Source organism: Podarcis melisellensis (genome assembly GCF_964234715.1).
Source record: "Podarcis melisellensis genome assembly, chromosome: 7".
Taxonomy (NCBI): Eukaryota; Metazoa; Chordata; class Lepidosauria; order Squamata; family Lacertidae; genus Podarcis; species Podarcis melisellensis.
This window is the reverse complement of record NC_138539.1, coordinates 51,272,657-51,416,835: the sequence shown is the minus strand read 5'-3', so window position 1 is coordinate 51,416,835 and position 144,179 is coordinate 51,272,657.

Sequence of the window (144,179 nt, the reverse complement as noted above, 5' to 3'; positions counted from 1 at the left end):
ATTGGCCTTTGGCCTGATCCAATCAGGCTCATCTTATATTCTTATGATTATATGCACAGCACTGTACATTCATTGTGCATCTTGATGAATATGCATATGATCTTAGAAACTTCACTCTCAAGTTCTTTATTGTGAAGCATAACTGCTTCAAATCAATACTAGTAGCACATTAAGCCTTTTGAACACCATCACTTCACTCAAACCCAATGTTTGTCTTTTAGAAGTTTGTGAACTTAGAAAACTTCAATGTAATGAAATGTGAATAATAATAATAAAAAAACTAAACTAAACTGAGAAGTGTTGGTATTTGGTGAATTGTTTCATTATCTTCTGATCAGCCAATGATACATTTCCCGTTAATGTGATGCAGCAGATTTGTAACATTCATCATCCAGTGCTTGCTCTGGAGCGACCAAGGATGTGTCTGTATAAATCAGAACAACTTAAGAGGCAGGGAAAGGGCATCCAAGGACAAACCACAAGCTAAATGGAGCCAAAGTGAGTTCTTAAAAGCAAAACTGTTGGTTACCCTTCTTTAATATGAAGCAGTAGCTCATGCAGTCATAACTGTTCCAGCCCACTGAGATCAAATTGGAGTATCACATACGGAGATGTGTGGTCTCGGCAGGACTTCATCAATATATTAAAGATTAAAAAATACTGCAGTCTTCTGTATTTCGCAGGTCAACTTCTTGCATTTATCCTCATGTTCTCTAGTTAGGAGGAGTAGTCTGAGGTTACATGAATGATTTGTGCTCTTGACGCTATTGGGGCAGTCACATGCCATCCAGCTTTTAATAGTGTTTGTGCCTGAAAAGGTTTTGGGGCAGTCCAATCAGTGCAAATCCCAGCTCGTCCTCCTGAAATCCCATTTTTTTTGTTTAAAATATCACAGATGTTCTGGTTTATTTTTTGCCCTTATAGGCACCTCCAGACAGCAATAATGTGGTAGCGCTGGAGAAGCAACGCAGTACAATCTTAAAGCAGTATATATCCACCACTGATGCACTGTTGTTGTGCCAAGACAGTGATGGCCAAACTTGGCCCTCCAGCTGTTTTGGGACTACAACTCCCATCATTCCTAGCTAATAGGACCAGTGGTCAATTATGATTGGAATTGTAGTCCCAAAACAGCTGGAGGGCCAAGTTTGGCCATCACTGTGCTAAGATGTTGCAGAATGCACCTACAATAAAACACCAGTCTGGAAGGGTTGTAACTTCCTGTACAGTAAGTTAATGAAATGGTAAGTATTTGCTTGAAGTTAAGAGAATATAAATAAACATTGCGATGCTGATTCCCCACCCCTGCAGTTGGATTTTGTGTCTTATGCCTCCTGACTGAGCCACACACTCCTCCCCCCCTGGGAAAACCCATGGTTTTGTGCTGAATCAGATTGTCATTTGTTCCATTTTAGCGCTAAAGAGTGTGTTTTTTCTGGGGGAAAGTGGGGAGGCAAAAGCAAAATTGCTCAGTCCTGTGCCTAGAAAGCATAGGACAAATGGAGAACTGTTGTGCTTTCTTGGCATGGGCAAGTCAAAGTGTGGATGAGGCCTCAGTGGAAACAGTGTATTCAGTTCCTGAATTCTGAGTGAGTTCATATAAGCATTTATAACACTGTGCTCCTCAACTGCCACAGATCCTTTGTTATCTACTGCAATAATTCTCAACTGAATATTTTCCTATAAAAAGTATTCTAATATTAGGTCATCTGTGGATGAGCATGCATGTGTGAGCCATTCCTTGAGGCCCTATCTGCATGTGCTCTGCATTGCCAGATAAACTGACAATTGATTGACTCTCATTTTATCTCTGTTTGCAATGCTCCTCTCCCTGTTGGTTTTATTGCTCTGTTTAGCTGAAGTGCTGCTCCTCTGCTCTTCTTTCAAGCAATTTTATTTTTTTTAACTAAGCAGATGGCCAGCTCACTGCCTTTACTGCCAGTGCCTCCTCTCTGCTATTTTTTGGAGAGTTGGCAATGTTTCCTGTATACCATTCTGGAATTTCTCTGTTCCTACCATTCTAGCTGGTGGTGGCCACTAGACTTTTGAAATTCATTAAATAATGGAAGGCATGCGGGGGAGAGACACAGAAAAGCTTTTGGATGCATTAACAGTTCTTCGGGGAGTTTAACTCTTTAGACTATCGAACAGATGCAAGTGGAGAGTAAAATATTTATAGTACTAAAAGTAGTTGGAGAATAAACACAATTTTGGCTGTGTTATCTTTCTTTGGACAGCAAAATGGAGTGGGGGGGGGGTTGAGGAGGTATACAGTCCTTTAAGGAAAGTGAGTGTGTTTTGCTTTGTAATTGTTTGACATCCCTGCAATTGGCAATTATTTGACAGCAAAAAGTGGATCTGGGATGCAGCAGTTTTGTCCCCAAAGACCTCTCACATAAGAAATACTTTTTTCTGTTTGAGAGGGTTTGATATTCATTTGTTTTCTTCCATCAGAGCCAAAGAAGAACTCTCAGTTTGGAATGTAGGTCAATTTTAACCTGACCGAAACCTGGGAAGGACATTGTTCTATATATGTTGTTCACCAGCCCACAACAATGGGGACTTGGGACCGTTGGAACTGGTGGAGTGGAAGGCAGGGAGACCAAGACTAAACGGAGCTAAAGCCAATGACAGGTAGAGTGATGCCCTGACTGGAACATAGGAAACTGCCTTATCCTTAGTCAGACTAGTGGCCTATCTAACTCATTATTGTCTACACTGGCTGGTAGCATCTCTATAGGATTGCAGATCCTCTACCTGGAGGTGCCAGGCATTGAATCTGGGGCCTCTGCATGAAAAGCAAATGATCTACCACTGAGCCATGGCCCATCCCTCACTGGTTGTAACTCAGAAGGCAAGCAGGTTGGGGCTGACTAAGAGCAGGCTGGCGTTGGTGAGACAACCCCCTATTTGCCCTAATGGACCATCCTCCACCGGTTCCCATGCCTGTAGCATCGGCATGTCAGTTGTCAAGTACCTGAGCTTTGCATCTTTTTGATGGGAACATTGGCATGTACTCCACATGATACTACTGTATGTAGAAAACATTTATACCTGATGGTCTATAAATAAGAAACCCCCTTTAAATGAAATAGGCTTTAAGTTTATGAACACTTTCCTGTGAGTTAACTCTGTTGAACACACAGTGGGATTGACTTCAGAGCATAGGATTGCACTTTTATATATCTTTTTAATCAGCCATGAAAGCTTATGGTATAAAACGTGTTCATCTTTAAGGTACTATAAGATTCTGTGTTCTTTTTGCTGCAACAGGCTTAACGTGGACACCCTACTGGAAATAGGATTGCACTGTTACAAATAAATGAATCTGTGGATTGCTCTGTTAGTGATTTTCCAGCTTTCATTACTTTCACTCTCCAGATAAACAAGGAAAGCTATAGGTGGGCTCAGAGGAATTGCTGTCTTTACCTCCTTGTCCTCCTCCTTGCCTTGCGAATAAGGATCTGGCTGTTGGGTTGCTGTAGGGCCTCTGGAAGTTTGTGTTAGAGGCTCCAGGCTTCCTAATGGCAAGCAGCTGTTCTCCTTCTCACCAAGCATTCAACAAGTGCAGAGAAAGATAAAGAAAAGTCTTAGACTTGGGTCTAGGGTGTTTGGATTTAGCTGCTACCATGCCTTCAGAAAATTATTCTGCTGGAAAGAAAGAAAGGAATATTTTGTGATAATAACCAGTTAGCAGGGCCTTCTTGCTGATCTTGCTACTGCCGTTGGCCTAGGGGGAGGGAGAAAATTGGGTTAATAAGAACCTACCTAATTTACACTTCCATAAATGTTGGGGAAACTGAAACACAGGTATGCTTCAAAATTTGCAGCAGATTCTGCGGTGCAGTTTGATAAAAAAGAAATGCGTACAACAATGTATATATTAGGAGAAAGCATGCATCAATAGGTATATATTTGTGACAATTGCATACAAAAATGCACTCTATTAGGGAACATTTCATGCAAAATTACATACAACTGGGGGGGAACTTCTTGCAAAAACATGCCACAATGCTGATAATTTTCCAGGACTGAAAAAATAAAATGCACTGCATTTAAAAGTATGAAATGAAGTCGAGAGAAACCAACATTTACAGATTCATCCAGCCCTACTCTGGACTTGCTGCTGGGGCAACCCCTATATGTGCATGAGTCGACTTGAACAAGTGAATGGAATAAGTCTATGGATGACTCCCCTTTAGGCTTCCATGGGATTTGGACTGCTGATTGCATAGATGTCTGAGGTGTCTGGATGTTTTTGTGTAACCTGTTGCTTACACATAGACTTCCTGAACACAGAAGTAGGAACCCTCATACTAGTTGTAATCCTGTCATCATCTCCTTCAGTACACATGGCCATGCCAATGTGTGAACATCCAGGGAGCATCCTGTGATTCCCCCTTCATAAAATTTGTATGTGAAGGTGTGTGTATATATTTATATGCAGGTGTGCAATCCATGATAGCACTCTTACAGAAGCCAACAAGTAAGCAGAAAGAGAACCAATTTGACAGAAAGGAGCTTTCTGATACATGTAAAGCCTTTTAAAGTTTAAATTCTTAGCCTTTACATGTTCACTTATGGATAAGTGAAAAACCAAATTCTGATAATATCTTCTGTGGTTGATTTTCTCAGTGTTACACCACAAAGTGAAATCAAGGGCAATCCATGATCAACACTAGTTTGCTCAATAGATGTGGCCTAATGAACAATCTTAAAGCGATGCCATCTCTCATAATTCAATTTGCACTGATTTCTGGAGTAAACAACATTGTGGTTCCCTCCTCCACCCCCACATAGGGATAACATCTACAGAAGCCATCGCTAAGAAACAGTAGCCACAGTGACATTTATAAACTTTGTCCCATATCACATTCATTGGCATGTACCGTATTTTTCCTTGTATAAGACTAGTTTTTTTTCCCTAAAAAATGATGCCCAAAATTTGGGGGCATCTTATACACGTGTAGATCTCCCTCCGTTTTCTTAAATCTGAGTCCCCCCAAATAAGGGGCTTCTTATACATAGGGGCGTCTTATACACGTAAAAAAAGGTACACTTTAAATGTGTTTACAAATGTGGGTTAAGAAGATAAATCAGAAAATAATCCTTCTCTTTTGTAAGTGCAAAAGACAATAGCTGCTCCTTAGTACTTAATCAGTGTGTTGGAAACATGGAAGTGTAGGTGACTTCCATGCCTGAAAGAAAAAGGCAAGACACAGGTAACTGGGCAATTACTGCCACAAATTTATTTACCATTACCAAGCAGATTTGCAGCAGTTCTATCTAGTACTGTGTTGAAATCCACCCTGTAGTTTCTTGAAAGTTTTATTTGCAAATTTTAATCTATTTAAGCTCAAAGATGGGTTCTTTCCTGCTTTAAGAGCTCCACAGCAATAATAGAAGCCATGATCCAGGGAATGCATGTCTGTACACATTACTTGCTAGGAAAACTCCATTGCAAAATTCAGAGAAGTGTGACTCTCGAAGGATGGCTGCATTTTGGTTGGCATATTGTTTCAGGAAGGGCAAATTAGGTGAATCCAAATAAGGTTTAATCACCTTTAAATGTGAACTGAATTAAATTTGTCCTCTATCCCTACGGAGGACACTCACCTGTGACTCTCCTGGTGCTCCCCCCCCTGCCCTATGTCACCAACCTATTTAAGCAGACATCACCCCTGTCAAAAAGAAGAAACACCATGGTGCATATGTAGCAGCAAAACTGGATGCCTTCATTTGCCTCATCTGCAATAAAACACGTCTCGACAGCCACAGCAGATGCTGTAACTCTCCAGAGATTTGACTTTATGCCCAATGACACACTCTTCCATTGTCTCTTGATACAGATGTATGCTGACAACCACCCTTGTCAATAGTGCAATCGCCCCTCCAAGTGCAGTATAATGTATATGTAAAATGCCCAGTATTCACAGACAAACAGGAAAATAGACCAAAAAAATCTACCCAATCCCAAAGCGCCCAGTCTTACCTATATTGACACCTGTTGGCAGGAATAGGTGATCCATCATGCCATAAAAAGACAAACCAGAAAGGGGGCATTGTGTGGTCCCACTGTCCAACATATCCACATGATTTTAGCTTATTCCACCTCCCTTCAAGAGCAGACCCAATGCAAACCCTTTGGGCCTTGTGAGAAGGGGAGAATGTTTCTCTCATCAGTGAACACTGCTCCTAAAATTCCTGCAAGCAGAGTTGAGGTCAACACAATTTATGGTGAGCAACATGCTGCTTATCTTAGGTAGCATCCTGTGTCAGCCCTACTCAAAGTAGACACATTGAAAATAATGGGCGTAACTAACTCAAGTCAATTAATTTCCATTGGTTTGCTATTAACTAAAAACAATCTCATTATCCTCAAAACTGCTGACTCTACCTCTTCCTTCCCCAAGTTGAAGAAAGCCACCCTAGGAATCAGATAAAAGGTGAGAAGGAGGTCACAGATGAGAGCACTGCTACATTCCAATGGAGTATCTTCCTACTACCTTCTGCCTCAAAGTACATTCCTCCATCTTAGGTCAAAGGAGGAAGGATGTTGTGGAGGCAGTATTGGGTGCAGACCACCGACTCATTTCAGAGCGTGCATGATGTGGGTGCACACCCAATCAGATGTGTGTATGCATAGATGCACAGCACAAACACTTAGGCAGAGTAAGGCGAAATGGTGCTTCCCGGTAACGTTACATGAATGAATTAGAGAAACAAAGCTCTGAGGGATTGCAGTAATTCAGTGAACAACAAATTGAAATCTGACATTTGTTGACTTTTAAGATTACTGGTAGTCAGCTGCAGAGGGAAAACAATATATAATATGTTTTCCTTTCTGACTTATTTTCTTAATCCCTATAAAATGTCAGATGGAAGGTGACAGAGAGCAACTCTCCCGTGCCACTGTGTAACAAGGAAAATCCTTGCCATGTGACCCAGCAATACAGGCAGAACATAATTTCTGCTGACAGCACAGCAGCAAAGTTGTACTCACGCTGGCAAGACTGCACATAGCACATGAATTTGGGTGACATTTATTGCCCAGCTTTTCTTTCTCTCTTTTTTTATTTATTTTCCTTTGGCTGACTCTGTACGTATTGTTGACCTGTTAATTCCTCCACCAGGCATCAGGTGCACCACACTGACAGAGACCTCTCCGAGGAATGCTTTGTCTTCTTGCGGCATCTGTGGTAAAAGCAGAGCAGGTTTTCGGGTTCTGATCTTCGCCACACCCATTCATAAATAATACACATTGTGGGACCCAGTGTTCTCAGCCAGCACAAGGAGAAGATAAATCATGCATAACAGACCTGCAAATACCTTATTTACTTCTGCTTTTTAACTGGTCATGGCAAAAACATCCGTCATTGCAGGCTTGACAACTCTGTTGACTCTGAAGTATGAAGCAGCTTTGATGGGAGTCAAGTGATCTATTGGTCAAAAAACCAATCCCCCACAAACCAGTGCAGGTTGTTTGGTTCTTTTGGTCTTTGGGGAGCTGTTGTGCTTTGAGAAAGGAAGGAAAAGGCTAATTCAGCTAGTGCTTTTCCCTTCCGTACTTTCCCCCCTTGTATTTCTGTTGTTTTAACAGTAAACTTCTTTTCTTAGGGTTGACAGATAACAATCATGTGATTCATGGATAATGGTAGTTTTCAGGCCATAGACTCAGTCTCTGAAGATGTCATGAATGCTGTTCATGTGTGGCCCCCTGCCCTAATCTGGGCTGTAGGGATGAACCTGCTAGATCTACCTCTCATCCCTGTTACTGTCTGAAGCGGGGAGCCTGCTTCTACTCATATAGGCTCCTAACATGGTGCAGAACCCCAGTTTTCCAGAGGTTTACATTGCACAAGAAGGCCCAATACTACAGAAGCTGCACCACAGAGAAGGCAATGGGAATGGAGGGGTGGAACTAACAGGCAGCTCCTTTTCATATTACATAGCAGACAGGCATCATATTCTGTGTTTCCCCCCAGTACTTATTGAAGGCCACCCTTTTCTAATAAGCCTTTTAACTGGATATTTTTATCCAAGTCCGTACTTGTACTGGATTTGAAGTTGTTTTAAAATATGCTTTTAGTGTTGATGTTTTTATTGTCAGTTTGGGATGTTTTCTAGAAAATGATTCTTAAATGAAATAATGTGTGTGTGTGTGTGCGTGTGCGCGCGCGCGTGCACACACACAGAGTTATTTTCTTTCTGCTTGTCAGGAAAACATATCCACCAGGGGTTGAAATTTTAACAGAAAATATAACAGTGTGAAAATGGGCAGCACAACATACTTGTTTTGAAGATTTGGAGGTACGGTACAGTAGGGCTGTATCTACATTTCAAATGTATATCAGCTCAAATGACAGCTAATATCTGATTCTAGTCTTACTGTTCATATCATGAACAGAACAGAACAGACACAGCAGGATTTTTCAGAAAGCAGGTTGAGCCTGTAGTGCTGACAATTGGAAAAACACTGTTTTGACTTGTAAAGCAAGTAAAATTTGCACAGAATCACTGGGGGAGAATAAATATTGGAATACAAGCAGGAGAGAAGGCTGTGAATTGATATTTCCATTTTGTGATGAGGAAAGCAGCCTGGAATATTGCAGCTGTCAGTTTAATTGTCTATTCACCCACAGAATCCTACGTGACCATGAAAGAACATTATTCGGGCTGCAAGTGACTTGATGCTGAGCAGTTTCTGTAAGTGGGTGGGGATATTTGCAAATAATTTCAGAACACAACTGTGGTCCTTAACTGTGTTTGCACACAGTAGTCCTTAACATGTTTACACACATGTAAATCCTATTGAGTTCCATGGATCTTACTCCCTTCCTGGTGGTCCAACTATATATGATATGAGAGATCAATTATCAGGACCACCTGCAATTTTAACATATAAGAGTGAATATTTGTGGGAGATACACCGGATTGGAAGCATAGCACAGTGGGAGGGAGAGCTTACACTTCTCAAACCCTTTTCCAAATTATCCCTCAGTGTAAGCTGGTGTTTGCTTTGAGTGAATTATTTGCTGGAGCTATTTCAACTACTAAGTAATTATGGTAGGAGAAGGAAATAATTCAGCAAAGAGAAATCCCACCTTCTGTCCAGGGTATTTCCAGTGCCTATTTGCCACACCAACACATGTCAGAACAACTGAAGAAGGGGTATAGCTCAGCAGAAGAGCATCAAGTACAGTATGCATGCAGATGCACCCAGGTTCAGTTCCTGGCATCAACTAGTTGGCCTGGGAATGTCCCTTTCCTGAAACCTATTGCACCTGCTATTACACTGTCCTGCCAGTAAGAGACATTGTTCCAGTCTGTTTCCCCTTCCTTGCACTGAACCAGACCCAAACAGGGCAGTGGCAGACTTTGGGCTCTCACATTTCAGCAGTGCCATGTGTGGTGTTAAAATTTGGTGCCCCATGCTTCTCTTCCTCTGTTCTACAGCACTATTGTGGCGCCCCCTACAGCTCAGCACTTGGTGACGCTGCACTGGTTGCACCACCCTAAAACTGCCTCTAAACAGGATATCACCATAGTGCTTATCCCACACAAGTGAAATCTGAGTATTTCTCTTACTATTCGCATCTCTGTAAGAATTCTATTGTCAGTCCCTTACCAAGCCAGATGTGTCCAGGCCTTCACTTGATATATGCAAATAAATTTTTAGGAACTGTCATCCAATTCACCTTTTGACATGCAAAGTCTTGCTGACATCTACACTATAGGTGACATGGAGAAAACCAGATTAACCTAGATTCCTATTGAATTGAGATGATCTACTTTACAATTGAAGTTTGGGGGTGAGAGGCACAAACATGGGAACCCAGAGACACAGTAAGACAGGTATGGGGGAACCACCTATTACTATAACTCCAACTCCCATCAGCACCAGTTGTCATGGCCAATGGTATGCGAATAAAGGAGTTTATTCACCCCCCCAAAAAAAAAAATCCCAACCACTTAACAGTAAAAAACACCAAAATGATGCACACAAAAAATGGATGACACATATTATCATAAAATAAATATGAAATATAATAATTTCTGCATATCCACTGTAACTAGCAGTATTTTGACCCAACAAAAAACTAATCTAGGACCGCCTGGGTGAAAATAAGTTTTTAGCATGTGCCAGAAACAATAATCTTTTGCTCCTGCCTCGCATCTAGGGGAAGAGTGGACCAAGCAGCAGGTGCTACCACACTGAAGGCCCTTGACTGTAGTCCAATGACATCGGGAGGGCCACAGGTCATCCAGTCTTGCTGTAAGGAATGAAGAGATCGCATGAACTTTTGAAGCAGTGGTACTCAATGAATGCAAGCACCTCTTCCTAAATCACAGGGAGCAAAACCAAGAAAGGCACACCTCACCACAAGCAGCCTCCCATCTCAGTTGCACTCTCCCCTTATCCTACCATCTGCCAACCCTTCCCCAAAGGGGAAAAAGGAAAACCTCACTTTTGAGAAGGGGGACAGAACTACAGGTGGTAGAAGTGGTGTAAGTGTTCTGACCAACCATCTTTTCCCAATGGTGTCACCATCTCCAAAGAATATTTTTTTCAATAATGATGATGTAAAGTCCCCATGACTAGGGTCATTTTACATTTCCTTCTACAGTGAGAATGGAAGAGCTCAGGCCCTATCTGTCTAAACCACACTCCCAGCCCAGGTCTGCTCTCCTCAGTGTGTACCAAGGGAGAGAGAGAGTGAGAGCGAGAGAGAGCGCTTTGTCCAGTTTGTCATCTGACTGCACTGAAGTGTGGCCTCTGAAAGGTTGCCCAGAAGGAAAGATATTCCTCAAACACGAGAAAAAAAGTTTCCCTAACACCGTTCTACAGTATCTGTATTATTTAGAATTTACTATATGGTTTTAGGGTGGGTCCCTACTCTCATGACTTCATGAGTGTTCTCTAAATTATTTGCTTTGATGTCTTGACACCAGCCATGACAGTTGATTTCCAACAAAGGCACCTGACAATAGTAACTCCCATACTGCATAAGTACTTTATTTTATCACACAGGATTGTTGATAAAAGAAGAAGAAAATTCACGAAGTGGCAATATTTCAAATGAAAATTACTATGCAGACTCAGTAATATATCTACTAGATATGATAGAATATTTCCTTTACTCTTATTTTTCTTTATGGAAATAATCTTTCATGAGGAATATTTATAACTATTGCCTCGCCCGATCATTTCTAGTGGTGATTTAAAAGAGGATTTTTATGCCACCCTGTGAAATTGCATGGAAGTTTTATCTCGTCACTGTAGTGAATTGCATCCCTTTCTAAGAGAACAGCTGTGGATTCAGATATGAAAAGGTGTCTGCTTGTGCCTCAAGTCTGGTTGATGATCTGTGATGCGGAGCTGTTAGCATAATTGAGTTACCTCTATTACCACAGTGCTTGAGAGCCTGTCAATGTATCGCCCATAAACCCATCTTCCCAGGGGCTTATCTGACAGCTGCATAAGCAGTTCCCAATGGGAAGCACGATACAAATTGCAAAGCTATAGAGGAAACTATATTGAGGAGTGCACTGTTATGATGGATCCATTTCCCAAATGCAAGCCAGGACCCCAAAGAGCTTGATTGAAATGACTTCTGGACTTCTAGTGAAAAGAACACTCTGGGGAAAAGGAGGAGGAAATATTTAATCTGGAGACATTTAAGCAGGGGTGGAGAACATGTGGACCTCCAGATGGGTTGGGACTCCCAACTCCCATCAGCCCCAGTAGGCATGCCCAATGATCACAGATGAAAGGAGATGAGGTCTGGCAACACCTCACAGGTTCCCCATCCCTGTGTTAAAACCACTCAGTGCTTGTTGTAAGCTCTTTAAAGCATGAAGGGGAGTCTTCTATTATTTTCAAGTCCCAGTGCATTGAAACACAAAAGGGATAGCTTCCAAGGAAGTAGCTATGTTAGCCAGTTTCAGCAAAAACTAAGAGACAAATGTAAAACCTAACAAGTTCAGGAGTCATCATGGTGTCTCAAGATTCTGTCGTAAAAATTGAGAATTTCTTTTTCCTGTCTCTTTGATTAACATTATTATTTTTTTTAAAAAAAGAGATAAATAAAGCAAACACTTGGGCAATCTGATATTTTGAACTGGATCTAGCTGTGTTGGCAAGGCACACGCAAATCTACTTTCCCTTCCTTGTCACCACTACCATCTTGATATCCCTTTAAGAAGCCTTGTTAATTCGAAAGGGAAAAAAAAACCCAGGCACAGGGAAGTAGCAGGATGGAGCCCCATGCTAGGACAAAGAAAAGCAAGGAGAGAATTTGGGCAAAAGCAAGACCATAATCAACCACGTGCATATTGTGAAATTGACATATGATTACTTATTCTAGGAAAAAAATATTGTATGTGCAAGGATGTTCAATTACCTCTCCTCTCCCATTAGAATAGGTCATAACAACTGAGCATATGAGGATCTTGTACTGCAAGGGACAGAGATTGACCTTGTCTGTGTTCATTCTTCTCCTAGCAAAGGAGATCCATTTAAGCCTCTTTGTATTCAGTTTCATCGTTAGCTTATATAATATTTTTGTTTATGACAGAAATTGTGGTCTAGTGCTGGCTAGATTTTCTAAAATCTACTGTTCTCTCTCTCTCTCTCTCTCTCTCTCTCTCTCTCTCTCTCTCTCTTGGATACTGCTTTTAAGTTGCCTTAAGCTATTCTTGTTTTATGATGGGTTTTAGCCTGACGCTACTTTGAGAGGCTAAAGTGAGCCGAAAATGCAACATTTTTATAAATAAATAAAGCATATCTCTGGCTCTCCACATCCCACCCCCAGCCGCCAAAACAGCCTGTAAAAATAGCTCCTCACACCACCAAATGTACTTTAGTGGGGATGAGGGATTGCTGCTGCGCGGCTGGGGTGTGGTTAGATTGCTACAGTGGCACAAAGAGAGCAAGTTATGTCCTTGTCACCAGAAGTATGTTTTCACCCCCTCCCTGCTTTTGACTGCAAAATCTTCTAAGTCCATCCAAGTTTCCCAAATTTCTCTACTCCATCTTCATAGCAGCTCCTAGGAAAAGGAAGCTGGAAGAGGCAGCTCATAGGCTAGCCAACAAATTCAGGTTTTGGATAGGCTCTCAGAACTGTCTCTCCTCTTTTGGTCACCAGCTCAACACTTCCCCTTCATTTCCCTAAATCATGTATGGTCTATTTGCACATTTTATTTCCTTCTTTTATTTTATTTTTATCCTGCATTTCCAGGAAGTTTGCCTACTAACAACGAATGCAATAACCACTGGAAAATGGTGGAATCTCCTTCATTGGAGGTTATTAAACACAGGCTGGGTGGCTATCTCTCAAGGATTATTTAGCTGTGGTTCCTGCATTGCAGAGATTGAATTAGATGACCTTTGGGGTCCCTTCCAACTCTACATTTCAATGATTCTATGAGCATCATTACCGTTGTTGTTGTCATCATCATCAGTAGACCAATCAAAACAACGGCAAATAGCAAAGACCATCACATCCAATAATTAAAAACCCATAAACTATATGGCTGCTCCTGGCCCCACCCTTGGTATCAGGCACCCTGACTGGCCCCACTTCTAGATGCCCACAGGTTAGTATGTTCCTCTTCAAAGAAAAAACTCCACTATGTGCCAGCACTAGCTCATTCATAAACTTCCACATGACTGGGAGAAAGAGACATCAGGTGGAATGTGTAGACTTATCTCTTTGACAGCATGTCTGGCAACAGAGCCAAGAGTACAACCCCACTCCCTAAATAGTGGTGAGAGGAACGTGTCAGTGTCAAACAGCATCAAAACTGATGATATTATAGGCCAAGGCCTTTCTACAGGAAAAAGTTGTCACCTAGTAGGCAGAGACAGATTTATGGAAGTGAGCGGTTACACTGCGCACAAAATCTCGGGGGTGCCACAGGGGATACTACAGCTATTATTTAGAAAGGAGTGTGAGAGGCGAGAGTGCACCAAATTTTGGCGTTGCACAGGGCATCACTGAAATTTGAGACCCCCAAGGTCTCAAATGGTCTCCCTCACTGCGGTAGGGAGAAGAAGTTGGACTTCCTGTGGCACTTACACATAAGCCACTTATCATCAACAGTTCTGTGTGAAGAATTACAGAAAAAGAGAGACAAAGGCTACCTCAGAGTTTGCCATCACAGGTCCCATTGCATTCTGGGAAGGCTCTTGATCACTTTTTATATGTAGATATTGTTTATTGTGGATTTGCACCTTAAAAGGCAGGATATAAATAGTTCTAGTACAGTGGTACCTTGGGTTACATACGCTTCAGGTTACATACATTTCAGGTTACAAACTCCACTAACCCAGAAATAGTACCTCGGGTTAAGAACTTTGTTTCAGAATGAGAACAGAAATCGTGCTCCGGCGGCACGGTGGCAGCAGGAGGCCCCATTAGCTAAAGTGGTGCTTCAGGTTAAGAACAGTTTTGGGTTAAGAACAGACATCCTGAAAGAATTAAGTACTTAACCTGAGGTACCACTGTACATAAATTTTATTATTTCGTTATTTAGAAAATTTTGAAATCCCTTTGATGAAAAGTTTGTCCTAGCAGTGTGCCTCCACTATTACTGTGCTTCCAACCCACCAAGTGAGCCATTGTTGGAGGAAGGGAAGCCGCTCCAGGAAGAATATTTCATCTGAGGGAAGCCTCTCACCCCCCACAGTCAGCTTAGCAGGATTTCTTTTAGAGAGCTATGATACAATTTTGTTGCTGTTTTGTCTTGAATATGCCCTGAGTTGTAGCTAATAATTGATAATACTGCTGCTATTGAGAGGTATAGATTGTGCTGTGATCTTTTAAGATGCTTTGGGTGAGCTATGTTTCCCAAACAGCTTGCGTACATGATTTTATAAACCAGTAAGTATTTGACTCCCTGCCACCCCCTTGTTTGCTGTTAACTTCCACCCTTATCCTACTGTGCCACTGTGATCCTGGCTTGCCCTTTAACACTACTTACATTGTCCAAGAGGCGAGACTCCTGGGAGCTGTATGTCCAGTGTTATGAAGAGAATGACTTATAGACAAGATTTAGACTCTCTTTTGGAACAGTCCAAGTGAGTTCAGGAGTCTCCATTCAAATGCTTTGGGAATAGAATTGATTTTTCATAAAGGTTTTTTTTCTTTCTCCCGAAATTCAAAGCTGACTCTTGTTTCTTACTAAAAGCAAGGAAGCTCTTCCACAAATCAAGAGGATTAATTAACTTGGATTACAAAACCAGAAAAGCTCCTTCCCACCATCCCATTTCTTTTTTTATCAGCCCAATCATTCCTCAGTAAATATTTAATTGGGGTCTTTGCAAAGCTGGGAAGGTTTCTGTGGAATAGTGTAATTGAAGCTGCCAAGTATAAAACATTTCATTCACTCTGTCTCTCTCCCCCCCCTCCTCGACAAGATGAACTCAAATGCCCCAAGCTGTGATTACTGAAACTCCATCCTGGGGAATTTTTCTCCCCTCCCCACCTTACAAAGATGGATATATGGGGAAGTAAAGGAACCTAAAGCTATTTGTGGGCTATATTTATAATCTTGTTTCTTGACTTCAGCACACATGTCTCCACCTTCCTCAGATACACTAGCTACTTGTGAAGGAGTGTGAATTAGAGGAGCTTGAGGGGGAGAGTGGAATATGCAAGCCTGCCTCAAGAATGCGGAAAAGGCTTCAGTACACTTGAATTTGATTAGGACAGTTGCATTTGTTGCTGTGGTGTATGTATGGGGGGACATAGGGATGGGAGAGATTTTTGACTCAGTTCACTTTCATGGGTGAAACTGTTTAGTTCACACTTTCTTATACAATACCAAAACAAATCCACCCTCTCAAATTCGCACTTCTCTGAATTTTCAGTGCAGTTCTCCAGGCAAGTAATGTGTACAAAAACACATATACTAGGATAGTGTGTGCACAAAAATGTGTATGGTAATGAATATAGCATACAAAAATGGACTATATAAGGGGAAACTGTCCAAGGGTCACATGGCAATAGTGGGCGGAACCAAAGACAAAAATGCAATGAAAGTAAATTTAGCTTTGTATAGTAGGGTATGTTTACACACACCTGCACATTTATCTCTGTCTTCTATCTAGACAAGCAAAATGCATTATCAAAGGATACATTGCATGGCAAAAACACTTGTTTGAAACAGGGCCAGTGGTATGGATAGAGTTCTGATGGCCAGATAGAAAGGCCTAAAGAGCTGTATTTGGCCCCTAGGAATATGGTTCATGACCACTGCATTACAGGGACATTGTGCAGAAAAAAGATGGTGGACCCCACAGGTACTAGGGACTGCCATCTTTTTATGTGTATGATTAGCATCATATAACATTCCACCCCTTCTGATGGCTTTGAACTCAAAAGTTTTAAACAGGTGCAATGCAAGCAGCTTGAAATGGTTTTAAAATCATGAAGAAGACGTTCCAGCTTAATTGAAGGAATTTGAAAGTGAGCAGAATGTTTAGGATTATTTAGGTGTTGTGTTTTTCTTTTTTAAAAATCTGCACAGATTTGGGATGGAATTTGCTGTTTTATTCATGTGCCCTGAATATAGGGTTGGTTAGTTAGTTAGTTAGTTAGTTAGTTAGTTAGCTAGTTAGCTAGTTAGCTAGTTAGCTAGTTAGCTAGTTAGCTAGTTAGCTAGTTAGCTAGTTAGCTAGTTTCTGTACTGCTTTTCTACAATTATCTCTAGGCAATGTACAAAAAATACTGTATGGGGCCAAGACACTTTCACTTACCCCTACTGAAAAGCACAGTGGAAGCAGATATGTGTATGGCAGGGAAATTAAGGGAAGGAGAGTTAAAATATATTCAGAAAGCTGGTGCTTCAAAAGAAAAGTATCAGTGGAATTTAAGGCCAAATCCAATGTCGTCAACCAAAGTTCAGGTTATAGCCAAGAAACAAAAACAAAACAAATGAGGGGGAAAATTGTATTTGTATTGTATTTCCTAATTGTGCCTCACTTTGATTTTCTGTGAATTTTGTTCTCTACAGCTTGTGAGACTTGAAAGATCTGTCAGTCCCCCAGGAACAGTGATTAGTCTTTTCTACTGAGCCTGTGAATTGCATCAGAGTCTGAAGAAGAATGGACCTTCCTTCTATTAATGAGAAGAGCCAGTGATAAAAGCAGGAAGCCACAAGGCTAAATATTATTAGTCCAAGCCAAGAAACATAGAATTGTAGAGTTGGAAGGGATACTGTGGATCATTTAGTCCAACTCCCTGCAAGGTAGGAATATGCAGCTGTCCAATACAGGGTTTGAACTTGCAACCTTGGCATTATCAGCATTATGCTCTAATGAACTGAGCTATCTAGGCTGACATGTCCCAAGTCTTTTGGTACAACTTAGAGATCGATGAATCTATCAATTTGGGATTTTCTAGGTTTCTCACTTCTCCCATATTAAATTCAGTTCTCGACATCTCTGCAGCTATTCTGAAAAAAAAAATCCTCATGAAAGATTATCAGCTTTTTGAGATGCAGTTTTGAATAATATGAACATTTTGCAAGCAATTTTCTGAAATATTGCATTTTTTGTATGTTATTTTCGCTAATAGGTGCATTTTTGCACATATTGTTTGGTTGGAAAACTTAATGGTAAAATTTGGAGAGGTGAAATTTTTGAAGGAAAGCTGTGTTTCAACTTGCATATTGATTTTAGAAGTGTGAACTGGGTAGTTTCTCATCTAAATGCAAACAAAACTGAATTTCTCCCTCCATCCTTATCTATCAAATTTCCTCAAATATTTTTTTTGGGATAATTATGCATGAGCCATTGTTATAACAATATCATAAAATGAGCCCTTCTGTTGAAGAACTCTGAATTTGCAAAGCTGGATATCTGTGGACGTTTCTTGAGACCTAGAGTACCTTCATTCCATCTATAATTTAATTTTCATTTAGAAATTCTCTTTTTCTGGACACAATAATCCTGTTATGCAGTATCTTACAGTACTATCTAAGCCCAGAGATTTCTGCCAGAGCTGCAGTTGGTTTGATCCTGCAGCTTTCTCAAATCTTGATCTGTCCCTTCTTGCATCAAATGGTGCAGCACTATCTTGGGTGGATGACTGATGTCTGCAAGTTTCTAACTGGAAAGGACAGTTTCTTTGACACAAAAAACAATGCAGTTAAAGTGCTCATTCCAATTAACTGTGAATGAATGCACTTTTACTGTACACTAATTGAAAACACCTTATGGAACAAGCTTTTGTTGTGGAACTGCTTAATTGCTCACAGTGGGTAGGATCAGCATGTTATCTGAATCATGCTCATGAACTGAACATTTTCATTTAAGTGAAACAAATATGGCCATTATTAGGACCATCAGTACACAATTAATAATGTTGATGAAGTATTTACATAAAAATAAATATTTTGAACAGGATAGTTGATTATACTGATTGTTTTCAATGCCTCTGATGTCCGGCATGATTTTGGGAATTTGCACTCTGATGTCTTGCTCCATGTAATTTTAAAAATAGTTGTATTTCATCCCTTGACTTTGAACAGAGCTGATGTTAGCACCTGACATAGCCTGGTAGCACAGGACAGGATGTTTTGCCCAGGACATCTTCAAATCTGGAAGCTAGCCCCTATCTCAGAATATAAACTTCAGTTAAGTTTCTGATTCCCATCTGCTTACTACAAGTAGATCATATTTGACTATGTAAGGCTTGCTGAAGTGGATGAGCCTCAGACTCAAGAAACAGGAGACAGCCATCAATACAGACAGCTGAATGACATTTTAAAAAACAACAACCATGGAGTCTGATTGATTAATTAATGTACTAACCTCCTCTTTCAGAAATAAATACCCATATATCCATCTCAAGAAGAAAAAGACAAACATAAAACATTAATCTATTGCAGGAAGTTTCATTTAGGCTCCAAGAAGTAATCACATTTACTTTATTTAACCATATTTGCATTCTACTTTGCTGCAGTTTCTGGGGATCCTGCAGTTGTGTAGATGGGACTAGAGCTCTAGAAGGGCTGAAAAGACCCCTGTGTTTGGACTCTGTATCCCTTGTGGCAAAGAAAGGAATCCGGCGGTCATGGATCCTGTCCGACGCCCTTGCTGGTGGCTAGGGCCATGGCACGACCCCCGGTGACATCAGGGGGAGCTTTCAGTTGTATTTGCATCAACAGACTCCTCCCACTGGTGGTTAACCCTTGCTAGACTCACCCCTCCCTAAGGGGGTGGAGTCACACTCTGTTGTTTTATCCAATGCCTAAGCCAATACCTCTCACATGCTGTAATCAATAAAGTTGTGGCCTTTTTTAGCCCATTAACCTAATATACGGTGTCCATGTGTCATTCTTATCCCCAAGCGTGTGGCGCTTTGAATCACAAAGCATGAGCTGACATGAAACAAGCCCCCTGCTCCCTGGGCAACCATACTGAAAATGTTCATTTTGAAGTGATGTAGTTGGTTTATATTAGCAGGGTAGCCCAAAGGCTATTTGGGTACAGAACTGGAATAGCAGTGTTTAATGAATCTTACAGTACAGGCACAGATGATCTAGTAAGGAAAATGGCCAACCCATGTTCATCCCAGTATGATTTATGTGACCCTTTGATAAATCAAAGTGAACAACCTGGTGTCACATATTGCATTAGATGACATATAAATGGGTGATTGCTTTTTGGTACCTGTTTATAAATAACAAATCTACCCCTGAATGCTGATTTCAAGGAATAATATTTTGTAAAAATGGGAGGGAGGGAAGCATCAAATATATCTAACTATACTAGTTCTTGCTTTTCCCTAAGCAAGTTAGAAAGCTTTTTATGTTGCCTCTAATTATGTTGCATCTGACAAACTGAAAGCAGGGAGGAAGCACTTCCAGAGTAGGCAGGTGCTGACAAGTACGTTTGTCTATGGTGATCTAAATATTTATCATAGCTAGCCCTCAACATCCATCAGTGCCATGCTCTGAACTGTCACTGGTTTAGGGGAGGAGAAATAGGACCCCACTGCCTATTCGTCCTAGCTGTAGAAGAGCCAGTGGTCTCAGGTTCTAGTGTACCCAGTCTGCCATAGAAAATAATGCTGAATAATTCCCAGGTTACATCACAAGCTAAATATACACAGCTTTAAGTTAATGTTGTTAAGTCACCTCATGGTAGCTCAGGGTAACTGAGCTTAAAACAGTTGGTGTGTTCGTGGGGGGATCTAATCCCAAAGAAATCTCAATTGAATTAGGTAGTATTGCTAGGGATTTGCTAGAAATAGCATTGTGTGTCGAAGTCCCCAAGCCACCCCTCAAATAACTCACAACGCACACTTAATTTTTGTTTAAGATTTTTGGCATAATTTTGGCCACAACTTTATTTATATACAAAACCATGAGTGGTTATTTAGGCATTGGTAAAGACTATCTGTCCCCCCGCCTGGGGACAGAACTGATTTCCGGGCACCACCGAAAGACAGTGCGGGGGAAAGCAAGTCGGGGAGAAATGGAGCTGAGTCACAGACCCTCAATTCTCATCCGCATGCTCCCCGAAGGCTTGCCGGCCCTAGTCCCATTACAGGGATTGAACGAAAAGATGGCAAGCCCCAGGATTCCTTTAACGGAATTCCCTTTCCGCAGCAACCATGGAGGGGCAGGCCCAGCCTATCCTAACCCCTCCTCCACCAATTTATAACCAATGCCTAACTGCAACCTTACAAGTTGTGACGATTTGCTACGCAGTAGGCAAAAACCAAATGGCCCAGCCAATCAGCCAGATGGACAAAACTCCTACCAGGCCCCTGCCCCAACGGCAGACGACCCCATGACAGGCATAGCAAGGTCAATGAAACAACCCCTTACTCAAGGGTGGGTGGGCGGGTAATCCGTTGCACGCAGCAAAGAGAAAGCTCCAGGCTGCGTGCAGAGTATTTAAACATTTTACCCCTCCCACCAAAATTGCAACATAACTTTTACCCCAGCAACCCAGTGAACCAATTGCTGCCCCAGGCCATCTTTAGAGACCCTGCCTGGTAACAGAGGGGTGGCTCGGCAGACCCTACCGCAACACGTGCTCTCCATGAAGGAGAACACGCTTTATTGATGTTGAAAATGGGAAATGTTTGCAAAGCCAATGCATCGCATAACAAAAGGTGGCATATAGCTGAATGAGCAAAGTTATACTCCTATAATTTGCATCTATCATTGTACAGTGCCACATTTGGTTAGTCATAACACTGTTCCTTACGAACATCTCTTAACCAGTATTCAGAAAAGAGATGATTTTTTATTTTTATTTTTTTTAAAAAAACTGCCTAATTCATATTCTGTGTCAAGAGTAAGAAGATTGTTCGTGTTCATACAAGCAGAATGGGTGGCAGGGGAGACTTGCAGTGATAGTAAAAAGAACATTGATGTAATATTCTGGTTTATACAATATTCTCAAGTGACACATTTCACTTATTTTTACACTCACAAAACATTAATATTCCATCTGATATTGAAGCTGTCAAAGGGAAGCATGGAAATGTCTGCAGCTGAGCTGGGCAATCCTATAAAATTTAACCTTGCAGGAATTTTGAATTTTCAAGTTCTTCCAGGATGCTTTTAACTACTCAAGTACCTGTCTGGAGCAGAGTGGGAGTGAATGAAATCGAGCGAACAGTTCTCAGTGCACTGGGTTTCAAAATGGCCGCTTCACCTGGCAGTAGTCATATACAATGGGAAGCCACATGATAACGGCATAAGGGAGAGGACAGCTAGCAAAAGAGATGGCTTTTATTCTTGCTCTGTTAATTAAAGGCAGGGCAAATTCTCCCATTTCACAGGACCATTTGTCCTGGGTCAAAATTTGTTGACTTGGAAGGGGTGGTGGTATTTCTTTAAAAAAAAAAGTCTTGCCTTACATGTGAAATGTCTGAGGGTTTTTTTTTTTTGGTTGTTGTTTCTTTAGTTTTGCTGACACTTCAGACAGTGGTTTGACTGATCTGAAAGCATTCCTGGGACAAAGTGTTCCTGACCATGATGACATAGCATTCCCAGAGGAATCATTGAGGGGTAAAACAGTTCTCCCCATTGGCTAAAGAAAATTAAATTTCAGGACTGTTTTATACCATGTCTATCTAGTCTATCTAGCTCTTTAAGGACTCCTTTGAAGTCCTGCCCAGAGATAGCAAGGACCTGAGACCTCCTGCATGCTAAGCATGTGTTCTGTTACTGATCAGTGACACCTCCACTAACATTCCTCTCTACATGCATACTTTAGCATGTGAGCCTGTTCATGAAGATGACCATGGATGACCAGCACAAGATTATCTGGAAAAGGTACTTTGGATCTCATTAAAGATGCAGCTAAGAAAGCCATTCTAGCCAGTGGGGCTGGCGCACTGAGGAGCACTCAGAATGTACATGGCAAGTCCAGCACTGATTTCATCATACAGCATTGATGAACACTTCATCCTAGGGAATGCATACCATGATCAAGTGTATATAAAGAAGAATTTTTTCAGACTGACAAGTAACACTGCTCCATTGAAAGCAAAGCATTTTCTCTGGAAATGAACATGCAGTTTTTTAAAAAAACAAACGATCTGTGCTTTTCAGTGCTACTAAATACATTGAGTTTGACCCAGGGGGAGGGTCAAATTATGCAATGGAGGTGATGCCAATTGAGTTTGAAAATAAATAGGTGAAACTAGTATGACTCAGTAGGTTACTTCTCTGTTTTGGCAAGGATATATTACTCTGCAGCTTGTATATAAGCACTAATGAGAAAGAGGGAGGTACTTGCACAGAACATTTTCCCTTGCATTGCAAATTTGACCTTGTACAATGTGCCAAAATGAGCAGAGCACTACTTGGGGGAATCAACTGATCATGATGTATAGCCATAAGGTCTCCAGTGGAGTTGTTGGTATGCTGTGTCAGGGCCCACCTGGGGAGAGAGATTTGAAGCCTGACTAGAAAAGGGAGGGGGGAGTCGAATACCTTCCAATCGATTTGTCTGTCTGGTCAAGACCTATTTAGAAACCTTGTGTTTGCAAATCACTGAAGCAATAGGTTTTAATGGCTTCAGAGGAGCCATTAAGATTTTTCGCATTGAGGGAAGTGTTGCTGTAACACCAAACACTTGAGGAGGTTTTGTAGAAAGCCTCACAGAAACAACTTTTCAAATTGATTGACTCTCACTAAACGCACTGCCATAGCAGACATAATTAAGCTGAGCTGGTTGCTGTCAGGGTTTCTGAGACTTAAAATGCCACAGGCAGCAAAACAGGCCATTAGAGGAGAGTGTAGATATCAATGTATTTGCACCATTGACTATTTATCAGTGTTGGTTGCTGCCTGCTCTTTCCCTTCTCAGATATCAGAACCAGCAAAGTGTAGTGATTAGACTGTTCAATTAGAACAGGAGTGGGGGAACTTTTGCAGCTCCAGGGCAATCTTCCTTTCTGGATGATATTGGGTCAGCAGTTGCCTTTAGACAGAAGGCTGGTTTCTGTCAGAGTTCAAGGAAATATTCCAGCCAGGCAAAAGCTGTGCAGGTTCAAAGCAGAGCCAGCAAGAGGTAAGATTTTGCACCTCAGAATTCAGTAAAATCCAAAAGCATGCCTCTGAAGATCAGGGGAGAGCACTGTTGCACTCAGATCCAGCAAGTGAACTTCCTGTGGGCATCTGGTTGACACAGTGAGAACAGGATGTTTCTGGTATTATTGCCACTCCAGTGCTGAATAGATTTGTAACTGCTTTTCTCAACATCTCGCTGCATAAGGTAAATTCCTACCTCCCCTGTTTTTAAAATAATTACATCCTCCAAAATCTGTGCTTACAATTTTCAAGGACAATCAAAAGGAAATGGCATTTAGGATGCAACATAAGCTCAGCCGAAGGGATATGGCACTCTTTGCAAAGTTTATTTTAGATCTTTAACCCAGGGTTTGTTTGTTTTTTCCTAACCCCTTCCCCAGCGCAACACAACTGAATCTGCCTCATTTATTTTAAGTCCATGTTATGGTACCAAGAGTGTGTACCAGTTGTGTTATTATACACTAGAACTGCAGGGGTTTCATAGCAAGTAACTCTAAGTATGGTTAAAAACACTTTGAATGAATGTTCAGGTGAAGCAAAATTGAGGAAAGTCAATTTGGCACCCTCCAGATGTTTTAGGCTTCAATTCCCATCAGCCCCAACTAGCAGGGCCAATGATCAGGGATTATGGGAGTTGTAGTCTACAGCATCTGGAAGGTAAATGATACAACCTTAAAATAAATATTTTGGGAAATAGAAAATATTGAGCAGGCTCTGTATATTTGTAGAATTGCAAGAAAGGACCTCAATGAACTTAGGCTCTCAGGTGCTACTTTCTCCTCTTCCCTTCTGTAGATTCTATTTTTAATGAACTACAGTTTTTTGTGTCAGCATAAGCTAGACAAACCATGGTTAATCTTACCTATACCATGGTGTCTCTGGTTATGTATTTAATTCATTTCAGAGGTCCATTCTTAACCTGAAACTGTTCTTAACCTGAAGACCACTTTAGTTAATGGGGCCTCCTGCTGCCACTGCACCCCCGGAGCACAATTTCTGTTCTCATCCTGAGGTAAAGTTCTTAACCCGAGGTACTACTTCTGGGTTAGTGGAGTCTGTAACCCGAAGTGTTTGTAACCCAAGGTGTTTGTAATCCGAGGTACCACTGTAGTTAATAGAAACAAGCCAACTTCAAACCATAGTTTATGAAACGTGACAGGGTAAAAGGTTGTTTGGTTGGACTCTGACTTCTTCACAGAAGGTTTCTGGCATCCCACAGAAGAATCCCATTGATATGGGGGAGGTGACTTTTGATCATTCTCTTGCAGTGCAACCAGTGCCACCTACTATACTATGGGGGGCATGGAATGATGTGCAAGATTGCAGGGAAAGTGGGGAGTTGGCAAACATGATGCTATCCTCTACCCCCAGGATCTTCACACAGGAGAGATTTCTACCCATGCAGGTGGAGTCCATATCCAACCCACTATGTGGAGAATTTCTCCCAAGATCTGCAATGACAGGGGGAAGAAGAAAAGTTTGATTTTTTGACCATTCATGCATTTGCCACAGTTCAGGATGCTCTGTCAAGAATGGTATAGACCACCTCATATAATCTTCTAGATATAGCCATCCACTTCTTTAACTATTACCACAACCAACCAATCAACCAAGGTCAATATGACTCTATGTGTCTCCATGACAGATGAGACTGATGCTAAGTTTAACTTCAAATGAGTGAAGAAAAAATGACCAGGCTTATGGTTTACTATTTATTTACTGGTTTATTTATTCCATCTGTAATCTGGGTGGTTTCCAATAAATAAGTAAAAATAGCCCCAACAACAATTTAAATAGATATATTGGTTGTAGTACTTACTCATCTTGCTGAAAGGGGATGTGGCATACATTAGATCATTTTAAAAATGTATAAATCATGCAACTGAAAATGGTCAGTTTGAAATGCAAAAACCATATTACAGGGCAACATAAATGAAAGTCAAATAGCACACCAATCAACTGTTTTAAAATGACAAACACATACGAACATGAAAAGCAACAAATGATGCCTGGGTTATCTGTATCAGCTGTAGCATTACTTTATTTGTTCTGACTTCTTCTTTTTTAAAAAGCTAAGCAGAGAGTATATTGAATTATGATACTATCTGGAGACAGGAAGTCTCCAAATAAAAGGCTGCTTAGCAGCACAAATCTTAGCAGAGGCTAGCATGGATCCCATAATTGCAGTTTCAGTTGCACATAATGCAACTGCCAGTATAGTACATGGATTTCAGAAACATTGCTCAGAATAAGTCCATTTGTTTGGGGTATGAATCCTTTGAACTGAATCTGCCACTATCCTAAACTCAGAGCTTGAAGCGGGAGACTTGACTGACTTTTCTTCCTCAAATAGCAGAGGTGTTAGGGCAAGATGCTGGTGGTGTGGCACATTGCTTATTTTAGAGGACTGTTGCATATCAGATTCCTGCCATCCATAGAAAACATGTTTCAGTTCACATTGGCCCACTGCGTATGCACACAGCTTATAGGAGGGCATGCACGTGTGCAGTATAGAGATGTCCCAGGTGTATCTCCTGCCTCCATTTCTGGTTCCTAGCCAGGAATATGGTCTGCTACCATGCAAACATGCTCTGGGTGAAATAATAGATAAGAAGGAGTCATGTTACTTGAATTCCCTCTGAAGATATATAATTGCCTTACATTTCTACAATCCATGGTAAAAAAGAAGAAGAATGCATTAAGCCTCATTATTCTAGAAAGAATTCAGCAAGAGTCCAAAGCTCCCCTTGGATAGTTCTCCAAAATTTTCTGAGCCAATCCAAGGGCCCATTGTTCCTCTCCTCCTTTACTGGGACAGTAAGAGAACGTCATATACATGGATTGGAACACACCATAGGTAACAAAACATAGGGGGTACTTTAGGATAAAACTGCCCAGACACCATAAGCTACAACGGTGGCTATCTCCATTTCTTATGTTTCCAATATTTAATCCAGGCTCTGGTTTATTTATTTATTTAAAAACCACAATGAAGATTCAGCAACATTTCATTGCCGATTTCTCCTAATACACACATTTCTATGCAACCCCCCCCCCAATATATATATATATAGAGAGAGAGAGAAGCACAGGTTTCAAAGTGGTTCGAATCCCTGCAGTGGGGTGCACTCCCGTCATTCGGTCCCAGCGCCTGCCAACCTAGCAGTTTGAAAGCCCCCCCCCCGGGTGCAAGTAGATAAATAGGGACCGCTTACCAGCGGGAAGGTAAACGGTGTTCCATGTGCTGTGCTGGCTCGCCAGATGCAGCTTGTCATGCTGGCCTCGTGACCCGGAAGTGTCTGCGGACAGCGCTGGCTCCCGGCCTATAGAGTGAGATGAGAGTCTGGCAACCCTAGAGTCTGGCAAGACTGGCCCATACGGGCAGGGGTACCTTTACCTTACCTATGGTTCTGGAAAGTGTGAATTTATCAGTTGCACCTTTAAATGTCAATTAGATCAAATTTATCCCCACATCCTTAGTTGAGGAGAAAGCACAGAGACAGAAATGGGTTGGGACCCCAACCCAAATGGACTGGACTCAGGACTAGTAGAAGCAAATTGAAAGACAGGAACCAATACCACCACCCCCATGGGGGATTGTCTTCAGCCTTTTGAGGACAATTTGGTGACAGGTTTTGAAGCTCACTTCAGTTCTGAGGTGAGCTTTGGTGAACCACTGACATTTATTCCCAAGCCTGGTTTGGGGAACTTAGCCAACATTCAGACCAACAAGCAACATGCTGTTCTTTCTAAATCCAAAGTTAGAGGAATCCCAATAATATTAGCAAGTGGGTTGAGCTCCTGATAGCCAAATACTTCTTATTCCTTTCACAAAGTTCAGCTGAAAGTTTTCTGTCCTGTGTTTACTCAGAAATACTTGAAAGCAGTGAGAACTCAAAGGGATGTGGTATCCATTTTGTTTTTGGGGGAAAACACTCCCCCTGTGGAGTTCCTAGAACAAAAGGCTTCCCTTTGCCTTGTGTCCTACTGCTTTAGTTTGCCTATAAGATACTGGCACATACACTAAGCCTATGAAGTGCATATTTTCATTGGCAAGTGTCTTGCAAGATTGGCATGAATAATTCCCTCCTGTGTTGGCTGAGCTCAGAAAGCAAAACACGTTTAATGTGGAATCGACTGATGTTTCTTAGAACAGCTGTTCTTGAAAACAAAAATGACATCAAAATTGATGAAAGTGTGTCATTTTCCCCACTGGTCTTATAAACATCCTTTCCAAACAAATGACAACAGATAAGTTATCTGCAGGCTATTTTCTTCTTCCATGGGTAGAAGTCTGCCTCTGCTAATTGAGCTAAAAGAAATTTGAAATGTAAGAAAAGTGATCAAATGTGATTGAGTTAATGCACAGAAGTGCAGCATTTGGACAGAGGAGGAAAAGGAAATCTTTTTGGTTTTCACTGTGGGAAGGAGATGACTATTTCAGTCTCTGGCTGCGTTCAACTGACTGAAATGTGACTTGGAAGAAACAGGGCAAAGGACATAGATTGTGGATTGAGCAGAACAATGCAAAGCCTACACACATTCATTGGCTCTCTACTCACTAGGGTGAGAAATTCAATTCATATTTAAAAGTGAAACTACCGAAGTCACACTGTCTGAAACAATGCACAAAATGAAACACAGCCATTCAAAACTGACACAGACATGCACATAGCAGTGTAAAGTGTGCATACAATGCATACATTCAAAAATACATTACATTAGGGGAAGTTGCTTTGCAAAAATATGTATTTTAAGAGAAATTTGCTGCTGAATCTTCAAGAGCACTTCAAAGGAAAGAAAATATAAGCTGATATGGGAATATGGAGAACTGAATTTAAGACTGAAAAATGAGGGGGGAAGAGAAATTGTAACGCTTCCCATTTCCTTTCAACTGCCATATGCTTAATTTGTGTGTGTGCATGTGTGCACGTGCATGGTGTGTGTGTGTTTATGTGTGTGTGTGTGTGTGTATGTATGTATTTAAAGCCCCAGAACTAATTTGGAACTGGATCCAGGGCGAGTGATCCCCAGGTAGAGCATAAGACTCTTAATCTCAGGGTCACAGGCTAAAGCCCTATGCTGGGCAAAAGAGTCCTGCATTGCAGCTGATTGGACCAAATTACCCTTGTGTTTCCTTCCAGCTCTACAATTCTATGATTCTATGATTTTAAGCCCAGGGAGTGTCAGCTATGAGCAACCCCTGCATCATGGTCATGTGACAGATGGGGTGCAGCCCTAGTATCAAAGGTACCATTTTGGCTATATAAGGACTAAGAGAACTGAATTCTCTGTTAGCATGTCAACAACTGAGTGCAATAAAAAGTTGCAGCGCAGAGTGTTTCAGAATAGGATTCAATACATTTCATGTCCTCCCTCCAACAGTCAGTCAGTTTTCTATGATCATGCTCAGACCACTATGAGCTGCTTTTGGGGGTGGGTGGGGGGAATTGGTTCCTCCTGCTTACTATCTTTTTCCAAAGTTTCTTCTTCTTCTTTTACTTCTACAAACCTCAGGGGTTACCACTAGCCTAGTGATACCTTCTCCTTTGTTATTAGTGGTGTAGTTTTGGTTACATAAACATGTGCACTGGAAGACTTGGGGTCAGTATTGGTGTATAGATTATGATTATGATAGCGTACTTTTCCACTGCTTTCGCATGGCAAGGAAACAGATACGGAAAAGTGGTCCCACTGCTTCAGGAAGTGGAATGACCCCTTTTCAAGGGCTGCTAATTTATGTAGAAAGAATGTACTTCATCCATGGTGCTGTTTACATTTCTTGTTCAGTGTCCTTTGAGCTAGGAGAGACAAACGCGCAACTGTCTTGCCAGCTCCCTTTGTATTTCAAAGTGACTGGAACAATGCACAAGATAAAATAATTTGTCTGATCTACTGGTGCTGAGCATCTTGCCATTTTGAAAGAGCAGGGAGCCTCATGCATATTTGATTGTTCCTCTGAAGCAGCAGGACTCTGAGGTAAATGTTGGAGCTTTTGTTTCACCTCAGCCTTGGCAGTTCCTTCCAACCACTAAACTGGTCGCTTGGAGTGAGACCCTCTCTAAGGATATAAACAGGAAATAACTTTGTGTAATGGGATATGCAAAAAGTTGGGTTTTTTTAAAAAAGAGCTAGCTTTGTATTGACATTTCTCTTCCTGCCGTGTCATGCAAGAAAGGTCACTCATTCTTCTATTGATGATTCAAATTACACTTACTGTTGTGGGAAGCAGAGCACTTTTACCAACCCCCTGCAAGGCTGACCTTTTATTTGAATGAAACATTTATTCCAAAAGAAATGGGCAGTGGACAGATAAAATCAGGGCCTGATTTGTTGTTGTTGTTGTTGATAACAACTGATTATTGATCAAGAATTTACTATATTTTTGTTATGGTCTTCATTGGCACATGGGAGAAGTCTGGAAATTTGAGACACTGAACAGCAAGATCTTTCCTAATTCTTATATATTTGTAGCTAGGTGAATTAAAAAACAAGAACAAAAATACAGAATTGCTCTAAATGTTTGACTGCATTCCAGCTGGTTCTGGTTCCATGTGGGACTGGAGTAAAGCTTGCCCTGTCCTGGTCCAGAATGTTTTTTTTGCAATTGAAATCTACACAACTCCCCAAAAAGTTGGGAAATATTTTCTTTTCTATTTTAACATGGGCTGCCTTTCTGTCTTCTCTACATTGCTTTTAAAAAGACATTACAGACTCTGGTGTCTAATATTCTGAGCTCCTGGCAATGTACATGTTGAAAATAAAACAAGTCCCCCTGGAAGCCATGGATCCTTATGATGCACCACCATTCTTGGAGAAAACTATGTTGGAAAAATAAACATATGTGCATTTACGTTGGTGTGGATAAATGTCTCAGTTGAGGAGCAGAATCCACACTAGGATTTGGCAAATTGCTGCCACATCACTACCACAGATTTCTGTATTCTTTGCACCTATGAAAAATTACCCCACATAGTGGTTTAGGAAGCAGAAATCTATTTTGCCATACAAAAATGCTTCCTTATGAGAAACCAGCTTTCAGGATGATAAAACAATAAGGGCTTCCCATTTATGTAGGTTAGCATTTTGAAAGGCTGTCTAGTATGCTCCCTTCTCCTCTATGCATAGTGGAAACAAGCCAAATCCAAATTATATTTTGCAAAGCTGGCTTGTTTTCACTAACTGTAGTTAAGCTAAACCATAGTTTAGGGTCATAATGAACTGCAGCTATTCTAAAAGAGAAGTAGATACTTACAATCTCATGATTGTTGCCATGCCAGAAGAAAGTGACTAGGAGGCATGTGGGAGCCCAAGGCTTACCAAGGTCCAATCTAGAGTTTAGCATTATACTTACATGCATTTAATGTGTGCATTTATATTATTGAAGATATGTTACATGCACATGTGATTGTAAATTACAGAAGGAGATCAGCAATATATTGGCAAGCTGACTTCCAGAGAAGATTGTTCTTTGCAACTTATTGATAAGTTCAGAGAAGTCAAGGGTTCCCCAGAGCACAATTTGAAAACTTGTAGCATGAACAGTGTTAACGTGTAGCAGAAGCAAATTACATTATCTCTGACATCTTGATGTATGGGAAAGATTGTACAATTTATCACGGCATAGATCATTATCTATTAGTTCACACATTACATTGATCACAAGAATGAGTGACTCCCATGACTGGAAAAAGGACAAGAGCCAAGGAGCCCTTATCCCTGATGTTTCATATGACTATAAAGCCATTTTTACCAATATAACACAAAGGCCTATTCACTCAATACGTTTATTAACAGCAAGCAATGGTCATACCCTTTATGTACCTATTCATCATGAGCACAAAATGTAGAAGCATACTGCATCTATATTTGTATTGCTGTTCCTAGGTTCACATGAAGATTTCAAAACACTTTGCTGAATGACAAATGAAGTCTCCTCCAGTTGTCTATGTAAGTATTATTCACTATGCCGTGATTTTTAAGTTGTAGTTCCTTATGAAAACAGTACTGGGAAGAAATGCTTTGTGTTCTGTAATGTGACATTACAATGACATTTAAGAGAGGCCTTAATTCACTTTGTATATTAAAAACTGACATGCTGTCTATTTAAAATGATGAATTGCATAATATCTTGATCTCTAGTGAGCTACAACTGATGAAATTTCATTAACTTGTCCTGTCTGCATTTGTGACACCCCATAAAGGTGCAAAACACTTCCTGGCCTTTCCCATTATTGCTGTAGGCACAAACCAGCCAGAGTCAAGTATTTTCAGGTCCAAATGATTTCAATATGTGAGTTGAGCAAATGCTGAAATTTCTCTTGTTGAGACTAGTGGGATTTAAATTAGGGGTGCTTAACTATGGCTGGCATGTACCCTTCAACAAATATTGCTGTGACACTACGTTTACAGTGTTAATAATGATTGACAGAATACTGTAATCTAGACATGCTGATCTGAAAGATAAAAATGTCCCTCCACCTGAATAGCAGCAGCTTCACAGTCTGCTGACTTAAGGAAAAGTGATGAAAACTAAGCTTAAAATTTCATGTATCTTCTGTAAGTCCTATTGTTGAAATATCTTTGTAATGATTGTGCTGTTGATCGTAGAATCATAGAAGTGAGAACTTGGGAGGGACCTGGTGGGTCATCTAGTCCAACCTCCTGCAATGCAGGAATCTCAACTAAAGCAGTTAGTGCAGAATGTTGCAGCGACTATGGAGTGTGGTGCTCTGAAAAACTGCTTTGAGGTTTTCTACAATCAAGCAGTATATAAATTTCAAATCAACACAAAAATGTGTCATTTTATTTTTAAACTGCCTGGCAAACTTGCCATAGCAGGCCTTCAATGGCTCCAACACTCTGCTCCCATAAGATATTGGCATAATATGTTGGAACTTAACCCCACTTGCATTCTAGCCTTCATCCAATCTATTTCACAGCTCTGGGCTCTACAATATGAGAGAGGATACTCAACACCAATCCTAGCAGGCTGGCAGATCTTGCTATTCCATAGTGAGACCAAGACCTCAACTGGATTGCTGGCTCTGACTTCTGGAATATTCCCCAGAGCATTCATAAATCCCTCAGATTCCATAAGTCTCTGAGGGTCAGCCATCTCATCTCTGCAGAAGGAGATTTGCACTGCAAGACTAAACTTCACCAGATAATGGTCTAACCATGACAATGGCATTAATTCAACCCCCTCTCTAATATTGGGAGGGGGAAAACCACATGCTAAGCCATTGACTGATTGGACCAGGTAATTGTTGATATTGCTCTTTTAATGCTGATGTCTCATTGATTTCAATAAGATTTAATCAGGCTCAGCTTTAAACAAATTTGAACTACTACATTTTGTGCAAGATATCTAATGCAATGTTTATTATTTCTTAGTATGCACAAAATATCCAACTGGCCTTCTAAATGTGCATTGTAATAGCAAAATCTAAGGAAATAGCTTGCAATCTATACTGGATAATGTGCATAGTAGTCAAATAATGTCATTGATTTTGGACATTTTCCAACTTTAACAAAGATAGCTTAAAACCTGGTGGAACATTATCTAAGTCGGACCGAGTAATGTGTACATTGGCTGTATAATTTAGTTGACTTTGGAATTTTTCCAGCTTTGCTTGGATGACATAGATTCAGACGAAACTGTAGAGAGAAAATCAAATCCTCTGGAAGCAGCCAGGACCACCACAAACAATATTGGAAATTGCTTTAATACCATTTGCAGTTCTCTGACTTAGGTATGCTATTAATAACTTAGATGAGGTTTGTTTTAATTCTTATTTGTAGAATGCTTATATACACTGTGCAAAGGGTTCTAAAGTGAAAAACCCAGCTGCTACCACTAAAAGACAGGTGATAGGAGAGAAGAGCCTAGTAGACTTTTCAATGACCATGATGAGAAGCCAGAAAGGAATGATAAGGCCCAGAGTTGCATGGGTATTCTCCACAGTGTCAAGCATAGTCCATTGATTGCACCAGGAACTTTCTAGACACCATATTTCATCCTTTGCACCATCTACGCACTGATGAGTCACTTCCTTTCTTTTGTTGCCCCCCAACAGCACATGTTAGTAAACACTCCTCTCCACGACTCTCCTGAATTAATAAGCATAAATGAATATGTGAACACATGTTGTTGGCAACAGTATCATAACACCAGGAAAAAAATGTATTGTTGGCATTGTATTAGTGTCCAACAAATTTGTATTGATGTATGTGGATACCTGCACCAGCACAAAATATTGGTATGTTAATAACCCACTTGGGCACTAATCTGGAGTAGTATAGGGACTGAGAACGAGGACTGAAGACCAGTTGGGGGAAACCAGAATACAAGAGCATCTCAGGGCTGAAGGAGAAACCTTGAGACAGGAGCAAAAAGCAAGTCAGAAGCCCAGGACTGAAGAGCAACCAAAGAACATAAGAAGAGCTCTGCTGGATCAGACCAGTGGACCATCTAGTTGAGCATTCCTCTTAACACAGTGGACAACCAAATGTCTATGGGAAGCCAGCATGCACAATCTGATCAAAACAGCATTCTCCCTACTGTGATTCTCAGTCTAATCCTCTTTTAAAGCCATCCAAGTTGGTGACAATCACTGCCTCCTGAGAGAGTGAGTTCCATAGTTTATCTATGTGTTGTGTAAAGAAGCGGTTTCTTTTATCTATCCTGAATTTTCCAAGGTTCAGCTTCATGAGATGCTCCAATATTCTATTGTGAGAGAGGGACAAAAACTTTTATCTATCCACTTTCTCCATACCAAGCATAATTTTAGACACTTCTGTCATGTTGGCTCTTACTCACCTTTCCTCTACCTGAAAAAGCCACAAATGTTGAAACCGTTCCTCATAGGCAACCATCCCCTTGATCATTTTAGTGTGCTAGAGGTCAGGAAGACTTTTCTGTTTGAGCAAGGCTTAGCTCTTTTGTAGTCTTCCTGTCAATGAGAATTCAATGACAAGCCTTGATGATGGGGTCCGTCTGGATTCTGAAGAAACTACAGCTGCAAACCCCACTTACCTGGCAGTAAGTCCCATTAAATTCAATAGTACGTCTGGTTTTGCTGTAAGCTGCATAGACAAATGCTGCAACTTGAGAAACTCAATTTGGGATGCTTGAGAAAGTCAGTCACTGTTAATTCTGATGCAAACTGAGCTGTTCCTCATCTCCTGGGCTAAAAAGCATATAAAAGCACAACTATCATTTGGATTTTGTACTTTTGTAATTCTTAGCTTAAAAATGCAGCAAAATATATTAAAAATCGTATAGGATAATATCTGTTTGGAAAGGTAGATACCTAATTAACTATATATTTTGTACAATGTATAAATGCAAGTGTGTGTGTCTGTCAGAGAGAGAGAGAGAGAGAGGGGATGGAATGGACTTAGAAATAATGGTAAAATTTATATGGACTACAAATTATATCAGTCTGCCCAACCCTAGCTGCAACACACAGTTCAGTACCCTGCTGTACTGAGAAGCTGTACACAGGTCAAGCAAACTTCCACTGAGACAATACATCTGCCATTGGCCAGACAAGGTGGAGTTAGTCCTAGGTTCTTCTCTAAGTAGCTCTAGTGATGCGGCTTGCCACATGGGAAGAAGTTTCTGGCACCACCTTTCACAACTCAGCTCAGGTGTTTTGCTTAGTTATGAAACTGAGTTAGAGATATTTTATAGCAGTTTAACAGTCAAAACCATCTGTCAGACAGGTCTACATTTACTTTTTCTCAAACACATGTTTGATGGAGTTTGGCCACATTAATTAGTGAACTGATGATTGTGAATTACAGTGGTACCTCGGATTACATACGCTTCAGGTTACAGACTCAGAAATAGTACCTCGGGTTAAGAACTTTGCTTCAGGATGAGAACAGAAATTGTGCTCCGGCGGTGCAGCAGCAGCAGCAGGAGGCCCCATTAGTTAAAATGGTGCTTCAGGTTAAGAACAGTTTCAGGTTAAGAACGCACCTCCAGAACGAATTAAGTACTTAACCCAAGGTACCACTGTATTTCTCCCACAAGATGAAGGGATTTCCTCATAATTTCTTTAAGAACTTGTAAGATGGCAGTAAAGTTTTCAGAATGTCTCCTGAACTTCAAAACCATTGCTATTTTATATATTCTTGTAAATTAAATAATTGGGATTTATTTTGTTTACCTTGTAAATTTTGCACTGCAGTCATCCAGGAATATGCTATTCTTCCCCTGATTTAAATGATGTGCTGTCTTTGACTTTATGACCACAGAAGTAATGTACTAGGGTTTGGGGACGAAATTAGGCTGTGAGGCTCATCTACCAACTGTCCATCTACCTGTCCATTTAGCATTTTGTCTTTATTTTTACCTCCTAATTGCTTGTAGTACCACACATTAATTACCCTCTGCGTGAAGAGATTTAGTCTCAAGTCTCCTGCTACCAGGTCTTTTCTTAGCTTCAGTTCATGCCCTCTTATTTTTCAGCCCATTACCCTGCCTAATTTTAAGGCTTCCACCTTCCCGTTGCCCTTCAGAAATTCTATATGTTAATCATTGTCCATCTTAATTATAGCTGGAATAAATATTATATGTTGCTTTTTTCTTATATGTGTGGCTTGATCCTTCATTATTCTTTATTACCTTTGTCCCCATCCTTCTAGGGTTCAACCTGGTACATTAATTTTTTTGAGAGAGAGAGCTTCAATAAAGATCTTAATGCTCAACTGAGCAGTTCTGCTGTGCTTTCTTCTGTTTCTCCCCCATCTCTTTACAAACCCAGTGTTTTGTTTATTTTACTAATTGCTGTCAGCCTCAACAGCGGGCTGGTGGCTTTAATTTCTTTGCCAATTATCCGTTAAGCTTTTCATTGTGGGCAAAGCACAACGTCTCTGGGTTAAAAGTGCTGTTTGAAGCTGTGGTAAAACATCAAACAATGAAGATCAGGGTTAAAATTGTATTGGCAGCATTTAAAATGCAAAAGTGTGTGTCTTCAAAAGCATAAGGAGAGTGTTGTTAGCCAGCTCTCGTCAAAAACATAGCTGGATCAGAGCAAAGGCCTATCCAGTCCAGTGAAATTTCCCCACAATGGCCCACAAGATTGCCTTGGAAAAGTCACCAGCAGGACATGATATCTCTGCCAAAGGATGTTTTGTGTCTTCAATAACTGTTTTGTGAATAACTGCAGTTTGTGTAGCTATTCTGCATTTTGATTTCCCCTGGCCTCAGTGTTTACAATTCAGTTCTCATCCCAAACTTGGGGAGTTTTATCTTCTATTCCTTTCCTAAATATCATTAACATGGGATCCCTCTTTTTCACAGCTTCTGTGCACTGGGTTGACATATTCCTTTGGCTATCTTCTACAGCTTCAAGATACCATTCTTGAAGAGCAACAGCTAGCTCAATTTCCCATCCATGTATATGGGAAACTAGATTTATTATTATTATTATTATTATTATTATTATTATTATTATTATTATTATTATGCATCACTTTACACTTACTTTATATTGAATCTCATTTGAACACTGAACTCTCATAGTAGGTCCACAGTGCTATTTAAGATTAAGTCCAGAGGTTTTTTGTTGTTGTTTTTGTTTTATTTATACCCCGCCCTCCCCAGCCAGAGTAAAATTACAGTAAAAACATAATAGGTAAAAAAAACCCAATTTAAAATACAGGTTAAAATGCAATTTAAAATGCAGCCTCATTTTAAAAGTAGCCCATAGATCAAAACCATAAGGGGAGGGAAACATAAGGGTCAGACTGAGTCCAAACCAAAGTCCAGGCAGAACAGCTCTGTCTTGCAGGCCCTGCGGAAAGATGTCAAGTCCCGCAGGGCCTTAGTCTCTTGTGACAGAGCATTTCACCAAGTCGGGGCCAGTACTGCAAAGGCCCTGGCCCTAGTTGAGACCAGTCTAACCACCTTGTGACCTGAGACCTCCAAAATGTTGTCATTTATGGACCTTAAAGTCCTCCACGGGGCATACCAGGAGAGGCGGTCCCATAGGTACGTGGGTCCTAGGCTACATAGGGCTTTAAAGGTCAAAACCAGCACCTTAAACCTGACCCTGCTCTCTATGACTGCCACTCAAGGGCACAGCTGTTTAGGGTATCAAAATTTTTTACTCCTGTTTGTGTGCCTGTGGACTTTTCCACACTTACCATTTACAGTGATACAGTTGCTGATTGACCCTACATATTTTCAATAGTAAATTTGTAGCTGATTGTCTGCACTTTTGGTCACGTCTCTATTATCATAGAGAGTGTGTAGGTGAGCTTTCCCTTTCCCACTAATGGCCCAAACTGTGAAAAGTTCTGTGGTTGCAGTGATATCAGTTACACACCCTCATGTTCCTCCAGCTAATACATATTGGTGTTATGAATATGAATAGGGGGATAGCCCTTCTGCTTGCCCCCTCCCCTTATAATGTTTAATCTTCTGGAAGTCTAACCTTATAGGAGCAGAGGAGATCAGAGGAGGTCATACAAGAGAAACTATGTCTGTTTCAGCTGTTGCTCATCCTAGAACTCCCAGAGCTACCTGCCATTCTCTCCTCAGATATTGTTGTGGGGAAATTAATTTGGGGAGGGAAGGAGAAAAAAAAGAAAAGGTGGACTTTTGGCCACAGAAGCCCTCAGAGGAAGCCATTGCTGAGATTACAAACCTCCTGACTATAACCGCAGAATGGTAAGCATAAAAAAAACAAAACAAAGGAATGACACTGCATATTTATGTAAGTACTGACACCAGCTTACCTCTGAAACTTAGCTCTTGAAGTCTCCATGAAACCCCATGGTCATTGTGGCTGGTCCCTGAACTCCCACCGCGATCTGCCACATCTCTCATCTTTTCTGAGGACCTTGCAAACTGACAGCTCACCCCTGGTATGAAACAGATGTCTCCAAACTCACACCCACCAACCCTTACCCCTTACACACAGAAAGTTTGATGGTGCTTGTATGCATGCCACACACATGAAAATATTGAGGATCCATTCCAGATCTTTCACAAATTCTGGATTTTTAAAAATATCTTTTTGCAGTAGACAAAAGAAAGGGGGCTTGAATAAATTATCCAGAATTCTAGCTGAAAAGTTCCATTAACAAAAAATGAGGGGGGGGGGGAGACACAGCAATTATAGCACCGTAAAAGGAAAGTGCAGAAAAGCCTTGAAACTTACTTTTAGCCAGTTTATGTGAGGGCAGTTGAAGTCATCCATTATTGCAACCCTTTCTCAGTTGGATGCCACTCTTCATTGCATTTGCATATGAACGCATACACACGATAACCCTCTCCAAGTGTCTCTGGCATGTACACTTTCCCTTGCAAACTCTTTGACTTGCCATTTTAATAGGGAGAGGTAAGCTGTGGCAGAGGTCAGGGACATTCTAAGATGGCCATTGACTTCCAGGCACAATGTGGGAGCATCACCTTTATCTTTCTTTTTGAGGGTATATGTACAATGTAAGGAGATGTCTGCCATCTATATTGTGTTCTTAATGACTCCTGGAAGTAACATTGCATTGAGGTCTATGGCTTCATACAGGTCTATAGTTACATCCAAGGCCTTTCCCTTTAACTCTGTCTTTCGTTCTCTCTTCCCCAAATCACTTCTGAGTTATATATCTTGTTCAGCGATCTGACACACTATAACGCTTTTAAGACAAAGCTAACTGTCTCTCTGCCAAGTCTCAGATTGTAAAGATTTAACAAGAAGTGCTTACTTTTTGTCAACTATCATTGAAAGCACCTGCAGAGGCTGTTACTGAAACTCAGCTTTGTTTGAAGAATTATTTCACCACAACCATGCTTCACAAGCCTTGACCAAGTACCACCCCTGGATGTGAATTTACGGAACTGGCATCTTGACCATGAATCTCCACATGCTCATCTAAGGCTATGGGTGTAAACTATGTAAACTATGTGAGAACAATGTAGATTATTCAGGGTCCTTGTTCACAAATGGTTTGTACACATATAAGGTGGCGCTGTGGTCTAAACCACTGAGCTTCTTGGGCTTGCTGATCAGAAGGTCGGCAGTTTGAATCTCAACAGGGTGAGCTCCAGTTGCTCTGTCCCTGGTTCTGCCAACCTAACAGTTTGAAAGCATGCCAGTGCAAGTAGATAAACAGGTACTGCTATGGTGGGATGGTAAACAGCATTTGCATGCACTCTGGCACTCCTCATATTGTCCTGTTGCACCAGAAGTGGTTTAGTCATGCTGGCCATATGACCTGGAAAGCTGTCTGTGGACAAATCGGGTCCTCCCTTAAAGAGGGCATGTATTGCGGTGAGACCTGGACAACCGACACCCTGTGTTGTTGGTGGGCACAATTGGTTAGCCACAACACCCCACTGGTAGGTCCCTCATTGCAGGGTTTAATCTGGCCAATGGGGTGCAGTCTAAATGGGTCGAGGAACCTATGTATACCTTTGCACATGACCCAGAGCTTTCAACCCAGGCAGACAGCAAATTACAGCCTTGCATATGAATTAGTTTATCACTTCCCTTTATTTGCTGATGAAAAGATCACACACTCACATTGTGTTGTAGAATTTTTATTTTCCAACTGAACAAAGTCTTACAAGTGTAAAAGTTGGGAGCATTTCAAAGAACAATAGCATGTTGCCTTATCAGCTCTACAGTAGAAGCACTGAGACTTGGAGGGAGAATCGAGTGCCAAATATTCCTCCTTAAAATTGTATTTTTTTCACTTGGAAGAGCATTACTGTAGCAATGTGTCTGCTAAGTATTAAAAATCAATATAATGGAAAGGCAGTTCAAATTTAATTGCACATTTTATGGAAAGAGAAGTGCAAAGTTTATACCTAAGCTCTTGAAAAGTGAGCACCCAGTCTGGTTGTATAATTAAGATAGAATCGCAGGAAAGTGAGCAGATGGATTCATTAATTGCTTCAATTATGGGGACATATTGATGCAATAAAAGTTATACAGCCATGAATCATCTCAGTAGTATCCACACCCTGTGGATATTTCTTCATCACCTCCTAAAGAGTCTGCAAATATTTTGTTGTTGATTTAGATACCATTATACCATATCAAAAGTAAACTAAGTATGGAGTATTAATTTCTGATACAGAACTTGGGCTTTGTTTTTGGCACACGTCTTTACCCAGTAGAGAAGCTGAGAAGTGGGTATGGTGAATACTGATGTAGCAAGACCACAGCCAGCAAGCTATCCTTTTAAAAAGATTCTAGCCCTCCTAGAAAGAAAGCTATGAAGCAAAATGTGCAGGTACCCTTCTAAGCAATTTCTATGAGATAAGCCAGCCTAGCTGCTCTCGACTTTCACTGTTTTAGGCAATGACTGAAGCCCTTCTTTCCCTAGGGTGCATCTTTCCTGTTCAGGGTTTCCCTAGGTAGTTCCCCAGCGTAGTTCCCATAAGTTATTCTGAAAATGCTACTACAAAATAAGAGCAGGTGGATATTAAAGAATCCCCTCCCCTGAAAAGGAAATGCAAAATGTAAAAACTCTGCATATCGTCATAGGCATGTCTCCTGTTGTGCAGGACCTAGACCAGACATTCATTGAGAATTCATTGTATAGTTAACCTAAAGTACAGTTCTATACATATTGTTGCACACCACCCCAATCTCTGAACAGTTTGAGACTCCAGGGCAGCAGTTCTCAACCTGCGGGTCCCCAGATGTTGTTGGACTACAACTCCCATCATCCCTAGCTAGCAAGGCCAGAGCTCAGGGATGATGGGAGTTGTAGTCCAACAACATCTGGGAACCCACAGGTTGAGAACCGCTGCTCCAGGGCTTCCTCAGGGTTTGGTTTCCTTGGAATGAGAGACAGCAGAGACTGTGGTGTCTTTAGGCTATAGGGTTTATTTACACATATATACAAGCTGAGCCTGTGATGGAGGCGCTCACAGCATTAACACCCCAAGAGGCTCTTGCTTCTCCCATAGCCTTGGATCATAGCAGAGGAATCAGATACAGCTCTGTCTCCAAGCTGCCCAGACTGCAGCCTGCATCTTCTAGCTTCTAGCTTCTATACACAACTCAAGTCTGTGTCCTAATAATTTGTTTTCTGTCACAGAGTTGCTTCCTTTGTTACCTTAGTGACCCATACTTAGGTGGCCATTACCAATAAGCTGTCCTGGCTATTCCAGCAAATTGAATCCCTGCTTGTTCCAGAAATCTGAGGTAACCCAGAAATACAGTCTATGTCTCTCCCCCCCCCATTAAGTCTGTTCGCGTTTAATGGAGCACACTCCCAGGTGAGTGAGTGCAGGATTGCAGCCTAGGCTTTGCTTTAGGGTTGGCTAAACAGAGTTCTTCTGCCTTTAACAACTGTGTTCAATAAATTAAGTCTTTTCATGTATAAGAATACAGCTACGTGGAAAGCTTCACCTGCTCACATTATGTCTGTCAGACATTTTATTATGTGCTTGTACTTATTCAGTGCTGGATTTACTTATAAGCTAAACAAGCTATAGCTTAGGGCCCCACTCTGTTGCCCCCCCAAAAAAAAAATTAAAGAAAAAAACTTGGATGTACATTTCCAGAATATAAGATCAAAAACAAATAAAATAAAAGCTACATAAAGTTAGAGCTTAATAATTATTTCACTATTAATATACTTCTTAATTGTATTTCACTGTTAATATACTTCTTCTTAATTGTATTTCACTTCAACAATTACTTTGATAAAATACATATTTTGTTATGTGTAAATGGCTTTAGATAACCATTAGGTCCATAAATTACCATATAGCATATATTCAACACAAAAAACAATGTCTATTTGTTGTTGACAAAGGACAGCTGGACATATAAAGGGCGCCATTACCTTCAGTAGTTTAAGGCTTCATCAAACCTAAATCTGGCCCTGTACATATTACAGAAATACCAAATGTTTCTGGGATCACTTCCTCCAAAGGAAATCAAACCTGGGTAAGCACTGCATCTGTAGAACTTCTCAGGGAGGTGGGGTGCAGGTAACAAACCATCAAATCAAGGACGTAGGTAAGTTGAGAGGTGGCTCTTTTCAAAAATATTTTATGTGAGTAAGTCCAGCCGGCTCAGCATCATCAGTGCTACGTGACAACTTAGCCAATTGATTGCTTTGAGGCTGTCCTGGCAGACTACGTGGAAGCTATTAGCTACTGTGAAATTCTGCTGACTGATTCCTAGCTATAGCTAGGGTAAAATTCCAGCTCTGGGCTTTTCAGTGCTTGCTCTGATCTCCCAGTTTGCATCTGTTGTTGGTTTTTCTCCCTTTCCTTCAGCACTGCTTTAGGGCAGAACGCTTCATTAAGTTCAAGCAGTTTACTGAAGTTTTGCAATACTTTGACAGACAAACACACACACACTGCTGTCAAGCAGCACTCAATCCCTGCATCATCAGTTCAAGGACAAGGAGCATGAGCTAGTCTCAAGCATGAGACATGTAGCCAAAGATCCATTGATTGTAGGTTTCTACCTGGATCCTTTAGTGCAGGGGTTGGCAAGGTTTTCCTCGCCAGGGCTGGTTCACTCCAGCAGTGATTTCCGGCATCTGTGTCTGTGCAGATGCAATTTCTGGCATCTGAGCATGCGCAGACATGATTTCTGGCATCGGAGAAGTAAGTCCCCGCGTTGCGCTGTGCTGGTTTAGCACAGCGCACAGGGACTCACCAAGCGGGCGGCTCGTGGGCCACTTAACCCCCCCCCCCCCGTGGTCCGCTTGTGGCCCATGGGCCTTAGGTTGCCTCCCCCTGCTTTAGTGACTTTTAAAATATAGCTTCTGTTATTGTTGAATTATTGTAGGCATAATTCAAGGTTCTGGCTGTGAGCTTTGAAGTTTTAAATGTTCAGAGACCTGCATTGCTTCCGAAAGGTCTTTTCCAGGAAGTAGCTCTTGTTTACTTGAGATCTACTGGCCAGAGTTGATTCCTCCTTTGTAAAGGCATTTGTTTGCTTTTGGAACAGACTCTTCGGTCTGGTAGTTCAAAGCTGGAATTGTCTCCCAAGTGACAACACTAGCTGGGTTTTTGTTTGCTTGTTTTATGTGAGAGAAAAACTGTTCTTCTCCTTTTGTGTCTTTTAAGAGTATTTCCTCCCTTCTCATATAAATCATTTCAAACATTGAAAAATTTCCCCCTGTGGGCACTGTAGCCTTTATTTTAGAAACAAGAATATGTGACTTCCTTGGGGAATCTCGTTTGTTCTGAGCTAGAGGTTTCCACTTCCCTTAACTGGATGCTATAGCGTTAGGAAAGTTATTCTTGCCCATTGGGAGGGAGTAGCTGAGATGAAGCCATTCTGTACCTTTAGCATGAGCTCTGGCCTGGTGTACAATGTGCCTTTGGGCGCACGTACTGGATGGTGGCACTGTGGTCTAAACCACTGAGCCTAGGGCTTGCCGATCAGAAGGTCGGCGGTTCGAATCCCCACGACAGGGTGAGCTCCTGCTGCTCGGTCCCTGCTCCTGCCCACCTAGCAGTTCGAAAGCATGTCATAGTGCAAGTAGATAAATAGGTACTGCTCCGGCGGGAAGGTAAACGGCTTTTCTGTGCGCTGCTCTGGTTCGCCAGAAGTGGCTTAGTCATGATTGCCACATGACCCAGAAGCTGTACGCCAGCTCCCTCAGCCAATAAAGCAAGATGAGCGTCGCAACCCCAGAGTCGGCCACGACTGGACCTAATGGTCAGTGGTCCCTTTACCTTTACCTTTACTGGATGAGGTACATCAAGAATGGAGAACCTTTGGCCCTCCAGGTGTTGTTGGTCTTCAATGTCCATTAACCTCAGCTAGCATAACCAATGGTAAGGAATGATGGGCTTTGTAGTCCAGCAACATTGGGGTTTCATAGGTTTCCTACTGATGAGCTACACATATGCACATTCAGTTGTTATAAGAATTGTTTCACAGTCTTAGCCTACTTTGTGATTCCTTGTCCCCTTTGTTAGCTCAGTTTTTAGAAGTCTCCCATCACGCCCCCCCCCAATTATTACAAATCTCTAGTCATTGTATGACCCCAAACTAGAAGTTCCTTCACACAATCCTGGAACATGGAAAAAACATTACCAGGTGTTTTAAGAACTGGAGGAGCCTGTTGTGGTCTGTTCAGACTGGGGGTGGGGTTGTAACTTGTTAAATGAATATATTTATAATATTTTAGACCCTATTAAAAAATCTGAGAAAATGGTAGAGTTGAAGCCAAATTTTACATTTTAAAACCCTATTTCTAAACCCCATTGTACTAATGAATTCAAGGAAATGAGTTAAAGCCTTCTATATGGATTTATTCCAGACATAAATTGAAATAATTTATAAGCAGTAAGACACAGTTCACACTAGGATGCAACATTTGCAAGTTAATTTATTTGGAGTTTTTTTTAAAAAAAAAAGAGAACGAAACTGAATGGGTCAGTAGTTTCATATTTACTAAAGATGACTAGTTATTAAAATATGCTCAGTCCTTTACTGAGCCTCTAGAGACTCATTACAGTTTAAAACTTTTATAATTGAATTCATAGTTATGTCTGAAGTTAGTCTAGGGAATGTGCTAAACCTTTTTTAAAAAAATAATAATAATTTCTGAATAATGTATGAACTTTAATTGGAAAATTTAAAGTGAAGATTGTCTCTTTGTGTCTACTATGGTCCTGAAATTCACAGGATTGAAATATATGTATCTCTCTTGATAACGGAGTGATTACATTGGCTTCCTGCAAATGGTGATATGCTATCCTCAAAGGTTCAGAGTTTGAATTGAGATAATTGTCATGAATTCACAGGCTGTTAAGTCCTTCCATTCTGCCCAACTTCTTGGCCTATATTTTGTTTAATTTTTATCCTGCTGAGGTATAAGTGCAAGGAAATAATGTTACCTTGGTGTCTGATGCCCAAGGAAAGGCAAGATATGGATTAGGGCTTTCCAGTCACAGAAGGCTTGTAATGACTGTCAGAATTATTTCCTCAACTATGCTTAGTTTTGTTTGTTTATATTGATTTGGGAATCTGCTACATTTTCCCACTGTACTAGAATATTGGAACCATTATGAAATTCTGAGCTGCTAACTATACCTTCTGAGTTTTCCCATAAACATCTCTCAGCTCTCTTAAGAAGTCGTGTTTCCCACAATGTCACTTCACCCTTGCTCCCACTTAAATAAATTATAGGCCGTTACCCTGTAAAGACATTTTCTAATCCCAACTGTGCTCAAGGAACATTTGACCTCTTTGTTCTTAACAAAATATTGGACACATTGTATGCACAGGGTTGACCCCTTCTGTGTGCTAGAAGTATTTAGACATCAGCTACTCCTGACTATTATAAAAGAAGACTTTTGTGTAGCAAATTCATCTGAGATGTAGAGAGAACTATTTCAGGGTGACAATGTACTATGCATACATTTGAAGGAGTTGGACTAAAATGATAGTTTAAAATGTTTTTTCGGATAGGTTTCACAGATCAGCTCAGTAAAGCATTACAGCCATAAGTGCAAAACTCATGAGGACTTGACACAAAAGCAAAATACCTCAAAGTTTTATTTCTGAGACGGATCTCCAGGCACAAGCATCAGACAGCAATGCTTAATCAGGCTTTTGTTCAATAGAGTCTGAATCAAGGGAAGTTCACAGAACATTTTTGGAGGGGGGGAGGACCAACAATTGGTCAACCATGAGAGAAAACAGGGGAAAGTCATAATACAATGACCTTGTTCTGCTGGAAAAAAATATGAAAACTGTTAACAAGTATGCATTCTCCACAGTTGTATTGTTTTTATTTATTTATGGTTATATTTATTTCCTGCCAGTGGCATAGCGTGGGGGGTGCAGGGGGGGGCGGCCGCACCGGGCACAACATCTGGGGGTTAGGGTTAGGGGGTGCAAATCCACGGGTTAGGGGGCACAGATTACTTGCCTTGCCCCGGGTGCTGACAACCCACACTACGCCACTGTTTCCTGCCCTTCATATAAATATTGAGGGGAAACAATGAGGTTAAAACAAACAGAAATAAAATACAATAGAAGAAATAAGCATGTAATAAAACCAATAAAACAATTGGCAACAAGAACAGAAAATTAAAAGCAGATCATTACATACTCATTACAACAGTATGTGAGCAGAGTCTTGCACAGTGTCGTAGGATCATTTAATGGCAGACCTGGTGTGCCTTTCTCACTCGAGCAGTTTCCTCAAGTCCAGTATCATTAAAGGGAACAGGTCCTATTGTCTAGATAGCACTAAGGCATACCTCATAACATTAGCCCCTAGAATTAACTGCTAGCAAATACTGTTTCCACAGGGACCACATTCTCCTTACTAGGCTTGCCATTAAAGGCAAACTGAATCAAATTGTTGCCTAACCTGACCCCTCACAGGCTTACAATTCCCAGCACCCTTAACAAACTACAGTTCCCAGGAGTTTTTGTAGGAAATCATGGGGTTTCAATATGTTATAAATGTTCTTTGTGGATATGACCTTGCTTTTCCTGTGCTCCAGGGAGGAAAAGGTACCAGCTCCTGTGAGGTGAAAATGTCTTCCTGTGCTCACAACCTGGCATCTACTACTGACTTTGAATAAAAAAAAGTCCTCACTCATAGCCCATGGCAATTATTATTGAAGAGAATACTTAGCACCACAGTGTAGATGAAACCTATTGGATAGAATTGTTCTCTTGGCAGAGCATGCCATGTTCATAATTATATCTTTTATTATATTTTTATTGGATTGTATACTTGAAGGCATTAGCACAACAGAAACCATGGGACTGTAATGACTTTGCTTCCTGCTGCAATGAATATACTTCATCAGAAAATGGCTTAATGAAAATCTAAAATTGCAAACAATGGTGGTTGTTTGCTCTTTTTTTAAACCTGGATGGAGGTGCCAGTTCTAGTGCAACTGTCTAGTGTGCTGCAGTTATCAGATCTGGCTCCAGGCACCCAGACAATATGATTATCACAGATCTTTATCCGGTTTCAAATCTGCTTGAGAATGAAACTCTGTGTCTTATCCCCCCACCCCGCTTTTCTTTCCTCCCACCCACTGACTAATAGCTTGTGTTGCAAAGCTTTAATTAAGAGAAAGAAGGAGTGATTCTCATCTGCAATTTTCTCATTTGTTATCACTTTGTAGACAAAAGGATTTTGCCACCGTCAATCATTAGCTTTGTGATACCAAAAAGGGATTTTTATCGCCTATTATCTGAGCGACAAAAATGCTCCTTTCCTCTTTTATCTTTGAGGAGAGCGAAAAGAGGATGCGGAGGGGGGGTGGGAAAGAGCATGATGCATTTGTTTTCTCTTTTGCCAAGTAGGGGACAAAATGCTATGGAAAAGACAGGTGGTTGCGTTGTAAGGTCATCTGGGCTGATCTCTCTTCCGCAGGGTGTCCAGCCCGAGAGACTCATTATGAACAGATTTTTCTGCTGGTTTGACACAGGTGCTTTGTTGTGAAGATCTATGCAGCTTCCCTTTCTCTACGCCTCCAAATAAGAGACCATAACAAATGCGTGTAACAAAAGCATAAAAAGTGGGATAAAATCATGAATTTTTAATCATATCGGCTGGCATTTGTCTTTGTGATAACATATATCAATTCTCTGTCTCGCTTACCCTGAGAGATTTAACTCACCATTTCCATTTGTTTTCCTTTTGCTCATTTTTGTTATCTATAAATGTGAGGCTTCTCCAGCTGGAGGATTTGCTTAGGGTTTTGTGGCTGTCCGGTGCAACAGAGGGCATTAAAGCACAACAGACCAAGGTTGACCCACTGAATGCAAGCAGATTACTCAGAGAGGCTTTGTCCTTTGGTGTAAGTAAGTGAGAGAAACATGTGTGTTACAGACTTTCTGGATCATGTTGCAATTTAATAACGCAACACTGTTAATTTATTATGGCAAGGCTTGGGACCCATTGCAACATTTGCAAACCAAAGAGACTGTCATGGCCAACACACACACACTGTTCTCTTGGTTACAAAAGAATGCTTCTTTTATGCTTACTTTCAGTGGGAGACGGGGACTCTAAGGGCAACTGGGAATGCCTGTGGGCACATGTTTAACTATAAGTGTCACACAGTTAGTCATTCGCAGGGTGGTGAATGCTTCTCTCTGTGAGGGAGCCTTCCCAGACCCAGCGAAAGAGACGTTATCAACCCGCTTCTTAAAAAAACATCTTTAGATGCGGCTAATATAGCCAGCTATCGCCCAGTCTCAAATCTTCCATATTTGGGCAAGGTGATTGAGCGAGTAGTTTCTGAACAACTCCAGGTACGCCTGGAAGAAGTGTTGTCATGTTCTATCTCTTGCTGCCATGCAGTCATTTTGTTGTCTTAATCTAAATTTGCTGTCTGCTGGCTCTATGAGATGAAGTCATCCCTATGAGATGAACTCAGTTTGTTGTGTAACCACTAAGCAAAGCCTGCTTTTCAAGGATCAAATTGTGAACTGAAATGTGAGTAAACTTTTTGTTGCTTTACCCAAAGACTCCTGTGTCTTTATTCTTTTAAGAGGGATTAAAGGGGACACCAGGAAATAATATTAACTAAGAGATTCAAACAAATCTGCAAACTAGCTTCCAGCTATATTGAGGGGAATCTGCTCTGCTACATCACTTACTAGTTTGAGTGAAGGAAGGATAATACTTATTTAATATATCCTTTCCTTCTTTCCTTAACATTTATTTATTTATTTATTTATTTATTTATTTACGGCTATTAGCCCATAAAATATGTACAAACATAAAAGCACAGAAGCATAAACACCGGTACATCTAACAACAGAAGGGGAACACCACGATGCAAGGGTGGTCATTGAACAGTGACAGTAACGGCTTGGGGCCCGGAAAGATCCAAGGGACGGTTCACAGAAAAAGGAGAACTGGAGACGAGATCCGTCATGCACTCTCATCATAACTGTCCGATTAGTTTTTGTTGTTGTTGTAATTTTTTGGTGGTTTTTGTGTGTGAGATAACCGCATTCAGGAATCTCGCTACCTGCAGAGTTACAGAAGGATCTGTATCCTGCAAGAGCAGTGCGGCATGTGACTCAACAGGCCTGCCAACCAAGCGCAGTAAAGCAGGACCCAGGAATTTAGTCCTAGCTATGCTATGTAAGGAACAGTTGAACATTATATGAGGAAGAGATTCAACTGTTTTCCCGTCACACTCGCATAGTGGAGACACCAAACCCTTGGAAAATCTGTAGCTCAACAGGTTCGATGGAAAAACATTGAACCTTGCACGAATAAATGCAAGTCGGTGTGGTGCAGATGAAAGAGATGACATGTATGATGGAAGGCCACGTGGTGGGGTTATTCCGTGATACCTGGGAGAGCAGACACCCCCACCCCTGGAGAGGTTGTGTTGATTTTCAATGTCTACTAATCTTTGCTCGATAAGGCTTTTGGCTGAGCGTAGGTTCATCTTTAAGGAGTCCGCTGGGGAAATTCTGATGCTCAAAAGTTTGGCATGGATTTTTCCTACCCACGGGTTAACAAAGTCATCACGCCAGAGGCACTGAAAGAGGTAATGGTCGGGAAGCCTTTCCTTAACATTCCCACAGCAAGACCCTCTTGGAGTGATTATGCTGTGAACCCCTCCTTCACAGGCTCAGGTTGAATATATGTGCAAATATATACAGTGGTACCCTCTAGTTAAGAACTTAATTCATTACAGAGGTCCATTCTTAACCTGAAACTGTTCTTAACTAGAGGCATGCTTTCGCTAATGGAGCCTCTTGCTGCCGCTGCACCACTGGTACACAATTTCTGTTCTCATCTTGGGGCAAAGTTCTCAACTCGAGGTATCTCTTCCAGGTTAGCAGAGTTTGTAACCTGAGGCGTTTGTAACCTGAGGCGTTTGTAACTCGAGGTACCACTGTATATCCTAAAGGCAATACAGTCTCTGCTGTGCCTCATTTCCCAAAGGAAACGGAAACCCTTGGTAAGCAAGCCTGGAACCCCTGGAATTTCACACTGCTTGGAGATTAGGGTGGCATCCATTAGTACGATACTGGAGATACCCTGGCAGTGGCAACTGACAGAGCTAAGTGGAGGGTCATTTCCACTGGATCAAAAAAACCCCTACAGCCTAGCACAATAAGTTTTTGGACTGCTCTTCCAGTTTCGGTGGGAATTCGTAAGCATTATTTTAACAATGCTGAAACCAAAATAGCTGAACATTATATAAAAATAAGGGAGAGAGAATATCTTACTCCACATTAATGAACTTAGAAGACTCATTAACATCCTGCACTCTAACCTTTTCAGATGTGTTGTAAAACTATTTGGGGTGGCTTTCAGGGTTTTCTCTTTGGGAACTGGGAATAAATGCACCTAGGATGATGTCTTTTTATGATGAGATTTTATATTCTCGCTCAGGGGTTCTGTTGCTTTTGCTACAGTCCAGCAATGGCTGCAACTTAATTAATATTCATTGATTTATTTGCATGCATAGAAACATATTTATATTAATGGATATGGTTCTTAGTACTGCCAATATTCATAATTGTATTCTAAATTGCATGATAGCCTGGTGATATGGTGAGTTTGTCAAACATGGGGAGTCATAAATTACTCACTTGCCAGCACTTGTTTATGATTTTTTGGAAGCTGTCTAATTAGACATCACTAGGCTAAATTAGCCTATTTCTCCAACGCTGTTGTATCTGGTTGATGGAAGGAAAGAAGGGATGTTTCATGCAGGTGTTTGTCTTCAAACCTTGATATTTGTAATGATTTCATTCCTAAAGAGGGCACCTTTCATATTTCACGCCTTGCTGCAAAACGTAGATGAAGCACACCTGGAAATCTCTCAAGATAAAATGCTCTCAAATTAATATGCCATTCACTAAAGAAATAGAGTAGGAAAAGATTGTTCATGATTAACATTTTGTCGCATTTCACTTCTCTCTTTTGTTAAAGATGTCAGTTGGAGCTTTTAGCCAAGAAAACATTTACTGAAAGACTTAACCTTTTAGTTTCAAAGTATTTCATGAAGCATATTCTAGGTCTACTGAAACTTTTCAATTTTTATTTATTTTTTATTTAATTAATTTATCTCTGAAATTTCTATACCGCCCTTCATCTGAGGATCACAGGGTGGCTTGCAGTATAAAAACACAAAAGTACATAACATAACAACAAACGAAGCACGCTCAGACCTATTGAAATAAATGGACTCAAAAAAGACAACCCCATAGATTTCAATGAAAGCTGAAAACAAAATAATATTAATATGCAATTTCCTACAGTTACCTTGTCCCCTGTAGTCCACTTCTGGTATTATCCCCTATGAAGCACTATACCTATTCCAAAGCACTAGGATGTTTTCTGTCCCACAAACTTCCTCTTGTCTCATTTCTCTTTTCCTCAAGCCTACTTCTTTTAGTCATATATATTCAATAAATTAATAATAATAATAATAATAATAATAATAATAATAATAATAATGAATAATCTTGACTGTATGCCACCAGCACTTCAGATTCTGTACCCCTCCAACTTTTTCAATTCCTCAGCATTCCCTTTTCCTCCAAAAACCTTACTATTGCTACTAATACTCCTTTGCAAACATTCTGATATTTGTAGTCTTTACACAGTTTAAATGATCATGTTGTGAATGTTCCAGTGTCATCACAGCCAATCACAGCAGAGGCATTAGCATGCCATATCGTTTATGGTACTGTATAGAGAAAGCCAAGCTAGGTTTAATGGAGGAAGAATGGGAGAATAATCCAAGCTGCTGGAAAGAGAAATATATCTCAAGTATTACAATAATTTTTACAGGCTCATCTCTTTAAACTTGGATGAGGATTTATCTCTAAAAGATGCACATATTTTTGCCAGCAAATACATATTCATATATTCTTGAGGCTCTTCAATTGCTTGCTAATCACCATATTAACTTTACATACTAAAGAGGGGAAAAAACAAGTCTAGGGAGATCTAGCAAATAATAACATTCAATTAGGGAAAAAGGTTACTCTTGTTTAAAAGAGCAATTATGCAAATATGCCATAAATATGCTGGAAACATCAAGCAGCATGTGATAGTTAAATTGGCTTTAGCAATTTGTGTATTGAAGTTTGCATTTCATCTATGCATCATTGAGTCCCACATCATAAGGAATAATTGCAATATTAATAACACAGACGGTCTTAGCTCTGTTTAAGAAGTACACACACACAGCCGTGACCTTGCCTGCTCCAACTCTCCTCCTCTTGTGTCCACAGCAACTCACTGAACTGTACCCTTTCTACCTCATTCTGCTGCACATCCCAAGACTAACTTTCCTTCCATCTCATGGAAGGAAAGAAGGAAAGGCTGATAGGGCCACCTTAGTTTCAATATCATCTTTGCTGCTGCTACTGAGGCTTTGTCAGTGGTCTTCCCCACCACCATCAGGCTGAACTGGGTTTGAGGTGACTCCAGGGCTGCAAAGAAGTAGTGGTATCTGTCTCTCCTTCATGTCTCCCATACTTTTCCTTCTTAACTAGAGGGAGGGAAAGGCTTGGAGACATGAAGGAGAAGTTGCCAGGGCTACTCAGCTGCAATGGTGTCTTCACTGCTCCTGCTCCTGATTCATTAATGGTTTCCTTCCCTAAATCCATTCAGTTCTGCTTGGTTTGGGGACTCCTATTGGTAACTTGCAGCAGCCCTGGAAAGGTTCACAAAGCAGGGCTGAACTCCCCGTGCATCAATTGATCTGTGCACAGTATCTTGCTTTGTGCAGTATCTCCCCACCCCAGTGGACCAACTTTGACAGGTGACATGAGATGATGCACAGGTATGTGGTGGCATCAGCCTGTCCCATCAAGGTGAGGGAGATAAAGATTGGGCCCACCAGGCCAAAAAAGAAGAAGAAGAGTAAAAACGGTAGTGTTTTTACAGAGAATATTATGTTGGGGAATATAGATGTGATTCCCAACATGATGTGTTGGTCTTTAGTGGTTATAACGGCGATCTGAAAAATGGGAATTTCATTGCTCAACTCTCATGCTATGAAGTTGCAAGAATTCTCAGCCACAATTCCAGGCAATTACTTAATATCCCTGAATAAAGGGATTTAAAAGATCATATTAATCAGGAGGATAAGGAGCAAAAGGGGAAGTTCAAGTGTTAATCCCTGGCATCTACAGGTACGGCTGAGAAAAAGTCATAGTCTGAAATCCTGAGAGCTACCAATCAGTGAAGACAAAACTGAGCTAGATGGATCTACTGATCTACAGTGGATCCTAAAAATAAAACAAATAAACATACTCTGAATCCAGTATATATACTCAAGAAAATATAATAAAATTCCTGTTCTTCTTTTTGTTGGAAACTGAATTAGTATATCAAGACATGCTGGATCTATGCCAGAAATGCTTTTCCAAAAATAAGCCAAATGTATCAACCCTGGCTGGTTATTTATCAGCCAAATTCAAAATAAGGCTTTCCCTCTGGAGTAAATGCTAAATATGCTAAGGTCTTTTACATGACACTTAATTCATTGAAGGGCAGGATATAAATACCCAAATAATAAAAACTGCAAAACATAGAGGCAAAATATTTGTGCCATATGTTTACAGTAAATTTTCCCGACTCTCTTCAAAAGCCCAGACAGTGGAACTAAATCCTTTCAACTTCAGTCAGATCACAATGATAAACGTGTATATTGTATGGCTGCTGCCTGATAAGCGCTCAACCTTTTATGCTTTGTTTGAAGAAAAAAGGATTGTTATCTGATCTTTTTATAGGCTGGCTGGCTCTGTGGACTGTGACTAAACCTTTGGACCTTAAGTTTCAGCGAAGAGTTCGTTGTATCGCTATGCCATTAAGGTATCCTAGCATTATTTTTTAATCACGCTGCAGGTACTGTCATCCTTGGGAGCCAAATCTTTTGTCTGGCTCTACGTGAAAGCTAATACGCATCTGCTGAATATATGTGGAAAGATTCCAGTTGGCCATTAATATCAAGGCTGCATATATTCAAAGACCAAGGACACATTAATTCCAAGTGAGGGCTATGAAAATCAATGTTAATGAGCCTTGTGGTGATTATAAATCTTCCTAGAAGTAAATAAACTGAGCTCAGTTAAACATGAACTTATGTATCCTCTACTGTAAGCGTTTTGATTTACTATAGTCTATTTAGGGAGACCTAATGCAATGCTTTTTGCCCATATGTTCTTTAAACAAATCCCCAATGGTTTCACTTGCTATGTGAGCTTTCTTTTCTCATTCCTTGTTCTTCATTCCTAAGCACCAGGTTCAGCTTCCACAGCAAATGCTATTTTTCGGGTGTGATGTCTGTATGTACTCCAAAGGCACCTTGCTTTATGCATGTCTTGCAGAGAAGTCTATGAATGGGCATCTTGTGTTCATTTCAGTTCACATGGACGTATAATTGAGCTGGTTCAATGGGGGCCCAGCTGAGCTTTGTGATACATTGGCTTTGCATACAGAAGCCAGCTTCCACATCTAGATCTCCCTTGCTTGGTTGAAGTAACCGAATGTATATGCTTTGAAAATAATGTATAGAAATTCAGTCTGTTGGGGGGAAATTGCTTGCAAAAATGTATATATTAGACAAAATAAGGGGAGGGAACTCAGCTATACAGCTGCAAATATAATGTTTTAAGTCTGTTTTAAGTGCTTTATACAATTGTGACACTAGATGGTGATGGTGAGCTTAATGGCAAATGCAAAACCCTTTTTGAAAAGGATTTTCACAGAGTTTTAAAAATATTTATTTTCTATATAATTTTACATACATGCCAAAAAAAGAGTACAGTTATACAAATAATACAAGTTACTGAATACCAAAAAGCTACTAATAAGAAGAAAAAATAAGAAAATTATACATATTGAAAAGAAAAAAAGGAAAAAAGAGAGAAATGGTGTGTTTTTTAAAAAAAAATTGTCAAAAGGAAAATAGAAAAAGTTGACTTCCTTCGACCACTATACAGCTTATATGATCTCATATCTTTAGTTCTCTGTAATCATTTTGATGGGATGTCTTTACAAATTATATGAAGAAAGTCAGTTCCCCAAATTATAATTGGCTTAGTCTAGTCTAGACTAAAAATTTGACTGGTAAACAAATAGTGCCTCCATTCACAGTGTATTTTATATGTGTCTAGATTCCACCTGGGTCAAGATTTGGTCATGTTCAGTTCCCTACCCCTGGTATAAAGGATCAATATACTGTATTTGTAACTTTGTTGTTGGTATTAATGTTGTTCCATATTCCATAGCGAATATTTCAATAGTCATTAATTATACACTGAGAAAAATCACCACAAAAGCATAAGGGGGTCGGTGCATTAATTGTCCAGTTTTTTAAGATACCTTATAGTTAGCTGTGTATGTAAGAGAATCTAAATGTGTATGCAAAGGCTTTATTTTGTTGTTATTTTTTGTGGCGGAGAGAAATGAAGGGTGTTTTTTAAAAATATATATATATATAATCATTAGTAGCTTCATTCATTTTAGGACATCAGTGGAAACACATTGTAGAAACATGTATTCCAATGTAAATGGAAAGCAAAATGATAGTTATTTAATTTTATCTTCATTTAATTGACTGGTTCAAGCCAGTGTGGTATCATTAAGAACGGATCATGAAAATGCCTGCTGAGAAATATTTGCAAAGCACTTTGAGGGAAAACTTGCACAGTCTATGTTGAACATGATGCCACAATTAGTGTGGGTCTATCTGAAGTTCCTGGAGCACTGTCTAGTTACAGCCTCTGAGCTTTTATAGCACATTTTTAAAATGATAAAAATTGACTGTGTTTCCAAGGAAACTTATAGCTGAATCTAGAGCTTCCTGTCTGCAAATGTAAGGGTGGGGGGAAGAATCTGCGAAAATTGCTTCCCACCCCTTTCTATCCTGAAAACAAAACTCTGTTGAGCACAAATTTGGATACAACCCCATTATATGATGTTTGTGTTCTTGCAGATCGATGGATATTGTGTGCAGGGCTCAGACACAAAATTATGTTTGGTGAGGGCTGGGGCAGTCGGAGACTGTTCACGCTAACGCCAAACCTAGTCAGGTCACTTCCTATGAATGAGCTGATCAGACAAAGAAGGCTGGATTGCCAAGAGACGGAGATAGGTTTGTGTGGACTGCCATTACTTGCTTATGAGCTTCCTGCCTTCAACCAGGATTCTAGTGCATCCCTAATGGTAAGGGACAATTTTCTCCTGATTTCTTTTTCAAATCTTCCTCAGTTGTTTGTTTGTTTTGCTACCTTTATTGAACAGTATGTGTATCTCCCTTCGCTCAAGCATGGATGGTATTTATGAAGGGAGTCCATTACAGTGATGACCACATGGCAATACATTTCCTGGCCTCAGAATCAACTGGTGCAGTGCAGAGTGGGAACATATTCTCAGTTCTTTGGTTTGTCCTTTACACCCTTGACAATAAAGTCCTCTTGATCCATTTCAAAATGCCCTTGTTTGACTTCAGCTTTCCCGGAGCCATTATTTGATGAGCTTTCTTCTGTTTTTGTTACTCTTCTGTTCTCTTCCATTTTTGTCCATTCTCCATGAGGAGAATGAAATCATTAACTAATGTGTTGCTATCACTAGTCCCCTAGTCCCCCCCCCCCCAACTGGATAGTCCTGGCTGTCAGAGTGCCTGCTGGATGTTTCTTCAGACCACAGGCGTGTCTGATTGTGGACCTGAAATATATTAGTATCAGGAGAGTCATTTTTCCAACTGCTCAAGAAGCACTAATTTTGTACAACCATATGATCTTGCTCTATCCTTTCTCCCTAAAATCAGAGAGGCAAACCACAATACATTTGGATAGCAGCTCAGCAAAGGAAGATCCTTTGCAGAACAAACAAACAAAACACCAGAACATAATCCTGAGCTTTTGGCAATGATAAAAATGCACTCCTGGTTTAACTGTTGAACATTAGGTGGCATATGTGAATGACACCTCGGAACCCTGGCAGAAAAAAGGAAGTCATCTTTTCTTATGTATTGCACATGCACCCACAGAGAACACCTTGAAGGTGCTGTATGAAGTTACTCAATAACTTTTATATGCTGGTCTTTGCTGTGACCTACAAGAAAGAGATGAGCCCCTTTCATGTTTCAGTTCAGATCACCATATGTATGTTTGCTGAGATGTAGCACCACCTATATTAACCATGTAAATATTTCACCATGGTAGAAATCTAATAGCAGATGGCATGACGGGGATGCACTGGTTATCTGACTTCCATGCTGCCCAGTTGATGCTACATACCAGGAAAGAGATGAGTGAGGTAACACCAATTTTGGTATGGTTCAAACATACCAGCAGAACCAATCCGGTGCTCCTGCCATTGCTTTTGAACTGTGCCAACTTCATGACCATCTTGCCCCGTCCACCTTTCTGTCCTGGTATGCAGTTGTGACTCCGTCAGAGAGTTATCAGGTATCTGGCACAGCCCTATAATGTCATCTGCTAGGATGCAGTAGCCCTGATATTTCCTGTAGCACAACATGTTGGACAATAAGCACTGGATTTCATGTTGTGCAATTATTGTCACCCTTATGTTAGTGCAACAGCCCTTATGCTGGTGGTTGAAGGATGTTAAATCTGGGTCAAACTCATATTCCATTGTATATAACAGGGGAAGATCTCTGGTTTACGCTTTAATCCGAGGTGGAGGGAAATGTGAGGGTCTTCATGTTCTATTTGGAACCTAAACTTGGAGTTTACTGGAATCCCATACACCATGTGGACCAGTTCATGTTGTCAGTTTTGTGCCCGTGATTACATGAAAAATGTACCACATATGAACCAGGTTTTTGGTGGATAGAGTAGTTGATTCTTGGTGGCGACTTCTGTAATCGCACTGGCACATTTGTCATTGACAGCATTTCCTGCGATTGCTATGGCACATTTTTCAGTAGCACATTTTTCATGCAGAGACATTCTCTGCAAGAATATGTCCTCAGGGAGTACTGCGCAAAGACAAAATTGACTCTGTAAACCAGGCCTATTTCTCTGCAGAATCTATGCTGTATTCACTCATAACAACTCTGTGATTGGTCACTTGGTGGTGTTTGTATTTTTTTTTTTTTTGAGTTGGACAAATGTACCTTGAATAACATTGGGAGGTGGAAAAGGGGAAGAGAGTTGAAAAGAAAAACATTTAGCAACAGTTTGTGTTAGTATATTGCATTTTCTGGGTGGTTGAACCATACATTTCTCAAACAACTGTATGCACATTTTGTCCCATTGTTTCACTTTTCAGTTTTGCAGAGAGTAATTATTGCATTTTAGAAATGACAGTTACATCTGTGTTGAAACACCTTGGGCTAATTGACCTATTAAGGATTTAATAGTAGAATGTTCATCTATAAGAGATCTGTATTAAATTGTAGCAAATGATATATCTATATCCTTAACTTAGTTGCTTCGTTATTTCATTAGTTACTTCTGTCATTCATCATTCCTCGGCAGAGAACTGGCAAAGTACAAAGAAGTCCCAAAGAAATCCCTTGCCTCGCTTGAACCTTGATTAAAAATATCAAAAGCTGTTAGGCAAAGGGAAATGATTTTATTTCTCTCATTAATTTCAATTTCTACCAGGATGATGTGACATATTAATCTACAGAGGTGTGACAAATGCCCTGAAGATCACTCGGTGTTAATCAAATTAACAGTTGTCATACTTTGTTTATCTTTTAAGGTTATTGATGAGGCAAGCTCTCCGTGGTTTGGTTTCTATAATCCACTGCTACATAGAAATTTCCAGTTATGAAAAGTTTTTGGGAATAACAAGGAACAGCTTAAACAAAGCCCAGATTCTGAAGTATTCAGTTTAACTCTTCAGTTGCTCATCACTCATGGCAAAAAAACCAGCTACAGCATGCATAAGGATCTAATTACTCATTAGGTTAAGCAGCACTTTTAAAAAAAGTGCTTAGCAGTGACTGTCTAGAAACCTGTTTTCTCTGTTCATATCTGTCAGAGCTGCCCCTCGGTCCCAGCTCACAGAGGACCAACGCCAGGCTGTGTTTATGTACAAAGGTCTTTATTGAAGTTCAGTTTCCATTTCAACGCCGCAGCGCGCAGCTCTACGTCCTAAACCCTAGACCGGCGAAGTCCCGTCTGAGTCTCCTCCCCTCTGACACCAGTTTAATATCCTAGCCCTGCTCCACCTTTTCCGCTGCTCTCTCCTTCTCTGGGTCCTTCTGCCCGTTGGTGCATTCCCCTTTCTAGACTCCTCTGACGCTGAGTCGCTTAGCTCCTCCCCCTGCCTCCGGCGAGCTTTGGGACCCGGCTCCCAACCCTCATCCTCTGAGTTCCCGCGCTCCTGTACATTTGAACTTGCTTCTCGCGCCAAACCAGTGACCTTCCTCCTAACCGTTACACTACTCCTGTCACTGCTTCCCTCTTCCGGAATACTGGCCAGATCTGACCTCCCCTCCGTTGTCCGACTCTCCGATGGAGGCGTGGTCAGCCCTGCCTCGTCTTCTCTCCCTGGTGGGGAATCCACTGGCCCTGATACTTGGGACTTTTCCCCCTCAATATGCTCTGGTGGGGAAGCTGGTCCTGATTTCCAACTGCTGCTCTGGGAGTCCCTGCTCCCCCCTTGCTCCTGGGGCGTTCCCCTTGGGAACCCTCTACCCCTGGCCACTGGCGCCCCCTTCTGCGAATCTTCCGATTCGCTGGAGAGACTCATGGAATCCCTTGGGCCACTGTCATATTCTCCTACGCTCCCCTCAGATTCTTCCCCTTCGCTCTCCATCTCCTCTCTTCCCTGTGCCTCTCCTCCTGAGCCTCTGACAATATCCTATCCAGAAATGTGTTTTCTTTTACTCAGACCTCTGAGCAAAGTTGTTTCCTTAGAAGCAGCTCTTTCCCTTTAATTGGAAGGTGATATCATGACTTACCTTTGTGCTGCCAGACTGTTTTAGGTCTTCAAGACCACAATGGCTGTTCACTAACTGGAAGAGATTTGTAATGTTCTCTAAAGTTCTGGGAGTTGTAGCCTCTGAGTCTTCCAACTGGCTTGGAAGACTTAAGGGGCAATCCTTGTTAAAGGTATAACCTCTTGGTCAAACTGCTACTAAGTAATTTTTATGGACTTGAGGCTCAAGGGCATAGAGTTTGATTTTTAGCTCTTGTCCCTGTGACTCCCAAGTAACATCCAGTAAGGTTCTGGGAGTCTCCAGGTCCAGACTGGTTGGACTGCAGAGTGGTTGCAGGGATAGTAAACCCCCCCCCCGGGCATTTGGCACCATCTCAACCAACATGAACTGTGACCTTACTTTTACAGGGCAAGTTCTGGATAATGGCTTTTCCTTGTTCATCAGAAATAGAAGCCACATGGGACTCTGATTTGTATGAGGGCCAAAGCACACAGAGAGGAATTTTGAACCCTATCCTCTCCACTCAGATGGATGATTGGGGAAAAATTATGGCAAAAAGACTTAAAATTCATGGCTTCCTACACAATAAAGGAAATTTTTTATGAAAATGCTATATAGATGGTACATGACCCCCGGCAAATTGGCCAATATATATATAACAAACTCAAATGCATGCTGGAGGTGTAAGCAAATGGAAGGAACAATGTACCATATGTGGTGGGGTTGTGACAAAATTAAAACAAAAATTGGGACATTGTCTATGAAATTTTTTAAAAAAGATGTTTAGACAAACATTTGTGAAGATGCCAGAAGCCTTTCATCTGGGTATTCTGACAATTGATTTCTCAAATGATAAAAGGAGGGTATTCCCATATGCTACAACTGCAGCAAGAATGTTGATCACTAAAAATTGAAAAGGGGATAGGACACCTATGAAGGAAGAATAACAAATCAAATTGTGTGAATATTTGGAATTAGCAAAAATGGCAGAAGTAATTAGTAATCAACCAAACTTAAGGTTTAAAAAGGAGTGGGACTGTTTTAAATGGTATCTAGAAAAACATTGTTCTCAAACAAAATCTTGGATTTGTTTCGACTAAAGCTTGCAAAGTAAATAACAGATAGATAATATATATTATGTAAGAGAAGTGAAATAAGGAAAACAACACAGTTAAAAAGACAAGGAAGAAGTAAGAAGCCGCAATAAGGTGGAGGGAAGTCACTTATGAAGAAGTATTGATTTATTTTGGTTTACATTCATGTATAAGTTAACATATTTTGATGAACGAATGGAAAATGTGTATAATTAATCAATGTAAAAATCAATAAAGAATATTAGATAGATAGATAGATAGATGATAGATAGATGATGATAGATAGATAGATAGATAGATATAGATAGATAGATGATAGATGATAGATAGATAGATGATAGATAGATAGATAGATGATAGATTGATAGATGATAGATAGATGATAGATGATAGATGATAGATAGATAGATGATAGATAGATAGATAGATAGATAGATAGATAGATAGATAGATAGATAGATAGCACACAGGGAGGAATTTTGAACCCTATCCTCTCCACACAGTACTGCCACAGAAATTCACTACTATACTATTTCCCCCTGAGGAAAATAGTTTTCTGCAAGCTGCACCCTTGGAGGTGGTGGTGATTTGTTGTAGGGAGAAAGGGGTTAACACTTCTTGTTCCCAATCTGCTGTCATTTCTGAAACAATGAAATTATTCATTGCTAAGCACAGTTGTTTACTGCTGCTGCTAATAATAATAATAAAAATAAATTTTTACATAATATGTAGTTATGCTCAAACTCCATTTTGTGATTATTATTCTTATTTTTTAGAGAAGCTATCATTAAGCAAAATGAAGGGAGCAAATATTGGAATATAAATTGTGCACAACCAATCTGAAATGTCTGCTCAGTTGTAACAGATGCCCAGACTAGTAAAAAATACTTTAAAATGTACACCAGATGACTGCTGTCTTTGCTGCATATAAATCTCATCCAATCTCTGTATTTAATGCTCTTGTGTCATTTTCTCAGCATTGCTTTGGCTTGCAGCATGACTGGGTATAAAACAATGTGACACATAATAATTCAGCTTAATTAAACACATGTGGGGGGGACCTCCATTCATATTTTGTTTGTCAATGCCTTGCCAAAACATTATAACTTCAATAGAAACAAAAGGAAAAAAATATATTTTAAAGACACGGTCTTTCACTTGGATTTTGAATATCTGGAAATCACTACAAAGTGAGACTTTAGGCATGCAGCAATCACTGAAAAATAAATTTTGATTTTTCTATGGGAAGAATCTTAAACTTCAAAAATTTTAGTGACTGGTTTTGTTTGGTGAGGGTTTTGGACTCTTGGTGTGGTACCCACATAACATGTCCCATCAGCACAAGAATTTGTGCTTATACAATGGAATTTCCCTACTCTTGTTTGCTCAGCATGCCCCATACACTCCCCAAATCTGCTCCACAGGGTTGGAGGAATCCCCAAAACATATTTAGGTGGTCCTCAGAGGAGGAAAGACATAAAAGTTCTTCTGTACAAGCACAAATTATTGCACTGATGAAACAAGTTACTCAGGGTTATATTGGATACAACCTTGATTTTCAGCTCATGTCACAGGTATAACCCACCTTCCCAAATATAACAATTTAGGGAAAGATCAGTCCTTGCTTTGTGAATGGTACACATTGCAAAAGTACCTACAAATAGAATTCCTGTGGCAAATGTACCCTCTTGCGTATATAAGAATAATACTTCTTTAGCTTACTTTATAGATTATAGATGTGAAGCATTTGCATAGTAGAGGATTCAAAAATTGTATCGCTCTACCAATAGTCTGAAGTGGTACCTCATTCAGCAGATGCCATCACAATGGATAAAAAAAGGAAAAAAAACTGTATCTCTCTTCAGTCTGCTTCATGTATAAATTAGGCCTTAGATGTTTGTCAGCAAGTGTGCAAAAAACAAGCATTGTATACAAATGTGTGAACTAGGCCATATAATTGTGAATGAATTGATAAGAATGATCATAAGAATAAAAATCAGAGCACACTTTATTTTATTTTTTCATTTGAAATATTTTTGTACCCTCCTTCATCATATCACATTACAGGGTGGTGGGCAACAGAAGTGTATTGTTTTGCCTCTGTTGTGTTTCCCATCCTGGGCTCTTTGGGGAGGAAGGATAGGATATAAATAACAGAAAATAAAACCATTCCAGAGAAAAGAGCAGACAAAACCTTAAAATCAGCTTAATTAAATCAGTAAAATGCCCGAGCAGAAATAAAATAAGTTTTTGTCTGATGGCTAAATGACAGAAGGACAGATCATGAAGCTGAGGCTCCAATACTTTGGCCACCTCATGAGAAGAGAAGACTCCCTGGAAAAGACCCTGATGTTGGGAAAGATTGAGGGCACAAGGAGAAGGGGACAGCAGAGGATGAAATGGTTGGACAGTGTTCTCGAAGCTACAAACATGAGTCTGACCAAACTGCAGGAGGTAGTGGAAGTCAGGAAAGCCTGGCATGCTCTGGTCCATGGGGTCATGAAGAGTCAGACACGACTAAACAACTAAACAACAAAAATGATAGAATATGGTTTTTTTTACTATCAAAATTATTGTATTGTGTTGTGTTGTATTGTATTCTATTGTACATGTCCTTCACGCTAAGGTCCCAGGCAGGTTACAACATTAATACACAACATTAAAAACAGCTGAAAACAACTTATAATCACAAAGGAGGGACCATAAGATTAATGTGTGTGTATGTGTATGTGTGTATCTGATCATTTTGTATCAGAAATTTTGTGGCAATTTTTAAATAGCGGCAATAAAAGAAAGGAGGTTAACAGAAGAAGCTGAGGCATCCTAGAAAAGACAGCAATGAGTTAAACTTTCCCCCCTTTTTCTTTAAGGAAACTTTCTGTCATGACATGGTTTGTTGATAACCCAAAGAGGAAAATAAGTACTTCCATTTTTTTTTTACTTCAGATGTGTGAGGTCATAGGCATGATTGCTCTGAAAGTTCAGATACAAATAAGACAAATGTTCTTTGCAATTTTGATGAAATTGTGAATTGCCTCCATTAAGATACAAAGAAAGGGTTTTAAACTGTCACCACCAGCACTCTTACTGCTGTTTGATAAGTCACTTGAGGGTACTGAAATTTTATTTTAATAACAGCAAATTTTGTATGTCAGCTATAACACTACTTAACGTCACTGTCACATACATGATGTCTATAGCTGTGGTTTGATTTGCGGAGGCAATGGAAATGGCTGCTGTCAGGCTCGGAATGGACGAGGAACAAAATCTGTCATGAACCTTGAGAACTTAATATATCACTAACGACAGTTAATTTAGCAGCCATGACCCATGTAGGCAAGAGAATGAATAGCAATTCTGCTCAGCAACAATATTTTCCCTGCACTAGGCCCAAACAGATTCAAGCTTTGTCTTCACTGTAGCTTAGAAAAAATTTGATCACTGTAGTAGGAGCTGGAGTTCTCAAATTGCATCATTGTGGGTACGCCAAAGAACAAAAGAAAATTGTTTCAGCTACTCAAAGGTAGCAAAAGACTAAAGGAGTAAGGATCAAATGGCAATTTTCACTTGTGTCCTAGGAACAGGGTGAACCAATGTAATGTGTGGCCTATGAATGACAGCGCTGCCAAATTTTTTGAGCAAGGTCTCCTTAGGAAATCCATCCATCACAGTAAGCTGGCTGAAAGTGACTAGTGATGAATTGCGAGAGATAGAGGAGGTTCACAGGGAGATCTATCCAGTCAAGAAAATGGGAGAAACTGATCATGCTTCCCTTAGCAACTGCTTTTGGCACATTAAATGGTCCTCTACATTACGCCATGAGAACCTTGACCTTTTTTCGGTGGTGCTGTTGCAGGTTACTCTATTCTAGCTGAGCAACATCCTGAGGTTACACTCAGCAATGTAAATTCTCCTTCAATCTCCATCCCATAAACAGAGAAAGGCAGGCTAACATCTGAGGTTTCTCCCTTTAAAGCCTTCTTTACAAAGAATGTTATTTTTGCAACCCCTCTTTCATCATACCTCCTCCTCTTCTTTTTCCTCTCACTTTCCTTTTGTTTCTCTTTGGGCTCTTTCCCCCATTCCCTGTGTCTCCCTTTCATTTCCCCTTTACAGAGCTTCTTCATTAGTTCTTCAAATAGCCACTTGAAAAGGCAGGGAGTAGCATCTTGTCATTATATCATGGATACAATGGAAGAAGGTGTTGATCTCTGAAGTGTCGATTCAATGAAGTATGTGTGTGAGAAGGAAGGTACAAGAAAGGATAGGAGGCAGAAAGTAGATTGAGACACTTTTTTAAAGGTGGAAAATGGCAAAAGAAAATGTGAGGACCAGAAGGGAACATTTTGATGCATTATAAAATAATGGATCCTTGGTCTTCTTTACAGATGCTAAAGCTAGATTTAATGATACCATACAAAGAAACCTATTTCTTTCTAGGATAAAAAAAAGAACAAGTGAAACAATTACAAGAAAACCTGAAAAGGCAGAGACCATAATGAAGTAGACCACATATTCCATTGTAGATTGAAATGTTTTTATTCATTGCTATTGTTATTCTACTCTAGCTAAAAATGACAACAACTCCCTGAGTGGGCTGTGTAAAAAGCAATTTGCAAGGAAATAATGCAAATCTGAGCAACCACAATAAACATAAAAAAGGCAAAACCTTCTTAAAAACAGAATAAAAAACAATAGAATGGGCTAGAATCATGTATTAAATGCCTGGGAAAACAGAAAGATCGTTGTCCAGTGCCAAAAGGAAAACACAAAGTGCCAGGCAGACCTCTCTGGAGAGAACATTCCATAATTGGGTTGCCACAACTAAGAAGACTCTCTTCGAGGTAGCCACCTCTCTCACCTTAAATGACACCCACATAAGGACATTTACTAATGATCTTAACATATAGCTTGGCTCATACTAAGGACATATTCTTGTACTAAGTCGTAAGAACAGTGTAAAGTCAAAACCAGCACTTTGAGTTTGCCCCCCAAGTTCTAGGAACCACTACAGTTGGCATAGCATGTAATGATAAGCCTATCAAATTCATACTTTCCAAAACAGTACACAAGCCAAACCTTTGAAATTTGCATTCCTCTGAATTTTGCAATGCGGTCCTCAAGCCCTGGATTCCAGATGCAGAAATTCCATGCTGCTGTGGGAGATGTGCCTGATCACACCTTTTCTTCCCAGCCCTGCTGTTTATCCCCATCCCACGCCCGCAGTGGCAACGAGGTCTCTAAGTGTGCCAGACAGTAGCTGTGTGATAGGAGGTAATAATAGAACAAGGAATCAAGTGGGTGGACCAAGGTATGTATTGTATCCCACTCCATTGAGAGATGTAAAGATCTTCATTTGGTGTTCAGGGAAAGATATGGTGACCCTACAACATTCATATCTATTGAATTTATTAAATTTCTATTCTGCTCTTCTTCTCAAAGGAGGCAAGGGTGGCACCATCTCAATTTTAGCGAATGATAACAAGCATCATTGCAACTTTCTAAATCAACTGTTGTTTTAATCTGTGCATTGAAATAGAGTTGGGCTACCAAAACTTTAAGAATAACAGACTCAAACAGCAGTTCATCTATCACCATCGCCATCATCAGATGCTTCATTGTAACCAAGTTGGCCAAACCATCCTAATCATAGTCAAAGTCCTACTCTTCTTTGCATTTCGGTAACATGAACAATTGACCTATTACTGTATACTGGAGTAGCCAATCTGATGCCCTCCAAGTAATGTTGGGCTACATATCCCATTATTCCTGGCTTTTAGCCATTTTGGCTAGTACTGATAGGAAATAAAAGTGCCACGTTGACCGTCCCTGCTTTAAACATTCTTTATACCCTTTTCTACCTTTTGTCCTGTGAATCTTTTGTATTTTGGGCACCTTGTAAACCATTATATTGGCATTGCTGCAAAAATTGCTGTTTTGCAGAATTGGAATTAGAATGTTTTAAAGGTCCTGTATGTGAACAAGAGCAACAAATCAGAAATCTTTATTTTCATAGATTTAAAAAATGCAGTTTTAAATGGAATGTAATCTGATTTCTGATTACTCTGCATTTCTAAAAGCCATGTGGAGGAAAGTACCAGCAGCTTGTTATTCTGAAACCTTTGCAGATGGACCTGCAGTAGCCAGCACAGTATAGCTGAGCACAGCTAATGTCATCCATCTCAACTTTGATGCTATTGATAGCACAGAGAACATCTCGGCAGTTTTTCTTCTTGTGGTTCATTTTGCAGCAACAACTTATGATACCTGAAAGATCATCTCACCTCTTATGTACATGGTCGATCACTGCGCTTGGCAGGTGAGGGCCTCCTGCAGATGCCGTCTCAACAGGAGGTCCATAGTGCACAATTTAGAAGTCAGGCTTTTAACGTTGTGGAACCTGCCCTTTTCAGTTTTCTCCCATTAAATATTAGGCAAGTGACATTTCTGTTACCCTTTTCACTCCTGCTGAAGACCTTCCTTTTCCAACCAGCTTTAAAGATGATATACAGTATTTCCCAGTCTGTATCTCTATTGGAATAGTTTTAAAGAAGTTTTTTTGTTTTGTTTTATTACTTGTTGATTGCCAGCCCAGGCTCCTTTTGGGAGCAAGTGTGGGGTATAAAAGTAATAAATAATAAAAATTATTCACCTGCCAAGGCAGAGTGGAAGTCTCTCTTCTTTCTGACTACTGTACTTCCTTTCAAGTCTCGCTTATTTTGTAGACTACACCTGCTCATCAGTATTTCTAATAATTTACCGGGTTCATCACAGACCAAGAAGTCAAACTCTCAGAAGAACTGGTCTACTTAAAAGGGGTGTTCCTAATACAGAGTCACTATTTTTTTGAATCTAAATGACTTCCCCCTCTTTTCCTGCATTTCAGTGTAAATGGAAGTGAGTGTAATAATTTGTATTTTAAACCTTTGTGTGGGGCAGTAAAGCTGACAATTTTACATTTTAATTCATTATCTCTGTTCTGTTTGGAGGAGTAGGCAGGATAAATATTAGTTCACAAGCCCACATTTCTATAAAGATCTGATCTGCATCTTTCAAGACTGCCTGAATCTTTAGATTGTCTTTCTGTGAACTGAATTCAAGGTTGGAAAAATGAGAAATGAGAAGGCAAGCTGCACAACAGTGGCCGGGACAGAGGAGCAAGAAAGGAAAGACTCTGAGAAGTGGGGGGAAAGTAGAGGTCTGAATAGGTTGGTGAAAGAGGAACACTGAGGGTTTTGTTTTATTTTTTAAAAGAGTGAGATATAGCTGATTCCCCTCACAGGGAGTCGACGTTGCGGGCGGATCATGAACCTGACCCATGCACATGGGGCTTAGGTAGCTACACATCACAGGGAGTTCCTGGCTGCATCATTTCATATCGGCCAGTCCAATCGGCTGAAGGGGGCATGGCTTAGCCCATTTAAACAATTCCAGGCTCGTGCCCTCTTTTACCTCGCTCCCGCTTGCACAGCTCTCCCTCCCTCCCTAAGGTTAGGTCCTTATCCTTTGAACTTGCTATGGACTTCGGTTGGTCACCTTGGTTGTCCAGGGGGCCTGGTAGGAGTTTTTTCCACTTGGAAAATTGGCACCAGCCACCTGATTTTTCGCCTATCTTGTAACAAATTGTCACAACTTTGTAAGGTTTGGCAGTTAGGCATTGGAGTATTTGGTTGGAGGTGAGGGGAGCTGGCGCCCATCACCTATCCCTCCAGTTTCTAGGGTATTCCGTTAAAACAGCCTTTCTCAACCTTGAGTCCCCAGATGTTTTTGGCCTACAACTCCCATCATCCCTGACCATTGGTCCTGTGAGCTAGGGATCATGGGAGTTATAGGCCAAAAACATCTGGGGACCCAAGGTTGAGAACCACCATGTTAAAGGAATCCAGGGGGCGTGTCCTCTGTCCGAAGCTCAGACGGGGGCCAGGGCCATAGCACGACCCCTATCGGTGACCCTGGGGAGAATTCCTAGTTGATGTGCATCAACAGGGCTCCCCCATATCGGTGGTTAATCCTTACTAGACTCCTGGCAGGTGGGCAGGAGTCAGATATAGTCATTGGTTCCAATGCCTAAGCCAATACCACTCACATTCTGTAATCAATAAAGTTGTGTCCTTTTTCAGCCCATTAACCTAAATTCTGGTGTCAAGTGTCTTTATTCTACAATGGGGGAGGGTTCAGGACCTCGCCACGCAAAGTGGAGATTTGTGAATAAAGAAGCTAACAACTAAAAGCTATCAGTGGTACAGCAGAACCTCTCCCAGTTCCCTTCTCACTGCAATCAAACCTTTCCCATTGATTAAAACTGTCTTTTCCCCCTCTCAGTGTCCTTTGATCTCTGTCTTACTCAAATCTTTATTGTAGTTTGAAAGCACCATTTCCCTCTGTGTTCCTCCATCCCTGCTTTACATAAACTTCTGCTGTGTTTTAACCCCCCCACTTTAATCTCAGTGTCCCTTCACCCTGCTTTTCTCAAACTTCTTCCTTTTTTAAAACCACCAATTTCCCCTCTCAGTGCCCATCCCTTCTCACATGCCATGACCACTTAGATTGTGCAAGCTGTCTTCTTTTTCTCTTCCACCTTGCCCTGACTTCAAGCAAACCTAGCAATGTGATGCAGTATTACAGAGCTTGCGGTGGGGACTGTGCATGATCATCACGGCACTCTAAATCTGATTCTTTGTTGTCTCTCCTTTTACAGAAAACTTTTTTTCCAGTTCACTGAGTTCCAAAAGCTGGAATATGAGTGTGAATGCTTTCCCCCTCGGGACATGCCCTCAACTGCTACTGCACTCAGCAGAATTGCCAGGCTGTTCCAACTGCTTACATACAACTGATACTTCTCAGATCACCGTTAAAGGTCATCTTTACAAATATATTTCAAAGTCATCCTTATAAGATTCACCAAATGCACCGGGGGCAGGAGGGAAGAGAAATAAATGCCTTTCATTTATACCTTCAATCCTGAAGTACTGTGTTTCCCCGTTCCAAGATCCTAGATTGTAATATGCATTTTTCCTCCTTAAGCAAATGAATGATGGAGATACATAGGGATAAATAGCACAGAGAGTGGCTTCCAAATATGTATTGTTTTCCAAAATAGCAGCTCCTATTCCCAATACTGTCAACACCATTTATAGCTGATGGTTGATCATAGGATGAACAAAATGAAAGGGAAATGAGAAAAGGTCTCAGTATGTACTGGATTGGTTACATTTCAGGAGCAATATTAGAAGCAGTGTCAAGGTTGTCAACATATTGTGCCTGCTGCAGGAATATAGGCACTAAATCCTTTTTTCCATCTTATCAGGACACAGAAAGGGACAAGATTAGACATGGGCACACAAAGTTGTTGTTTTTTGAAAGAAAGACTCCTTGCGCTCTGCTCCTCCTTTCTTCCCAGCCACAGCGGCCCTACCCTGTGCCTGCCCCTCACAGACAGCCCATTATGCTAGGCTGGACTTTAGCAGTGGCAGCCTCTCCTTCCCCCTTCCCCACTCTCCAGCAGCTGCAATGAACCTTTCAAGGAAGAAGGCTGGCAGTGGCGGCCGTGGAGAGGCAAGGGGGCTGTCCCTTGAAAATCAGGACACTTGAAGGGTATCATATGCACATGTAGTATGAGTGTGTGAGGGGAACCACATCTCTCAGGAGCCAGTGTGGTGTAGTGGTTAAGAGTGGTAGTCTCGTAATCCGGGGAACCGGGTTCGCGTCTCTGCTCCTCCACATGCAGCTGCTGGGTGACCTTGGGCCAGTCACACTTCTTTGAAGTCTCTCAGCCCCACTCACCTCACAGAGTGTTTGTTGTGGGGGAGGAAGGGAAAGGAGAATGTTAGCCGCTTTGAGACTCCTTAAAGGGAGTGAAAGGCGGGATATCAAATCCAAACTCCTCTTCTTCTTCTTCTTCTTCTTCTTCTTCTTCTTCTTCTTCTTCTTCTTCTTCTTCTTCCCTAACAATTAATCAGAGCAGCTCTGGCTGTTAGAACCACTTGATATGAAAGGTTGGACAGTTGCAACAGAACTTAATGTTTTGTTCTTCCCATTCTTCTTCTGCTGATTGACCTAGAATTGTTAAGAAAGACCTTGGGTGATATCCAGCTGGTACCCCCATATCCAAGACCAATACAGGTCATAGCTGTCAACGTTTTCCCTTTTTTAAGGGAAATTCCCTTATTCTGAATAGGATTCCTTGCAAGAAAAGGGAAAGGTTGACAGCTATGATACAGATATGAACTGGGATAATATACCTGTTGCATTTTTCATTTGCAAAGCATATTTATATAATTGTATAATATTGATCAAACACACTTATATATGTTTGGTTAGCCGGATATATTCTTTGTTATGGAGAAGGTACATTTCAAAATTGAGAGAAGAAGAAAAAATGTTGAGTCAGAAAAAAAAGTTACCCTGGATAAAGGATCTGTTTATTGAATCCATCTGGTATATTTAAGCTACTAAAACACTTGAAACGGCTTAGGAGCTTAGCAATCAAATTTGTTCTGGCAATAGAAATGCAAAACCTTTTAAATACATTTTTTTGTTTGTTTCGTTTCGTATTGGAGATCTATTTCTGTTCCATTCATGGTTTATTGCAATTCAGCCCCTTGGCATTGCCTTATCCTGAAGCTTTACAAAAACCATTGCAAAACCTCTGGGGAAGAACATCAAGATGTTTTCCCTTTCATTTAATCTTAAAATATGGGTTAAAGGTCTTTCCTTTGAGTTTTGCAGCTTCATTTTACAGTGTGAGATCTTCACCATTGTCCCTACTTATATCTGCAATAGAAATACATTGCCCCAAAAACTCATGTGAGTCTATAAAAATATTGCATAGGAAAAAGGTCACCGGTTCCTGCTGGGAAACATGAGAAAAGCAATCAAAAACCTTTGCATTTTCTCATATTTCTCTCTCACACTTGTAGGGAAAAAATGTTTGCATATTATTAACAAATTGTTGTCTTTAAAAGATATATAACTGGGGGAGTAGTTATATACTCCCCCAGTTATATATCTTTTAAAGACAACGATTTGTCTCAGGCTAAGAGTCACATTGCCTTATAGACAATGGTTCACATACCATTGATGGGTGAGACCAGAAGCAAAAATGAATGGCGTAATGGATTATATTTGTTCAGTAGGCTATATTCCAGTTATGCCAAAGTCAGAGGTTTCTACAAGGACATATCTCTTTATTCTCCATTCAGATTAGCTAGAAACATTGTCACAATTCAACAACACATTCCAGCCAGGCTAAAGCACTTAAGGAGGTCACAGAGCAGGGCTGGCTGTGAGAGGGGGCACAGGCTATATGCCAAGAGCCTCCTAACCCCAGGATCCAGCATGTGTTTACAGTGGATGCTCCGGTTGCGAACATGATATGTGCGGAATGCACGTTCACGACCCACAGTGTTCGCAACCCGCATCTGCTCGTCTGTGCACACGCGGGTTGCAATTCGGCACTTCTGCACATGCGCAACCACCGAAACCCGGAAGTAACCCATTCCAGTATTTCCGGGTTTTGGCGGTCCATAACACGAAAAAACGCAACCTGAAGCAGCTGTAACTCGAGGTATGAATGTAATATGAAAAAGGATTCAAATTCCTGGTGAGGTGATAGTCTAGGCAATAGACCATTAAGACAACAAAGTAAGTGGATCTGTACAGGATAGCAAATCGGTAGGCCCCCTCCCTCAACTTGCTGGTACAATGGTACCTCTGGTTACATACTTAATTTGTTCCGGAGGTCCGTTCTTAACCTGAAACTGTTCTTAACCTGAAGCACCACTTTAGCTAATGGGGCCTCCCGCTACTGCCGCACCACCGCTGCGTGATTTCTGTTCTCATCCTGAAGCAAAGTTCTTAACCCAAGGTACTATTTCTGGGTTAGCAGAGTCTGTAACCTGAAGCATATGTAACCCGAGGTACCACTGTAGTTAGAAGAACAAAGGCCAGAGTGAATAGTTGAGAGTTGAGTGATGTGAGCTAGAAGCTAGAAGAAAATCTGCAGACTGGGGACTGACTCAAAGGATAGAGGGGGCTTTGCCCTGCCGGACTTAAGACTTTATTATGAGGCAGCAGCTTTTTGCTGGCTGAAGCAATGGCTACTTCTTGAGAATACAGATGTCTTAGATTTGGAGGGATATGATAACAACTTCGGCTGGCATGCATATTTGTGGTATGACAAGGTAAAGATTCATAGAGGCTTTAAAAACCATATTGTCAGAAAAGCACTATATAATGTGTGGAACCGTTATAAAGACTTGTTGGAAAATAAAACCCCCAGGTGGCTGTCACCTATGGAAGCCAAGGCGGTAAAAAAACTTAATATGGACTCAGATTGGCCAAAATATTATGAAATTATAGAATATGATGGTGAAAAGCCCAAATTACAGAGTTTTGAGAAATTAAAACCTAAAGTTTGAGATTGGTTACATTATTATCAGATCAACGAGACGTTTAAGCAAGACAGGAAACTAGGATTTCAGAAGGAGAGGTCAAAATTAGAAACAGAGCTATTGGAACCCAATACTAAGAACCTGTCTAGAATGTATAATTTGCTGCTGAAATGGAACACCCAAGATGAAACAGTAAAGTCAGCAATGATTAAGTGGGCACAAGATATCGGACATGATATTATGTTTGCGGACTGGGAATGGTTATGGACCACAGGTATTAAATTTACGGCATGTAGTGCCTTAAAAGAGAATATAATGAAAATGATCTATAGGTGGTACATGACCCCAGTCAAGCTTGCAAAGATATATCATCTGCCCAATAACAAGTGCTGGAAATGTAATGAATGTGAAGGAACTTTCTATCATCTTTGGTGGACCTGCCCAAGAATTAAGGCCTACTGGGAAATGATCTATAATGAAATTAAGAAAGTCCTTAAGTGGACATTTGTAAAGAAGCCGGAGGCCTTTCTTCTGGGCATGGTCGACCAAACGATTCCAAAGAAAGATAGAACCTTTTTTATGTATGCAACCACGGCAGCAAGAATTCTTCTAGCAAAGTATTGGAAGACTCAAGAATTACCTACTCTGGAAGAATGGCAGACTAAGGTGATTGAATTTATGGGACTAGCAGAGATGACCGGCAGAATCCGCGACCAGAGGAGAGAGACGGTGGAAGAGGACTGGAAAAAATTTAAAGCTTATCTTAAGAACTTTTGTAAAATTTCGGAATGTTAAGATGTCAAGGGTTATGAAATTAGAGAATTATAGCTCTTAAAGTTTTAACTTAAGAAAACTTAAAGAAAGTTGTTTTATTAAAATTGAAAGAAGGATTGCTAAAAGCTATTTTAAAAATAAGGGTGCAGTGAAGGGAAGGTTTGGGGAAGTCGTGTATGTTTGTTTGTATGTTTTTTCTTTGTCTTTTTTTGGTTATGTTGTTATTCTTTATGTTGTCAAAAGTAATAAAAATTTATTTTAAAAAAAGAAGAAAATCTGCAGACTGGGAAGCCAGAGAGAGTCAAAGTGATGTTTGCTTTCTTTCTGAATCCAAGGCTGCAGTTATGGGGAAAGCAAGTCCCTCTTGGGGTGTTAATGCTGTGAACATCTCAGCCATGGACTCAGATTGTATATATGTGTAAATAAACCATCCATCAAAAAGACACCACTGTGTCCACTGTGCCTCCCTGCCGGAAAGAAAGCATGGTCTCTGGGCAAGTGTCTGGAACACCTTGTCTCTTGCACTGCTCAGAGATTGGGAGGTCGTGCAACAATATCATCAGCGACCAGATAGTCAAGTCAAGTTTATTAAATTTGTGAGGTCCATGCCTTTACACAAAATACCATAAAACATTATTAAAAGATAAACAATAAAATTATAAAAAAGCTAAAATTCAAGCCATGCTGTCCCAGCAAGGACCAGTGACCAGATAAAATTTCTGAGATCTTCTAAATTCAAAATGATTCAGCATGAGATCAGCTATCGGAATAGACTACATGGTATTCTTAAAGATTCCACAGCGGAACATGCAGCAGTTGTGCTTGAGGAGACATCAACAGAAGTGTAGTGACCAGATAAGTAGGAATTCTGCTTTGGTCAAACTTGACTAGGAATACTGTGTCCAGTTCAGGGCTCCAACAAACTGCAGCATGTTCAGAGGAAGGCAACAACAATAATGGGGGTTTGAAGATCAAGTGTTGAAGGTGTTGGGTATTATTAACCTGAGAAAATATTATTAAGTTGTGACATGTTAGCCATCATCAAACATGTTAAGGGCTGCCACAAATATGCATCAAAATTGTTTTCTGTTGCTCCAGACTCCAGAGGGTAGGACTAATGGATTGAACCAATGGATTGAAATGTCAAGAGAAAAGGATTTAGGTTAAACATTAGGAATTTTCTGATGGTATGAGCTGTTTGACAGTAAAACAGACTTCTTCAGAAATAGTGAGGAAATTCAAAGCTCTCTTGTCTTCCCAGGCCTGTGCATCACTGCCACTTACTGGAGAGGCAGGGGGATGAGCAAGACAATGGGAGCTCAGGTCAGTGTGGACTCAGTGTGGGGCTGTCAGATTGGCTCTGCCATTCCATTCACACCAAACTGAGTTCCTATAAATGTGTTGGTTCATGTTAATGAGACCAATTAAAGGTTGCAACACTAATTGTAGATCAGTTTCTTTGGACAAGCCATGCTGACTATGGCTTGTCCCTTATTTAAACCAGCTTTTGTTTCTCTTGTTCCTAAGGTCGACAGAGTTAGAATCCTTGCAGACATGACTTCCAGAGTGTTAGGCTGTGTTAGTCACTTTCAACAAAAACAATGGCATATTATGGCATCTTATTTATACTCTAAACAAATAAGCTCCAAGATGAGGAAATCCTTATCTACTTTTTAAAAAAGGAATAAATAACACGATTTAATGAGATCTGACTTTAATGCATAAATTTTGGAAATTGAGTTTATAATCTCTTAAAAGTGAATGAATGAACCCAATAAACAGTAAACATGTTGACTAAAGCTTGCTTTTCTTTTTAAATGTCTGGACTAGACTGGAAAAAATGACTTTAGGTTAAGTATTATAAATCTGACACAACAGCTCATGTATTGCATTTATCGTTATGACAAATTATGAATATTTATGACTGTACTGGTTGCTAGATGGCCTGGCAATAACTTTCCATTTCAGAAGAAAGATACTTTCCCCTTCCCCTTGTACCTACTAGCCTTTGCTTTGGAAATTTCTGGGCATATAGGCAGGGAATAAAAGAAATGCTTAGACTTCCATGAGGAACTTATGCTTGCCCAGTGGAATAGAATTCAGCCACAGATCTCAAACAGGGAAACATAAGGTGGCAGAGATCACCCATGTTATTATTGAGGGAGGCCTATACTGCAATGTAAAGGTAAATGACCCCTGGATGGTTAGGTCCAATCAAAGGTGGCTATGGGGTGCAGTGCTCATCTTGTTTCAAGGGCCAAAGGAGCTGGCGCTTATCCACAGACAGCTTTCTGGGTCATGTGGCCAGCATGACTAAACCACTTCAGGTGCAATGGAACACCGTGATGGAAACCAGAGCACATAGAAATGTCATTTATGTTCCCGCCGCAGTGGTACCTATTTATTTACTTGCACTGGAGTGCTTTCAAACTGCTAGGTTGACAGAAGCTAGGACAGAGCAACATGAGCTCACCCCGTTGCATGGATTCAAACTGCTGATCTTCCAATCAGCGAGCTCAAGAGGCTCAGTGGTTGAGACCACAGCACCACCCACGTACCTAGTCATACTGCAATGCTTATTGAAATATTATCTTCCTCTCCAGGTGTTCCATTCCATTTGGTGTATATACTGGAAGGTTGTGACCAGGACAATTATGTATTCTACTGACGTCCACCCTGCTGTCTAATAGTCTTGCTTCTTGAGCTAACTGGGGCAGTGGCGGAGCTTCATGCTCCAGCACTGGGAGGCAGGGCTGACACACATCCTGGGGGCGTGATGCATGTCCTGTGGTGTGGCACGCCGCCTGTGGGGACATGGCACCCGGCGCAGGTAGGGGGCAGCCACGATGGCACCCCACCGGGGTCGCATTGCCAGGGGCGGTGCACTCCCTCCACACTCCTCTTCTTCCACCACTGAACTGGGGTGGTCTCTGGTATTGCATCAGAGACCATAATACCTAGTTTTATTGTCTCCAATGTTTATTCTAGGCCCTCCTTCTTAGGAGTTACCAATATACTTTGTGTATAAAAATGCTGGTTTTTATTCTGACTTTGTGTCTGGTTGTTGTTGTTATATTGTTTTCCGCTTGCATTGCCTGAGGATATGGTCACATTTTTTGACCTGTGCTTTAGATGTTTTCCCATCCTGGCTAATATAATGCTACCAGAAAGGGTAATGTTATGGCTAATGTAGCTTTTCAGAAACTATTAGGTCTCAAGGATGTGGTGGTAAAGTGACTTCTAAAGAAATCCCTAATTGGACCTATTGGTGTTGGATAATTATGAACCAATCTTAAATACCCCCCCCCCTCTTTTTGGCAAGGTGTTGGAGCAGCGGGTGCCATCCCAGCTACAGATTTTCCTGGATTAAACTGATTTCCTATACACATCACAATCTGGCTTCTAGCTTGGTCAGGGAACTGAAATGATCTTTGTCACTTCAAGTAAACCTTTGCCAGGACCTTCACCATCTGTTCCTCTTGATTGTGCTGGACCTTTTGGTATTGTTCAGTACCATTGACTGTGGTCTCCTTATGAATCATCTCTCTGGGATGGGCATTAGATGAGCCAGTTTGTGTTAGTTCTGGTCCTTTCTTAAGAATATGTCTGGAAGATCATGACTGAGGATTTTTCTTCAGTATTCAGCAGATTGGATCCTAACATCCAAGCAAACTACTTGAGCTAGGTGGAAATGTGAGTTGGCTGGTCAGATAACCTTCACTAAAGGGTGCCTCAGGGTGGTTACCTTAGAGCTAAATTCTTTCTCTGTCCATCCTAAATGCAAGCTGTGACAAATAGGAAGCCAATTAAAACCAAAGTAGCCCATCAGATGTGCAAAATAATAATAATAATAAATCCTACTTATATATCAAAGGTAACTGGCTACTCTTGCACTGTTCAAAGGATGGGCAGATGCTGCTAACACTGAAAAGAGGCCAAATAAGTTGATATTTCCTTTTTAAAGGGTGCAGCCACTGCCTCCCACCAGCCACTTCAGTGGTATAATTCCCTCTCCTGCATCTCCTCCCATCCATTGGGAGTAATCCTTGCGAGACTTCTTCTGTGTATAGGAGGGAGGCAAAGTTAGCCATCAAGTTTAATGGTACCTACTCCTATGTAAGTGTGTAGTTTGGATTGCATCTTGGGGGGGGGGACTGCTTTAATTAAAAGTAATTCATCCCATGTACTATGTCAAGAGCACATCAACAACTGTGCACCCTGTTGAGTTATAACCCCCTCTAATCCACAAAACACATTTGCCTCAATTCATTCAGAAAGCTGGACATGTTGCCATGCAGCCTTCACAGACAGTCGCTTTAATGAGAAATGCAATCCCTGACATTTTTGGCATGTGTTTGATTGATGGTGTTTGCATAGCAATACACTTTCTTGTTTACTGTTTCTAAGAAAAGAACCTGCAGTTCTATCTTAGTTTTAGACTGATTAAAGTGAAAACCTTTCAGCATTTGATAAAGAACAGAAAATATTAGATATATTTCATGAGCTGCAAGATCAAAAAGTGTGTGTTTTTATAGCAATTAGAAAGTAGAATAATAATGATAATCGTAGGAGGTATATGCGTGGATGATGAGCATTTACATGAAAGAATGTCAAATTTTGACAATCCAAGATGGAGATTTAAGGTTTCACTATTGACTTTGACATTTATGCCACATCTTCATTACTTGATTAAAGTAAAGCTAAGAAGGCAAAGGTAAACATTTTAATATTAATTAAATATTCATATTTTAATTTAACATCAGGTTATTAGATGTAAAACAAGTCAACATTAAGATGTTTCATATATTGATGATTTAATTCTAAGTAGTAGATTAAATCATTAATCAACTCCAGTTATCTAATGCAGTCATTTGCTGCTCAGTTTACCGGCAGCTACTTTTGAAACTTTTACTAAAACTGAACCATTATCACATTATAGAAGAGAGATGGGAGTCATCTAATAGCTCAGATTTAGCCATCTGAAGATACAAATGTACCAAGTTATTTCAGAAAGCTTGCAGAGAAGCTAAACTATCTCTCATGATGTGCTGTTCTTAGAAAGCTGACGTTTATTTTTAACATATGTCATGGCCCTTGGGGCTCCCCCCCCCCCAGCAGATGGGGGTGAGAGCAAAAGCTCACCAAGTCCTTTTCAGTAACATTCCCAACAATGCCATGAAAACTAGAGACTGTCTGAATTCTGATAATGAATTGGAACTTGAGGCCCTTGATCCAGGATGCCCAGAGACAGTTCTTCTTGAGACCAACTCCCCTGATACGCCAAACACATCCCATTCCCCAATTCATGTTCAGAGGCACAGGTGGGAAATAAAGGAAGGATGCCAGTGGGTTAGGTTTAAAACTCAAGGGCTGCCATTTTAACTATCTCCAGTTGTCAGCAATGCAGATTGATGAAGGTCAATCAGAACCTAGAGCAGGAATGACTAATCCATGACTCTCCAGATGCTGGTGGCCTACAGCTCCCATAATCCCATCCATGCTGGTGGGGGCTAATGGGAGTTTGAGTCCAAAAACAACTATTGTTGTTATCCCACCTTTTACTTAGAACTAGGGCTCAGGGCGGCTCACAAAAATTAAAACAAACATGGATGAAACATAGAAAACTAAAAAGATAATAGTGAAAGAGTAGTTAAGCTTTAAGAGAAGTAAAATGATATAAAAACAAATTATAAAATATAGAAACAAATCTTGACAACATAGTATCATCATCATCATCAGTGTCTATCCTTGCCTTCTCCCAAAAGAGCCCAGGGCTGAAAACATATGTTTTAAAATTCCTCCTGAAAGTCAATAGCACTTCATAGATTACTTGTGTGCAGAAGGCAAGCATGATGAAAGGGGCTGTGGCCTTGTACCTTAAGTCGGGCAGCAAGGAGCCTTCTATGTTCCTGGAGGTTCCTTGTATGGTTTGGAACTTTCTTCTTCTTCTTTAATGTTTCTTAATAATGCCAAGACCCTCTACAAGCAGAGAAGGCTCCATGTTTTTAGTGTTATAGTGACAGTGGGGGAAAGAAACAGCAGCTTGACACTGGAGAAAGGAGCTAAACACATAACCCCATAGCTCCTTTCATCTGCCTTCTGCAGGGGGACACTGCTTATGCTGGAGCAATTCCTTGCCCTCACCATCTGTCCATGATCCTGAAACCTTGCATCCAAACTTCTTGCTTCTTCTGAATCCCACATTTGTATCTGCTGCCACTCTATGCCTAGGGGCAGCATACTGCCCTCCTCCTCAGTTATCATCATACTTTCCAGAGTGCTCTCTGGACCTCCTGCCTCCCAGGCCATCCTTCAAACAGGTCAACAACATCATTCAGTGAACAAATGAAGGAATCAGGGCCAAACAGTGTCACTAAAACAGATTCCAAAGCTGGCGAGAGGAAAGAGAGTGTCTTGGTGAGCAGGACAGCATGGGAAAGAGTGAAGTACTACTGAACATCTACCGTAGGTTTCACTGAAACGTAACTACTTTCTTTTTCAGAACTAGAGAAAGGTATACTATTTTGAATTGAAGACAACTGGGGGAAAGTGCTTTGCTTCTTTGTCTCACAATGTTTTGTAAGGAGAAAAGAAATAGTTTTCATAATTTGCACAAGCTGATTTAGTAAGTATTTGAGGTGGGGCGCATACATGTGAGCAGTAAGAGTGTAAATGGAAACATTAAGGCTTCTTCCACTCCAGACTGACAAGTTCCCTAGCTACACAATTCGATGTAGATATTTTTGGAATCTTTTGGAGTTAAACTACTTAAGTAGTATAATTTGTCAAGGGAAAATTGGGCTACTTATGAATACGCTGGGTGTATTAAAAAGCAAGAGGGATGTGAAATTTTGAAATACAATATATTCCATAAAGGGAGTAAAGCAGAGTTGAAACAGCTACAAACTGCAGTCAGTGAAATTTATGCACCCTTTGTGCACAGGACTGCAGCCTGGTTGATCCTTCAGAATAAAAATGGTGATTTAGTATTTTGTATTGGACCAGTTTGTATTTAAAATGCTAGAATTTAGTAAGATTTCAAATTACTGGATATAAAGTATGCATGGACCCAAAGATTTGCCATGTACATGTACTCTTGAAACTGTGTTGATGTGGGCTTCTTGTCCTCAGCCGTCAAGAAATTGGAATATATATTTCAACCACAATCACACTCTAGGTCAGAATTGGTGACATTTATGGGGAATGCAGCTTCAGGTTCTGGGAATCGTCCTGCTTTAAACCTTGTTACCGTTAAGCTAAGTGTTGAAACAGAGGGCTTTTTCTTAACTTCCCTGACTTTCCCTTTTCAAGTTGAACCTTCATGGCTGCTGGGGATATGATAAACTCTTTGGTATTGTCCACCATCTTGCTATCCTCCTGGAGCACTTATTCTGCAGCATGTTCAGGTTCCTTCTCCACTTATTAGCTGGGAGTTTCAAAACCTCCATCTATCGGTCCACAGTGGTGTGTCAACATCATAGAAAGGTCACATGCCCCCTAAAACCAATCAGATACCCTGCTTTGACTTGTCTCCAGTTTTCCCCTACTCTTGTTGGCTAGGTGTTTAAAACTTCATCCTATTGGTCCACAGTGGTGTGCCATCTTCACCATGTCATGGGGGCCCTCAGAGGTGGGATTTCAGGAGTGGCACTGCAGGGGCAGAATGTGTTGCATCATCAATCAAACTCTAGAGGGCTCAATTAAACAGTAGGGGACAGGGGCATAAACATTTGACAGAAGGTAGTATTCTTATAGTACTGGGGTACAAAGGGATAGGAGGGGGGGATCCATTGCACTAGCAGAAGTTATTTAATGGGCTTTAACTAAAGGGATTAGTTTGTTGAATCTCACCCTAATAATTTGAATTTTCTGAAACTTTGCTGATAAAAAGCAAATTATGAGGAAAAAATGCAGGGTGTGAATATATTACCCCTTCTGTTTTGTAATATCAACACTTACTGCAACCACACAGAATTCTTGTAAGGAGGAACAAAGATGAGGTAGTACAATATAGACTTGGCTTTGGAAAGAAAAAAGTATGATTAAATAGTCCTATTTTAACCAGCAATTTGAACAATTCTTATTGACATTAAAAGGAATAAATTTAAATATCCTTAGGATAGAATACATATCAATATTATTGAAGATGCAATCGTTTTACCAACCAGTGCTGCTGCACAATTACCATTCATTTCAGCTGATTTGAGCATAGCACTCCTCCCATCACAGAAATGAATACATTGTCCAGTCTTGCATGAGCAGCAGAAACAATGTTCTGTGCCTTTTCTTATTACATCATCATGCCATTTCATAGAAGCATAGTCCAAGTCATTTAGGACTTTCAAGATCAATGCCTTCACCTTTTGCCACAGACAGCTACAAGATATATGACTGGTGTTACAACAGAAGATGTACACCAATCCAAGAAGTTCTGAACCAACAAGGCTGCTTCTGCTTAGCCTTTCCTCTTTCTAAGCCTACTCAGCAAGTACCAACACTCCTTCTTTGCTCACAGCTGTGTATGGCATCTGGAGGAGGGAGAGGGGAGCCTCTCTCCTATACCAGGTGAATGGGCAGGTGCAGGAGCAATGGGAATAATGGGAACAATTGCAGCACTTTAAGGGCTAATCAGTCAGCTTCAATTGCTCCCATTAGGCAGGCTCTCCCATTGTGTTTTACTGTCCATTACAGTATTTTAAGAAGACATAATTTGACAAAGCTAGTGCGGAGTCAAAATTGCCCGCAAAGATGTCTATACAGAAAGTAAGTAATTTAGCAGGCAGATTACACAAGAAACATATCACAGCCATCATTATACAAAGAGACAGGAACTAATAGGAGACCGTTAGAATTTATTGTTCAGAAATTACAAAATGCCCTGCATTTCTCAATTGAAATGCCCTTTCTTTCTTTGCTTCTTTCAGTTGTTGACTATTCAGAAAACCCATATATTCTCTGGTGGCATTTGCTCTATTCTGTGGCGTTAACGTCACAAAGAGAAAAACTGCACCCAGCAAGCTAGTGTTCAAAGCATAGGCTCCCTCTGTTTGTGCTTGTAAAAATTGCTAACGAAAAGAAAAATGCCCAAACCCTGCGAATTAAATCCTAACAATTCTCTCTTTTCCCCTCTTACACAATTGTAGTCAATGTTCACTCTATTTTCACCAACGTGCTTAGGTTTCTAACTTTATTATTTGCCAAATCCCTCCAAATAAAGAAAAAATGCTGGTATATATTTAAAATAAACAGCTGCAGAAATTAAAACCATATGCTCTGTACTGTTTCCCTTTTCATTCATGCATGGCATGAAAATGAGCAGATATAATCATTAGAAGCAACAGGTGCTTGTTGATATTAGTTTTTTTTCTGTTTGCTCGAAGCCATACAATTATATTGTCTCAGCAGAATTTCCAATGACCCTGCAATGCAGCACATAATTAGACTATGGAACTCACTCCCACAGGAGGCAGGGATGGCGACAAACCTGGATGGGTTTATTTTTTATTTATTTATTTATACAACAAGAAAAACACACAAAAAAAACCACAAATACCAAATTACACACAAATTACAAAAATAACCATAGACACATAATTTTCTTGGCAAACAATAAAGCATCAATTGGTCTTAACACTAAAGACCCAACTTCCCATCTATTCCATATTTCAAATTCATATTACTTATTGCCAATACACATTTTTTTCATAATTAAACTTATTCTCAATAAATCTAATTTCTTCTATCTACCTAGCAACTATTACCGAAGTTCCTCGAATGCTGCAACAGAATTTAAACTACTATATTTATTTTTCAGATATTCTTTGAAAACCTCCCATTTAGAAACAAATTCCTGTTTTGATTTATTCTTTATTTTTTCTGATAAACCATCTAATTCGGCATATTCTGTCAGCTTTTGGATCCAATCTTGTATAGAGGGGATTTCATTACTCTTCCATTTTGCTGCGATCAAAACTCTTGCTGCCACCGTCGCATATAAAAAGATACCCTTCCTCTTTTGTGGAATATCCAAATCTGTTATTCAACCTGGATGGGTTTAAAAGAGGATTAGACCAATTAATGGAGATTGATACTGTCAATTGCTGTATGCTCTCCCTCGGTGATTGGAGGCTGTATGCTTTTAAACACCAGTTGCTGGAAACCACAAAAGGCAGAGGCGGATTGAGGGGAATGTGACTGGTCCAGTCGCACTGGGTGCAGAGCCTCGGAGATACCACAAAGATGATGTAGAATGGAAGGCGAGAGGCAGGGGGCACATAGGATGCTGCTGAAAGTTGGGACCCCAAGGTCCACCATTGCAGAAGGGGACAGTGCTCTTGTGTGCAGCTTCTGCCGGTGGGTTTCCTACAAGCATCTAGTTGGCCACTGGGAGAACAAGATGCTGGTCTAGATGGGCCACTGACCTAGTCCAGCAGACTGTTATGTTCTTATGAAACTCTCTCCCTACCAAAAAATTGTCTTATTCCTCCTTTATTGGCTTTCAGATATCAGACCAAATTGACCTTCTTGGAGAAAGTTGTTTGGGTTACCCTTCTGGTAAGAATTCACATCTACACAACCTTGTCATTACCCAGGTGAGGACCAACCATCTTTTGAATGAACCACAGAACCAAGGAAACTATTTTCAAGTTCAGCATCCAGATTTAGGGACCCAGTGTTTATTATAGCTATTGCAATAGGACAGAACTCACTCAACTCAACATGCCAGTTGAGAAGGTCTGCCCCAAGGCACTTCAGAACAATAGCTTATATAGTAGTTCAAACACAGCAAACGAAGAATCATAAAACATCTTCACACACACCATGAAAGGTTACAGGTCATGAGAAGTAAAACACACATGGCTCCATACTGTTATCTTCACCCCCGCAATCACCTTGGAGTGGCCCCAATGTGCCCAGACCACTTGACCATTTTAGGTCTTGGATGTCTGATGTTACCTTGGCAACCTAGCCTTCAGTGAGGGAAGAAGGTCATAAAATCCTCTTCCTGGGTCTCAGATAGCTTCAAGGAGAGCTGATTTACACTGGTGCTAAAACAACCTGCCATTTGTACCACTTTCAGTGGTAGATAAGGAGAGATGGAATGCAACATAGGAGGGGGAAACTTGCAAATGCAGAACACACAAAAATCAAGCCTAATACATTCTAAAAGGTTAAATGCAATTAAAGTGAAGCATTGGATCATTATTAAAATAATAAAAATATACACTTGGGGTCTCTAATTCTTTTATTACAATGATTATCTCCTTTTCTTATTTCTGCTGCTCTGATCAGCTGCTTCTAAATTAGTATTTACAGGGTTGTTTTTAAAAATGTGATATGATTTCAGATGTTTTATTATTAAATTTAATATAACTTGAGAGGTGCCTTGGATACTTAGCAGATAAACAAATGAAACAATTGGTCTTAACACTAAAGACCCAACTTCCCGTCTAAAAGCTTTCAGTAGCATCTGATTTTATCCTTTTGAGATTGAAGGAATGTCTAATAAAGTCCTCTTTTGGCAAATATTTTTTAATCATTCTTTTTTAATTGTACAGGTATTGTACAAGTAGCCCTCATTTCAGTTACTTAAGAGTGAGATCCCATTCTAACAAGCTACCACAATTTCATGATTTCATTCCTGATGACTAAGTCAATGCCGTGTGCCACTGAGATATGTGCCTGCTACCTACTGTCACTTTTGTATTGCATTAATCCATCTCAGCCAATTCCAGGCATTGTTGTATACCCTTTGCTGAATGTGACAGTGGGGTGACTTTTCTCCTGGAAACCAATTAATTGGCCTCCCCCCTTTGCCTTCTGGCCTTTTAGTTTCCTTTGATGGCACATTATTAATCTCTGTCGCATTTTAAGGGTTGTTTACAGACTTTCAGTGATTATCCTCGGAAACTCAGTGTCTTGTTTGTTTTTATAGCATTTGCGTGGCGAGGCCCCGTGACCACCCTATTCCCTAAGATGCAAATAACTAGACAACATACAGCATATTGGGTTTTTGGCATCAAATAAGAACACAATTTCATTGGTTACAGGCCATAGGCATTGAGGTAAGCAACAGCGCATATCACTCCCGTCCATGTGTTAAATCGGGGCGTCCCCCAAGCGGTCCCCATTGGAGGAGTACTATGGCCCTAGCCCCTTTCTGGGCATCAGACAGGAACCCTTCTCCTGGATCCTTTTAACAAGATACCCTTACAACCTCCCCTCCAACCAAGACTAGGCTTACCCAATGCCTATCCGCCTTACAAAGTTGTGACGATTGCTGTGAGGTAGGCGAAAACCAAAATGGCAGAGCCAGTTTGCCAGATGGAAAAAATCCCTTTCTGGCCCCTGAATCCAGTGACTGACACTGTCCATAGCAAGGTTGTACCATCCCCCCAAAACCCTAAACTGAGAGAGGGTGGTTGGAAGAACCGGCGTGGTGAGAGAGAGCCAAAACGCTGTCAGTCCAGTATTTATCCTTTCCCTGGGTGTGGTGCCAAGGGCCACTACTGGTCAGTTGACACTATGCCCAGGTGAACGCCCCCTAGATTCCGGCTGCCATTGGCCAATTTGGTGGCAGGGTACGATCCAACTGGCAATAGACCAGTGCACAGGAGAGATGCAGTGCCTGCCTGCAAGCTGCCTGCCCAAGGAGGGTAAATGGACTTCTCCACCAAATTTCCACCAATTTCCCCTCTGTTTGAATGCTAACAACAGCCTACTATATGTGTAGGAGGTTTTTTATTTGGCTTCTAACAGTATGCTTTCCCCACACTTCAGGATTTAAGAGCTTCAGGCTGCAATCTTCTATTCAATTACCTAGGAGTAAGCTCTGCTGAACACAATAAAACTTACTTCTAAGTAGACATGTGTAAGATTGCACACTTTGAAGCAATTGGGTGTGTGCATAAAATTCTTCTAAAGACCATACACTCTTATTATTTATTTATTTTTAGTAAGGAGCACTACATTTTCAAGATTGCTTCATATAATGGATGCAATTGTTTCAAGTATTCTACAGAAGAAAATGGAAATTTGATAGAATCTCATTTTTGCACAGGCCTGGGACATAAAAAGCTACCTTATATTGAGTCAAACCAGTCTTCCATATAATTTCTGTTTAAAGTGTCAGACTGCAGATCTCTACAGATTCAAGACAGGGATCCTAATTGAGTATTGAACCTGGGACTTTTAGCACCCAAGGCATGTGCTCTACCCCTAAGTCACAAAATTGCACAATGCCCCATTTCATCAAATCCCACAATTTGATGGAATATTAGATACTTCTTAAATTAGGAAATGAAAGCATGGCAGATTTGGTTATTGTTGGGGATTTTTTCAGCTCGAACTCAGAAGAACTCAGTTCTGATACCTCTTAGGCAGTTACCATTTCTATTCTAAGAAACAGGTAGGTAGCTGTGTTGGCCTGCCATAGTCGAAACTAAATAAAAAAACTGCATGCACACGAAAGCTCATACCAATAACTAACTTAGTTGGTCTCTAAGGTGCTAAAGGAAGGATTTTTTTTTACTTATTTTTTGTTATTCTAAGAAAATGAGGGAGCTGTCCATGGTGAATTCTGACACCTCTTTTTCTAGAAAAATAGCACTGCTAACACCTTGTTATGTGGGTATATTGGGTTTAGTTATCATTGCCGATTTCCAGATACAACCATTGAACTTTTCCAATGCAATCACTCCTGTAATCTAAACTACAGGGGGAAAACATGCAATAGCAGTGCATAAAATTTGCCTTCCAAATTATTCTTAGCTTTAAGCTTTGGTGCTGTATCCTTAATGTTCATATATTAGACATAGACATCAATATTCATGAACTACACTCTTAAACAAAAATGATATGCATGGATCATCAGTACAAATGGCAGAGCTAACATATATAGCATAGATAAGTAATAGAAGTAAAAAGCAAATTACAGCTTCCAACATTAATTGCAGCATACCCATATGTAGAAACCATATGCCAGTATATGGATCATTTATAGAGTGCATTCTAATGAGGTTTAACACAATCACCAAACAGTATTTAATGACCAGATCTTAAACAAGAACCCAAAAAGCACTGCTGTCAATTTCCAGAAACCAAATATTTATTCTGAGTTGACTCTCTCCTGGGTTTTGCTTAAAGGTATTTGCTGAACATTAAAATGACCTCCATATATCTTCTGTGTGTGTGGAATAAATGAGAGTTCTTTGATTGATTAGCCAATTAACAAAATGTTCTCTAGCTTATACATGTGCATATTAATGAGTATTTAGATGACAAAAAGAATTAAAGGACTACAAATAAATCAAATAGGGTAAGCAGGCATATAGGATATAGATATATAGATATGTCTCATATCTTTAACCTGTTTATAAATCTTTGGTTTTTATGACAAATGATCATTTAATGCAAGTTAGTATTGTTCCTAGCATAGCTGTCAAAGTTTATATGTACTTTCACCCTACAAGTTTTCCTCAAGGAAGCAGGAGGTTGGAAGCCAGGGAGGAACAACCTACATCAGCAGTGCAAGAAGTGGAATATCAGAGAACATTTGTGGGCAGGAGCTAGGTAGAGAGACTCAAGGCAGGGACCTGGAAGACCGGGGTAAAGTGGAGAGGCCCCCACTCTATAAGTGGCAGGAGGCTCTGAAGGACAATGGCAATGTCCCTCATGGAAATGCTCCCCTGCCGCACACAATCTGGCTTAGCTAATCTGTGCAGTATCAAACTACAGTCAATGAAGCTTTGTTTTTGACTGTTCCCCCATATGGGAAAAAACCCACACAGCTTCAATCCCATGCAACAGTCTTGGAAGAAAGGTTGTATACTATTGTTCTTCCTGATTCTATGTGCATGCAATGCCATTTTCTTTCTATCAGGGAGGGGGATAATTCTCCCACCTAAAGTCTGTAATTGTAGAGTCTAACAGCAAGATTGCATTATGTGATTCTGCTGTCTACATAGATTGGCTCCCAGGCCAGGCCAGGTGCTTATAGGTGAAAAGAAAGATTGAAGATGGGTCTCAAAGATAAGTGAGAATTTTTCACTAGATGAAGGAACATAATTCATTGGGGAGGTTTGACATGGTCAGCAATGTGAAAAAATAGACAATCTTAGTTACAAAGTTTGAGCAGGAGTGAGAAGATGAAGGTTCAATAAATGAACTGGACAGTAACAAGTTGCGGCAATCAGGAGGACAAAAATACAGAATCTGTAGGGCAGATCAATGCTTTGATAATGATGAGGATGACTAGCTACAAAAGGTTGCAGAAATCAGAGACGGGGAAACTGAATCAAGGAAGGCAACAATTGTCAAGAAATGACAAATACTGTGTTTCAAGATGTGATGTTGGGGAGTTGAATAGGTTTGATAAGGGTCTTTAGGTACACATCTCTTTTACACCATTGTGAGTTTTCAGCTTTGTGCCAAGCACAGGACCCGCATCTTTGAAAGTAGCTCTTGTGACATCTGCAACCTTTGTTCTTCAAAAATTTGTTCAATGATCTCATATGGGAGATCGGATAGTCTCTGTCCCCAAACTACATTAATTCATTCATTGCATAGGGGTTCTCCATGCTTGTAAGTACTTTTCCAGGGTTCCTGAGAGCAGGGGGAACACTCTATCCATATACCATTAAATGAATACACCTTGACTTGGGGAAGAACCCTTTTTGAAAGCATTAGTTCAAAGTTAAAACAATTTTCAAATGCATTTTCCCAAGAGTTTTTCCTAGGGCCAATTCCTACGATTCTACAATCATAGGCAGTATTTACTTATTAAAATCCCAAGACTTTTTGCCTGAGATGCAAAGAGTTATGTGACTTCTTATGAAATGTGTTTCTTCTCGAGAACCACAAGTTTCAGAGTTCATGCTGGCATTTTCTGTTTAATGAAGTCAACAGGGTAGCCAATAGATTACAGGAGATGGAACAAGCCCAGGCAAGATTGACCCCAGAAAGATTCAAAGTCATTTCACAAGCTATATTTGCAGGCCTCGGAAGTTATGTGACTAAAGAAGCTCTTCTTAATTTACAAGTTTATAAGCTTCACAGAGATACCAGTGGGATGGGGGGGGGGGATTTCCTCCCTCTGAGAATTTTGGACATTTTTAGAGCAGTGCTAAGTTTCCTGAAGGGATGCGGGTGACGCTGTGGGTTAAACTACAGAGCCTAGGACTTGCCGATTAGAAGGTCAGTGGTTTGAATGCCCGTGATGAGGTGAGCTCCCGTTGCTCGGTCCCTGCTCCTGCCAACCTAGCAGTTCAAAAGCACATCAAAGTGCAAGTAGATAAATAGGTACCGCTCCGGCGGGAAGGTAGGCGGCATTTCCATGCACTGCTCTGGTTCGCTAGAAGTGGCTTAGTCATGCTGGCCACATGACTCGGAAGCTGCACGCCGGCTCCCTCGGCCAATAAAGCGAGATGAGTGCCGCAACCCCAGAGTTGGTCACGACTGGACCTAATAGTCAGGGGTCCCTTTACCTTTTTAAGTTTCCTGAAATAACAATAATGATTTCATATTTAAAAACATGCGTCATTACATTTATTTATTGAAATAAATGTGTTTCTCTTTTTAAAAAAATGTGTCAAAAAGCATGACATAAACATGCTCTTTTCAGTTCACTCTCCACTGAAGACTGATTCTGAAAAAAGGGCCTGTGTTGATTTCCAGTTCAGACATCCTACTTCTCAAACCACCTGTCAGAGCCACCCGGGGTCCCAGCTCACAAGAGACCCAAGTCCAATCCGGCTTATATGCAAAAGCTTTTATTGAAGAACATTCTTGGCTTTACATCCGGCCTCCGTGGCTCTACGTCTGTTACGCTTAGACCGCCGAAGTCCCCTCTGAATCAGTACCGCCCCTGCACCAGTTTAAGAGGCTTGTGCTGGACCACCTCTTCCTCTCCTTCCTTTTCCGCAGGGTCTTTCTGCCCCCCTGGGTTCCCTCCCGCCGGGACTCCCCAGAGGCTGAATCCTCTGATGCCTGTTCCCCCCTCCTTCGCGCTTTGGGACCAGGCTCCTCCCCAGGGCTTCCCTCACTTCCGCGCGCCTCCACATTTGAACTTGGCGCGCGTACGTTGCTTCTGACCTTCCTCTCGACCGCTACACTGCTCCCGGTACTACTCTCTGCCCCTTCTGGCAGGACGTCTTGCCCCGATCTCCTTCCCCTCTTTGCTTCCTGTTCTGCTCCCCCTGACACACTGGTAGCTCCACCCCCTTCACTCCGTTCCGGCGGGGAAGCCGGCCCCGATCTCCAACTCCCACTGGGGGTTCTCCCTTCGCTCCCCTGCTCCTGACTGCTTCCCCCTTTGGCTCCCCTTGGCCTGACCAGGGGGGCTCCCTTTTGGGAATCCTCCGATTCACTGGACAGACTCATGGACGAGCTTTGGTCATTGTCATCCTCTTCCTCGTCGCTCTGGGATTCTTCCCCCTCGCTCTCTGTCTCCTCCCTCATCTGCGCTTCTCTCCCTGAACCCCTGACACCACCCTTCCCCTATTCCATTCTGCAAAGCTCCCCAGCACATGTGTAGCATCATTTTTTTTCATTATTACTTCAAAATAGTCCACACATCTTTTTTTTTTTAAAAAAGATAACATAGTGAGTCCTAGCCAATTATGGCCTAATATAAATACCCTCCCCCAATAGATAGAAGTAAATTGGACATTGGGTGAAAACATCCCTGCCCACTCTCTGGGAGACAGCTTGAAATGCAGAGGGTGAGAAATGGTCTCACTGATTTTCAAGCCACTAATGTGTAATGGTGGTATAGATAGTCCACAAATAAATAAATAAATAAATAAATAAAATAATGTGAGCACTTATGAATGACAGCATACGATTGCTGGGTTGACATGCTGGAAGTCATCTTGCACCCTCTGTTATATGCTGAGAGCCGCTTTATTCCCTAGCCCATTTCCTGTTTGCCTTCATATCACTTAGCTTGCATTTATCCATTGTTAGAATGGACTGACCTTAACATCATTCCTGTTGAAAAGCCATGTTAGGGTTGGCTGGGATGATGAGACTTAATAGAATGAAAGCTTTTTAAAAGTAGGAAAGTGATATGTTGAGTTCATCCAGTCATGGTTTGTTATACACACACACACACACACACACACACTGAAACCAAGTTTTTAAAGTATTCTTGGCTGCAGAAAGAGGCAACTTTAGACAAAACTTTTTAAATATCTGACTTCAAGGACTCTTTGACTTCACCTTTTCTTGAAGTACTCGTTTCATTGCTTGGTATAACTAGATGGTGCTTTCCCACAACAAACTGTTTGATGAGTATAGCAGTATTTTCAGATAAAGCCAGGTGTGTACCAAGCCAATCATTGTGTTTCCATGAGCTTATAGGAAAGAAACCCATGCATTGTATTTGAAAATGAAAAAAAATATTAATAATGCTAACAGGCAATTCACAGTGTTTCACTCTTTTCTTATGACTCAATTTTACCTTGTTGCCTTATTTTTAACTTATCTATTAGTTGTTACTGACAAGTTAATTTTAAAGGTTTTCTAACTTTTAACATTTTTGTGTTTCCTATGACTGTTAGTAGTCAGTTTCAATCTGTTCGATTTTTTTAGCTTCAGAAATGAAGGCTTGGGATTTTACTCCAAATATTAAACAAGCACAATACATCAAGTAAAACCAACAAATCCTTAGCTTCCATATACTTTTAAATTTTAATTTGATTTAATTTTTAACTGGACCAGCTCTTGTGTTTTTGAAGCAAGGCTCTGCTGCTTTATCTCCTTACAGTGAAGAGTGGACACTTGGCAGGCCTGATTTGTTACTTGAGCATTCAGTTGATTTCAGACCCACAGTCAAAACAGTGGCCAGATTTCATGGGAGCTCTCCAAGGTGCTGAACAACAGTCTCTGCATCTGCTTTGTTTATCACTGCTGGAGAATTTCCTCTGGGCTTGCTGAGAAACACTCAAAACAAATGCTCTTTCTTTATTTCCTGATTTTTAAAAGCATCATTTAATTTTTTAAAACTAAAATTCAAATTGGAATCAGTCACTGCCACTCACCAGGAGGAAAGAGTCAGCAGGGAGCTCAGCACTGTATGGGCACACCAGCAAAACAAATTTGCTGCTCTTGACCGTGTGCTCCCACAGCACCAATCTTCTCACTGACTCATCCCTTCCTTTTTCCAACCTGGGGAGCTGCAGTGATACTGCTAAAAGGAGGCCAGATGTGTCTGTATGCTACTGACTGGAATCCAAGTGTTCCCATGTAAGCTGCAAATTGTATACACTGCTCTTTATTTCTTCATCTAAGTAGTTTAAAGCAAGATGACAGTGCTGGCCCCAGGGTTAATCGATGCTCCTCCTCCTTCTGCAGACAAACAGATGAGATTCATTTGTCTCCATCATTATTAACTTTCAGGAGCAATGTCAAAACATTCCTGTTTACCCGGGCATTTGGTGGCTGACCAGTACTGCTCCTGACAACCTTGTAATCACTGGATGAAGGAAAGCTTTAACTATCACTGTTCCCAGAATGTTTTTACTGTAATTGTTTTTACAATAATGTATTAGCTGTTTTATGATGCTTAAAAAACATACACACACACAAGCGCCCCCCCTCCCAATGTAGATATGTTTGCTGTCTGTCCTGGGGTCTTTTGTGAGGAAGTGAAGGATATAAATTAAATGAATAATGGATCTAATAATTATCACCCTTTGACTGTGTATTTCCAACTGCTAGCTGTGTATCCATTGTGTAGTAGCTTGAACTGGCTTACACTATTTCAGTTTGTTTATAACATAGTAGTAGATGGAACTTTCCCCATCCCTTATCTCCATGCCAGGAAAAGCTTCAGCTGGTCAATGTGTAGGAAACAAGTTGTAGAAGAAAAAGGGGGCAAACTCCAATGCTTTTCATCAAAGTAAGGAAACCCAAGGGAGAAAATGCATCCAAGTTGGTCAGTATTTGTTGGGACGTCTATAGAAAACACAAAACATTACTTTCTTATTTGGTAGCTCTCCTGTGCCACCTAGTGCCTTCAGTTTGCAGTTCCAGGCTATAGTCTTATATTTAAAAGGGGTTCTGTACTCATCTTCCATCCCTAAAACACGAATTAAATATCATTAATGGCTTGTTAAAGTTCATTAGTGTTAACACAGCTTTTAAATGAATATAGTCTCATTAAATAATTGAAGTACAGAGGGAACAGTGGTATGCATGATATACTCACAAGCTTCAGAATGTGAATGTTAGTAGGATCAGACCTGCTTCACCCTGCAACAGAGCCCAGTGCCTCTAGGATAATAAATGGCATTGGTCTTGAAGTTCCAGAAATTTTACCTTTATTTTCAGGCAGTTAAAAAAAAATCACAGAAACAAGATTGAATTGATTTATAGGTGAACATATGTAAAAGTGACCCTGAGTGTAAATAGATATATTTGCCCATCCCTATGCAAGATGAGGATATAGGGTTTTTTGAATAGTATATTTAATAAACTCTTTTTTAATAAAAAATGTATGCCATCTGTGAACATTTGCTAGTTTCTTTTGCATGAAATTTAGACTAGATGAATTATGGTTTCCACCACTGATGTTAATGACGGCTTAATCTAATATCAGTGCAGTGCATTGTTGGCAGCAATGTCTAATCTCATTTGCTACAGTACATCTGAGTTCATTGCTGTCATGTTTTAGTGGCTAATTGTTTGCATGGGCATATCCAGGAAGCACCTCAAGTTACTTATTGCTACACTATATAGTCCTTACATTCACATCTCTATTAATTCTCCTTTATAATGATTTCTGAACAATGAAACTTGAGTTAGGAAGATAAAAATATAATCTTTAATGGCTTCCTTGGAAGAGAATCCTGCTTTGCTGTAATTTGTTATTAGCAAGGGCATCTTTTATTACTCTCTCAATCTTAGGTCATTTGATCATAAATCCATATTTAAAAAACTTTAGCCTGAATGAAAACTAAAATGGATTATGTAAGATCTAAGAATTCAGATATGAGACAAAAAGCATATGCACTCTTCAACTTTTTTAAAAAAATAAATAAATAAGGAAAATGAAAATAGTTAAAGTATATTTTCTGCTTGCAGCACAGATAACTGGGATTAATTTTTAGATGTTGTAGAAAGACTGATAATTGCTGCAGGTTACAGTTAACGTGTGTTTTAATTCAGATAAGGCATACTAGCAAAAGGATAGAGCTAGTAGAAATGTAGGTTTCCTTACTGGCTCAGATGAGGATTAATGCAATATTATGTTTGCAGATTTTCAGAACCCATGAAATGAATTGATGCTTACATATGTAGGGATGGAATAAAATTTTAGTTCATATTTTAATGTGAACTGACCTACTTCCCAGTTCCCAGATCTATATGTAGCTCACATCACAATCAAGAGCTGTATCTCACCCTTGCCTGAATTCTGTGATTGTGATCTAAGTCTGCAAGGACTTCATAACCAAGACCCAAATTTTGACCTTACTGTAGCAATGTTCTCAAATATAATACTTGACTTTTCTGCATTGTACAACACAAGTGCATAACATTAAGACTCTGGGGAAATTTTTGACTGGCGCTTCTGTCCAAGCCCTGGGCTGTTGTCACAATTGTGGCTGGGTGCCCTCTTCCACTTTATGGAGCCTGGCTGGCTCCAGGTGCTGTGGAGGCTCTTGTAGTAGCTCACTGTGACTTGTTTGCAGAGCATTTTGAGGATAAAATCACTTGCATCCACTGGGATCTTGACTCCACTGTAACAACAAAGGGGTTGTCCAGAGCAATGTCTAGTCCTGTTGTGTTGGATGAGGATGTGGACAAGGTGCTTGGATAGATCAGGGTAACCACTTGCACTCTGGACACTTACCCATCATGGCTGATAAAAACTAGCAGGGAAGGGACAGCTGGCTTGGCCAAGGAGGGGATTAATCAGGTCTGCTGAGAGGGAGTGGTTCCTCCCTGCTTGAAGGAGGCAGTGGGAAAACCACTCCTCAAGAATCGCTCCAGCTGCCAATCTCCCAGAGTTCTTGAAGAAAACTGATTTTCTAGATCCATTTCACTTGAGGTTTAGGCCCAGGTTTTGCACAGAAACTGCTTTGGTCACCTCTGTCAGGAGAGAGACAGGGGAAATGTGTCCTTGTTAATTCACCTCGACCTCTCAGCAGCTTTCAATCCCATCAACCATGGCATCCCTCTGGAGCATCTGTCTGAGTTAGGGGTTGGTGGCACCACTTTGTGGTGGTACTGGCCCTACTTGGATGGTCATTTCCAGAAGGTGATGCTTGGTGAGTGCCCTTCAGCCATGTGGAGTCTTCAATTTGGGCTTTCACAGGATTCAATTTTTATCTCCTATACTGTTTAGCATCTACATCAAACCACTGAGTGGGGTAATCTGCAGTTTTGGAGTTTTAGCTTTATGTGTTCATTGTCCTCCACACAGGTTTAAATATATCTTGTTCTGGTGAGAGTTTATTTATTGAGGAGCATTTGAATTTCCAGGTATCTCTTCACCATAGCTGATCCTATGGGGTGGATGTGGGGCAAGTGAAATAAAGTGTAACAGATGTGCTATGCCAGCAGTCACGTGCACGTATGAGCCCACAGTATGAACTGGCAGATAGCTTTTGGGAAGCAGATAATTTCTCCTTGCCCAAACACAAAAACAAACTAAAAAGGTTTATGAATACCAAGCTAGTTCCATATTAAGCTCAGGAGAACTGGCTCAATGACTTGTGTCTACTAGTTCAGTAGAATATTGTTTTAATATTAGACTCAATTTTATCAGTCATTGCTGATCTTCCAAGTAAAGGTATCTCTGCACATGTGGGAATCTACACTAGAGGAATAAGCAGAACAGAGGATAAGCCAATCTTCTGGTTTTAAAAATAGAAGAACAGTATTATGATTTAATTTCCATGACAAGTGTTTTTATTTCCCCGAAAAATCCAGTTTCACCTGTGAACAGAACAGTTATCAATAATATAACTTTAGCAAATTAATGATCTTTCAGAACCAGGGAATTAGATAAATCACATAATCCTGTGGTCTTTCTTTTTTCACTTTTTGCTCCATTTCCCCACTCCTGCTTCCCTTGATTATTTTTTAGAAAAGGTGTAAGTCAATGTTATTCAGTTAAGTCATTGGCCTGTTCTACTATCTATCTGGCTCCTTTTCCAGTCCCAGGGATCTCTTTTTGGTATTAGGAGAGAATGTGAGCATGTCTGTGCATGAACAGTGTGAATTAAAGGATCACCATACATGTAAATCAGGGGTGGGAAACGTATGGCCCCCAGATGTTATTGGGCTCTGTCTCTGTTTAGCTGTTGCCAGCATGGGCAATGATCAGGAATGATAAGATCTGTGCTCCAACATTGTCTGGAGGACTATAAACTAGATTGTTATATAAATGAAAATAGCCAAAAAAACCCAGTGAAAAGTAGGAGAGTGGTGGTCAGAGGTGAGACAAGAAAAAGGAAGGGTTTTGCAGATTTTGCAAATTTAAAGAGGAACAAAATCATGTTAACATATGTGTGTGTGCATTTTAACTAAAGTTATCTTTTTCCTAAAAGATAAAATAAGTACTCCTTCTAGTCACTGTACGTGTCAAAAGTTTACATAGCTCATGTAATAAACTTTGGAACAGGGAGGAGGAGCAGATAACATGTAATAATACTAGATTTGTGTGTGCCTTTTATTATTCTAAGCCCTAGGTAATGGTTGGATGAATTTTACAGACCTGATTCATACAGAGGAGATTCCCCTTCTGAATTACCAAGGTCAGATAATTAAGTGAGAAAATCCTTTCCTAATTCTTGCCCTCCAAAGTATTGTAATCCATTCAAGACATTAAACATTACTGGATTAATGGCTGTTAATGTCAGCCTGCTCCTGCACCATGTCTGCGTTGGTCGATGATATAAAAGAGAAAACACTGAGAGGTCAAAAGAGGGCAATTGGGAAGAATCTTTCTTCAGAGTGCATTAAAGAGTAGAGCATTACAAGAGGCCTTAGCTCTTCCCTCAGAGAATTACTGGAACTGCCGCAGTGGATCTGTCTTCATCATCACACATGACATGTTTTGGCTCAGAAATGGAGGAATCATGTCAGAAAACAGCAGCTACTAACTTTGGTCCACAGCAGAAAACAGCATTAAAAGAGCCTGATACAGAAGATCAGTTGTTATAAGGGCAGGAGACAGTGTCCTTTCTATATTACAAAGGATGCAAGAGGGTGTTAGGCTATTTCTGTTTGTTAAAATCATTAATATTAGAAGTATTTTTTAATGTTTTTGGCAATTTATCTTATATTTTGTTTGCACTAAATAGTTTGAATGGGGTGAAGCTGAGAGCACACTTGGTTCTTCTGCTTAGGAATGGCTTCCTTAATACTTCTCATTGTTTGTTCAGGTTTCCATATCCTACATGTGTGGGATGTATAAAGTTTGTTTCTGGTCATCCTATTTTGAGATTCTGATGTCTTATGTCATTTTGATTGATTTTGTGGCATTTTGTTGTACTTTGCCATACACGTTGTTCAATGTGCTGTTTGCTGTCTTGGTGGCCTTTGGGCTGAAAAGTGGTATATAAATAAATAAATAGCAACAATCCCCTCTAAGCAAGCAAGCAGTGATTAAAGCAAAAAGATAAAAAGTTCAGCAGCCTTCACTTGCCTTGTCATCTGCTGGGATGATAGCAGTAAGGAGGCTATAGGACTTCTTGCTCAAAGACTGCCTAGAGCTACTGAGTGTGGTAGAGGGGAGAACAGATATTTCAGAGGTCACTCTTTAAGAGCTATTCTAGCTCTAACCATTTTAGTAGATAGAAATTAGCTGCAAGCGTACTGCCCATTTTTTGATTCCATCATCATCATCATGTTTCATTGTCATTGGTTCACGTTATCACAAATGGCACTTAAGTAAAGGGAAGTTAAAACATACCAGGTCCAGCCACTAGCAAATTGTTCTCAAGGGAACAATAATGATCATAATTAATTAAGAATGATGATTTAATTTTTGTGAAATCAATGTGCAGTAACACAGAGGTCAATGGGAAATTGATCATCAAGCCCACACAAAGGCTGTACAAATGGCAAGTCCATAATTTTATGTTTTGCTTTCAAAGCTTCCCTGCACGTTCCCTCATTAGAACTATTTGTATGAGTATAGAAGTGGTAATCAATGAATACACTTCAATGAAATGCCATCCAAAAAAGATTCATTCATGTTACCTGAGTAAGCTTGATTAGATAGCTTCTTGTTGATGTTTCGGTGCATTTTCTAATTATTACTTGGAATGTTTTCTGTTTCAGTATTACCTTTTCACCTATGGATTTTGTTTAAATCATTTCAAATTAATTTCCTTCCCCCTTCCTTCCTTCCTTATCTGATCTACTTACCGTATTTTTTGCTCTATAAGACTCACCTTTTCCCTCCTAAAAAGTTAGGGGAAATATGTGTGCATCTTATGGAGCTAATGCAGGCTGTGCAGCTATCACAGAAGCCAGAACAGCAAGAGGGACTGCTGCTTTCACTGTGCAGCGATCCCTCTTGCTGTTCTGGCTTCTGAGATTCAGAATATTTTTTTCCTTGTTTTCCTCCTCCAAAAACTAGGTGCGTCTTGTTGTCTGGTGCATCTTGTGGTCTGGTGCATCTTATAGAGTGAAAAATACGGTATATTAAAGCCAGTAGGAGGTAGGAAAAATAAGACGTTGACACAAACACACGTTTTGCATATGACACAAAGGTGCAAAATAGTAAACACACACAATGTCTATATGGTCTAGTAATGGTCCAGTCAAATGGCCCATCATGGTATTCTACACAAAGTTCTTCTGTGTCCCAAGCTATTTCTTTTGAATTTCAATTGTTAAACCTTTGTACAACCTCTTGCTCTTGCATATGACTTCAGCTGAGGGGCTTGTTTTGAGAAAATGGCATTGTAGGGCGAACAGGGGCCCATGCTGGGCCAAATATCGCCCATGATTTAGAGGCTGACCACCTCTGTCCTAAAACATAGAGTAGCATATTTTTATACTTTCTGTATTGCCCTTTCTTCAGAAAATCCCTAATTTAGCTCTCTTTCTTTGTGTCTTTTGACTCGTGTAGCAAGTTGGTAAGTGAAATAAGATCCTTTGCTAGTAATGGAAACCAGCAAAGTTCTGGAAACTATAATATGAAGATATTCAAAGAAATGTGCTATGTTTGTTTTCTCTCTATTAACTATGATTGGTCATGGCTGATCAGATGATGTTATATAAAACTGTATGGTATTCTGTTTTGTTTTTTGGCTGGTCTGTGGTTTTAATTATAATTAAAATTGTGTTGATTTTATAGTGGTCTATCCTGATTTTAATTCGGATATTTTCATAACTTGTCCTGGGACCATTAAACAAAGATGTCATGAGTCCTGAGGTGTCACCAGGTTCAGGCATGGAGTAGCAGGCTGAGAAAAATGAGGAGTGGAACAGGAGTATGATATGGGGGCTGAGACAGGGGAACAGAGGCTGGAGAAGGTAAGCACTTTCTCAGAATACTTCTGCTCTGGATAGGGACTCCCACCTACCCTCTTTACTTCCAGGGAGAGGAGCACAGCAGTTGAATATGAGAGACAACCAACCAACCATTAGGGGTTAAGGAACCAGTGGAAGATCACCCAAGACCAGGTGGTCCTCCCATTGCTGGGAACAGGCCTATCCCATTGAGTCATCTCTGCTGCTTTGATGCAGTTCTGAACTCCTTGACCTCACTGTGGAATCCCTAAACTTGAACCACTCTTCTAGCACAGCTAGTCTTGCCTTCCCTGTCACCTAATCTGAGAGTAAAGAGTGTTGTGATTCACTACATGTTGCAGAACTTATACCTCTGGTTTTCCTCCTTATTCTCAAGTAACAGCCTTTGTCATCATGGTCTGAGTGGTTATCAGGACAGCAGGTTGTCATGATGGTGGTGTGATGGTGGTGAAAGTCTGATGTAGTTCTTTCTGGAAAGATTGACCTCTTCCTATCCTTATGGAGTAATCTAAAAATTGATATTGGTTTTTCATTCATACCCTCTCTCATTGGTCCAGTTTCCAATCCCACCCTCCTCTCCAAAAACCATCCACTATGCTTCTAGGTTTTGTATGACACACCCTAATTTTGTTGTTGTTGTTGTTGTTGTTGTTGTTGTTGTTGTTGTTCTTCTTCTTCTTCTTCTTCTTCTTCTTCTTCTTCTTCTTCTTCTTCTTCTTCTTCTTTCACTCTTTTGTCCCTCTTTCTTGAATGTCATGTTAAAGATTCACAATCCTGAATTTCATTTAATGTAATATTTCTGAACCAACATGTCTCTTGATTAGCCATTCAAAAGATAATAGCATATATCCCAGCGATGATATGAAATCAGCATTCTCTTCAGCTGTTTTCTTTTTCAACTCAGTACGGACAAAAAAACCCCCAACCAAATGCATTTCAATAGCTTTACCATTCTGATTCAAGTGAGAGTTTTCACGATGCAAAGCCAGTTTTCTCAGTCAATCAAGACTCTGTTTCCAGGTAATACAAGAAAAAATAATCACTTGTCCCAGGAATGCAACACACATCATTTTTGAACACTCTGTCAGGATGTGCTTTCACATCCCCAGATATGAGCATGAATACAGAAGTAACAAATGTCACTGCCAAAAAGCATCCTCCATATTATTAAAGATGAAATCTCCCACAACAACTGGCAGTCTGCGTAACTCCAGAAATGTGTTGTGCTGACTCTTTGTCACGAACCTCCAATTTGTGTCTTTTATTTTTTAGATCAAAAACAAAGTGGCATGTTGTACATTCTGCAGAAGAAACACCAATTTAATCCCTTCCATTTTACTGGCAAATTGAGGTAAAAGTTTCTGGTTTTATACTGTCAGGTGAAAACTATCAAATGCAGAAAAATGCAGGAACAAAGTTTCCTGCTAAAACTTACAGTTTTTTTGTTTGTTTGTTTCTCATAACCCACTCTTTGTCACAAGATCCTAGAGTAGGTTACAACAAATTCATGCTTAAAACTTAAATCCCAGTAGAAGAATGTTAAAATGGCAATATATTACTAAACTGCAGTTCTCCATAGAGCTGCCATTCATACAAACTTTAAAAGTCTGTGAATAATAATAATAATAATAATAATAATAATAATAATAATAGTCTTCAGCAGGTGCCTTAATCTGTATAATGTTGGCACCAGCCTGAGATCCTGATGTTGTATCCCTATGACTACTTAGTGGGTTTGTGGCAGTAGAAAGAATTGAACTAGAAGCTAGAGTTTTCAAGGTCAGCAAGTGTCATGAGGAATATCCATAGAGAGAAATTAACTCTTTATTGTCAAAAGTGCACTTGCAAGTTAGGAAAGGGCAATGTCCACCAGTCCTACATCTCTCAGCTACTCCTAGGTGTGCACCAGATGGAGGCAGTTGTCACAACAGAGAAGTCCCTCCCCCAACTGAGCTGCACGCAATCAGGAGAAGACCATGCCTGTGTGTCAACTGCTTCTGCTCCCCCCTCTTCAATCCTTGTCTGGTCCTGGGAGGCAGTGGAGCAGGAAGGGTGGGGACAGGAGGCGGCGGCATGGAAGCCCTTGAATCTACACCAGCCTGACTTGTCTCTTCCTCCTCCTGCACCTGTTCTTCACTCTCCAGTCCTGCAACTTTTATTGCCTCTGACTCTCATATTATTATTATTATTATTATTATTATTATTATTATTATTACCACCACCACCACTACTACAGGCTGCCCAGGCCACCTATTCAGGCAAGCAGCACTACGTAACATATTAAGAGACCATAATGGGAGAAAGACCAGGGGAGATGTAGGTCTGATCTTTCCAGCAAGTGCCCATATGTCTCATGTAACATCTAGTTTTTAACCCCAGGAATTCTGAAACAATTCATGAAATACCTTTTGTGATGTGCTAATTTGTCTGCTCTGCTCATCATGTTCCTACAATTTTGCTGCAGCCTTTTCTGAATGTGATGTCTACATCACCCACTCCGTTCAGTCTGAACTCTCCAAGCAACATGCAGTAAAAGCCTTTACTACCTGCTGGGTACATAGCCTCAAATGTAATAATAATTTATAATAATAATTTATTATTTATACCCTGCCCATCTGGCTGGGTTTCCCCAGCCACTCTGGGCGGCTTCCAACAAAATATTAAAATACAGTGGTCTGTTAAACATTAAAAGCTTACCTAAACATGGCTGCCTTCAGATGTCTTCTAAAAGTCTGGTAGTTGTTCTTCTCTTTGACATCTGGTGGGAGTGCGTTCCACAGAGTGGGTGCCACTACCGAGAAGGCCCTCTGCCTGGTTCCCTGTAACTTGGCTTCTCACAGTGAGGGAACCACCAGAAGGCCCTCAGTGCTGGACCTCAGTGTCCGGGCAGAACGATGGGGATGGAGACGCTCCTTCAGGTATACTGGACCGAGGCTGTTTAGGGCTTTAAAGGTCAACACCAACACTTTGAATTGTGCTCGGAAATGTACTGGGAGCCAATGTAGATCTTTCAAGACCGGTGTTATGTAGCACTGCTGACAGATAAAAGCAACCCTTTTGAATATGGGGCTGCTTTCTTCCCTTAATCTCAGGCTGTAGCAGTCAAGCTGAGCCACATGATCTGGTTATATCTGCTATGTGTTGGATAATGACAGTATGGGCTAGAAAAATGAAGAGTTTCAATAGAAAAGAAGGAAGATGCCTTACACTGAGTCAGATCATTGGTTTGTATAGCTCAGTATTGTCTACACTGATGGCAGGGTTTCAGAAAAGGGTGTTCCCCAGTGTTCCTCTGCAGCCCTGCCTGAACATTCAATGATCTGATGTCATATAAGGTCAGGTGATTGGCAAGTGGGCAGTTCACCGTCTTATCAAAGTGGTTTGTGGATAGTTGCCCATTTCCATGTCTGGATCCAGTTTGTCCTCCCTGTATAAGATTTGTAAATATTTTCCTTGCACCATAAGGACCACTGTGTGTATATTATTCTTGCTGCTCTATCTTGCACATGCTTTTTGAGACATCTTTTTTAGTAGTTATGATGTTGGACCCTTTATGCTTTTGCCCTGAGGTTATTCCCTTTTGTCCTCTATGGAAACAGCTCCTGTAAAATTCATAACTCCCTGTTCAATCAGCATTGTACATAAAGTCCCTATTTTGCACAAATCGCTCTTGCTATTTTTATCTCACCTTTTCTTAGACAACAAACAAACAAACAAACATGATGACACTGTCAATATTTCCAAGCAAAAGAAAATAATTAGAAAATAATTAGGAATTCTCAACACGAGACAGGTGGTTGCTCAAACATCCCCCCCCCACTCAGAAAAGTGAAACAAACAATGTACTGAGCAGTTGAAGTCCATAATATACACTAGGATACTTTGTCAGTGAGAATGCTGGAAGTAAAAGATGAGCCATCTGCTGTCTTCAGCCTTCCCTCCTGCCAGTTTCCATCTTTATTTACCTTTGCAATGTAAGTTTAGGAAAAGAGGGGAGGAGGGAAACTGGTGGCAGAAATGCCTGGGGTTTGGCAGATGCTGAGGTAACTCAATTGTGAGCTGAGCTGGAAAAAAACAACAACTGGAAAACAATTTGGATCAGCTGGTTATTTGGCTACCATTTCCAATTGAGCAATTCATTGCTCATACTTTTATTGAAATTCTGAAGATTCATTTCGAAGGAAGGCTAGGAAACTCCTCTTGAATGCTGTTAACAGTCAGCATATACTAGACTAGACTAGACTTGTCCTCAAATGGGAAACTGGCATGGCAGTTAAGAGCAGAAATACTCAGCACACGTTTATTTCTATGCAATAAATGCAGCTGTTCTTGAACATGGATTTCACACCCACCATTTGCATTCTAGCCATCTCTGGAATGATGCTTTGGGTTGACAGGATATGCTTTACACTAAAATACTAAAACAGTCTTGACCTCTTTCTCCTTAAATGTTGATATTTTTATTTTTATTGTTTTGTCTATTGTTGCTAAGAAACTATTTTTTTTAAAAATGAATGAATCATGGACTAAATTGGACATGATTCCAGTTGCTGGAAATCTCAAGGGGCTGGGAGTTCTCTTGTGCTCAAATCCTGATTGAATTCTGTTTACTAGTTCCCCAGAGGCAACTGTACAGTCACTGTGAGAACAAGGATGCTGAACCAGATGAAACATTGGCTTGATCCAGCAGGCTCTTCTTATATTCTTACTTTCTTAAATAAGACAAGAATGACGAGGCCAATGAGTGAGTTGAGATGAAGGCAACTTGTGAGAATCAGCCTTATTCTGAAGGTTATGAAACACCATTTGATTTATATTTTTAAAGTCTTATTCTGGAAACTGCCTTGTGAGTTCTCTGCCCTGAAAGGTGCAATTATGATGATCATGATGATACCCAAGAAGGATTTTATGAAAATTCTGGGGTGAGAGATGATTATAAACCTGTTCGGCTTCCAGTGTTTAGGAATCATTGCTAAGGATCCAGCTCTAAGCAGTTTACATTCTAAATTTTGACAGTGGAGGAGACAATAAAAACAGAGACTTGAAAGAGTAAACGAAGAGAACAAGGTAACAGAAGATGAATGTGAGCGACATAATCTGTTAATAAGATGTAGCTCTTTGTATTTAAACATGGATACAGGTAGATGAAGAAATACTGTTTGTACCTAAGAGGGATGCAACAATATTAAGAGTGTAATCTTTAGAAGCTTATAGTTCTCAGCTAAAAGAAATAATGTTCTCTGTGCCATCCATTTTCCTCTCTCTTCTTTTTCTGTAATTATTTTTTTATTGATTTGGTTCCCAGTGGCCAATTGCATCATCTCCTGAGTCACTAGCTTTGAGGTGTTGAATACTTGCTTTATTTTTCTACTCAGCTATCACAGTCAGCAGTAAACAGCTCTGTGGATTCCCCTCTAGGCTATGTGCCTTTGGTCATATTGTTGCTTGCAATCCAGCTTGGATCAGAGGCTTATACCTGCAGGTTTAGAAATATATGTTCCTTTCACAATCTCTTGCTTAATCCACATCTGCAACAGCAGGAATCTATTATATTTGTGATTATTCTCATTTCATTTTTCTTTTTCCATGGTGTCTCTTGTCATTTAATACATTGACATTCTTAACATTATCTGTTGATTCAGGATAGGCAAAAGGAAGTATTTGTTCATGTAACATTTTATTAAATTGTGGAATTTATTGTCGTGAGATATGGAGATGGTCACCAGCACATATGGTTTTAAAAGGTAATAGGACAATGTAATGGACAATGCATTCATCAATGGACATTTGCCATAGACGATTTTAAAAAATCACAAAAGCAGTATGACACTGAATAACAGTTGAAGAATGGGCAACAATGAGGAAGACATATTGCCTGCATTCCCTACTTGTGTGTTTCCAAGATACATCTGGTTGGCCACAGATTGGCTGCTTGGACATTAGGGCTGATTGACTGAATAACAGTTGAAGAACGGGCAACAATGAGGAAGACATATTGCCTGCATTCCCTACTTGTGTGTTTCCAAGATACATCTGGTTGGCCACAGATTAGCTGCTTGGACTTTAGGGCTGATTGAGAATGGCTCCTCTTTTTATTTTCTTTCAACTAGCCTGATTACAGCCTAAGCAAGCCGAAGCGCTTATAAGATGATAAACCTACCAGTAAGTATCCTACCTTACTTTAACCAGAGTGCAGATCACTCAGCTTGTAACATACAGACTCTAAGACAAGGGTGAATCATCCATGGCCAACCAAATGATCCCCTGCCATTGGCCATGTTGGCTGGAGCTGATGGGAATCCAACAACATCTGGTGAGATCTAGGGTTAAAAATGGTTCAATGTTTTTTATCTAAAAATGCTAGCACTTCCAAGCAAATTTCTCTGTAATATATATTTTTGCACCGTTCTTTATCCATATAATTTAACATCAAATTTCTGGGACAATAACAGAATTCTCTCTGTGTTGTTTTTTTTAAAGTCCGCCTTGAATATTTTGCTAAGGTGTGAACTGAGCTGGTGGATACTAGAGAACAAGAACAAACCTAACTGTTGTTGTTTTTAAAGTCAATAATGCCTCTGTAATGCCAATTACAGAGTGTGCTGCTAAATTGGCATCCCATTCCCAATCTAATTTGAACTGTACTCTGAAGTCCTCCTTATCATGTGCAGGGTTGTGTGATTATGCAGGCTTTGTTTCTTGGAGAGTAATCTTTTATTATTATTATTTTCAAGGGCTTACCAGACTAAGCAGTGAAAGCTCAGCATAGAGTTCATTTAAAATATAATATACTGTTTGCATTATGAATCAGAATAATAGAAACTCAACTGGGGCTTATTATGAACCATTGTGTGCATGAGAAACTCTGTTTTTACTTAATAGTTCCATGTTCAATGGCCTCAGGGAACAATAGTATTGTGATATCCTTGATGATGCAGGGAATTAACCCACTTCCAAAGCAGTTGAAATCTATCTATCTTTATCTATTTATCTCTCTGTCTACACACAAACACAGATCCATGCACACACCTACCCTCATAGCCTATGTGCAGATGATGGGAGAGGCTATAGAAAACTTTAAATAACAACTCCCTTTAATGACTAGGAAAGCTGGAAAGGTTCAATCTTTGAAAGTCCCTTTATGAACTGTCCTGATCTGCTCCTGCAATACACAGATCAGAACTTGCCCACTGACTTTCATACCTTTTGACTGTTCCAGTGCAGTCTCAGCTCAGAAAGTATGAGCTCAGAAAGCATTTAAAGTGGATATTTTCATAGAAAATACGTTTAGAAATGTGCACCTTGAGAGAAAAAACACAGGGTGATATCCAACATTGGTCATACTCAGCTATCAATCATTGACTCATGTTTTCAATGAGGTTACTCTTTGAATGACTTAGTGGGATATCGCCTGTATTCTATGTATATGTATGCAAATAAATAACAGATTAATGAGGAAATGGGGCAGGATGGTCTTACAGAAGTGATACAGAACAGAAATAGACTGATTCACTCATGCCTCATAACCACCCAGAGCCTGTAGCACTGCCATGTTCCAAGGGTTGTTAAGCACATCACCTTAATGCTTTTAGAATTTTATTTCATATTTAGTGGAGAGGTGGTGTGGTGATATTTGATGTGATTCATCCCACAAGAGCAAAATCTGTCTACTTCTGGGGTCCTAGCTGTGATTGTGCATGACCCTGATCTGGGTTCTCTGTGTGACATCAGCTCAAGCAATGTCAATTCTCTGAATTCTGCAAACTTTTCAAGTGTCACATCTCCCAGGGTGACAGTTTCATGAGTTTTGTCCATGTCCACTGAGTCTGCTGGATTCCAGTGTATATTGCTGATTACATTTCTATATCACCTTTCTTCCCAAAGGACCTCAGGGCAGTGTGCAACACCACCAGTTAAAACATACACGATTCTTGAAATAGAATAGAAATTTGAAAATTAAATAAGCTTTATTCATTTTCCCCTAAGAATGCTTGTATACAGGCACTTACAGACAAACAAGCACATATAGCAAAGCTGTCAATGGAGTCCTTTCCTCCTTCAAAGAGCTCTGACCTGTCCCTGACAGAAGCTGATAGGTAAGTAATGAAGGACCTCAAGCCCTGGGGTCAAACCATGCAGTTCCTACCTTCCACAAATTTCCAGCATTGAATCTATGAGGTATGATGAGGCAAGTTTGGGGGGGAGGGGAAGAATGGTTTTTAAAGCATACCATTACTTATGTGCACTAAGCTGAGCCTGTTCTATGCCCCATTTGAGCACAGCACATCGCTAATCAGTGTTGTTGCTTTGGAGATATTTTGAGGTAAAGGTTACTAGTTAGAATTATTTACAGAAGAGCAAGGCCAATGAGATTTATTGGCATGCTTTGATTGTACCAATTTACTTGTGACCCGAGTACATGTATTGATTGCTATAACTGTTCCAGCAAGCATCCAAGTAAACATTTCCTGAATTGTTGGGAATAGCCTTTTTTGTTGCAGCTTACTTTTTGATTCAGTAACTCCCACTGAGACAGAAAAAGGAATGCAGAACTTCTTTAAAAGTCTTTCAGCACCAAGAATGGTGCAATACAAGATATGAAAGTATTCCTGTGACAATGTTAATGTTAATGCTTGTTAATTGTGGCACATGTACAAGCACACGCACATACACTCATAAATTCTTAATATATAATAAAAATTCAAGGCTGTCATCATGCTGCAGTTTGTGTGGCTGCCAATAGCTGGCCATGTGAATTGTAGCATGATGACAGAACAGCAGGCGGATGACCCAGGCAGGTGAGGGGGGGGAGTAGGCAGCACAGGTGAGTTGCAGAGGAGCAGTCAAGACAGAACAAGCCAGCTCCCCGGGAACTGTGCTGCTCTGCTGCCTCTATACACCTCACACCACATCTGGCATTTGGGCCTTAGCAGTGTTAGAAGGCAAGGAACATATATGCAGCAAGTGGGCACATAACTCTTGTTTTTAAATCACATTGGACCAAATAGACTCTGTCAGAAAGGCAGAATATGTAAGATTTCACCTCAGGTTGACTTATTTCTAAAATAAGACCAGATTGCCATCTGGTGGGCAATACAAAACCTGCACTAAAAGAGAAGTAACTGGGTGAATTGATCTGTTACATCAGAGCTTTTGCATAGCTTGGTAAAATGGTGTCCTTTGAAAGACAACCTGACAGGTGCACAGTGATGGCAAATGGTCTGTGAAAAAGGAATGATTTTTTTTTAAAAAAAAGATCAGAATAGTTCAGCAATACTTGTTTGTCTGTGATGAATGTTATAATGATTTCAAGGCATAATAAGCACACAGAAGTGGAATGAAAAAGAAAGAAATGAGCCTTGCTGATCCCCTCGCTGCATTGTTTAAAGGAGTTGTTGTGACACTCTTGTATTTATATTTTACAATTTTTTTCTGATTGTGCATGATCCATTGCATGGCATATTGGAAAACTTGTTGATTCTGTGTTCAGAACACTGGGAGGTTATTGGAATCTTTTCACAACAACAACATAATTCTATATTGAATTATGTTTGTCAAAGTGAAATACCTAACAATTCTTGGCTGAGCTGGTGTGGTAGCACAGAACGTTCAGTTGTTCGGGGCTGGGAAGAAGCCCCTGATTGTAGACCAGCGTAATGGCAAGGAACACAGAGACAAGAAGCCTGAAGGAGGACTTCAGAGTAGGCAGTGGATAGAGAATGAAGAAATGAGGGGAGTAAAAGTGGAAAATTAGACTTTAAGAAAAGGGCAGAGGAAACAAGGAATTGAGACACGAAGGAACTAATCAGAAAGGATTTGCAAAGAAAGTTCACTGTGCCTAGAAGATCAGAAAGGGCTGTTAGCAAAGTCATGTAATTAACCCATAAGTTACAAATGGAATGATCCCAGCTTTTGCTATGGGAAAAGGAGTCCTGATCAAGGGTCAGGGTAGCTAAAGCATATGGGATACATGTAGCAGTGGTCCTACAGTTTCTGTTTGTGTTGTAAACAGAAAAGCAGGGAAGAATGAATAGTGAAAGCATCAAGTTGAAGAAACATAGACCCAAAAGAAACCAGGACTGGTGCATATTTATCCTTGTTCTAAGGACAAGAAGGATAGCTGGTAGGGAAAGAGTTGGAGGGAAAGGGGTTTGGAGTAACTTTGGACCACTGAACTAGAGAGACATATGATTTCCAGATCTAGACCCCAGAACTTGATAAGGTAATTCTGCTGTAGCTTCTACTGACATTACAACAAGGTTACATGGCAACCCAGATGGACCAAAAAGGGCCACACAATGTGTGTGTATTAGTCTCACATATTGATTTGAATGAATCAACCAATTATTTCATGACTAGCTTACAAAACAAGTAATTGCTGTGAACTAATTGTTGCTTTTGAATAATCAGAACCAGAGTTGGTTTACATGGTTATTTGGCAATTTGCTCAGGGGATGTATGATCTAAAAGACCGAGGACTTAAGAAGAAGAAGAAATCAGCAGGTGTGATCTATGAACCATAAAAAGGTAAAGGACCCCTAATAGTTAAGTCCAGTTGCAAATGACTCTGGAGTTGCGGTGCTCATCTCGCTTTACAGGCCGAGGGAGCTGGTGTTTATCTGCAGACAGTTTTTCTGGGTCATGTGGCCAGCATGACTAAGCCGCTTCTGGTGTAATGGAAACCAAAACCAGAGCAGCACATAGAAATGCCATTTACCTTCCTGCTGGAGCGGTACCTATTTATCTACTTGCACTTTTTGGCATGCTTTCAAACTGCTAGGTTGGCAGGAGCTGGGACTGAGCAATGGGAGCTCACCCCTTCACGAGGATTCAAACCACCGACCTTCTGATTGGCAAGCCCAGGAGGCTCAGTGGTTTAGACCACAGTGCCACCCGCGTCCCCTATCAACCACACATGCACACAAACAGCAAAAGCAGATTATGCAGTACAGAACAGAACCATGCAAGGTCACTTCCTGATACATTTCTTATGTGTTCAGATAATGTTGTCTGTATTTACAAAACAAGCACTACTCCACATAGCCGATTATACTGAATTATAAATGTGCTGTTGCCTGTTCCATCACTCTGCTCTTGTAGCACATGGGTATGCCAAGTGCTCCATCTCAATGCTTAGAGTGGACATCAAGCACACTTCCAGCACTGCTGTCACAACTGCCATTCGCTCTGCTGCTTTGTTCATCACCTTCTGCCTCCTATCTGGCATGGTGGTCCCAGCAGGGCACATACCATGGTGACAGCAGTGAGTGCAATGATGGCAACATGGCTGCCATCACCCATAATTGTGTGATATCTGGTAGACTTTTTGACAGTTTGTCAAGCATACATCATCTACACCTAGTTATCATCATAGCAAGTGCAGGGTGTGTTTGCTTCAGCTAAAACAGATAATAAACAATGGTCTGGGGTCCCTTCCTTCCCATACCCTTCAACATTTCACTGATGAAAATAGGGACATTACTACTACTACTAATAATAATCATATCTGACCCATCTGACTGGGTTGCCCCAGCTGCCATGGGCAGCTTCCAACACATACAAAAACATACCATATTGGCCTGAATATAAGCCACACATTTTTTCCCAAATTCTGACCGTGAAAAGTTAAAGTATGGCTTAAATTTGTGACCTCACAAAAATGGGCTTTTACAATATCGCTGCTGAAACAGACATACGGTAAAATAGAACCAAAAAAAAATGTTTTAGTGCCAATTTGTGAGCTTGGGACTGTTGTGCAATTAATTCTAATGTTATTCATTGCTTTTCCCATATTTTACAGTGCAGTATTGATTTTTTATTTGTATTTACGGTGCTACAGTGTTTTACCCATTTGCATGGCCTCTCTAGTACCCATAGGGTTTTTTTTTTCTACATATGCCATTTATGTGTGTGAGTGCCTGCAGAAATTTAAAGGAGCAGCATATATTCAGGTATTATCTTTTTTTATCCCCCCCCCCTGAATTTTAAAGGCGTGGCTTATTTGTGGGTGTGGCTTATATTCAAGCCAATACGGTAATAAAACATTAAGAACTTTCCTATCCAGGGCTGCCTTCAGAGTCTTTTAAAGGTTATCTCTCTTTGGCATGAGGGTCACATAACTCCACACCCTCCAACATTTATCCGATGAAAATAGGGACGTCCTAAGGAAAATTGGGACATTCCAGAATCAAATCAGAAACCGGAACCGCTTCTGTAAATCAGAGCTGTCCCTGGAAAACTGTGTAATGCTTGTCATGAGGATTTTGTTGTCCAAATCATCTTAGATTAAAGCATTTGGGCAGGTTTCCTTTAAGCCCGTGATACCTGACAGCTGTACCTTAAACTGCATGGCTCCATAGCATGATATTGTGCCCTGCCCCTAAATAACATAGCCAGAATCCCTGGAGGGAAGACTCTTATTATTGCTGGGATACTTTGCAATCTTAGGCTGCTAAAATGAAGCTGTTAGGCTAATCCTCTCAACCACAGAGCTCCCAACTAGCAGTGCAGCTGATAAGGATTTGGGCCCTTATCAACCTCAAGCAGGATTATCTCTTCTAATTTTAACATGAAAGTCAGTTCCCTTAGTTAGCACTTTTTTAATGGAGTAGTTTCAAAATTTGACCTGAGCCCAATAATCTCCTTTTCAACTAATCTGCATTCTAACCAGATGGTAAAAGGCCTGGGTATCTTGGGACTTAACATGGTTTTTTTTCCTTCTTTGTCAGCGCAAGAATAATACAGGTAGTAATTCTAATATGCTTTCAAAAAAACCCTTCCCTGGTGTGGGTGGGTGGGTGTGACAGAGGGAGAGACTATGCACCATCATTCCTCAGTCAAAGAAATGAGTGTGCCCCACAATCTATATTTTTTCTCACATTTGTGCTGCAAATTAGCTAGTCTCCCTTCAGCTTGCTCCTTCATCGCGTTGCAGGAAACCCCCTCCCAATCATTCAGTTTGTACAGACACGACACACGCACACACACACACGACATACGCGATGTTTCTGTTATAAATTCATAGTAAATCAACCATACATCGGATTTACACCGGTTCACTTTTATTTTACTCCATGAAGGAAGGACTATCAAAGGAGGGTGGTTTGATACAGGATGGCCATAATCCCTTAACCATACCAGCACATACACAGGAGCCCTACCCAGTTGGCATGACAACCTTGATGGTCCCAGACAGAAGACCATCAAAGTCAGAAAGGACTTGCATATGGGAGTAGATTCAACATGGACTGGAACAAAGGACAATGATCAGATCTTCCCTCTGGGGGCAGAAAACTGCCAGCTCCCCATTGTCTCCTGGAAGTGACTCATGGGGAGGGGTGGAAAGGAGGAACCAGCCAGGTGACAAGACACTCAGATTACCTCCACAACTCCTCCCTCAACCCCTCCTTTCTGTGATGTGTCAGTGATGTAGTCATGATGTGGTTGTGATGTAATTCTAGGGGTGTAGTTTAGGGGATTAGTAACTAAAAAAAGTTTGGGTGCTCTTTTGTTTGGGGCTTCCATTTTGTTTCACCTGGTGGCAGGTGGGAGTCCTGTCGCAACAGTCTTCAATAAAGACTAAGCCTACTGGCTGCTGTTTTGCTTTGGTATTCCTGGCTGGTGTCCTTGTTTTTTTGTCCAAGGGAGCCCTCGGATTTCTCCGTTAACAATTGGCTGTGTACAAATGATGCGGCTGTGAGCAGGCCATGATTCGATAGTGTCGGTAACATAATTGAAAGTGACAATACGGAATTCTGTCACTATGTAGCTTCATTGTCAAGCCAGCCCAGGTGACAGCAATGCTTCCTGTCCTCAGGAATGATTGATGGGAAGGGGAAAGGTGGTGGCCATCATTCTCTCATATTCTGGGGTGTGTCGTTTCTGTCATCACAGGGAGAAAAAGTAAGAATGGGAGGGCAGGGGTCAGGCCAGGCTTTCAGGCCTTCATTTGGTGAAAAAGTTTTAATAACTTCTGTAATTGGCAGTGTGTTCACTTTCTAATGTCCATTTATCACAGCTGTCAACTTCAGTGGCAACTAGAAATATAAAGCTGTGTGCTCTGCAGGGAGGGAGTAGACTCAAAGCAAAGTGATAGCACCACACAGTAAGTTCTCGGTCCTAAATATTACTGGATTGATGGTGACAACTACCACAGTCAGACCCTCCAAGGGTCCCTAATGTCCAGGGATGTCCCTGATTCAGAGAAGCCATCCTAGTTTCTGATCTGATCCTGGAACGTCTCATGTTTCCTTGGACTGTCCCTATTTTTATTGAAGAGATGTTGGAGGGTATGGAGTTATCCGACCCCCAAGCTGTCTGAAGGCAATCCTGTATAGGGAAGGTTTTTTTAATGTTTTGTTATGGTTTTTTTATATGTTGGAAGCTGTCCAGAGTTGCTGAGGCAACCCAGTAAGCTGTGTGGGGTATAAATACAGTTGTACCTTGAATCTCGAACGCCTTGGCTCCCAAACAAATTGGCTCCCGAACAATCGAAACCTGGAAGTGAGTGTTCCGGTTTTTGAATGTTCTTTTGGAAGCCGAATGTCCAGCTGGGTGTCTGCGGCTTCTGATTGGCTGCTGGAGCTTCCTGAAGCCAATCAGAAGTGGCACTTTGGTTTCCAAACACCTTGGAAGTTGAACAGAATTCTGGAACGGATTCTGTTTGGCTTACAAGGTATGACTGTAGTAAAATTATCATTATGGAATGGGATGTCCCTATTTTCATCAGAGAAATGTAGTATGTCTTTGGCAACATCTTTACAGCAACTCTAGCATGTGGTGTGTGTTAGGAGTTCAGCCTACACTCGAGTAGGACCCTGGCAGAGACACATGCCCGACTGGTATGTTCTCTCCCTCCTGGTCTTTCATTCAGGAGCTTCAAAAGCTTTCTTCAGCCCGAACATCACAGCGACCAATGCCAACCGACACCAGCACACTTAGGGATCTGCAGAGTTTGCGCATCATGCATGACAGACCTCAGCAACTCAGCATTTTGGCTAATCTACTTTTATGTAAATAAACACGCACGGAGACTGCAACATGGCTCCTTCTCTCTCTAGCATCAGACAGCAAAGAAAGAAAAACAAAGAACAATAGTCCCACTTCACAGAACACAGTAACACAAACATCCTGTCTCCATCACTTCCCACTCTGTGAAGTCAAAACATACACCATCATGTGAAAGACAACAAACATATGACTGCAATCACAGAGCAGGAATTATAACAGTGTGGCCCATTTTCCTTGTTTTTCTTACTGCTTGATCAGTCAATCTGGTGATAGATTTCTACAACTTCTGCATCTTAAGACAACGTGGAAAAAAATCCTGTGCAGACGGACAGTTACCAAAGAATGTAACAAAATGTTGGGTGAAGGGGGATGTAAAACTTTTTATTTGGTACTTTGTTATAATGTGATATCCAACCAGAAAACCCTATGGAGGAATGAAATTTACCTTCCATCATTTCTGGTGCCCCTATAAGGTAGATGAAATCTTTAAAAGCATCTCAGAGAATCGGACAAGAGTTTCTTCTTACCTGGTGGGCAAACAGAACTAAATTTAGATATGCTGGGAAACAGGGAGATATCTGATAGTAATGCAGCCTTCTGTCCTGTTTAAATTATAACCCTAATTGATTATTGATTTCTGGAGACATGGTTCAATTTCCCTTCTGCTTTAGATAGATTGCAGTTTGGGGAAATAGTTATTTGAGAACTGAGAGGAAGTGTTGAGGAATTAGTTATACAAATAAAAGTGGGTTCATTTTGAAGAAGGATAGCAATTGTATGTTCGGCTCATCACTGCAACCAGTCTTATTTAAGGGCGGTCTTGAAGTGATTGCCAATTAACAGGAAAATGGCACAATTTCACTAGTATAACTAGGAGTGGGGCATGGAAAGAGCTTTAAAAGTATGGCAGATATTATCTTAATTCCAACTTTGGTTTGCAGGAAAGCAGGCTTCATTTTTAAAGCAAGAGTATTCATTTTAAACCATCCCACTTGTAAAAAGGTGTTACAGAGCCATGGTTACCATTTATCTCCTTTGTGGAAGCCCTTCAAGTTTCTGATCAAATCCTGACCAGGTACAGGTGCATATCTATTTTCTGACTACAGCTACATAAATTGTGTCCTCCCTAAAAGAGGGCACGTGTTGTGGTGAGACCTGGAGACTGACCTCCTAGTTGTGGGTGGGTATATTGGACATCCACAACACCAGATTGGTAGGTCCCTCGTTGCTGGGTTTAATCTGGCCAATGGGGTGCAGTCTAAATGGAACAAGGGACATATATATACCTTTGCATATGACCCAGAGCTTCCTCTTTCAGCTCGTGCATCAGAACACCCCCCACCTCTCCCTACTTTTAGGGCTTGTTGCGCTTGACCTTGCTATGCGTCATGTGTCATCTGTCGTTGGGACAGGGGCACGGTAGGAATTTTCCCCACTTCCGGAGGCGGCGCAAAACGGCAATGGCGGTCCTCTTTACTGTGTGAAGAGGGGCTCCGCGAAAAAGGGTCGTCCGCTGCGGCAAAGCGGAGACCCATCAAGATAAACCGTAGGCAGAGCGAGCCTGCGGCCGTGGGACTCGGCGGGTGCCAGAAGCCCCCCCAGAAACGAGGAAGGGACCTCGTAAGAGGCTCCGGAACGTGAACGGGGGAGCGGCGCTGTGAGTTCATCGCTCTTTTCGCGGAAGTGAAGCCGCGCTGCTGTTGCTGATGAGCGTCGACCTTTCTTCTTGAAAATTATCGGAATTGGCTGCAATTTACCCGTGAGTAAGGGGTACTAAAGATTGACTAAAGATTGACTTAAATTCGTTTAATTTGGCTGAAAACGGGAGGCGAGTAACAGGAAGTCCGTCTCCCGGTCCTGCTAATCAGAGCAAAGCAAAGAACCCGATGCGGGCTGAAGCGCTCAAAAGAGACTTTGAAATTAGTTTGAAGGGGCATCAACAGACTGTGTTCTTTTAGAAAATAAAAAGATTGAAGGATTAAATTTGTTGGCTCATTGCGCTAAGGAACCTTCCCCCTACTGGGAAGAGACGTGGAACTGAAGGGGATAACCGAGCTATTGGACTGCCAGTGTTGCAAAGGAGAACTGTCAGGCTGCTGAAACTTTTTCTTAAATACAAATTGTTGCATTGATGGATACATTATCGCTTTAACACTGATATTGGAACCTTTCCGTTACCTTGTGGCACTACTTTGAAACTGAACTATCTGAAAACCTCCTTTTTGAACTTGGGGACTATAAAAGCTGAAATAGGAACTTTGATGGCGGAAAAGAAACTTTCTTTCTTATGAAAACCCCCTCTAGTGGATTTGCGGAGGTATAGAGGTCTGGGAACTGTACCTTATTGGGATTTTTTGTGGTTTAATTGTTTACATTCTGGACTTGCCTTTCTCATGGATTGAAAGACTATTTGACCTTGAACAGAGGCAGCTGGGGAATGAGTGGCCAAGGGAAAACAAGAGCAGCTAAAGCTAAGGAAGCTAAAGAAAAAGATAAGAAAGCTGGGCAGCTTGTTCAAACAACGTTAATTCATCAACGCAGATCCTCTGTACCAACTGTGCTGACGGCGCAGGAGGAAGAAGTTGAAACGCTTGCAACAGAAGATATGGCAACTGGAGGAACTGATCCAGTCCTGAAACAAATTTTGGAACAACTGGCACTTTTGAATAAGAAGGTGGACGATCAGTCATCTAAAATTGATAGAGCTACATCCACTATCAGCAAGTTAACAGATCAGGTTTCCCAGCATACTCAGGCTATTGAGAAACTGCAAGGAGCTACGGCGGAGAACTACAAACTAGCTGCGGAAGCCAATCAAAAAGCTGAGCAAGCGTGCAATAAGGTGGAGGAGATCAAAGGGGAAGTAAGACCTCTGAAAAGACAGGTAGGAGAACAGCAAGCCTACCTGTCAATGGTGGAACTGAAAAGTAAGGAATGTAATCTTAGGCTGAGGGCCATCCCAGAGTTGGAGCAGGGCAACCTAGAGGAATTTCTGACGCAGTTGTTTTCTAAATTTTGGGGGGTCGAGGAAGATAAGGACTTTAAGATTGTGACGGCCTTCAGATTGGGAAGATCGGTTAAGAAAGACAAGTCCAGAGACTGTTTGGTTTGTTTGAGAACAAAAGAGGAAAGAGACAAGATACTAGGCCAACATTTTAAAAAATCCCTGGAAGTCGAAGGCAAAAGGGCAGAAATTTATAGAGACATTCCTAAATATCTGCTGGACCTTAGAGCCTCATATACAGACTTGGCCAAATTGTTAAGGTACAACGCAATCCCTTATAGGTGGGAATTTCCTCAAGGCCTATCATTTACCTATAAAGGAAAGAAGGTAAGAATTAAAACACCAGAGGATCACCAGAAGTTCCTACACGACAACGAGGAGGACCTCCAAAAGAGAGCCGCAGATTCCTGGCCTCCACCACCGGGATCACCACCAAGACCCGTACCATCTGGAGGCGGACCGGCACCGCTGCCTTCGGGAACGGAGGACAAATTAGATACCCAACTGTGATATTTAAGAAGTAGACCAGGATGTCTCTGCAGCTTCTTAGTTGGAACATAAATGGCGGGAACTCTCCAGAAAAACGGAGAAAAGTTTTTCATATCTTGAAAAAAGAACAATTGGACATTATTTGCCTGCAAGAAACACATGTGACAAGACTCCACAGAAAAGTGTTAATTAATAAAAGGCTAGGCCAAGAATTCATCTCATCGGACAAAGTTAAGAAAAGAGGAGTGGTGATATACGCAAAGGAGAACTTGTCACCAAAATTCGTATTTAAAGATGAACAGGGTAGAATTTTGGCAATTGAAATTCAGACACAAGGAGAAAAGTTTTTAATTCTAGGAATATACGCTCCAAATGATGGAAAATCGGAATTCTTCAGGAAGCTGCATGAGACTATGCTGGACTATTTGGATTACAACAACATTATCATGTTGGGAGATATGAACGGTGTCGCCTCAGTGAATATGGATAAGTCGCAAAGTGCTAATATAACGAAAGACGGCAGACTACCAAAAACCTTTTTCGAAATGACTGACAATTTGGATTTGATTGATATATGGAGGATCAAGAATCCTCTAGGGAAAGAAGGAACTTTCTTTTCTGAGGCCCACATGACATGGACGCGAATCGACCAAATATGGATAACTAGAGGGCTGGCACCGAAGACCAGAAAAGTGGAAATCTGCCCAAAAACCTGCTCCGACCACAATGCTCTGAGAATGGAATTGAGATTAAATACAACCGGATCTTTCAGATGGAGAATGAATGACGCTTTGTTAAGAGATCAGGAGATTGTTAAGAAGGCCCAAAAAGCTTTAAAGGATTATTTTGAAATAAACTTAAAGACAAATGTGGAAAAAAGAACAATCTGGGACGCAAGTAAAGCAGTTATGAGAGGGTTTCTAATACAGCAGAACACGATCAAAAAAAGGCTCTGGAATGAAAAGAAGGAGAAGATTTTGGAGAAAATAAGAGAAGGAGAGAAAAAACTGAGATCCAGGCCCAAATCAAAGGAAGTATTGAGAGAGGTGAAGTTTTTCCAGGCACAATATTCGAAACTGATAAATCAAGAGGTGGAATGGAAAATTAAACAAATGAAACAAAGATCCTTTGAATCTGCTAATAAATGCGGGAAGTTGTTGGCCTGGCAGTTGAAAAAGAGACAAAAGCTTAATACAGTTACAAATCTAGAGATTGAAGGGAGAATGGTACAGAAACCCGAGGAAATTAGAAAGTGTTTCCAGAGATATTTCAAAGAACTGTATTCACAAAGGCCACAAAAAGGCCTGGAGGTGGACCAATTTGTCACAACTAATGGATTACAAAAAATACCCCAGGAAATGAGAGCAACCCTGAACTGTAATATCACAACCCAAGAAATTGAATGCGCCATTCAGAACCTTCAACTGGGCAAGTCTCCGGGACCTGATGGACTTACTTCCAAATATTACAAGGTATTGAAGGACTCATTGATACAACCATTGTTGGAAGTTTGTAACCAGATTATGGAGGGGAGGAAGGCACCGGAAACGTGGAAAGAAGCTTTCATCACGCTGATACCAAAATCAGAAACTGAAAAAACTCAACTTAAAAACTACCGTCCTATCTCACTCCTAAATGTGGATTACAAAATTTTTGCAGACATTTTGGCAAGTAGGTTTAAGAAAGTATTAAATGAAGTGATTCATAAGGACCAAGCAGGCTTTCTCCCTGGCAGACATTTATTTGACAACACAAGAAACATCATTGATATTTTGGAATTTTTACAGATTAACTCAAATACAAGAGCGGTGTTGATCTTTATTGATGCGGAGAAAGCCTTTGACAACATTTCTTGGATGTTTATGAAGAAAAACTTGGAAAGGATGGAAGTAGGGCGGGGGTTTGAAAATGGAATAGAAGCAATTTATTCAGAACAAAAAGCTAAATTGATAGTAAACAACGTGGTGACAGAGGAGTTCAAAATTGAAAAAGGGACACGACAGGGGTGCCCTCTATCTCCTCTGTTATTTATTTCAGTCCTGGAGGTGCTATTGAACATGATTAGAAATGACCGGTCGGCACAGGGAATTGTGGTCGGAGAGAAACAATATAAACTGAAAGCATTTGCAGATGACTTGGTATTAACATTACAGGAGCCAGCCTCTAGTACTAAAAGAGCGTTAGAATTAATTTCAGACTTTGGTCGGGTGGCGGGATTCAAGCTGAATAAACAAAAAACTAAAGTTCTAGCAAAAAACTTGACAACTACTGAAATAGAGGAGTTCAGAAAAGAAACAGAACTAAATGTGGTTAAAAAAGCAAAGTACTTAGGGGTGCACCTGACCTCCAAAAATTTGAATTTGTTTAAGGACAATTATGAGAAATGTTGGTCAGAGATCAAAAGAGACTTGGAAACATGGTCAAGATTGAAACTCTCCTTGTTGGGTAGAATAGCTGCTATAAAGATGAATGTATTGCCAAAAATGTTATTTTTGTTTCAGGCCCTCCAGACCGTGGACAAGGTGGAATGTTTTGGAAGATGGCAGAGGGATATTTCCAAATTTGTCTGGCAGGGCAAAAAGCCCCGAATAAAGTTTAAAATACTAACTGATGCGAAAGAAAGAGGGGGGTTTGCCCTGCCGGACTTGAGGTTATATTATGAATCTGCAGCCCTCTGCTGGTTGAAGGATTGGATTTTGTTGGAGAACACCGATGTCCTCGATCTGGAGGGATTTGACAATGCTTTTGGGTGGCATGCATATTTGTGGTATGACAAGGTTAAAGTTCATAAATTGTTCAAAAACCATATTGTCAGAAGGGCAATTTTTACGGTCTGGTCAAAATATAAAGACTTATTGGAGAGTAAAACTCCGAGGTGGCTCTCACCGATGGAGGCCAAAGCACGTAAAAGACTCAATATGGAGACCCAGTGGCCTAAATATAGGGAAATAATTGAAAAAATTGGAGATAAATGGAGGTTGCAGAGTATGGAAAAGTTAAAAAACAAGGTGCGAGATTGGTTACATTATGCTCAAATCCAGGAAGTTTTTAAAGCGGACAAAAAAGTGGGTTTTCAGGAGGAAAAATCGAAACTAGAGACAGAGTTGCTTGAGCCAAAATCTAAGTTAATCTCGAGAATGTACAACTTGCTGCTTAAATGGAATACACAGGACGAGATTGTTAAATCCTCCATGATAAAGTGGGCACAGGATCTGGGGCACAACATTATGTTTGAAGACTGGGAAAGGTTATGGAACACCGGAATGAAATTCACGGCATGTTGTGCCTTGAAAGAAAACATTATGAAAATGACATACCGGTGGTACATGACCCCAGTCAAGCTTGCAAAAATATATCACCTGTCTGACAATAAATGTTGGAAATGTAAAGAGGAGGAAGGGACATTTCTACACCTCTGGTGGACCTGCCCGAAGGTGAAGGCCTTCTGGGAGATGATACATAATGAACTAAAAAAGGTGCTTAGATTTACCGTACCCAAGAAACCGGAGGCCTTCCTCCTGGGCATGGTAGACCAGAGGGTGGCTAAGAAAGATAGAATTTTCTTTATGTACGCGACCACAGCAGCAAGGATCTTGATGGCAAAGCACTGGAAGACACAAAATCTACCCACACTGGAAGAATGGCAGACGCAGCTGATGGACTATATGGAACTGGCTGAAATGACTGGCAGAATCCGAGACTCGGGAGAAGAAGAAACGGAGGAAGTTTGGGAAAAATTTAAGGACTATTTGAAAAAGCATTATAAGTTGTATGAATGTTAAAAAATGCTCCTATCTAGGAAAGTACAGCTTCAGTATCGGTAAACTTTTGAATTGGTAAATAAGGTACAACAAGACATAAGTGGTGTAATGAAATAAGTTTATTGTGTTGAAACTAAAAATTAATGGATATGGATTGAAATGTTTTGAGACCAGATATCACGATAAAACGGAAGATATATTATTATGTTTAAAATAAGTTAACAAATTGCTGAGGTTTTGTATTTACAGAGAACGCAGTACTTGGAAGATGGGGGGAGTCCATAAGATCTATGGAAACATGTATTTGCAACTTGAAGATTGTATATTATAAACCTAATAAAAATTATATTAAAAAAAAGGAATTTTCCCCACTTGGATGATTGGCTGTTGCCATTTGGGTTTCGCCTGCTACATAGCAAATCGTCACAACTTGTAAGGTTGCAGATAGGCACTGGTTCATGTGATAGGGATGGGAGAATGCTCTTGCCATCCCTATGTGAAGGGTATTCTGTTAAAGGAATCCAGGGACGCAACTTGGTTTGGTCGACCCCTGAGAGGGGGTTGTGCCCATTCCTGAGTCCAGGGGAGCATCTGGGGAGTGAACAGAGTCTGTTCCGGGCTTTTCACCTACCTCAGGTGTTCACCCTTGGCTGATCTGTGCTGCTGCCCTGGGCCAGTGCTACCTGCAAGGGTGCAGGGAGCTAGTTAAACCAGAGCCTATGCAACCACTCACTTTTCCGTAATCAATAAAGTCATGGCCTAAATTCTGCCGAAAACCAAAACTACAATTTGAGTCAAATGTGTCTTTATTTAGGGGGGAGGTCTCTGGGTCTGAACACGCAACTGAAGTTGCAATCCTATTCCCAAAAACACTCTGACAGAAGGGGCTTAGGATTCAAACAACCTTCACAAGTGAGGTACAGGCTACTGCTGATAGTTGGCACTAAAATGGAGCATTGCAGGAATGAGTGGGGATGATGCTGAGCCAGTCAAGGATCCACTGGATCCTCAGCCAGTCAAGCTCCAGAGAGGGAGAACAGTAAAACAACAACCACAATTGCAAAATATCCCTTCCTTCCTTCAATATGTTGTTCAAGCATATTAAATTTAACAGAATTACCAAAAAGAACAAAATTAACTGACAGTTCACTTCTCCTTCACAAATTATCGATAAATGAGGTGGTGGTGTCCAACATTATTTTCCTAGGGAATTTTTTTTTTAACTGTATCAAATCTCTCTCCCATCCCAACTACTCAGTGATGTCTCTCTTGATGGTGCTTGATCACAGCCTGCTTCTTTCACTTTTTGACTTTTGCTCTATAAACTAAAACCTAAAAGAGGAAAAAAAAACACCTGCAAATAGACAATAACTTTCACCTTATTTGTCAGTAATGCAAGGATGTGATTTTTACCATCTTACCAAATAAATATCATGTGACGGAGAGTAATACTTTTTGCTTGCTATTTTTGCACTGTTTTGCTTTGCCATTGTCTCCTGTGATATCTGGTTGATCAATGTGTAATGAAATCTTACCAAGATCTTTAAAGCAAGTTATTGACAAAACAATTATGCTTGAATTAATGCAAAGTGGTTAGCTCTTCCCTCATACTGCCCTGTGCTCCCTTATATGCCATTTTTAGAGTCTAGTTGTATCTCTGTAAAATCTGACACTTGTATATCGGATGTTACTGCTTAGTCACATTTTACTATGTTGAGGGGCAGATCCCATGTGGGGCTTTGAATAATGTGATATGCTAGGTTTGGCGTTTAAGTATCCATCAAGGTTATGTAGGGGAATAAGAAATCTGCTATACTGTTCTTGCTGAAAATGGCTTTTTGCTCTCTCACCTGTCCCTACTTAGTCAACCATGTCTCCCCTGTCATTCTGACACTACCTCACCTTTCTTCCCCTTTCCACTTGCTCAACCCAGCCTCCCATTCCTCCATCCCATCAGGTCATAGGAAGCTGCCTTATTTATCAAATTACACTATTGGCCCATCTACCTCAATTTTGCCTACAGAACAGTTAGGGAGCCTCCAAACCTTGGGCCAAATTAAAGCCAGGAGGGATGCTCATGGAGCCCACAAGGCTGTTTCCCTCCAAACCAAGGCACCTATCTACCACAGCAGACATAAGGAAAGGGAAAAGGGAAACAATCTGTTTGCCTGGGTGGTTTGACAATAAACCATGGAGTCAAAGGAACCTTTTTTTTTCTTTGTGGGCAGATCAGCTTAAATGCATGGGGAGAAACATGCACCAAAAGGAAAACACGATGACATCAAGTGATTGGCAGTCCCACCTGCCAAAGTGGCCTGCAGGGGTTGAGGGAAGTCAGTGGTTGGACCCAGTTCCTCAATTCTAGTCTATAGTGACTAGCAGCAGTTCCCCAGGGCTTTTTGCCAGCCTTACTCAGAGGTATCAGGAATTGAACTTGTATACAAAGCAGGTGTTCCAACACTGAGCAATTGTCCATCCCTTGCCCCCTAATCCTCCCTTCACTCATGCCTGCTGCTACCAGCCCATCTCTGTTTCTGTGTGGTGACTATTCCACTGACTCTCCTCTCCCCAATTAGATGGTCCCTGCAGGAATGAAAGCACCCAAGTTTGAGATGTGGGTATAGCCAAGATAGCTCTTCTCTCAGACTCGATCTGCTTTGGATGGCTTTAGAGACAAGGATGAAAGAAGAGGAGGAGGAAGAAGACATATTCAGTGCAAATTCTGGCTTTAGCTGGCATTCCATTAACTCATTGCATTCAGGATTGTTTACATAGTGAATTCATATTTATGTGGGAAATTCTTTGGGCTTGTATATACCCACATCTTTTGTAGATTCCAATTATTCCCCATGGACATATGGACACAGAAAACTGCCTTACACTATGTCTTACCCTTGGTCCATCTAGGTCAGTACTGTTGAGTACTGCCCAGGTTTGGGGCAGAAATTTTTCTCAGCCCTTCCAATAATAATAATAATAATAATAATAATAATAATAATAATAATAATAATTTATTTGTACCCCGCCCATCTGGCTGGTTTTCCCCAGCCAATCTGGGCAGCTTCCACAAATACCAAAAATACACTAATATATCATACATTAAAAACTTCCCTGAACAGGGCTGCCTTAAGATGTCTTCTGAATGTCAGGTAGTTGTTTATCTCTTTGACATCTGATGGGAGTCATCCTAGAGATGTCGGGGTTTTAACCAGAGACTTTCTTCAGCAAAGCAAATGTTCTACCACTAAGCAATGGTCCTTCCCTTAGGAAGAACCACCTTAAGTCTTTATAACTAATTTTATCTGTCCTACCTTTACCTGAAAACACTGTTGCTCACCACCACCAACACCCTCATTCATCTCTTGCAGTAAGATGTTTACATGATTCTTTCCCTTTAGGATCATATGGGAGTTAGAAGAAGCTTCTCTGTGCTTGCAAATACTTCACTTTGAGATCATGCCGTTCTTTGCAAAAGTGAAACTTTACTTGGATCAGAATGTTGTTCATCCTCTTTGAAATCTTAAAAGGTTTAATTAGAACACTGTGAGGATTCATCTTTTCCAGTGAGAATAAGTCCAGCTTTCTTAATCTTTTCTGACTTCAATCTTTGAAGCTTTGCTTCTCTATGATTGTGCTATACTGCATTAATGATAGCATAAAAGGTATGAATAAACATTCAGATGCTTGGATCTTAGAGTTTCAACTTCACCTCATTAATTTTGATGTCCTATAAACTATACATATTTGCTACTCAAGATTTCTGAAGACTTTTGAGTGGGGTTACTAGGCTTGCTGGTGCAATCATGATAACTGAAAGATGAAAGGGTTTGCTATTTCAGGGGGAAAGCAACAGCTGGTCTAAATTCAAACAAAGTGGCAAGCAAATTAATGCCAAAAGTTTGTTAATGTGAGAAATGTACATTCAGTGAGTTCTGTATTAGAGAAATGGTCCAGCAGTGTGTTCATCATCACCAACCAGAAGATGCACACATTCTTTATTATGGTCCAAAGATCCGCAAAAACAATTTTGAAAGCAAAGTACAGCAGAATTTCCATTTGCATCTGGAATTCAATTGGGCATGTCAGTACCCAATTACCATTGTTGGTTTACCAAAGCTAGGTTAAATGTACCCCCATCTTGAAGTCCTAAGTGGCAGACCAGAAGATGTTTGTTGTTTTGTTGTTTAGTCGTTTAGTCGTGTCTGGTTCTTCGTGACCCCATGGACCAGAGCATGCCAGGTACTCCTGTCTTCCACAGAAGTAATAATCTATAGTCATTTTCAGGCATACTCTAATCATGTGCAGTAAACATGCAAGGAGGGTCAATGGGAAGAAGCAGGCTGCTCGGCCCCTGGTTTCCTTCTGTGAGTTGGAAGGGAATCTTCAAACGTTGGGAGGCTCTTGTACTAATGGAGTCTACCTGCATATTTCAGAACTTGGATTCCACACACACACAAACACACATATCCCACAAAAAAGACAGGACAACCAAGAAAAGTATTTTAGGCATCAGAGGGCAAATAATAGCAAGATAGAAATACCACAGAACTTGACAAGGGCCCCATTTGTTTGGGGGAAGGGGAATCCTATCTACTTACCTGAAATTTCAACTAACAACATAAGGAATTGACTGATTATGAATAATGAGATGTGGTTGTTTTGGGCAGTTGATTCCAGAGATGTGCCTTTTTATTGCCTTCACTTTCATTTGTCTGTTGCGACAGCAGGAATGTAGGAAGCTGCCTTTATACTGAGTCCATTTACCTCAGTATTTTTCTCTATTTTTTTAGTTTCTGAAAATGCTTGTAACAAACAACTCCCATGTACCCTCACCTCACCACCAAGAAACATTCCATGCAACATAAGCAATACCATCAAACATTAAGCAGGTTTGTTCAACAGTTTACAGTTGGATTATGTCAGATAAGTGTCTCCAGCTCTCCATCTTAATAGATGGTAGCTGTTGGAGAGAGGACAACATTGTCCTTTCCACTATACTGAATAAACATGTAACATAGAGTTTCAAAATCATATTTGATCTTTGTGTTCCTTAGTGCCCTTTGACACTTTCCAGTAACAGCTATGTTCCATAGTCTAAATCCAAAAGCCCCAGCAACTGCACCACTATAAATGGTAGGTGTGGAAAGGCCATGACTCAGACCAATGGCTCCTTAAGCCCAATGCTGTGTTCTCTTATTAGTAGCAACTCTCTAGGATCAGCCCAGAGCCTTTCCTCTCCAGCCTGGCTTACCTGTGTGCACTAATTGCAGATGCTCGATAATGAACCTGCTTATTGTGATGACGTTATAAACAAGCAGTTTCTTGACTGTGGAAAAAGCTAAAATGTAAAGGGTAGTATGTAACTAATGTGTCTCATCATCACAAGGATTTCCACTTTCTGCATGGCCCCTAATCTGTTATAGATGTTTCCCCAGTCCTCTGGAACAGGTTTGGTGAGGGTATGGGGTGCATGTAGGGTGAAGAAGTCAGGAAGATCCATCACACAAACATAAATCTTTGTGCCACTAAGGCACATTAATTGGATACTCTTCCATGTGATGACCTTTTCTCAACCAAGAACCGAAGTAAAAGGTGGAGAGAAGGAATTTGATATTATATTTGGGCACTGCAGATACAAACCAGTCTTAGGCTGTCCTAGTACCTAGTCACACAGATTTGAGGTAAACATTCTGCCATTGTGACATAAACAAGAAAACAAGGAGAAACCACCAAAGTAGCTCATTTCCAAACATCATTTCAAAAATGGTGTGTGCAAAATAAAATGCATTTTTATAGAAAGGCTCAAATCTTTTTTTGACACACACACACACAAAAAAAAAAACCCCAGGAAATTTAAATTAATTATAGCCCATTATAATATAGCCAAAAGGTATGGTTTGTAATGTATCATAATCATGTTTAATTTCAGATATAATTTGCAGCAAATTATCTCCTGTACAAAAGAGAAATGATTGCTGTATACAGTCTTAGATAGTAAACCCAAGCAGAAAATACCTCTCAAATCCAAAACATCGAAGTCAAAATGGAATATAAACAGAATAACGTCAGTCTACAGCCGCTGCACACAAACATCCCACCCCACTACATGCAAACATGCTGAAGCAGTAGAGTTGAAGTAGAGCAGAGTCAAGCCCACAGGCTGACCAAATCTCCCCATTTGCCCCACAAGCCCAGATGTGGGGCAGGTAAAGATGGAATTTGGCTGGAAGGGAACTGCAGCTGATTGTTGGGTCTTGGGTAGAGCTGTTCATGAAGCTTCAAAATATCAAATACCCACCTGATTGTCAGTGCATCGAGGGCTGTGGCTTTCCCCACATGGTGTGATTTCGCACCATGTGTGGAGAAATGTCAGTATTACATCAGGCATTTTACGGGTTGGCAGACCACAACACACACAAGAACTTCTCAAATAACAGGATCATTTGCTCAGAAGGAAGTCAATCACACCCACAAGCCACATTCCTCCCACATCCACTGGCCAAACTCTTCAGGCACACATTCAGTGGTTAGGAGGAGGCTTGCCTGTGTATGCCTGTCAGCCTCCTTCTTGTGAACAGAAACTGTGGACAGTCAGAGTTCCCACTCATGTGGAAGAGTTATAGGCACAGGCATTTGTATGCATGCAGACCTCTTTCGCTGTAACATTGGACATAGGTTTACTAGGAGGCATAGACAATGGGAGTAGATTGTTTCTTTTCATGCTATCATTTGGTGTCCCCACATTACCTGCTGCCATGATGGGAGATGTCAGGATATTGAGTCATGGTTGGCATCTGTCGGTCTCGGGAGACAATGGTGGAGTGCGTCTTCAGGGTGAAGTCAAACCATTGGAGAGTTACAGTGCCTGCTGTGGCTGTAGAGATTGATACTAGAAAGACAAGTTTTGATGCAGCTGGGGCAGATGAAGGTGTCCAGTTTCCCTGTTACAGATGCACCATGGTGTTTCTTCTTTTTGCGTTCCTCCCAGTGATCACTCCTCCTCTGGTCACTGCTGTGGATACACAACCTGACTGGTTCTCTCCAGGCTCTGCAGTCATCTGCAAGGGATTCCAACATGATGGGATTAATGTTGCCAGTCTTCATGCCACATTTGCAGACATCTGTGCAATACAGAGTTGTTCTGCCAATGGGCCTGGGGTCTGAAGCCCGCTCCTGTCACTGTAACAGGAGTGCAAACATGCTGGAATGTGGGGAAGGGGAAGCACATCTTTGTTTGAAACTCTGTCCTGCCATGGGATGCCCAAATCTTCCTGATACAGGGTGCGTGGAAGGCATTGGGGCATTGTTCCTGGTGGGTATAAGTTGCCCATATCTAACTACCATAAAGCGGCGAGCTCAACACACAAGCCTGATATATTTTCATCTTGGAATTTGTTGTTAGCATCGCATTCTGAATGGCAGTCCTGACCCATATCATGGCTTTGGGGGGGGGGGGTCAGTGATTGATGGTGGTATATAAAAGTAATAATTGCTGCTTGTGGTCATGATTCAAAATAAATGGTAGTGTTAGATAACATCTGTGTTGTGGCTCTCATTTTAGTTGTGATTTGAGATACTAGAATGTCCTCATATTCATACTAGATGTGGTGGGATAAGGGTGACACTTTAGACGGAGATTTGGTTTCGCAAGTGGTATGTCGTTCTTCTACCCATATGCCTGCAGCAACTGTTATCATTATAGCAGAAATGCTGAAGAAATCTTAGATTAGACTGCTTGAAGGATGTGCAACAACAACAAAGTTTGGCAGGATTCTTTTTTAAAAATAGGCCTGTGGATCAATGTTGATTTTTATTCCAAGCTATCTCTGGAAAGGAAAGGAAAAGTTGTTAATGTTGTAGTGTATAATGTCCCAATCATTGATTTTAAGGATTTTAGACACATATTTATACATTTGCAGTTTTGGGGCATGGGTGGCATGCTCTGAAAGTAATATATAACTAAGTGTTACATTCCCATTAAAACAGTGTTTTCTATTCTCACATTTATTCTTAGGCCTAGTGGAGACTTGCAGCTGATAATTCTTGAGCTGATATTGGCCCTGCAAATCAGTTCAAAACTGTCATGTTTTCTAATTCCCTAGGAATTTAACAAACATTCACCCTTTCCTTTCCATCCTATCAATGTACACATACAATCCTATTCAGATTCCTTATTGACTTTAGAGAGTTTTCACAAGTGACAAACTGATTGCAGTTTGAGGTTGGGGTTTTTTGGGGATTAGACTTAGATAGATGGACTGATGGCCTGACTCAGGAAAATGCTATGTTCCTATCAACCCACCTGGGTCATTTAGCTTCACTTCCTTTGGGTGAAATCCAGCAGAGCACTAAGTGAATGTTCCATCAGAGCAAGGATTTCTGCTTGCAAAGCCGAACATTCTTCTGCTCTGCTCCCCACTCAACCAAACCCATTCAATGGATTCTCCCAACCTCTGGGGCAGATTTGGGGAGGGAGCAGGGCACATTTTGGGGTGGGGGAGGAGAGTGGGGAAACTCCCATTGCGCGAGTGGAAATCCTTGTGCTGGCAGGACAGATTAGCTAAACACCACCCTATATTTTCAGGCTACTTACGTTAGCAACCATCTTGTCTTCTAACACAATGGCTGGTCTTTCCTTTCTGAGATGAAAGGAAAGAAAGAATTAGCCTGAATTGTCCTGAAATGGGGGGAAGGCGTCAAGCTGACATAGGACATCTGCTGAAATGATATATTTGAATTAGTGCTGTGCAGAAAAATTCACTTACAACCCCCCCATCATTGATCATTTTATTAGAGTTGCCATATTTCAAAAGGTTAAAATATGGACACAATACTTATTCAGCTTTTTGGGGGCCAAAGTTGTTGAGCTTTTTTTAATGAGAAAAGAAGAAAAAGTAATTGCATTTGTAAATTTTGAAAGGGAGGAGAAAAAGTGCTGAAATTCTCATGGGTGAGGTGCAGAGTTTTTGTTTTGATTATCTTATTGCCAAAGAGGTCAAAGTGTACTTGTGGGTGTCCTTCCTTCCACAAATCATCTATCTCATGGTCTGAACTCTGCAGGCTTCCTGGGTGCTTGTCTTTCCTGAAAACTTCATGACATCCTCGGCTGGACTTTTCTGTAAGCACCAGAATGTAGGGAGCCTCCCACATGTGCATCTGACAGCTGTTTGTTTGGTTTTTTTAAAACAAAATGTGAAGTCCTCTTACTTTTAAACAAATCAGTATGTAATTATTTTGTCCTTAAAAACAGGATCAGTGACCATGCCAATCTCAGGTGCCCGGTAGCCAGCCTTGCTTTGTTCCTGTACTTCAATTAAAGCTTAGGGAAATAAGTCATGAAATGAAGTCTCTCATGCAGCCTTTTTTTCAGTTCAGAGAGTGTGGGCAGCTGGGGAGGCTGCAAAGTCTCTTGACACACCATCCACAACCATCTCACATTTTTAAGGTCAACTCAACTTGACTCTTCACCAAAAGAAAGGAAGAAATTTGAAAGTAACCCAAGAAAAGAGAAGAAAATTTAAGCCTCTTTCACTAGGGAAGGGAATTTATGAGAAACTGGAGGACAGGTTTTGAGCTAGCACTAATTGGAACTTCTCTTTCCCCAGTGATAATAGAAGCCATGAGATCAGCAAACAAGAAAGGACCTTTTCTTTCTTCTCTTATGGATGAAAGAGAAAGATAGGAGAGAATAGTACAGGAATGTCACCTGGAGAAATGTCTCAGCTTAAAATAAATTTAAGCACTTATGCATTTCAAAGGCACATTAAATGTGCTTGCAACTCATAATCTTTTCTATGTCGGGTGGTGTTTGTTAACACTCAAGTAGCCAACCTGGTGAACTCCAGATGTTGTTCAGTCCAACCCCCTTCAGCCCCAACCAGTATTGCTATTGATAAGGGATAATGAGCTCTGTATTCCATTACAAGGACCCCAGGTTGGCTATCCCTGTGTCAACGACGTGTTCTCCAAATGGCTCTTTCTGGAAGTACTATAGTAATAAGGTAGTGCTTGAAATACTTAAGACAACAAATTTTTATTTAGCATAATTTTCTCTTTTAAAAAATAAAAGAAAAAAGAACCTTCTGACTCACTCCCACTAACCCCCAATCCTACAAAGGTTCAGGGTTTAATTTCTTTGAACTTGAACTGTCTCTCTGTATGTCTTGAAATTTCTCCTCTCAAGCTCATTATAGATGAAAGAAACATTGACTCTCTTCCCCCCTTCCAACGTTTTTCAAAATCCAAATGATGTTTTCAAGATTCTGCATTAATATTAACTTTTTGATCATCATTGAAATTACATCTTGACATTTTATTCTAATGCCTTCTCCATACACTTAGTAAAGACTTTCATCAGAGGAAAACTGTGATTGGCATGGGAAATAAATTAGAAGGGGTGGGAAGGAGCGCTCCGATACTTTGTGTTGTAAAAGTCAAGTGAGATAACAGGCTTCTTCTATAGGTGCGGGGAGAAAAAAACCTTAAAACCATAAATATTAGTTTCTGACTTTAAAATTAAACTTCATTGATGCTGGTTTTCTTTACTCCCTCCTACCCACTCTATTTACAGTTCAAGGGTGTCTTGAAATAATTTTCAAGTAGGGCAAAATAGTGCTGGAACTTCTAAAGGTGCTTTTTATCTAACATTATTAAAAAATCTTCATGGAAATATTAAGGGCAGGCTTTAAAAAACACACACACAGCTCTGAGATGATGCTGCGGTAATGGAAGGCAGTGATGAAATTCCAATTAATGTCAATGTCAGTAAAGGTAGGCAGACAACGCATGGCTTTGGGGCTGCACTCAGGTGGCAGTTTATTCCATTTCCCCCTGACATTTCCCTACTTGATAATTTCTGCATTTTATTCGATCTTTCACATGACTTAAGAGTCATTTCTCGAAGTCTAGCAGAGTGTAGTGAAAGTTTGGCACTCATTTCTGTGTTACCTGCTTCCAGAAAAGAAAAGAAAATGTAATCCCAATAAACCAGAATCATGGGAGTAAAGTGATGGAATTTTGGGGCAGTATACCAGGATACACGGGACGCAGGTGGCGCTGTGGGTTAAAGCCTCAGCGCCTAGGACTTGCCGATCGAAAGGTCGGCGGTTCGAATCCCTGTGGCGGGGTGCGCTCCCGCTGCTCGGTCCCAGCGCCTGCCAACCTAGCAGTTCAAAAGCACCTCTGGGTGCAAGTAGATAAATAGGGACCGCTTACCAGCGGGAAGGTAAACGGCGTTTCCGTGTGCAGCTCTGGCTTGCCAGATGCAGCTTTGTCACGCTGGCCACGTGACCCGGAAGTGTCTCCGGACAGCGCTGGCCCCTGGCCTCTTAAGTGAGATGGGCGCACAACCCCAGAGTCTGTCAAGACTGGCCCGTACGGGCAGGGGTACCTTTACCTTTTTACCAGGATACAGTTCTTTCCCATCATAGGGAAACACAAAGGAACAGGGGTCTCTCTCTCTCTCTCTCTCTCTCTCTCTCTCTCTCTCTCTCTGTGTGTGTGTGTGAACGGAAAAGATAGGGAAGTAGTGACATGTCCAATGATATTTTGTTGTTGTGTCATACCTTCCTACTGGAGCGAATGAAATTTAGTTTTACTCAAAAAGCCTCAATTTCATACCATAACAGGTGCAACAATGTGAAGGGAACATTAGAAATTGGGGCAGAAGCACTACCATTATATGAAGTAAAATTAACACAATAAATCCAATAGCTGAATGCAGACTAAGCATCCAACTCTAACATCTCAGCAAACTTTTTCAGCAGGGGGCTGATCCAGACCTTGTGGGGGGCTGGACTATATTTTGAAGGGGAAAAAATGAATGAATTTCTATGCCCCACAAAAAAACCCAGAGACACATTTTAAATAAAAGCATACATTCTTCTCATATAAAAACACAAGGCAGGCCCCACAAATAACCCAGAGATGCATTTTAAATAAAAGGACACATTCTACTCCTGTAAAAACATGCTGATTCCTGGACCGTCTGCGGGCTGGATTTAGAAGGCAATTGGGCTGGATCCGGCCCCCAGACCTTAGTTTGCCTACCCATGATCTAGGCAGTTTAATACTACTGACACTGTCCTGTTTGTCAGAAATTCCACAATTTATCTTGTGGACCCATAAGTGGCCCAGATACAGTCATCAGGTGGTTGTATCTGGACCAGTTCTAAGCAAGAAGTCACTTCCAGACAATCTGATTTGTTTGCGGAGACATTAAACGATATCAACTATTTAATAGGCACTCATCCTGATTTGTTGTAGGCAATCTCACAGGTTTATCCCATGCTTTCAAATGCATTTCCTTATCACAAGGATCTTTAGAGAAGCAGATTTGTTTCTTGTTTTTGCAACCTTAAGTTCAATTCTCCATATTTCCATGTCCGTTTACTTTTTTTTTTAAGTCCTTATGAAAATTCATTTGCCATTTTGTGTGAATTTCTCCTAATACACACATGCTTTAGTATATTTTGTATGTTATCTTCATCAATATATGCATTTTGGCACATCTTACTCTTCCAGTATAAGCATTTTTGTACACATTACCTAACAGGATAACTTTTTCATGCATATTCCCCAAGGACTATATATGTGACAGGTTAGAATAAGATAAATAGTTATAATGCAAACCTAAATTATGGAGGCCCAGCAAGTTTTCTCTGATGCCCACACAACTTGTGCCAAGTAAGATTTGGGTCTTCCTTACAGCTTAATCAAATTGAGAAAGATTCATCTTCAGTGCATTGATCACCATCAGTTTATGAAGCTGTGTTACAGCTGGATGATAGGCTCTTTTTTTGCTACTGTGTACATATTTTTACTTCACGTATATTGGAAAGGAACCCTCCCATAAACAGATGGTTTAACAGCTAACAAGGCTCTTTCATGCTGAGGGTAGTTTGGTGGTACGGTATTTGCAGATAGCAGCATATTTCATTTCCAGATCATTTTGGAATCAGTGAAAGGATGTAGAATTTCCCTATCACTCTGCTCTGCTACACTATCTGTGAGTCTCATAAATGAAACATGAGCATTTTATATTAAAAGAATAAAAAGGAATAAAGGGATTTAAAAATATGATCCTCTATGCCACTAGATGTCCCTATATAACAAACTTTCAGACAAGAAAGGACACCGTGGTACAGAACAGACCTCATCCCTAAGAAATGGAGCACTGAGCACAGCATACAAATAATTGTCATAAAAGCAGACTGAGTGGAAATTTTCCATTCTTTTTAGACGGTAATTTCAGTAACTACTGACAACACTGAAATTACCCACAACCCACCACAACAGATTTGCAGTATTGACAGTCAGTGTCATACAAGTACCTGCATAATGTCCTTTTGTGTCAAAAAACAGACACTGTATATTCAAATCAATTGAACATCAATTGTATGTTCAAGGCAAATGAATGGATAGCACAATAAGCTTTGAAGGGTCTGTGTACAACGTCCTACATAGTAGTTTTTAAGCCAACTTTGATGGAATCTTAGTGGGATGCCTTTATAGTCCAAATGTGCACTGGCACTGAAACAGCATTGTGTGGGAGAGTCCTGGCCAAACAGCTTTATTGTGAGTCTTGCGAATGCTCAGTTGTGTTCTCGGTTGTATGGAGAGCCAGTGTGGTGCAGTGGTTAGAGTGCTAGAGTAGGATGTCAGAGGCCAGGAGTCAAATCACCAGTCAGCCATAAAGCCTACTACATCCCCTTGAGCCAGTCCCTGTCTCTCAGCCTGCTGTGAGGCTCAAATGGTAGAGAGCCATGTATGCCACCTTGACCTCTTTGAAGTAGATAAGGGTTATAGATGGGAGGAGGAGAGCTATTGCCACAAAGATAAAATGTCACTGTCTGTGCTGTATCTTTGTCCTTTGGTCCTTCCAGGTTCTGATGCATTGTGGTTTACGTTTTTGGTTCTTTGTGGTGGTAGTTCTTATGCTTGCACTTCTTTTGCTAACAAATTAATAAAACATGGGCTATTTTAAAAAGAAAGAGCTGCTGTTGTTAGTACAAGTGGGAGAAATTGTGTAAGCAGGGGTACCAGCCAATCAGGCATTCAAACATCTGACAGGGCTTGGTTTGGTGGTCTGCAAGGTGGTTTATTGTCTACCATCCTATGTCAGCACTGGTCCCTGGTAAAATTCTGAACCGGGACAAATACATAAGAGAACAGGAGAATAAAATAGAAAGTGACTTCATTGTTTCTATCCCGCAGTTCAGAGAACCTGACTAGCAAGGGTTATTTCGAAAGAAGCGGGCTTGGAAGTCAATATTTCACAAAGACAAGGTTTCTAAATTATGTTAACGTGGAGCCAAGAAAACTTCTCCTATGATAAATGAGCATTGTTTGAGGAACAGAAATGTGTCAAATGATAGTAAAGTAATTTAGACAGTGGTGTGCTGCAGGGATGCTCACATGTTTTTGAACAGGATCTAGGATGTTGATATACAACAATTATTCTGTTGTCTCCCTGAGGTCTCAGTATGGGCATGGGAATCACTCCATAAATCCTAACATATTCATTTCCTGGGTAATGTTGCTATGCTTGCTTGTTATTGCTTTTCCATTTTTTTATTTTTATTTTTGCTACTGCAGAAGAGGACTTTTAGTTTTCTCCCGTTACAGTATCAAAATTTGTTTTTCTGTATATCTTCCAATATACAAAAGGATGTAAAATGTCAATATGTTCTGCAGTTTGTGAAGCATTTGCCCCTCTCCATTTAACACACCTTCAGTGAGATTTAACAGAGGGGTGGAGAGGTCCTTCACCCAGAGGTTTAGCAGGTTTCCGGGTAAATCACCTTCTCTCCCCATTAAATTCACCTGCAGGGGAGAGTAGGAAGAGATGCTTCATGGAACAGTTTAGCAAGCTGCTCTGGAATGCCCCCCCCCATTAAACCTCACTTCAGGCATCCAGCATCCACATCTCCTTCAAACCCCCAGTGAGGTGTGAAAGCTCTTTGCAAACATATCCTCAGAAGGATGTTTACAAAGGGCAGTTTGAAAGGCCCATGGTCCATTTTGAAGTTCCAACAATCAAAGATTCAAAGGAAACTGTGGGCTGGAGGGCTGGAAGGAACTTGGGGGAGGATATGTGAGGTATAAAGGGTGGGGAGTTGACAAGGGGTAGAGGTTTGGTGAGTGAGTAGGTGGTGTTGGTGAATGGAATGAACAGGGACAGAGCCGTGTGTGTGTGTGTGTGTGTTTGTGTGGTACCTTGGATTTCTTAAAATTGGGGTGTACACTGTACACATTGTGTGATAATGTGCCTCCACTGATGGATACTGGAGTATTTTGGCATGCTGTTCCTCTTCCACGCTATTTGTCGATCTTGTGCTTGTTGTTGTTGTTTAGTCATTTAGTTGTGTCCGACTCTTTGTGACCCCATGGACCAGAGCACGCCAGGCACTCTTGTCTTCCACTGCCTCCCACAGTTTGGTCAAACTCATGTTAGCAGCTTCGAGAACACTGTCCAACCATCTCATCCTCTGTCGTCCCCATCTCCTTGTGCCCTCAATCTTTCCCAACATCAGGGTCTTTTCCAGAGAGTCTTCTCTTCTCATGAGGTGGCTAAAGTATTGGAGCCTCAGCTTCAGGATCTGTCCTTCCAGTGAGCACTCAGGGCTGATTTCCTTCAGAATAGATAGGTTTGATCTTCTTGCAGTCCATGGGACTCTCAAGAGTCTCCTCCAGCACCATAATTCAAAAGCATCAATTCTTCAGCAATCAGCCTTCTTTATGGTCCAGCTCTCGCTTCCATACATCACTATTGGGAAAACCAGAGCTTTAACTATATTGACCTTTGTCAGCAAGGTGATGTCTCTGCTTTTTAAGATGTTGTCCAGGTTTGTCATTGCTTTTATCCCAAGAAGCAGACGTCTTTTAATTTTGTGACTGCTGTCACCATTTCATGGAGCCCAAGAAAGTAAAATCTCTCACTATCTCTCCTTCATGGATCACTGCCTTGTTGTGGCGAAGGGGCTTGAATAACTCAGAGAAGCTATGAGCTATGCCATGCAGGACCACCCAAGACAGACAGGTCATAGTGGAGAGTTTTGATTAAAAGTGATCCACCTGGAGCAGGAACTGGCAAGCCACTCCAGTATCCCTGCCAAGAAAACTCCATGGACAAAAACAACAGGCATTGTGCTAGCATGATTCTAATCCATTTTCTTCCAGAAATGCATTTCTCTGTGTACACTTGCATGCAGCAGGTCTACACAGAGAGCACTTTCTCAGGTCACCTTCTGTTGGGGGAGACTTGCTGATATTGCAAAGCTCTGCCACTCCCCCTCACCATAATTAACTTCTCTTTAATTAAAACAGGCAAAATAGGAAACAACACAGTAATTGAGCTGCCTCTGTGTATGGACATATATTATCTGTGTATGAACACACTATGTATGAACACACTAGCTCCCAGCATCTCTCTTATAAAAGACTGTGAAATACACATATATTTGAAAAAGATCTGTGGAAACACCAAATGAGGCAAGGGGAACAGAGAACACTGTTGTGCACTATTTTGAAAACATGTTCCCCTGTGCGTACAGAAAGCACAGAGTAGCTGCTACTGCAGACAGTGTTGTTGCATGAAGGTCTGCACAACTGCAAATTGATTTTGCCAAGTGTACTGTGAAAAAATGATGCATGTGCATTTCAGAGGCCACATGTGTATATAGCCAATAACTTCACAGATAATAATGAGGCAGCCTTGTTAGCCCATCAGGGTTGCCGTGTCAGAATGGCCTGCAAGGATTTGTCTATGCTTTTCTTCCTTAGAAAGTGAGAAGTGATGTTCATGACTAGTATGGCAGATGCTACTGTCACAAGTGCTCTCCACATTCAAATTGTTGGATTGGGCCCTAGTGGAAGTGGCCTTAAGCTCAAGAGACTGCTCTCTTTCCTGTGCCTCATCTCAGTGGCCTGTACCAATCAAATTGCTGGCTGGTTTCTTCTAATGCATGAACTCCCTCTGTTGGACCCCACAATGAATTTGCACCCGCTTTGCCCATGCAGAAGCACTTGTCTGAATTTGTTGTGAAAATAATACACAAGAATGCATTGTATTTAAGGAAATTCAAGACTCAAACCCCATAAATATAAGTTCCTACTGCAAAGAATATGAGTTTCCCAAAAACTCTGAATATGAGTTCTTTCACAAAAGGCCTCAATGTGGAGAAAGTAAGTTGGATATGTCCTGGTCCTTTTGGGATTTAAGTTAGGTCATTCCAGCAGCATCACCACCAGAGTTTGCAAAATGTCACACTGGTGTTTCGGTTTTTTCTTTTGCTACTTTGCTGTTTTGAACTTGCCTTTAAAAAATTTTTTTCAATCCACTAAAAATAAATTATTCCTTCTTCTCGTGAAGATAACAAAGGGCACTTGTGTAATCAAAGCTTAGAAAACTGCCATTTTACACATTTCCTTCTACAAATTCACAGTATACATTTCTGTGCAGACCTTGTAAGCTTAACATATACAGATGGTAATTAAATGTTTAACTCTTGCCATTTTAATTGCACTATTTCCTTTAACACTTTTTGAGTAGAATATATTGAGAATGATCACTTGTGGATGTTTGAAGGACAGCCTTGCAGTCGTGCTCTTCCTTTGTCTGCTTATAAATTACACTTAAGCGTCTTTATGGTGACATCAACATAATGATGTATTACGCTGCCATGTAATCAGTAAGATATTTCCCTAGCAATATATTACTTCAAGCCATCAACCTAGGCGCATTACAGCAGTATTACTTTGACAATCATTTAAACTAGCATATCATCAGTACTGCTGAGCATCCCTCAGACGACAGAATATGTTAATACATCATCAGACCGATGCTGCTGTAATATAGAATATAAGCATAAAAGGGGTGATGCAATTACAATGGGTAGGCTTTCTCATGCAGCTGAAATATGGCATTAGCATAATGGTGGAATGATGGAGCTGTGGGAGTCAGCCTTTCTGAAGTATCTCCTCAAGATATTTGCAAGAGTTGATAGTATACACCTCAAAATATACTTAGTATGGTACCGCTCCCAGCTGGTACAGAGGCTGTGTATAAGAGGGTAACTTTATCAGCTTTGCTGACAGGAAGGAAAAGTGCATGCATAACAGTCAAAACTTAGAATTGTGCCTGAGTGGAAGCTGGTTTTCATTCTTGAGAACAAGTAGTGTGTCGTCTCTATGGCCGGTCTCAGTTAATAGTCTACTATACTACTGACTACTATATTCTGGACCAGGCAAAGCTTCTGAACAGTCTTCAAAGGCAGAGGCATAAAATCATAGAAGTGTGGAGCTGAAAGGGACTCTGAGAATCATCTAGGCCACCCCCTGCAATGCAGGAATTTACAGTTGTCCCATACTGGGATCGAACCTGCAACCTTGGCATTATCAGCATGCTCTAACCAACATATAAAATTCCTTACAATAGTCCAGTCCTGAGGTTATAAGGGCATGCATCATAATAGCTAAATCACCATCTCTTGGATAGGGCAAAAGCAGGGTGCAAACCAAAACTGGTAAAAAGGCTGACTGTAGCTGTCATCTGATTGGATCGCAGGAACAAAGGATGCTGTTAGTCTTTATAAATGACTTGGATGAAGGAACTGAGGGGATGCTCATCAAATTTGCAGATGACACCAAACTGGGATGGTTAGCTAACTCTCAACTTTCTCTGCATCACCTATTTTCTATCAATAGAGCAAAGGATGGAGACTTTTTTTCAGCCTGCGGGTCACATTTTCTTCTGGGCCACATTCCAGGGGCCACATGCCAGTGTTGGGCAGAGCCAAAGGCAGATAGGGCAACAAATATAATATAATTTTTTACCTTTGCACGATAGGCTAGTTTCTACACACACACACACACACACACACACACACACACACACACACACCACTCTCTATCCTCTATCCAGAGAAGCAAAATGCATTATCAGAGTAAAAGGACACATTCTAGCCGGGCAAAAAATACCAATAGAGGGCATGACATACAGCTAGTTAAGGGTGTATGTGGTCTGAGGAGGGGGCATGTGGCTAGGGAAGTGGTGGTCTGGAGAGAGTCAGAGAGACCCCATATGGAGAGGCTGCATTGGGTCCACGGGCCTGAGGTTCCTTGTCCTTGCATAAGAGCCATGGAATTTGCAGAAAATCATAATGATACCTTTGCTTCTCCAAAGTGGTACTAACCAATATATTTCTCTCTCCTTGCCACCAGGAACCTCTGACATTTAGACCATGTAGCCTTCCCAACTCTTATATATCTTCATCAATGGGTCAAATGAAGTTGTTGTTGTTGTTGTTGTTGTTGTTGTTGTTGTTGTTGTTGTTCTTCTTCTTCTTCTTCTTCTTCTTCTTCTTCTTCTTCTTCCTCCTCCTCCTCCTCCTCTTCTTCTTCTTCTTCTTCTTCTTCCTCCTCTTCTTCCTTTTCTTCCTCTTCTTCTTCTTCCTCTTCTTCTTCTTCCTCTTCTTCCTCTTCCTCTTCCTCTTCTGCTGGAAAAAACAACAATTCAAAAGTTCCTCTATGTTTCACTCAGCAGTTCCAATGAACAGAGGTGGGCGGGAGTAGGCAGCAAGCAAAAAGGCTTGCATTTTATAAAGATGAGATTGCTCCTAACAATGCTTAACTGCTGAAATACAACTTCTCAATTCCTACTTCAAATTAAAAGTGCAGAGTTGATGCTCCCTTATAAATTCTCATAACAGAGTTGGAGGGCTCTCAAGTCCCAGGTAGATTTGGCCCTCTTCATTTTTATTAAGGATGTTTCTCTCTGCCTCCGCTGATTAATAAAGGTTGCATTGACAAGCGACACTGCAATGACACAAAGTGGTTGGGAGGTAATTTATAAAGAACCCTTTTTTATATGCTTAATTTCTTCATTTTCCTTGTCTTATCTGCTGCCACTTTCAGCCAATCTACTGTAGCTGACTCAGTCGGTGAAATGTCGTGGATCAATTTAGTAGAAGCCATTAAAATAATTCACCAAACTGGAAAATGCACATATTCCATGTACAGTAACTGAAATATATCATGCAAAAGGAGCCATTCTATCAAATCTTCAATTATAGTTTTGAATGTAAGTGGACTCTTCTAGGTTCGTGTTTTGTCCATAGCAGTTTGCAGGGATGTTGAAATGCATATGAATTATTCACAGCTTCTTATGGCCTGGTCGCACTTTTACTGAAGAGGATTCTAAAATCTACCAACTTCAAAGAAAGGTGGAATTGGCCTCCATATCTCCATCAGCCCCTAATATTACCCAAGCCAGAAGCTTTAAAGCAGACCAGGATGGGGCCAGAATGTTGACCCCAATTGACTTGTCAGCTGCTGAGCCAGTTGAGAGAGGATGTTGAAAGTTGGCTTCTCTGAGGTGGCTATTGCTCTCAGAGCATTATGGGGCCAACCTAGCATTTTGATTGATCTGCATTTAGTTTGATCTGCAGCTGTCAATCATGCCTGTTCTGCATCAGTAGAAGAGGAAGTGGTGGAAAGAAACAGAGGCAGAGACTTGGAAGAAGGCACTGAAGATGGAGGACAAGATGAGGCGGAATGAAGCCTGGTGCCAGACATTATTCCTGGAGCACTGGAAAACAGCATGGTTCAAGGGTCTGGTAAGGGAGAGGGTTGCTGGAGCATATAGGTGGGAGAGAATGGGGTCACCTTTCAAAACCAGAGAAGTAAAGAGAAAGGCAGAACTTCAGTGGAGTACTTGAAAGCAGAAATGTACTTGTGAGGTGCTTCGGCCAAGGT